This window comes from Limanda limanda, chromosome 22, assembly GCF_963576545.1.
Source record: "Limanda limanda chromosome 22, fLimLim1.1, whole genome shotgun sequence".
Taxonomy (NCBI): Eukaryota; Metazoa; Chordata; class Actinopteri; order Pleuronectiformes; family Pleuronectidae; genus Limanda; species Limanda limanda.
Window position 1 is genome coordinate 15739040 of NC_083657.1, and position 130161 is coordinate 15869200.

General features: G+C 40.6%; 2 protein-coding genes and 1 long non-coding RNA gene across 4 annotated transcripts in view; 2 read left to right on the forward strand and 1 right to left on the reverse strand.

The window, feature by feature from the left end:
* arsj (arylsulfatase family, member J) overlaps nucleotides 1-11867 on the forward strand; it is a 12071-nt gene extending 204 nt beyond the window's left edge. The window contains exons 1-2 of the mRNA XM_061095883.1: nucleotides 1-107; nucleotides 10396-11867. The exon at nucleotides 1-107 is cut by the window's left edge and continues 204 nt beyond it. Coding sequence (XP_060951866.1) covers nucleotides 1-107; nucleotides 10396-11791 — 1503 coding nt within the window. The 3' untranslated portion in view covers nucleotides 11792-11867. The remainder of the gene's footprint in view (nucleotides 108-10395) is intronic.
* An 11308-nt stretch (nucleotides 11868-23175) lies between these two features.
* On the reverse strand, nucleotides 23176-24477 carry LOC132995990 (uncharacterized). Its single transcript, XR_009677060.1, has 4 exons — nucleotides 24052-24477; nucleotides 23728-23831; nucleotides 23515-23608; nucleotides 23176-23423 (listed from the first exon to the last, which is right to left on the reverse strand). It is a non-coding gene; the product is annotated as an uncharacterized LOC132995990 (long non-coding RNA).
* Nucleotides 24478-28776: 4299 nt separating this feature from the next.
* Nucleotides 28777-117082, forward strand: camk2d1 (calcium/calmodulin-dependent protein kinase (CaM kinase) II delta 1). 2 transcript variants are annotated; one of them, XM_061066026.1, is made up of 18 exons: nucleotides 28777-29103; nucleotides 32782-32876; nucleotides 68112-68171; nucleotides 74518-74572; nucleotides 76736-76801; nucleotides 78317-78389; nucleotides 92774-92876; nucleotides 93908-93991; nucleotides 95266-95360; nucleotides 95558-95680; nucleotides 95774-95857; nucleotides 96178-96220; nucleotides 97952-97989; nucleotides 104685-104733; nucleotides 112377-112452; nucleotides 112565-112659; nucleotides 114404-114632; nucleotides 115519-117082. In XM_061066026.1, the coding sequence occupies exons 1-18, from the start codon at nucleotides 29042-29044 to the stop codon at nucleotides 115520-115522; spliced, it is 1434 nt and encodes a 477-aa protein (XP_060922009.1). In that variant the 5' UTR covers nucleotides 28777-29041; the 3' UTR covers nucleotides 115523-117082. The 2 variants fall into 2 exon arrangements, with proteins under 2 accessions (XP_060922009.1, XP_060922010.1); XM_061066027.1 differs by lacking the exon at nucleotides 78317-78389 and adding an exon at nucleotides 79581-79653.
* Nucleotides 117083-130161: the final 13079 nt, after the last annotated feature.

A 130161-nucleotide genomic window follows, 5' to 3' on the forward strand; every position in this document is an offset into this window, starting at 1 on the left:
ATCAAGACCCCGACCCTGGACCGCCTGGCAGCCGAGGGAGTCAAGCTGGAGAACTACTACGTGCAGCCGCTGTGCAGCCCCTCCAGGAGCCAACTCATGACCGGCAGGTACAGAGCACCCCCCCCCACACACACACACACACACACACACACACCCTCTCACCTGCCCGCACCACAGCTCCATGGAGCCGGCTCATCATCATCAATGAGTAAAACCCTTAATATCCTCTTCATCGTATTTCTGCAAAGAGTGAAGTGGCTGAAAGCTGTTCAGTGACAGAAGGATGAGCTCATCAACTGGATGCAAATCAATGAAAACAGTTACTGGGAACCTTATGGCTTCACTTCACTAATAGTGCTCTAGCCTTTTGTGAGGCCCTAAACTTCATACAAAAGTTTTAAAAAACAGAAACTGAGGGGGGGAAATCATCTTGTGCCGAATAAAGCTGTAATCACAAGCACATAAGTTATAATTGAGAACAGTAAGGTTGCAGATGTCTCCTTCCTACAGAGCATGGATAGCGGCTGCAACCACTGAGCTCCATTTCATAGACAATGCTAATTTTATTGTGCTGATTTATTATGGCCTGGATTTTATTTTGGTAGCTCCAGGCTATTGATTCTGATTCTGAAGGTTATGATAAAGCACATCAGAGCAAGGTTTGCTCCAGGAAATTTGTAAGTAGAGGTGAAACCTGCTATCTCTTTTTTTTAAAGCTTGTAAATTCCTTTTGACAGTAGTGAAGGTGCTCTCTCTATTATGTTTGTAGCAATAACTCTGATGAACACAATATTTTCATAACCCGAAAGAACAAGATTAAACCGATAGTTCTCCAGAACCAACAAAATAAAAGCCCAGTTTGTATGCACCACAGTGATCCTTTAACAGTGTCTATGAAATGACCCCCAACAGGAGAGTTTGTCAGCAGACTGCATTTACTTATAGTGTCTGAACCTGAAAGAGGTCCAGCCTCAACCTTTGTAACAGAAGCCTCACCTCATGGTCCATTTAGCAGCTGTCCTGGAGCTTTCCCCAGCTCCGCCTGGTCTTCACCGGCAGATCGGATCTTCAGTTCTTAAGCCAACACAGACGTTTTCCCATTTTACAATCCCACTGCGCAGCTCCAAGTCCACCTGCTGATGATGACCATGTGAAGTGATCAAAAGCTCCAGACCCGTCACTTACGCAGCTGTATTAACCAAAGAGAAACAAAGCACTCAAAAGCAGTATTCAGGACACTTAACACCCCTTGTCCTGGGGAAGATGAAAATGTCAATGTTAATGTCTCCCTGTGAACAGAAGCTGAATAACCAGTGAGACAAAGAGACAGGTGCCTGCTGGTGTTCTTAAAACAACAGACGTCAGTTATTGTAGTTTGGTTGTTGATTTGAGGATACGTGATTATGGGATACTTCTCTCGGAGCAGGGCCCCGTAATGCCATACTTTGGAAAACCCCTCTTCCAGAATAAGTCTGTAAGTGAACCTTGAGTTTTTCTCAAACAAATTTGTAAGCCTTTCCAAATTAGGGAGCAGCAGTGTTACCTTAGCAGCCATTTAGTGTTTTTGTGGGCGGAAGGAAGCAGTAAGGAGATATTAGAGGGCGGGGCGGCTTTACAGTGTATTATGTGTACAGTATCATGGGGGGTCAGTTGTGCTCTGGTTTTGTAGTTTGCTCATAGAACGTTTCACATCAGCAGTTTCCCTCTTTGTACATGTAGCTCTGCAGGGCTTCTCCTCCGCTGCCTCCACCATCTGTTCTAATCCTTAGCAAAAGAAAAAAGGTGGAGGCTTGCTGGGCACCGACGTTTTTTTGGCAGGCGTCCGAGAAAATAATGAGAAAAGTGCAGCCACCTCCTTGTTCCCCTTCCCTCCGTGAGCTTCTCTGATCTCTGACGGACTCAGGAACATAACCCAGATAACATCCACATGGAAACGTAGGTGTAGATTCAATTATGTTTCCAGGCTTGTATTCCTGAGCGGATGGTTTCAGAAGGAGTATGGTTGACTGAGTGAAAGAGCACCATCCATCCGTGTGTTCACATCAAATCGTCAGCAGTCTGTTCCTCTGTATTTTCCCCGAAGGAGGAGGAAACATGTGTGAATGCAAATGTCATAGTGAGAGGCTCCACAGTATATCTGCTGACTTTATCTGCCTGGCTTCTAACACGAGACAGATGAAAAATAAAAAAAAGAACTCAGCTTCTCTCCTGAAAAAACGATGTCATACACGTTGCACACACTGACGAAGATGTCAGTGGAGTTTGTGCTGATAAGAGCCGACACCGGTGTCTGTGTGCACCTCCCGCTGTGTTATGCATGTGTGAAAGACAAACTCTGGGGTAAACTCTGTTGCCAATTCTTCAGTTTTTTTTGTCATGTCTGAAAACGGCTTTACTGAAGCTCTTAAGACAGACATTGAGTCTTTTTGGATCGCTTGCAGAGACTTGTCAAGGCACATATATAGACTTGGCGAAAGACTGAGTCCAAAACATAAGCGCTTGATAAGAGCCTGATTAAGCGTGTACAGGCTGTTTATACTGGTAACCATGGCAACCACCTGCATCTGAACCCAGCTATGTGCTCCCTGTATATCATCAGATTTTATTATAACTTGCTGATCCACTTACTGTGTCACATTCTTAACTGTCGCCAACTTGGATTTTTCCAGATCCAGATTTTCTCCATGATATGTTTGACCTTGCTATTATGGCATGAATGATACAACCCATCAATATCACAGAAAACTATAGTGGCTGTACAACAAATTTAACTGTACATTATATCACAGAAGGCTCCTCCTTGCCATCAGTTCCACTATTTGACAGTTTGAAAAGTACTGTCTTAGGTTCTTAAGCTTTAAATTGTCATCGGTGATCTTTCCCCTAAATATCACTAAAGACGTCAATAGCTAGCTGCTTTTTTTTAAGCATTGTCACTCTCGGCACAATGACAGTAAAAAACAATGATGCCAGATCTGCTGGTTTCATACAGTACATTCATATTTTAACCAACATAGAAAAGTGGTGAAGTTTCCAACCATCATATCTATGTTTCCAGCCGCACTGCCAAACTTTCCCAGAGCTTAAGCTCAGCAGGAGGTCCACTTTGGTTGACACTTGTGGAAAAGCCTGACTTGGCTTCGAGGCAGATCACCAGTCAGTCACAGGCAGAGATATAATTACACAATATTTTGCCCCGATACTGAGGTTTCGCAGTGACATGTGTTCGGGGGGGTCCCCTGGAAGTCAATGACTCAATGCCTCAGTTGCAGTTTTTTGAGTCGATTCACTGCATCTCTTTAGCTGCTTTGCAACACTTGGAGTAATACAGGAATAACAGAGTTGCTAGCGTGAATCATACTTTTTTAAAAAACCTTAAAAAGGCCCAACCACTAAGCTAACAGTGATGGAAGTAGATGCTGTTATCTCAATGGTGGAAACAGACCATGTGAGGCAGAGCAGTGCTACTTTCAACTGTGTACGCTCAATGTTCTGCTGACGAGTGTTATCTGCCTGGCAGGAAAGACAGTAATATGGTAGAATTTTATAACTGACCCATGACAAAGACACTAACTTTTTCTTACAGTAGCATGATGTGGGCCATCTGCTCTGAAGCTGAGCTGCAGTAAGGGTTCACTATCTGTGACTGCAGCAGAACTTGGTACAGAATGTACCCCATAGTGAGTTGACAAGATCTTGGTCAGAAGTAAACCACATGGGTAGAAAAGGTCCATGTTCAAAATGGCTAGAGTTGCTTTAGTTTTTGGAAAACATAAGACCTCCACATGTTGATGTGCTCCTAAAAACCAAGAGAGTAACGATAAAAAACGACCTGGCGGTAGTTTTGTACAGCTGCTGTTGAAAACTGTAACAAAGAACTCTTAATTTTCAAGTAACAGGGACTTGAGAAAAGAAGTCAAGGTTTTTGCCCCCTGGGGAATTCATGGCATCAGAAAAATGTCAACCTGTCTGGTTTTCTTTAGGCGGCACTGATGAGATTAGAGGCTTAAAGTCAGAGCTTTCCCTCAACTTCTGCTTGGCCGTGGTCTTCAGCCCCATGACCTTCCTTCTGATCTCTCCTGATCAAGAGAGATGGATAGCCGACATAGCTCCGCAGGTAGCCCCTCAACATTTTTAATCTTAGACACATTTGAGGACACATGACAGCAGATGGCAGACACATACTTGTAACCTTTTCTCTCATTTGGGATAGTATGTTATTAAGTAAACATGATTATGGTGTGTCAAAGATTAATCTTTAAGAACGTGTGAGTCTGAACTAATACTGCAGATGGACAATCTGGAAAGTTCGATACATCATAAACCAATCAATAATCAGCAACTTTAAGCTGTTTTCTTGTTTTCATTTACATATTGGACAAGGGTATATGCATGTACGAATGTCTTAATTAGTCATCCCCCACTTATCTTTGTCATGTGCTACAACTCAGTCACTCTTGTTAAGCAAAGACAAAAATGATTACGTTAATTTTGGTTCTTCTACATCTGAATGAACTGCGATCCATCAACAAGCAAAAGATGAAGAATGCAGCTTGGGGTCCCAGGGCAATGTGGAGCAGATCTCTAGCAAGTATAGTGGCTGAGTTCCAGAAAGCTCTTCCACCATCCTTGAACACTGCACTCTTATATCACAGACCCCTGGATCTGAGTCTGGTCTATACCACCAGGCGAGTTGGGTTGCTTGTTTTCTTAAAGCAGCTCTCTTTCACTCTGCTTCTCAGCCACTACGACTCCTTCTCCTACTCATTTACACTCTTCCCAACTGTCCACACTCATCTTAAACGTGTCCTAGCCTCTCAGTCGCCCTTTTCTTGATCTTTCACTCACCTGTCACTCTTTCACTTCACCCCCTTCACCCCACACTAGATTGTCTTAGAGCTCTGAATTGAGTTGTGCAATAAGAAACCAAACTGGGCATTAGAGGAGATGAATAAGCAAAGTTCCTGGAGAAGTTTGTGTTTGAATTCGTGGAAATGGAAGTCTTGACAGGGGACAATTTGTTCATCATCTTTAATATTCTGTAGAATTGAGAAAATAAGAGCACAAAGGCCAAGAAAGGGGCCAAACTGAAGGGAGATATGCAAAGATAGCAAAGAAGTAAATGAAGAGCTTGTTGAAAAGAGGAGCTAAGTAAGATGAACGACGAAGGGCTGTCTTCGATTAAATCCAGAGAGCCGGTTTGAGGCTGCTTATTTGAACCATATGTGAAGAAGACGTGGAGCAGAAATACATGAGAAGGCTCCGGCATGGGCATCAGGTCGGCTTCGGAACCTCTATAACCTCAGTGGCTGGAGCGGTGGCCAATGCACTTGACTTGTGGGACTTGAGTGATTGCCGGGCGCTTAGCGTTTTGAGTTTAATGGTGTGTGTGATTTGTTGGCCTTGTGGCTCAGCGGCTGTGGAAATAAGCCAGAGAGATAGCGTGATAACTGTTGCATTTAAGACCATAACTCTTTTTTTACTGGAGGAATGCAACAGCTGCCTTTCCATGATAAGATATGGAAACGAGCCACTATCAGTTCGAGGTGTTTCCCTGCCTGTAGTGGGGTTTGAATCCACGCTCGACAAAAGATGCAGAAATGCCTGACACCAGATCGGTGGCCCCTGTGGCTGCACATCCAATTCCCTGCTTGTTATTTAAAAGAACCTATAAAAATGTGGAGGGACTGCACTAAAGGATGTAAGATATCTAGGCCGGTATTTACTGCAGTCATTATTCTGAGGCTTACCTAATAACCGTCACTCACATGCCCCAAAATCTGTAAAGTCAAGAGCTAGTTTCCCTCAGCACCCCCTCAAACGTAAAAGAGTAACAACACAGGGATACTTTGAAAGTCTTTGCGCTCCACTTTGTGCCATTCTCCGTCAAAACCTCGGGCTGGTTTGAGTGATTGGTGGAGGAATCACAGGCTGCTCTTAGCATGACATTCTCATTACACGCCTGTAACCTCTCTGTATGTGAACACCACCGAACCTGCAGGAGCTGTGAGAGCAGGGGTTGGGGCTCAGGAGAGGTCAGACCTGAAATATGCAGACACGTCTTAATACATTTGCACAGGTATCTGTTCAAAATGTTCCTTCTTTCTTTTCACTTTTAAATCATACACCGCCTCTTCTTTCCATCTTATTGCCGTCCTGGCATTGATGCAAAAGTGCCTGACAAATTTAAATAAAGAAAGCGAAGGATGGAATTGGAAACATTTTACTATATGTAGAGAGAATTAATTGACACAGAGATTAAAGGTAATGGAGAAAATAACATTCAAAAGACATTTTAAAGACATTTATGAGCAAGTAACAATACAAAATTTATGATGTACTTTGCATGGGGAACATTGGAGAGATTATGGGAAACAAGGTTTTATAAGTACTTACTCTTGTTGGAGGTAATTATGTCTTGTTTGGATTTTTTACTTCAACAAACAATGGAGTAAACAGACTTCTATATATATTTTTTCTACAGAAACAACCCTCCAGTAACAGGCTGGGTTGACTTCTTGTTGTTTGTTGTTGTACCCACACAGTTGGCTTCACTTCTCTATATTCCAATCCCTTTCTCAAATCATTGAAGTCAGATCTCATCTCCTCAAAACAGACCAACAGTACATCCTCCACCCCCCAGGGTGCATGCTTGTAATTGAGTTTCAGATCTGCCCGCCTAGACCACCAAGTGACAAGAAGTTCTTCTCATTGCCACATGAAACCAACTCTCTCTTGGTTCCCACCAGGGCCAGTGTGGTCTCATTTTGTATTCACCGACCTGACCTCAAAGATTTGCATTAAATAGAGGTATCAAATTCAGAATTGTGCCATGTTATTATCCTGGGGAGGTTAGCATTTTTAAGGTCCTGGGAACTGGATTTGAGTCCATGTAAATCCATTTTGTTATAAACAACACAATCTCCCAGCCAAAGCTTTGGAGGCATCTAACCCAGATGGTCTTTGTTTCAGTAAAGCATTGTGCAGGTTTTTTTTATTTCTCACCAGTGAACAAACAGCTCTGCCCCTAGGTTTGTCAAAAAAGCCTCTACCAACTGCAGCTGTAGAACACACTGGTGACGAGGAGGGTCAGTGGTCAGGGATTTCCCTGGTAAATGGTCAGTGGCTGTGTCACACACAGACACACACCACAAACTAAATAACTACCAAGCTCTACAGACAAACATCTGTTGAGTCAGTACATTGGCTTTTTTTAAAAAACTTGCTGTGTCAGATCCTTACGATCCTTGAAGTGCAATTATTAAATATGCGTTCACCAATTCAAAGTATTTAATTGCAAAACAGCCACAGCTAAACCACCATTATCAGCATCAAATTTCTAAATGGAAGCTCTCATAGGAGTGTAGTCTACACAGACCATATGGGTTGTTTGTCACTTCGCTCAGATACACCCCATAGGAACATGCCATTCATATGAGTATTGGACCTTTGTCATCGTAACAATAATAATTGTGTTTAACGTAATGGAGGTCAAATGAAAAATGTAATGTTTGTGAGCTAAGTTGGACAACACACACAAGACAGAAGACTTGCTTTCTGACTTATTGCTGATGACTATTGTATCACAGATCTCCATAAATCACGCTAAGGTTAAGTAAACCTCTCCAAACTGAAACGGAACCTCCAGTAATTTAGCTCAAATAAAAGATGATGGTCTGGCCAGCTGTGCTACATGCAAAGGAGTGTGTGTTTGTTTGCAGTCGCAGTCTGTGATATCGTAGGGACGTGTCCTCAGTGTATTGTTTTTGTTGAGTGAAGGACCTAAGTACTAAATGAGTGAGTTATTGCTGCATACGCTATATTGTGGTGTAAACCTTGAAGGTCATTTGCATTCTCCATGGGGAGAAGAGGCTCATTAGAGCTGACCAACCTTGAGCTTCTCTGCCAAAGGAATCCTCCTCTCTGGAAACCTAAACCAGACACTTATTTTCACTCCCTTTCCCCGCTGACAGCTTGACTGCACACCACTAACCACAGGAGAGAAAGAGGGAGCGGCGAAAGAGGAAAGAAGGTGAAGAGGCATCTGGTTGCATCAGCTCCATGTCTCCTGGGTGTCTTTCTTTGACTCAAAGCAGACGTGTGGAGTCCCGACATCCACCGCTCATTGTGTTTGTCTACTGAGAGTTGCTTCCTAAGTTCCAGCTGAGCTGCCTCATTGTGAAACAAAAACATGGTTAGTCACGGTCTCTGCTTCATAGTCAGACCACTAATCCCTCAGCTCATCGTTTTGATTGCGGGAGACTCAGACCTGATCCAAATATTCCTGGGTATAATTAGATCTGATCCTATATGCGTAAGAACACCAACTCTGGCAGTAGGTCTATGGACCACCAATTATGTACCATCCGCATCCACAAAGAGTTGCAAATATAATTTCCCATGCCCTTCACAGTTCACACTTTGCCTCTTATGATTCTGATGTACCACATCATCAGAGCTGAGAGCTTGGACCTACTTGGGATTTAAATGTACTGATTGAAATCCATATCATAGCAATAGAACAGAACCAAACCCTGTCAGACTTAAAAGAAATACTTCAACATCTTAGGGAAAAGCAAGCTTAGCTTTGTCTAAAGACTTAAAGCAGGGAGGAAGAGCTCTTTCTGAAAGTAACTAAATCCCCCTGCTAACATTAAATTTATGTCATGTTTGTGTATTACTTTAATATTATTATATAATACAAAATAATGAGTTCAGCACATAACCAAAACTAGTCATTTCAGACCTGCAGTCGTCGTTGTCCAAGCTCATATTTAAAGCACAGCAATTGGCGTATCAATCATATTATCTAACTGTTGGGAAGAAACCAAATTATCCAAAATGTCAAACCAAACTACAACATGTAGCATCATTTTCAAAATCACTGCAAATTGTTTTTGACAGTGTTTGATTTCCCTGCTGCTCATCAGCCTTAATATAAATATACTGATTCCAGCCGATATGTTAGCCAGTCAATTAATATGTCAGGCTTTATCTTTATTCTAGAGCAACAATGTAACCTTGTTTTAATCTTTTTTTTCATTCAGGAATAGCATTCAAAACAAACTCTTGATATTTGACACTTACATTGTGATTACTCGATTCGGTCATTGCACTGAAAGTATTGAGGTCATTGAGAAAATAATCAGAGACAGATGGAATTTGACATAATTTAAGTATCAAACTGGCAGAAATATCTACTTCTGATATTTAAAATAAATAGTACTCAGGATGTTTTATATTCTCTTTTGTCAGACTTATCAAAGAAGATTTGACATAATTTGGAGAAATATCTTCCAAACCTCGTCATTGGTTATATTCTCAATTACTGAGTAATTGATGATGTGCTGGTTTGGGAATAGGGGAATCCAATGGGTGGGGAATCATAATTCATCGACAATTCAATTTAAACGCTTGATGATTTACTGTCATATTGTCATTTTGTGCTAATTGTAAATTAAAGAAAATTAAATTACACCAGAATGTGAGCTGACCTAATCCTTCCTTCACCGCCAAAAGCACTTACAAGTTTACATTTGCACTTACTTCAGAAATTCTTCAAAAAGTTCCATGATACAAAGTGTAGAGTTGATCCCTCACTTACTGTATCAATGGTTCTGTGTTAGCTTGCTGCTAAGGTGGCTGGCACTGCATCATTAGCTGCAGGTCACAAGTCTGCTTCCTGTCTGGCCTTGAGTGACAGGTTTTCTGTTTTGGCTCTGGGCCCCCCCCCCCCTCCATCAACCATGAGACATCCACCTCTCAACACTCTGAGCTTGTGTTGTTCCTCTTTAGGCACTCGTCGGTCAGCTCCGATATGTTTGCTTTGGATGGGGTCCATTGTAATTAGAATTGGGTTGAATGAAGTATCAGTGGGTAATTTCCAACACAAAGATGCTCTCTTGCAGGAAGAACAATTTTGTCTTCAGTTTTATAAACTTACATAAGCAGTGTTTTCAGTGTTTAGATTATTTTTGTTGAAATGTCATACAGCAGCATGTGAGCATTTGATAAATAAACTCATGGCGCCCTATGATCCTATCTGGACCAGTTTTTGAGCTGGTGGTTCAACTTGAGCAAAGAATACAGAAGAAGGCTTTTCAGCATTTCTGGAATGTAGCCAAGTTGTAAATGTCGTTCTGTGGAAGAAAGAAAAATAATGGCACAATGCCACCACCTCTGTCTCAGCAGACAGAATTATCATGTTTAAGAGCATGTTGCAGGAACATTAATTAATTTCTTGTGCAGTAGCTTGTCCAGTTTTGAGGGACATGAAGGTTTCAATGGAAATTGTCCCTGAAGTAATTTTGTTCTCCTTACATTTACTACTTGACCTGCATACGTGAAAGTTGTCTTGAAAAATAATCATGTCCCATATCTGTTTTTATTTTGTAGGTATCAAATCCACACAGGCCTTCAACACTCGATCATCCGAGCTACCCAGCCCAACTGCCTGCCCCTGGAAAATGTCACCCTGCCCCAGAAGCTCAAGGAAGCAGGATACTCCACTCACATGGTGGGCAAGTGGCACCTGGGCTTCTACAAGCGCGGCTGCATGCCCACCCAGCGAGGCTTTGACTCTTTCTTTGGCTCCCTGCTAGGCAGCGGGGACTACTACAGTCACTATAAATGTGAAGGGCCTGGTATGTGTGGTTACGACTTGTACGAAGGGGAGGAGGCAGCTTGGGAGCAGGACCGTGGCATGTACTCTACTGTGATGTTTACTCGAAAGGCTATCAGTATCCTCGCCAATCATAATCCTCGCAGTCAACCGTTGTTTCTCTACTTAGCCTTCCAAGCTGTTCACTCCCCACTGCAGGTTCCTGCCCGCTACCTCGAGCGCTACAAGGGCATTCCAAACCTGCATCGTCGTAAATATGCTGCCATGGTGTCTTGCCTGGACGAAGCCATCCATAACCTCACATTAGCATTAAAACGCTACGGTTATTATGACAATACAGTTATAGTGTACTCCTCAGATAATGGAGGCCAGCCATTAGCTGGTGGAAGCAACTGGCCCCTGAGAGGGAGTAAGGCCACGTACTGGGAGGGGGGCATCCGGGCAGTGGGCTTTGTTCACAGTCCCCTGTTGGTGAACAAAGGGACAAAATGTCGGTCTTTGGTCCACATCACTGACTGGTTCCCCACACTGGTGACCTTGGGTGAAGGGACGATAGATGAAGATCTCAATCTGGATGGGTACGATGTCTGGGAGGCAATAAGTGAAGGCCGGCCGTCGCCTCGACAGGACATTCTTCATAACATCGACCCAATCTACATTAAAGCCAAGAACGGCTCATGGAAGGCTGGGTATGGCTTATGGAACACCGCTGTCCAGGCTGCGCTCCGGGTGGGCCACTGGAAGCTCCTCACGGGTGTCCCGGGTTACAGTGACTGGGTACCCCCACAAACATTCTCCAACCAGCGGCTAACAAATCGCTGGCATAATGAGCGCGTCCGTTGGGACCGAGGCAAATCCATCTGGCTTTTCAACATCACAGCCGACCCTTACGAGAGAGTGGACTTGTCTCAGCGGTACCCACACATAGTGAAAAAGATGCTAATGCGATTAGCACATTACAACAAGACGGCAGTAGCAGTGCGCTACCCGTCCAAAGACCTGCGTTCTAACCCCCAGTACAATGGGGGCGTATGGGGCCCCTGGTACAAAGAAGAGAGGGACAAGCAGGAGGAGGATGAGAGGAACAATCATTTGTTTAACAACCATCTTGGAAAAAGAAGGTGGAAAAAGAAGTCAAACAGAAAGCTGAAAAGGAAGGTAGAAGAATAGCTTGGCCCATTTGTGAAAGACTTCAGTTGCCTTTTCTCAGGGATAGACACTTCCTGATTCAGGATTGTCTTCTTCAGACTCTCGAACTCCAGTTAGTTTTAACTTGACTCCAGTTTATACTGTATTGGAAAACAATGCAGATAGACCTGTTGAAATGCCTCATTAGAATTAGGAAAAGCTCCACTCATTCAAACACTACTGTCGTGCCCAGACACAGCTAAGACCTCATGTTATTGTTAGGGGCATTGAGCGAATGTTTATTTTTCTAGATTGTGTTGCATGCTTGAACTGTTGTCACCTTTGAATTCCTCTGTATATCCATGTCTCACTAAAAGTAGAAAATAATTCTTCATAGACAGTTGCCATAAATCATGGTGACAGAGAAATAAAGACGTAGCTCTATCATGCTGTTGATTGCAGAGATACAGTATCGTGGAAACAAATGTAGGATTTATGTGATGTGTGAGTTGTTGTACGTTGGTTTTAATAAGCACAGTCTGTCTGAACTTAAGAATAATAGATTTTGTTCCCCCTTTTAGATGATGTCTGGTCTGGCACCAGGCCAACCTGAATGTAAGACAAACTCACAAAATAAAAGCCCCAGACACAATCTTTCAAGCTCTTTCTCAAACTCTTGTCTGGTTCGCATTTTATTCCTGACAGATTTGCTTTACTCTGGTGACAGTGAGCACTCTTGTAACTGGAAAAGATGTAACATTTCTCTCATCTTTAGAAGCTGAGATACAGCCACTAACTTTTACTCATGGAAAATACACTAAAGTGGGATCTGACCTGGGATTAAGACCTAACTGCTTCTTGCAGTCTTTAAAATGGCCTGGCTCATGGTGTACTGTACAAGATTTAGTGGTCAAGGGACACAGAAAAGAGACATGGAACTATTAACACTAAGTGAACGTAACTTACAATATATGAAACATATATGAGTCAAGTTCAACAGGGGTTCAAGAGCATGCACTCTATCTTCAGTTTCACATTTTGCATCTTTAGTTGAATTTTGATTGATAGATATTTGGCATTTACTGTGAGTGTTGAGTGGGAACTCTTGCTAAGTGCAAAAAAAAGGCCCAGACACAAAGTGGAATGACGGAATTATGGCAATTGAAATTGGGTTGGTCTGCTGTATCGTGTCTGTTTGTGCAGCTGTGCTCGGGCCTCGAACTGCGGCTGCGCAACTTCAGTCTACTTGTGTTTGCTAATTCTGCAAATAAGGCAGATCATGGAGCAGCAACAAAGCAGCAAAGTCATCATGGAGACTTCAGGCAAAATTAGCCTTTCCGTCTCAAGCTGTCCCAACCCTTTGGCTCACAAGATCAAAGTATGCCTGATGACCTCCCCTTGGTATATACTAGAGTCCTCTGCAGATGTGTCTAAATAAACTTCAAACTCATCTATACAGTGTGGCTGTTGCTACTGCCTACAGCCTTATTCTTCTGATATCTGTTTAGAGCTGTAATCTGTTAATGAGGGACCGCACTAAGGACCTGTATGATGTTTGTTATTGCGGTTACCATTCACAAATCTTGATAATTATAGTAGTTTCAAAATATAGGGCTATTAGACATTTGGAGCACATATAAATGTCCGAAATCCTATAGTGCTGCCTATAACCAGGTAAATGTCATGACTGATTCGGCAATAAACTGCGACCACTGGTTTGGCTTTGAATATTCAGTTACAAGAAACATTTAAGCCTCACGATAATAGGCTATCCTTTCTGTTGCCGTGGATGGACATGAAATTATGTGTATGGTTTGATATGATGTTGTGAGTCTTTGATCCGTGCATAGCTGTAAGTGTATATTTGGCATAATCAGTGTTTGGCTCTGTTTTACATTAGTGCTAATGTCAGAGTCATTCTGCAGTGAAATCGGCCCTTTTAAAAACTATTTCTCATGTGTCTGTTGCCTGGCATCCAAGTAAACTGTCCCCAAACTCACTGACTTTTCACTGACTTGAATTTTGCTAGTAAATGGTTTGTTTTACTTTACAGGCCAATTAGATATTTTAATGACACCAAATCGCTTCTAAATGTGCTGCAGAGGAAAACATTTATAGTTGCCTAAAAATAGAACACTTTCTGTTTTGTTCTCCAGCTCGACAATTTGTCTTTTTTAATTGGCTAACTAAGCCGCCCCTTCAAGAGCAAAGTGAATCTTTGGCTCCCGAACAATCTGAAAGCTCCAACATTTGTTGCTAACACATGAAACAACAGGAGCTCCAGAGAGAGGGGGCTTTCCCATGGAAGGAGTGCCAGGTTGCACATCCCTCCCATCTACATTGACTTTAATCCCACCCCTGCCTCAGAACTGTACTTAGTCAGGTTATGAACTCAGTCCATTCAGGCATTAACTTGACTTTCCCAGTTGAATTTTGTGTAGACAGTTTATGCTGATGTCACGATGGGTCTTTCTATCCTTAACCCCTGTAAATTCCAGTGAGGTCGAGTTGTTTAATCAAACTGGTTTTCTTCAGCCCCCTCCCACACATGATTTGTGCGTACAAACCAGATTTTACCCGGACTTTAAGCTCAGCTTTAACCTTGACCATAAAACACAAGTGATGCGCTTCATGCATTATGAGCTGCAGCTGAGAATTATAGAAGATCAGATTCTTATTTCATTGCGTCGGTCTGAATTTCCTCTCCCATGGGCCATAGGAACAGTTAAACCCCTGGATTCTCTGGGAATCCACATTTGCTTTCAGTTATGGGCATTAGCATCCCTCTTATGGGAAAAACCAAAGGCATTTTTTTTTTCTCTGTAACTGAGCTGTAAGGCAATACATCAAGTTCCCTCATGCTGCCGCCCCACGTTAAGAATAGCCATTAGTGCTCATTGGGAATGATAGGAGAAAATAAACCTGATAGATGGCAGAGGAAGAAAGCTTTGATCGATGTGAAGTGTGGGAATACAATTTTGCCGGACTGTGTAGGTTCCCTTTCAGCTGTGGCACCATGTGAATTGTATAGTTTATGTACTTGCTTGATCAAGGCGCAAATTAGCCAAATTGTGTGTAGCCAACTGGAAAGAGCCGACCGCGTCATTGCCAAGCGCTCCGTTTGAAAGACCATGACTCAACTAGGCTCCAGCTCTAAAGTTTCTCTCCCAAAAGTCAAGTGATGAAAAACAAGACAAACATCAAGCAGCTGTTGTCCGAAAGAATAAAAAAATCATATAGAATCCGTGAATGATCCTGTGAACGCCGCCCAAAATGCCAGAACACATTTAACGCTTGCATTGCATCCCCTCACGGGATTACACTCTGCAGGGCTGTGCACTCCAGCAACTTGGCAGAAGTGGGACATTCCATTCGTAAGAGGTAGTCGGGATTTATTTTTTCATTTTTTTTCGAATGATGTACAAGCATGTGAAACAGCTGCTGTCATGTTTTAATGACATCATAGGAAGTCCTGCCTAGGAAGTGTCTGAAAAAGACTGCAAAAACGTGCCAAGATTAGAAAGGCGGTGCGTCCTGTTTCCTGTGTGAGGATCACAAGCATTCACACGTACACAGTGCTGCCAGTCACTGCAGGGAAATACATAATGTTTCTATATTAATTACAGGTCCGCTTATGTGAGTAAAAGGAACTTTTCCTCTTGGTGAAATCTATGAGAAGACTTGAGGTGTCTGAGAGAAGGCAGAGCAGCATGATGGACAGTCTCTCTTGGCTGATAGTCTCTCTCCAGAAATGGGGGTTTCCTGTAATGAGCAATTTCATCCATGCACAACTGGAACTTCTCCTGGCCTTCAGGAGAGGTCTAACACTCCTTCTTTATCCAGTTTATGACTTTTGGCCCCATTCTGCTCTTCCCAGGGACCACTCCCTTTATATCTTAATATTTCTTCTTCATCCTCATTAATCTCTCTACATATTTTCCTTTATTTGCTGTATTTTCTCCTTTCCATTGCAGCCATTCAGACTGTCTGTGTTTCTCTTTTTTCCCCTCTCATTCTCCTGCAACTTTATTCATGCTCTTTTCATCCTTTCTCTCTTTCTTCTGTCCCCTGCTTTGCCCGGCGAAGGTCCTCCGATGATTTTTGCTCAAGTCCGGACCTGTGGGGTTTGGTTGGTGAACCAGCTGTGTTGTGAAGAAGTCCTGGATCTCTCATGCAAACACAGTGATGTCCATCTATCCATGGTATTCAGGCCCCGGGGCCTGCCGTCCACTTGCCGCCACCTCCACCTCCGAAAAACTCATCTGCCATCCATCACTCTTTCTCCTGAACTCTCCTGCAAGGCGTGTCGAGACACTTTTCCTCCAACTCTCAGATCTGCAGAGAATAATTGGTGCTGTACTGCAGCCAAATTGTAACTATGACACTGACAAGCTCGGAACAGGAGTGTGACCTTTTCTTGGGTTAAACATTACTAAAGCCATGCATATTGACATTTTAATGAAATTTATGTTAATATATATATATATATATATATATATAATATCTATATCCTACTAAATGTGGCCTGGTAAGTGAAACCATAGACTGTGTGTAAAGATGGATGACATGACAGCTCCCACAAGTACAGCCAAGATATCTTGATCACCCTCTTGTGGTTGGCTGCATTATGGGTCATAAACTCAGCCTCTTCCACGAGAAGAAATGAGACATGGGCCAAACCTAAAATTCAAAGTACATATTAAATAAGTTTTTTCCAAAGATGTTCAATTGCTCGTTTTTATGATATGTGATTGATCAAGTGGGTGTATCGTCCAAAACTCAGCTCCACAGCACCACTCCCCGATCTCTGCTACAGAATCTGGCTACAATTAACGTAAAAAGTGCAAGATAGCAGCAACTCTATCCAGGAATCAAAACATCCACCTTAAATACAGTATATGAGTTAAACCAATATATTTTCATTAGCTTTTATTGTTATTCCATGTTTTTCAAGCTTTTAGTACAATCTTGATAGAAGAGGACCGCAGCTTAACTGCAAGACCTGTAAAACTAGCCTAACAGATAAAGGTGGCTTATCAGAGAACATGAATCTCTCACTATATCCCACATTCCGTGATAAGTCCGGCAGCCAAAGAGTGAGTCTTTCTTGTGTGAGATTTAACTGGAAAGTAATATGATAATATATACTTGAATTTAATAGTTTAAATACAGAATAATATGTATATATATATTCAGATTAGCTCAGCTGGCAGCTGGTTTGACCGCAGAAAGTAGTAACTCGTTTTTTGCTTGTTTCATGGTCAACATCCATTGTCACCCAAGTCCGCTGTTATTGTGTTTGTGTAGTGTGACTTTTGTAGTTGTGCTGTGGCCTTCGCGTTGTGTTATAACTTTTGCATTTGTGTTCCTATTAATGTGCTTGTTTGTGTTGTCTCGGTCGCCGTAGAGAATGATCCAAAACAGAAAATTCGGGACCGGGGCAGGAACAATGAAACAATGAACCAAAAGGTGCTCAAAGGCGTCAGAGCTGAGCTGAACTACAGAGATGTTGAGGATCCCGGATTGTTTGTCACTACGAGCAACTCCTTTCACATTAGACTTAGTAATTTGATCCAATGTTAATGTAAAATATTAATAGTAAAAATACAATTATATGATTAAGGTGCAGTTTTTATGTGTCAAAAAAACTAAAAAAGCATGAAACAATTACTAGGTAATTGAATTACTTAGACTTCTTGAATCCAGAGTGTAAACAATGGTTGAGCGTTTCCTACACTCCTGCATTAATACAATCAGGATTACGGCCACATCTAGAGGGACCAGTCGTATCAGAAACCAGATGAGTTCCCCACATGCTGAGGGAACACTGTTTTCTTCCCTAATGCACCACTGATGTAATGCTCAACTCATCTCTTCCCCCATTATTCAAACACACACGATCCCATCTTTGTTTGAAAGTTTATACATTGAGCATGAAGGCGGAAACACAAGGTCACACTCCACCTGCTGAGCCGACTGCATTGTATTGAATGTCCAAACTTGCTGTTACTTGGATTTGATTAGTGATGAGCCCCAGATTAGGTGTTGAGTACAACTGGCATTAATGAGGAGCTGATGTCATTAGTTGATGGAAATGACTGTCTCCGTTATTTTCTCTGTGATTTGCAGATTGATCTGTTCCTCACCTGCTCACTGTCCATCGGTCACCTGAACCCGAGGTCTCACAGATGTGTTTGTGCCAGATGTGTCTTTCAGATTATATATGTATGACTGCCTATATCATTCTAAATCATAGTTATGCATAAAAGCCAATTATTATTTTAAATGATATAACAATAGATTTGGTTTTTTGCAACTTGGGTCTTACTCTCACATGTTTCTGCTGGTTATAGGAGGATCATACTCATAAAGAAGCTGTTACCCTTGCTTAGCATAGAGTTAATTATTTATAAAATATGCCCACCGATACCTCTAAAGTTTCATAACATGTTCATTCTTGTGACGCGTCTTTCTTGTCGGTGTATCCTCTACTTAAAGCTTCATATTTAACACATTTCTCTAAGCATCTAAAAAGCCTCTCACAAAGTTTGATTTATAGACAACCTGCTAAATAAATCAAGTTTTACCAGAATGTAATGGATATCCACATCTATGGGTTCACTTTACCTGAGTTATTCATTGATTGCTTTTGTGTGGCTCGAAAAAGCATTACAGTTTATGCATCGATCAATCACGCTCCACTGACACGACCTACAATGTAAACCAGGTTGAAGAGGAGGTGAAGGTCCAGCTGTGGTATGTCAACTCCAACTGGATCTGACACACGGGCCTCCGAGTCCCCCCCAGGCCGAGCCACTGAAGTCATGGGGGAGGGAGGACGGGCTTTAATTCTTAGTATCCATCCTTCTACTCATAAATTAAAATTCAAACATCTGATTGGGTCTTAAATCTTAACTGAATAAGACCTGTTTGTTCTTGTAGCTGCTGTAAACAACATTTTTATATTAATAAAAGTTCAGACATTTGTATTTGAATCAAAACCTACAGAGGAATTTAACAAACCGTACTTTTCCCCAAATCTCTGCAGAGCGTTTTAGCCTCTTTCAGCTTATTGTTTATATTTTACAGTCTAAATCTTTACAGTTCTTTATGAGTTTGCTCTCACAACTCTCATAAAACTGTTTCCAGCAGTGGCAGTTTTCAGCGAGAAAGCCCCCAATAAACCCTCTGCACACTATCCAGGGACAAGCAGCCAGCTGGTGAACATGTGGAGCACTGCAAGTACTCAAAATGCATTTAAATATTTTCGTCGGTGCATAACAAATCGAGTAAATGGCAAGTGAGTAATTATGACATTAGTTAGGTTGCAACACCACAAACAGTTCACTCTAAATCTGCAAGGGTTGGCTACCATGTTCATCATATCAACTTTTTAATAGCTTTGAATATGTACAAGCAAGTTGCCAACTAAATCCAGGGGCGTTGCAACAGGGTCGGAAAAGAAGGCAATTGCCGATTGCGTCAGCTGATTACGCAGCAACGAGAAAAACACAATTACATTCTGTGATCAGCTATATAAAAGTAGACTGCAGTCCCAATGGTACAAAAAAAACTTACAAGGCCTCATGCCACCAGCTTTTGCCAAAACCTACGAGGGTTGCTTCAAGACTACAATCAGTTTGGTCTGGTTCAAGGTAGGGTCCCCTAGGTTCCCTTTGCCTGGGGTCCCCAAAGTCTCTTGAAGCGCTCCTGGCCATGTATTTGCCATTACTACATATTAACATTAATAGCTGTTCATTCACCAATTTAGCATAGATGTTGCGATCTTAGCCCCAAACTTCATCTTGACCTTTACTCACCAAGAATGATCTCCGACAGTGGGAAGTAACTTCAATGTTAGCTTTTGTTTTGCTTCTTTTTCCCTAATTTCTCTGCTCCTACACTGGTTAGCATTCTGACCAGTTGGCCCACCCGTCTGGTCACCTTCCGCCAGTGAATCACTGTGTGTCCAGTCTGCCCTGAAGAAGTAGTGCTGACACCTTTAAGACTCACAATGATAGGTCATCTTAATTGGGGGTAACTAACATCAGTAAAAAGACTAACCACTAAGTATAATAAGGTTTTTCAATATTTTCATTTTTGTGTTTGAGAAATTCTGCAAGGGGGAATAATATCAGACCGTTACATTTACAGATGATGAATAATCCAACATGATTCATCATTGCTTTTGCTGCTTGCTTAGATGACATTTCTGTAATCTGCTTGTACTCTGCTATTGTACGTATGTATTGACAAATGCAAAAATCAATATGAATGTATTTCATTGCTAGTGCCTAATTAAAATGCTGATTGTAAAGCTTGAAGCAAAAGCACAATCTTTAATGTCTGACCAAATTTAAGCCAAGGGAAAACGAGCTTCAAAATAGTAGGAAAAAAGATAAAGCAAAAGTATTTTTTAAACAGACAGTATGAAGTATGCTGATCGGGTGGGGAAAGGACATGGCTGCCCTTCAGACATCCTCACTGTAAGTGTAGGGAGGTGCAAGGCAGGATCAGGAAAGAGGAGTCATCTCCTCCGGATTTTTTCACATCTGCCGTCATGGCGGCCCGCTCAGCTGTTCACTGTACTGGCAGGAACTCAGGTCCTCCTCCACCTCCTCCTCCTTCCTATTCTCTTTCTTCTTCTCTGCCAATAATTGAGAAAAAAGACTGGATACATTTCAGCTACCAGACTTTAAACCTCCTTTCTCATGCTGCCAGGGTGTGTGAAGGAAATCAGAGGCAATGGAAGGTTGGACAATGCTGGACTACAGTTTCATGATATCATGACTCAAGTGTAACCTTTGCGTCTGTTTCCTCTTGGGGGAATGTGGGTGTGTGTGTGTGAGTTAGTGAGAGTGTGTGTGTGTATGTGTGTGTGGTCAGGATGATACCATTACCGCTTTCACAAAGCTGTTTGATTCAGCGTGTGACTGTTGAATTAATCCCTGCTTCTTTGGTGATGGTATTTGAATGACACCATCAGATTCCACACAAATATGAGAAACGGAGTTGCCACTTTGTTGTTCTTCTGACATGTTTCTAGTGTTCCACTATACATCCATCCCTAGAACCGAAGTTTACTCCACATTTATACTCATATATATAGTTTAATGTATTGTTCCAGTGCTCAAAGGAGACAGTAGCAAGTCACTTTACTAACAATACTTTATTTTCTAAGCTGTTCCTCCTTGTTTATCTGGTACCATGCCTCTCAGTTTTGGAGACTTTGGTTCTCAATCTATAGTGGAATTTCTTTTTTCAAATTACAGAAAAAAAAAAGATCATATTTTACCTCCAATTAAAATGGTTTTAACCATTTTTAACCTGTTGGATAATTAACATGGACAAATCATTTCAGGAGAACAAAAACAGTTGACAAGGAATGAGTGAACTGTCGATTATCAGAAGCTGAATTATAAGCAGAGCATCTTTCAAAACCAATTACGCTCCTGTGTGTGTAACAGAAAACATGTGGCTGTATCTCCAGAGGGAGAGCGGGTCATCAGTGGTTTGATCCCCACCTCATCTAGTCCACATGTTGAAGTGTCTTAAGTAAAACTTGGCAGTGTGTGAATGGGTTGTGTGAAGTGATGTATGAGGGTGAACGTTACTCATACTGTAAAGCGCTTTTAATTGTCACAGCTTGCACATTGTCGTGACTGGAGATCACAGACTTTTAAACAAAGATGGACGGCGCGTCTTTTCTTCCTCCCATCGTACAAAATGAAGCCAAAATATCTTGGATACATGCACTGCCATACCAGGTTGGTGATGTAGTCAAACCCAATTCAAAAAAAAAAAATATCAGAAAGGTGAACATTTGAATATTAGCATGATATTACAGAGACTACCTGAAACGAGAGGAGCCACCTTTGAGAAAAATGTATTGACTGTGTACGTTTAAGTTTGGTCCATGTCTGATCTGCTAACAGGGAGGAGGTGTTGATTATGACTTATACTGCAGCCAGCCACCAGGGGGTGATCCAGATGTGTTGGCCTCACTCAAGATCTGCTATGTCTTCCTTCTTTATATACAGTCTATGGTGCAGATGCATACATTTGTAGTGATACACACTTACACTTAGACACACACACACACACACACACACACACACACACACACACACACTCACATTATTGGCCCTCATATAAAACTCATATGTATCAAACTTTAGCCGAGTCTTATACGACTACAAAGTGTGTGTGTGTGTGTGTGTGTGTGTGTAGAGAGAGAGAGCATTTACTGGTGCAGTAACAGCTCTCTCTCCCGGCAGCCTCCAGGGTCTTCACATTGACCTCGTCTCCATGCCGCTCCCACCACCAGATGGGAACGCTGGATCCTTTCTTTAAATGAACTCCACATGTCGTCTGCAGCGCTCGCCAAGATCGAGAGGGAAAAAATGTGCCCGTGTTCTGTATGTTCAAATATCATTCTCCACCGTCTGCTCAATGACGCCGTGCAACCGGAGACCACCTGTTAATTCAATGTGAATCTTTCAGAGAACTATTTTTTTGGTTCACAAAGTTTGGATTGTGGAGTATTTGACTCGACACTTCAGTGGTCCAAGAATGCATGACCTTGATTTCAACACATGTTTGGAATATTTAGCTTTTCCTTTGCTAGGCAAAATTACCATATTGGAAGTGTTTTAATCTTTGTTTCCACCAGGATTTCTCTGCATTGATCATCTGCCATGAACAGAGGAACCGAACCTGACCCGGATCAACAGCGCCCTCTTCCTGCTGTGGGCGTCATTGTTTGTCAAACAAACAAACCAGCACATTTCTAGACTTGATCCTAATGAATATGTCACTATTTTTAACATTCCCACTTTATCAGTAGGAGTGACCTTACACTAGACGAAAAGCAGTATTATTGTCACAGTGAACCTCTACGGACAGGCCTAATCCCCTGCTGTAACCAACTGTTTCCATGATGTTACCTCGGCGTTCGCCAGTGAAGACAAGGTGGGTCTATCGGCGTTTGCGGACCTTAAGGGGGATTTGGAGAACAAAGGAGAGAGCCGCGGGGGGGCTCGCTGAGCCTCGCGGACCGATCGCGACGTGTGATCTAATTAGCATATGAATCGGAGTCCAGCCGCTGGCTAGAACCTCTCTCTACTCACCATTGGAGGAAACCACAGACCCTTGAAACTAATGTCACTCGTGATTGGTTGGTAGAAGTGTTGCTATTGGTCACCTTATGGGTCATTGCAGTGCACACGTGGGGTCACAGCATTCCGCACGTGGGGTAAGCCCCTCCCACACAATATTTATAATAAAAATGTATATATTAATATTTATTATTATTTATAAGTAAGCCTTTACCAAAAGCACTGCAGTTAATTAAAACTAAACATTCATGTGATGCTTGATGTTATAGGTGAACATATTGTACAGGGAACAAATGTGAACAAGGTATATGTGGAGTGAAAGCTTTATTTACATACAGCAAAAATATTGTACAAAAACTCAGATGAGGCTTGAAATGTTTCTCTGCAGCCTCTGGGTCATGACTTCTTTGTGGGACTCTTCTCCAGTGTGTAGACGTCTGTGGTGTGTAGCTGTGAGATCAGTGTAGCTTCCAGTCTTATATGAAGTGTGGGACACAGGTCGGTGCGCTCCTGGCTGTGGAAGGATGGATCCATGTCATCTGTCCCGCTTCAATCAGCTGTAAACACATTCAGTAAAATTAGCACAGTTCAATTACAACATACACCTTTACATGTAACTGGAAAATTATTTAATGAATATAACCTTACCCTCTTTCTTCTCCGACAACTCCTCAATGCTGATGTAAGGTCTGGTCGGATCATACTGGCTCATAGTGTGTCTTTGTACGTCATGGACAGGCAGCTGGAAAACAACACATGTAACATGACTTTATTATTAATAAACGGAAATAGCCGCGCTGCATCACCGTTGGAAGATCCACAGCAAAAAAACACCAAAACAATTCATAAACAGTTACTTACATTCAATGGCTTAATTTTCTGCACTTTAAATCCGGACTTTCAGCGTCTCAGCCTAACGCCTCTTTGTTTGCGTGTGTGTGTGTGTGTGTGTGGGGGGGCTGAGGCTGTGAAAACATACAGAAAAAAGTCACGTTGATGAAAAAACTTAACGAGAACAAACTGTTACATCTAAGTAATTCATACATATTTACACATGCACTAGATCTGCTCCAGCACTCGATGCTGTATTCGTATTTAAGCAACTTTCTCGCTATCCCAAAGAGTGGCGGACATGCTTTCAGATGTAGGGTTAGCTTAGTGGTTAGCATGGCGGCTCTAGCTCACCGTAACTCAGGGACTGTGCGCCCGTCTTCTCCGCCTCGACTCGTCCACACCGGGCCCGCGGCTCTGCCTCCACACGCACTCATCTTCTCCTCCAGGGAACAGTGTCGTGTCGACTTCAGCAAGTTATTTACCCCGAAGACAGAGTCACTCGTACGGGACAAGCTAAACACGACCCGCTTCCTGTCTGCGGGACACTCGACGCTGCTGCACGGCGTTTACGAGGCTCTGATTGGACGAGTCCATCAGCTGATGACGCGAGCGGGTGACGTGAGCAGCGGTTAATTCATATGGGATAAGTATTTGACTGAGGCCAGGTTTATTTTTTGTGGTGTTTAGTACATTTACACACATGATTCACGCTGTTCTGTGTTCGTAACCTTATAGTTGAATGCACTTATCGTAAGTCGCTTTGGATAAAAGTGTTGACTGTTTTAATGGAATACTGAGAAAGTTTAATAACAACAATGAGACAATTGAAGTTCAAATTATGAAGGAATTTAAGCTCTATATTGTGTCTCCTTTATATTTAAAATAATAATCAAACTGAGTGGAGATGTATGTTGTATCCAAACAGCCGGCTGCTGTGTTTTGTCACTGTGCAGTCCATGGGGGATTAAATATTACTATTTTTATTATTAAATCATTAAATCAATGAATGTTTCATAGCAATTTTGAAAGTAGTGGTGAAAAGGTACCATTTATAATTCATGGAACAGCTTAGTTTGCCATTGACATGTGAATTTGATGCCAGTATTTTGGGAGGACAGATATTTTTATGGAAAGCCAGTAGAAGTTTGGAGCTTACAGGACACAGATGATCATACCCAGCATCATTTATTTGCTGGAAGAGGTGTGGTTTACACTTCCTCTGTGCATTTAACCAGCACAATTGAAAAAGTGACTGTAATCATGCCACTCTGTACAGTTGTTGAGATTTAGGATTGGATGACAATAAAAATTTGAAATAAAGTGCATTGTTTCATTTCTTTTGACTGCATTGACCTTTGTTCGTGGTATACAATATAATTCATTATAGCACACTTACTTACTTAAGAACAATTTAAAATTTCAGGTTTAATATTTATTTTAAGCCTGGTTTACTCAGCCAGATAGTTTGTTGGTGCCTCTTACACATTGGTGTTATCTGCTCTCAGGGAAACTGATTTGCATTTGTGAAGCTCAGAGCATTGTCATTTGCATGTGAAAGCGTCCTCTAGGAGTTGGAGCAGGGGGGGTCAAATCTCAACAGCTCACAGGCTTGACAACTGCAGGAACCCTGAGCGTTTCCTTTGCTGCCTGCAGATACGTGTGAAAGTCGTTAACCGAAGGATGTGCCAACACTTCTCTGCGACACAGATTGACACAAACGCTTCTTTTCATGCAGTGTTATAAAGTGGGTGTTGATCACATGGTGCATATTTGCAGCAATTATTTCAGGTCACATGTAGTACACACCTGGGCTCAGGGAATGTGCACGTGTGTCATTGTCTCATATTTTTTAGATTTGTTTCCCTTTTTCCATTAATGTTAGATCCTGTAAACTTCCACATTGTGAAAGCAATTCAATAATCAAAACTGCCAAATTTCAAAACAAATTGTTTATTTGTCTCTTTATATGATAGGGAATAAAGATTAGCATAGAATACCAAATGTAAATATGCTGGAGTTCTAATTTACATCCGCTCTACCTAGGCAGGTAAGAAACAGAAAAAGAAACAGAAAAAGAATGTGAAACTGACAAGTACAGACACCAAAAGTACACTAGCAGTACAATACACAGTAGGTTTACCATACGCTCATCAAGTACCTTCTAAAATACAAAATATTTCAGCTAAAATAGATCAATAAGTTAATGTTTGTCAAGATTGTTAACTTGATGAAATGACAGTGGCTTTTTAAAAATGTAATAAATTCAAATTAGGCACTTTGGGATTTATCAATCTAAACTAATCACATATACAAATATTTGCAGTGAAAAGCAAGTCATTGATTTACAAATTGAACGCAAAGGGTATTTGATGTTTTTTTTTATATGATGTTAGACAAATTATCTGTGAAATAATCATTCATAGCGGTCAAGTCCTGAGGGTACGGTTGTTCATGAAAAAAAAAACAGAGATCAATATTTAGGGGTGTTATCAATTTTAGAAAAGAGATTTGAATCTAATCAACACAAACCAATTGAAGGATAAGGAATGTGGGGCCTGTGGGAGCCCTGAAGCCCATGGGCAGCTTTTTGAATCCAGCCTCGTGTGGAGAATTCAACAAGCAGCATCGGAGCGATAAGAGAATCAGTCATACAGCATCTATCTCGCCTCACTCAGTTTAAACAGCTCTGCTCCAAGTCACACATGGGATAAACGTTTTCATGTGTGAAGCCCTGGAACTGAACCAGGGCCCCTGATCTGACCGGAAAACCCCTTCCCACCATAACCAGTCCAGGAGGAAAGGACCTGTGGCTGTCAGTGATGATGTCTGGTCACCAGAGGGCGGCAGAGGGGAAGCAGTCTCTAAAAATAGCTCGTTGTTATGGTGATGGTGCTGATGCAGACAGATACAGACATTTTTGTTTATATTCTGTAGCAACACACAGCCGTCTAGATGTTCATCACACACCCACACACACACATACACACACACACACACACACATACACACACACACACACACACACACACACACACACACACACACACACACACACACACACGTGGTTTGCTTCACAACACCACTTCCTCCCAGATGGATTAGATCAGATTATCAGAGGTTTAATGGGGATTAATGAAGATCTAGCACGCGAGGAGGGTGAATCTGATCACCTTGCACCTGGAAGATGTTATGACCTGGTTCTATCTGTGCTCAGAACACACGGGATTGAGTGATGACTTTTTTTCCTTAGATGTGTATTTGCTCAGTTGAGCTTCGTTAGTGTGTTTGTCCCAAAAAAAAGTTGTGTGGAGATTTCATGACCTAATTACTTTGATTAGCCCGGAGCTTCCTGCTAATGACTGACCCGGCACATTACAATAAGTGAGCTCCCAGAAACTGGTTCGTCTGATCAACAACATTCACTCCTTACACCAGAGGATATAGTTAATAAGTACTGGGGGAAATAACTTTACTTAGGTCCAGTTTCGAGGCACATGCCTTATTATAACACAATATTTTAATTTATACTCCTACTCCACTACATTTCTCTGGGAAATATTGTTCTTTTTACTCTGCTATATTTATCTAGCAGTAACTTGTTACTTTTTAGGTCATGGTTTTATAAGTAAAATATACAGTCAGTTTGAAAAACCTATGGTACTGTATAACATGAGCTCTGCCTCAACTTCGACCTCGATGTCCAGTGTGATGGACTTAATAGGATCTAAGAGCAGATTAAATACTTACTTATTATTTTCTCATTAGTATGTAATCACCATCATTTTTTCAAATTTTGAATGAGACTCTTATATGTTCATCTAGAGCTCGTCCTTTTCTTCTGAGTCGACCATGTTGCCCTGCCATGTTTCCACAGAAGCCAAGAATGGACAAATGTAACACTTTGTCTATGTTTCACGTTTGTAAAATAGGTAGTTTTTTTTACTGTTGATAGCTAAAATACAAATTGAGCCCTAGGTTTGGGGTTTGGACTAAAAAAAACAACACAAGTAGATGAAGCCATCTCCACCTGGAAAGGCTGAAAAACTAAATCTCTGCCGCTTAGCCGGTGCTAACCATCTCATGACGTCAGGGGTTGAGTCATCTCAGGGTACCGGGAAATGCAGATAGATATGAATAAAACAACACTCTCAAGATTCAGATGAATACCACTAACAGAGGATATAGAACAGCATTACAAACACAACAACATGCATAAACCTGGAGGAATAAATGCTTTCAACAATACCAGCCAAGTCAACAAAAACTACCAAAGTCATAGAGAAGTTTTAAGATGATTCTCTGCTTCTCTGTACCTCAGCAGAGCAGACCTGTAGCAGTTCAGCCTGCGGCCTCTAAGTGGTGCACATGTGCCGATTTTTCTACTAGGAAGCGTTTGGAAAGAATTCAGCTTCATCAGGCCAAAACCGGATGATGCTTTCACCTCCACAATAAAATAAAAGATTGAGGCTCGCCAGGTTGAAACTATAATGAATATGAAGGTGTTATTAATTTTGGAGCCAATGCAACACACATAAACACACACAGACACACAGAATTTGTTTGTCTTTTACATAAATTATTTTTGTTTAACATCAAAAATTTTGATGTTAAACAAAAATAAGATTTTGATTCAAAATCCATAAAATGATCTTTAAGGAAGCAGCAAATTTTGAGTGAAGAACTAAAAAGAAATATACATAAAACAGCATATTATGTATAAAACTGGCTTAGCTCTATGGCAGGACTTACCTAATTTGTATTAGAAGCAAATATTTGATAGTTCAGGATATTTACCCAAAACATCTGAGTCAGCAGCCTTGTTTAAATCAAAGCTTAAACACACACCTGTCCTATGACTTTACATAACGTTTTATTATTATGTGATGGATTTGAAGTTGTGGTTTTTACTATGATGATGATGATGATGATTATGATTTGCATCACTTTTATTATTTAACCCCTTGGTGAGGCAGATTAAAGGGCGTGTGAGCGTGGGTTTTATTCTGAAACGTGACTCCCGGATGTGTACGCCGGTATATGAAGTGTTGACTCCGCCACAAACAGCAGCGACCCACTTCCAGCAGCGAGCGGAGTGAGAGCGCAGGAGCCAAGAGGAGCGACGCCGAGTGTTTCCTGCTCAAGGACCCGCAAAACTAACAATAACAACAACACAAATAAGAATAAGAACAAGACTCCATTAGTTATTTTATTTCTTTGACTTACTTTCCTCCACGGAACGCGACAAGTGTCCGCAGGGACCCGGAGAAGGAGAAGGAGAAGAAGAAGAAGGGCAGAGGACTTTGAAGCAGCTGAGGCGTTCAGGCTCCTACTCACCTCCGACATGGCGACAACCACCTGCACCAGGTTCACGGACGAGTACCAGCTGTACGAGGAGCTTGGGAAGTGAGTTCTCCACCTTTTCTACTCCTATCAGTGTTTAAGTGACAGTGAAGCTGCTCCAGAAACCTCCCGCCACCTCCGCCCACCTGTTCCTACCTGTTCCCACCTGGAGAGTCAGTCACAGCCAACTCAAATTCCACAATATCTCCTTTTATCTCCACTTACAGCGTAAAAGAAAGTGAATACAAGTGGTTCATTTAACTTCGTCTTGGGTTGAACGTTTCTCTCGTGTTGCTCTGGATCATTTGAATCTCTTCCCCCCCGCTCCACGCCCATGAGCCTTTATTTTGGAGGAAGCGTGTATTAATAACGCCCGATCAAGTCAAATCAAAGAGTTCAAATTGTATTGAAAACAGCGCCGTGTGCATTGCAATGCATGCCGGATTAAAAAATAATCATGTTTAATTTCGTATTCGTGTTAAAGAATGCTCCTGAGGTCATGTGCCTCGGGCGACGCGCCGGACAAGTGAAAACACGCAGAAATCTGGGTGGAATCTGGTGTGGATGTTTTTGTCAGAGCAGGTCAGGCAACATGTTGACCCGCGTCTCTCTGTCAGCTGCAGTGTAAGATGAAGCCTGATGGAGAGATCAAATAAAACAATTCACCACAGCATATCTTAATCCTGATTATTCCAAAAGCTAGATAAACACTTTCCTCTCCCAAAGATACTGCAGGTCAGTTTACAGAACCACGGGAAACGTTACAATAAGTGGGTTTATTGGGGGTATTTTTTATAAATTGTGGTTGCAAGTAGGGTTATTTCGGGGTCCTGGGCTGAGACATCAACGAACATCTGTCCTTAGACTCAGCACCTAAACTATAAAGTTTCAATAATTTTTTTTATTAAAATTTTCATCATGACAGCCTACAGCTCAAAAGGTATAAAAAGAAGAATCTAAAATATTATAGTTTGAGTAAATCACTCTTAATACAGTATCAATATCGTATATCTCTCTAAGTACAACCACCATGATAGGGAAGACATGACCGTTGTCCAGAAGACAATCGTCCACAGCCTCCACAGGGAGGATAAGCCCCAGAAGGTTATCAGTGAAAGGGCTGGCTGTTGGCAGAGCGCCGTGTTGAGCCATAGTTTTCGAAAAGTGTGGTTGGAAGAGGTGAACAGGCAACAGGGATAACCGCAGCCTTCAGGAGATTGTCAAGCAAAGCCGATTGACGAACTTGGGAGAGCTTCCCAAAGACTGAGGCTTTAGTCAGAGCATCAAGAGAAACCACGCGCATACGTCTGCAGAACCTGGGCTGCATCCATCGCATTCTTATCAATCCTCTCCTCAACCAGAGAATACATCAGAGGCGTGTTACCTGGCTGAGGAGAGCAAGGAAAAGGACCAGTCCTCTTTTCAGATAGAAGTTAATTTCCCAGAGTGTGGAGGAAAAGTGGAGCGGCACAGATACCAAGTTGCTTGAACTCCATTGTGGAGATTCCACAGTCGATGATGATTCGATTCAATGTTCTTTTAGACGTCTACCAGGAGATTTAAGAGAACTTCAGGCTTCAGTCTGCTGATACACTTTAAGGAGAAGCCAATTTCCTTTTCTTTTCTTAAGTATTGAGTGCATACATGAACATTCATCTCAGAAGTTGCACATTTCTATGTTGTAATTCCTGTTTTTAACGCTCTCTAAGGAAATATTTGAATATTTTGAGAATGTGGAGTCACCTGTCACCCGTTTGAAACATTTAACTTTATGTGCAACAAATCTAATATATGAAATCTTCCCCCTTTTGAACTAAATTTTCTGAATAAATTCTCCAGTATCAAATTTTTAGAGATGTGCCTGTATGTAAACTAGATGGAAATGAGACGGTCACAGCGCCTCTCTGTCTGTGCGGTTATCACCAGTCATTGGTTCGTCCGCCTCTTTTTAGTGCAAAAATGTGGTCTTACCTCAGGCGCTTCCATACCTGTTTGGTTCAAAATTTGCATCAACACATGCTGACACAGATGATTTAACCTTAGAAAGACTCATTTCAGAGGAGTTGGTACACTGAGCACAGTGACCTGTATAGGGCTGGGTTATAAAACAATATTGAAAATTATTGCAATATAATTTCCATGAATATCAAGAAAGCAAATGTTCAATATATATCAAAATATGCATTTTGTACAAGAGCAGTGAGGAGGTTGAACACATAACTGATGAAATTTAAAGAAGAGTTTAAAACCACGACCTACACTCTGTCTTTACACTTTACAGAAGTATTAAAGTGAAATAATTATAATGATTATATCAACTTACAGGTACATTTTTATTGTGTTATAAACATTCCAGTTATTTACCATCAAACTGACTCTACACCTGTTAACTTTCAATAAATCATTTATTGAGGATCATGGCTGACTAGCGGCTATCAGAGTTTTGATAACTAATAATCAATCCATGGATACGTTCATTGAATGGGTAGCTGGAGGGAGAGTTCTCTTAATGGCTCCATGTGCTCAGTAATTTAGGTTCATGTTATTGCAGCTGCATGTTTTTAGAGGGAGCACCTATTGTAAGCCCTTGTAACACGGGTGCAGGCTGAGCACTTAACTGGTCGCAATTAAAGGTGTGGCTGTTATTTTGTAAAGAAGGAAAGAGGAAGAGAGCGGTGTCACAGTGCCAGTCGCAGCGATTTTAGAATGAGTGAATAGGTGGGAATATCTGTTTCCAGTGAATTGAATGCCTGCAGATGCAACATGATCTACCTCTTTAGTTGTTTTCAGTGACCTTTTTAATCTCCTACCAACTGAGCTCGACTGACATCTTCCTCTAGGTGCAGCCGTTGGGGGAGGAACAACCTGTGTGTGTGTGTGTGTCACATTTTGCCGAGCAGTACTATTTAGTTGTAGGACCTTGGATGTATAAGTGCATAAATCTAAGGAAGCAGAGTATATTTACGATGAATAATTCATGATTTTAGGTTTATTAAGCAAAGAAAAATAACAAAATACAGTGCAGAGGGTGGCAGAAAACCCATCGAGTTTATTTTAAAGCCTCTACTTAAATATACTTAAAATTTCACAAACTTAGACCATACAAAGTCGACAAGCAGAACTGAATATGATTACCCATGAGGCAACATTTTTGATAATATCTCCAAGTCTAATCTGGACCCACCCAGGCTCATTAACATATGACCCGCAGACCTGACCCGTGTGGTTTGGAAAAGTATCTGTGAAATGTCACTTCGCTTGTTCTCCTGCAGCAGTCAATGTGTTTCCCCCATTGAAGACCTGTCTAGCTCGCGGCTATCAAAAGCTTATACATTGTGGCACTTTTTTACAAGCGGCAAAGCCACTGAGAATGTAATCACCACTGGCCCTATTGTCTTTGTGTGATCCATTTGATTTACAAGTTAGTTCAGAGGCAATAGTGATAGATTCTTGATTGAAAGTGTATACCTTACTTTAGCAGACCAGGTCTGGTTTGGCCCAAAAAATAGGAAAATATAGAGCATCAGCTTTGCCTACCAGCGGCAAATCTAAAGCATTCCAACTAGTCTTTTACCGTTCCCCCTTGTTTTCTGGAACTATGCAACTACAGAGCCTCTACAGATAATTTCTCTCATGTTTACACTTGTCTGGACAGGGATGCTTTTCCCCTCTGTCCTTCTGTAGCAAAACTGACCGATCTTTATGTGTTTTGACCGATCTCTGCTCTTTCCTGTTGTGTAGGGGCGCTTTCTCAGTCGTGAGGAGGTGCATGAAGATTTCTACGGGGCAGGAATACGCCGCCAAAATAATCAATACCAAGAAGCTCTCTGCCAGGGGTGAGTACATAACGCTGAGCCGGCTTCAATCTCATGAGAAGCTGTTGTCACTCATCATGTTGCCGCTGTGTCATATGACTTTAGTTTCAAGACAAGAGGATGTGGCCGCAGTGTCTTAGCTTGGTATGGTTCACCAACTGTCTCCTCCTAAACTCTAAACTCCTCCCCCCGCTTTCCATTTTTTCTGACTCCACTCATCGAAGTGGCACCAACATGAAGGAGCTCCTCTTCATGACTCATTTCTCTCGTATCGACCACAGCCCCTGAACTCCGATGAGCGGCCCGTGACTCACACAGCTGGTTTTCACAGTAGAATACAAGCCAGTGAAGGCAACATGGTGGCAGAATGGAGACACTCTCTCCTGTTGCTCTCTCCTCATGGTGCCACCCTTTTTTTTTTTGCGTCTGTGCGCGCTTTTGTTGTCCTCCCCTCCCCTTTTTCAATCCCTCCGTGATTATCTGTGCAGCATGGGCGGAGGCTCCCGCGGATTGGATTTTTGCGCCGCTGATTGATCCCTCCACAAGAACCTAACGGGCTGATGGCAACACACAAATAAACAGGACACAAGGAGACGGGCTTGAAAAAGCACATGGTGATGGGAGCGATTGCACAGCGGCAGCAGATGCAGCCTCTCATCAGAGAAGCAGGGGGTTTCCTCACATCTTTAGAAGCTGCATGAATTACAAACTAAACAAAACAACGGCGTGCATGAGGTTTTTAAATAAGAGAGAACAGAGGCAATGCTGAAAATGAAACGAGAACCAAAGAGAGATCTTGCTACTCCTGATGGATCACCCCGACACAGTGTCTCTATTCATTCACAGCCAGTCTTGCCATATGGTGGGAAAAGAAACAGGGGTCTGAATGAGAAAGTTTGTGGTGCCCGGGTGTAATCAGTGGTGCTGTGGCTGAGGTGAGGGGAGAACATGAGCGATGAAGGGGACGAGAGCAGAAAGGAGAAGAGGGAAGATGTTTATAGAAGGGGAGTCCATGATTGATTCCATACTCGGATTGCTTTGGCCCGATGCCTTCACCGAGGCCGAGCTTCCCTCACCTGGAGGAGAAAATGAGGGGAAAGTGGAAAGCTTAGAAGAGGTGTGTGTGTGTGTGTGCATGTTAGTATTTGACTGCATCGCTGCTCTGGTGTTTGTAAATGTTGAAATCCAACTTCTTGAAGTAAGGAAAAAAATCTAATTAGTGTTTTGTGATTTTTGAGTTTACACAGAGAAAATGTTTCAGTCATCAGAGGCCGAGGCTTATTTTCAGAGGTTTGGTTGTTATTCCTGTTGGTAGAATGAACGTTGTACTGTTGTTTTGTGCTGAGCGAGGGGAACATGGTCCAGGTTTGCCAGACCTATGTCAAGACACAAATGTGTATGTGAAATAACTGTAAACGTTATTCTATAAATCCAACACAGTTTATAGACAAACCTGCTGCTTCAACTTTGAAGCACTGTACTCTGTGAAGTAATATACCTCTGCCAAGGAGGTTATGTTTGCTAGCCAACAGATTTGCAGGAAGTTTTGTGGAGGGGTGAGGCGTGACCCAAGGAAGAACTGATAACATGTTGGTCCAGATCAGGAGGAGGAGGATCCAGGAACTCTTTTCTACTGTCTTTAACATTAGGAGATAGGACATTTTTCAACATTTGGTTGCTTTCACTGAGAATAATACATTGATCCTGTCAAAAAAAAAAATCTGTTTTACATTTTAGCATGAATGAATAGAAACAGGAGTTTTTCAAATCTCCTCTTTAGAAGGTGTTTGTAAAAAAAAGCTTGTGGTAGGGAAAGGCTGTGTACATTTGCAAATACTGTGCAAAGACCTATGTTAAGAAAGACACAACGATGCAGAAGCGTTTAGTCAAGTGCCCAAAGTTTCCTGAGGGCTCAAATCAGCCTATGACAAAACAAAATGTTTATATTTACGTCTGTATATGACAAGGTAAATACAGTTAGTATAAATTACCCACAACATTTCCAGTTTATTCCCGTATATTCCCGTTAATTCCCATGGAAAGTTTCCAACTTTGAAAATTCCCGGAATTTTGCAACCCTAGTTGTGATGCATCAGATTTGTAACCGTCATGTCTCGGCTGTGGCTGCTGCCTTCACCATGATTGCCACAACACAAACCCATTGCTGGTCATGGCGAGAAGCCACAATGTGGTTAAAATGAGGCCATCCTCACTGTCACTGAAAAACAAAACTCAGACAAACATACAAGGAGTAAAAATATAGGGCTACACCCCCAAGGTTTTTGTCACCCAATCAGATTCACCCAGCCTGTACCCATCGCGGGCATCTTTACCAAGTGGACAGGACGACTTGACAGAGTGGACTGACTTGACTCCAGCAGAAAATTGAAAGTGAGGAGTACTCACTCTGCAGCTTCTTCTCGGGACTGAAAACTGATCACTGACTGATGGAAATAAAAAATGCCACTCTTGAGGGGTGCGACTAACGACTGAGACATCTTTATCTTTTGGTTGCTTTGATACAATAAGTGCATTTTTCCGAGAGCAAAGACAGTACTGGTGGCACTTCTTGCCCTTTAGCTAACAGACAGGCAGATACAGTAGCGCACTGTGAGAATGGATGATGGATATTAAAGCAGGCGGGCTGACCTCGAAGGCCACTTTCAATGAGGGGGAAACCCCCGAGTCGCTGCCGCTGCTACTACGTGATGAGAAATCCTAAACGGTAATCTCCACCTCATTGGAGTGCCTTCATGTGGCTGTTAAACCTGGGCTTCGCTCCAACAGGAAGTGCTTTCTGGTGCAGTGCACTTCCAAGAAATATTGACGTAATCGCAGGGTACCACAGCTGGCCTCACAAGTACAACATCAGGAGGACTCTGAGACAAAATGGATCATGTGCTCTCAGAGAGTAGACAATTCAAAATCACATACACATCTGTTTGTTTGCAAGGGCATAGGCTTTAAGTGGGGATTACATTCTGTGTCGTATTTCTTGGTGTCTGAGTCTTTCTGTATTTGCACCATTGAGATGTCAAACTATGTCCTTGGCATTGAATCGTAGGATCCTGTGAGAAAGCATCTGGGCCATCCCTTGCTGTATACCGTTATATTAAAGGAAAAGCTTTGTGCAAGGTCAGCCCCTCCACCCAGGGGAATCAGGAAATGGGCCGTTGATGTGTAGATGGAACACAGCTTGGATTGAGAGCAGCGTTGGTGTGACTCCTCTGGGTGCAGCCTCCTCTTTGACTGTTTCCAGGCTGTGAGGCTCGCCAGACTTCAGTTGAAACAATCAAGATTTAACAGTTTGCAGTGCATGTTTCATTTGAAAGTGTCATTGGTTCATTTTCAGGTTAAATGTCCTTGTTTGCACAATGTGTTACCTTTCGTGAAATCTTAAATGTGGTGCTGTCAAGGGTGAGATATAGTTCAGAATGGACACAGTGGATTAGACAGATGTGTTTACATCTGTTGGTGTGTACAGGCAGTGACCATGGTGGTTTTCCCCCTGGCTTTCATTTTGTGTCATAAAGCAGTTCACCAGATTTTCTTCTTGTTGAAAAGGTTCGGCACAAGGTCTTATTTACCTATTTTAAAAAAAAAAAAAAATTTGATCAGGATAAGAAATATTAGTAATACAAATTTGGAAAAAAAAAACCTGCATCTCCTCCTTCCAAATAAAACCAGAGCATATAACCAAAACATTACCCAGATGTGCTGAAGTGAAAGCATGTCCTCAGTGGCAGTGCAGGCCTGAATGAAGGGAAAACTAGGACAGTGGTTAAACACAGACCTAGTGATGCTTGGACTCGGCCGAGTGGAAATGATCACTTGACAAACCCACCAGGCTGTGGAAACGCCAGCTCTGGTTCGGGAGCCAGCCATTCTGTAATTTTTGCTTCTGGAAAATACCCGAGGCCCCAGCCGCTCACACCGAACTCCTCATTCCCATGGAAACAAAAGAGATGGAGAACTAAATATAGTCCGTGGGGTAATATGGGCATTCGACTATATTACAGTCTTTGTGCTGTTAATTGCCCGAGTGTAGGATGCCGTGAGGGTTGTATGAATCACTCAGATACATTTAGTTAAACAATGAACAGTAGTATTGTTCACTGAATTTAAACTGCCCCTTTTCGATCTCACACACACACAATGCAAGTTCCTAAAATGCTTGTGCCAACGAGTCAACAGGAGTTATGACTTGACCCTTCGAACAAATGGTCTGTATTCAGATTTGGTCCCTGTTCTCACACACACACACGCACACACGCACACACACACACACACACACACACACACACACACACACACACACACACACACACACACACACACACACTGTAAATGTGTCCAGCTCTATGGGAGTGTAGTGCAGTGCAGTGGTTGGCTTGGCAGCTAATGTCAGGGACTGAACACGCCATTCACAGAGTCCCCTGCTAAGACTGGCTCTTAGAGAGATGGATCAAGGGAGCTATATTGTGTGTGTGTGTGTGCTTATAAAGGGGAAAAGAGACATTACACAAAGCAGCTGTGTGTACAGTGTACAGAATATTTGAGCGTGTCCTGTATTATTGGTACTACAGCTCATCCCTTAGGTCCTGGCTGACCCATATGGCCTATGACTTGGAAACCAGTGAGCTCTTGTTGACACGAGCACAAGTAATGGACCATTACCACTTAAAGAGTTAGTCTCTGCCTAAATGATGTCCACTGAGACCAATGTTTTTTGTTAAAGACCCTGAGCTAATTGCTTATGCATGAATGAAATGTAAAATATTAAGAAAGCCCTTCGTGGAAAATTCTGCAGAGAATCATTCAAGTGGAATACCCCAAATTTGAGGTTGAGAAGTTTCAGGGCCTGAATTAAAGCAACTGGACTGTAGCAGCTTTTAAAGAAATTTACATTTTTTAACATATTTTGAGTTAATTAGTCTTAATCTATTATCTTAAGATATCTTGCTATGCAGATTTTGTTTGATCACAGCCAGATGAGCCCCCTCTCCTAAAATAACCAGCTGCTGCATTTGGCACCTTTGTTTACAGGACTGAGTGGATCCATCTTCTCATTGATCTCTCAGCTGTAAAGGGAAATTTCTAAAGGTCAGGATCTGCTGAAAAAAGCGGAAGAAATAAGTCAGTTAAACGAGGGCTGAAGAATCGTACACATGTTCTTTACAAACCCAGGTCATTGTTTATCTACTCGTGTTTCTTTTTTTTTCCTCCCCTCACCAAGGCTCAGTGAGCCTGTATTGATTTTTACATGAGCATAAAACCTCAGTGTGTTTAAACCCTCTGTGACCGATTCAGCGGAGACCACAGGCTTTAAAGCTTTCTTACTTTCTACTGTGAGCTTGTGGGGTTGCTCATCCATGTTCAATAATGATGAAGAGAAATGGCATAGTGTGAGATGTCCAGAGGGAAAACCAACCAGAGCCTTATGGCAGCAGCATTCGTATATGTTTGCATATTTGTAATCATTCACCCCAGACTCCCTGTTCTTGTAACTGATGCACAGCTGCTCACGGTGTTCTAAAAATATCTCATTAGACTGACACGAGGGAGCATGAAAAACAGAAATCAGGCTGCCATGTAAGAGAGCAACTGTCAGCGGGGTGGAGGACTCCCCAGTCCTCAGCTAAAGGTATTTTCATCGCTGGCTGCATAATTTACCCATCAACTGGCAAAAGACAGACTTCCATCTCTCTCTTTTTTTTAAAGGGTAATTACTCTGATTTCACCTTCACACTCTATCTAACTGTATTTAGGATGAAGAGGAGATGAATAATTGAAAGAAAGAAGGAATTGAGGACAACAAGTCAGGGGAAATCAACAGCATGAAATATGTAAGATAAGCACATGCCATAGAATGGCATGCATGAGAGGGCAAGCTGAAAAATGAACCCAACCAAATGTAATCTTATTCTTTCAATTGGGGGATTAAGTAATCTAATACAAAGCCATTTTGTGACATGTCCCTCCATAATTTTAAGTGTCAGTTGGGCACAATTTTTTTTTAGATTTACATTTGTATTGCTCACTTGGCAGGCAGCAGATGGCAGGTATCGACTGTTTGATGAAATTAATTGGCAGGCGCTAAGCTGATTTGCCTCCTATCACTCACTTAATCAGAGCCCACAAGAGGCACCTCATCAATACTGATAAGCTTCATTGTCTCTTCTCTTGTGAGATAATAACACTGGATGGATTTCTGTGGATTAGTGGCTCAGTTTATCTGAAGTCAAGCTTTTGTGTTTTATAAATCCACCTGGAGTAGAAAAGAAAGAGGAGGGGTCATTTTTCTGTCCGTCTGCTTTCTTTCCTTTTTCGTAAATTGGCTTGAAAGCGCTGAAATATTTGAAGGCTGATGTTGATATTTTTGATTTAAAAATGATGGATGCATGAATGCGACTATAAAAATGTCTGTATAATCACAGACATTTTCCATATCGACAAGATTATAAGGTAAGAAGCAACAATTCTTTGAAGAGGATTATAAATATAATCAACTGGGATGCTTCTGGAAATAAATGAATATGATCAAAAGTAAACTCTGTCATGCAACTGTTCCTTTGTCAATCATCTTCCTGCTTTAATTACACTCAATGCTTTTAGAGGAGGGTCTTCCTTTTCCCCTTGCCAAGTTTTTGTGGTCCCCTTCCTTTTTTGGTCTTTTCATGTTTTAAGGTGGTTGGCAAGTGACTCCTTTCGACCACCCACTGCTTTGGAGTATGTCATCGGTATGTCATGGCTTTAATGTCAGAACCTTTGCCCACTCTGTTGCTCAGGGACATTTCTGCCGATCTCACTCGGCTGGCACTTTCACCCACTCTAGCCAACATTTAGGCTAAAAACTTGGGTGACATCACAGGAACATTTTGCTCATGGCAATCGGTTTGGTTTGGAAAAATGGCAAATCATAAAACCTAGTCTTGTCCAACCCATCACAATATTCTCCCTATTCCTAACAGCAAGTATTGTGGGTGTTGGGCTCTGCCAGGGTCAAACCTTTTCACCTCTTCCACATTCTCAAGATGATGTATGTAGTGTGTCAGGTGGCCTCAGGATTGGATCTCTCCTTTTTGCAGATGATGTAATTCTTCCTGTTTGATATAAGGGAAAAACTGAGACGTTGTTTTAGCTTAGGGTGTCGAGGCTAGGATGTGAGTCAGCAACAGGGGCCAGCTCTGGCTCAGGAGCGATAGCAGGTCATCTACTAGCCATAAGGTTGGTGGTTCAATTGGTTTTCCAGCGCACTGAACCCTGTATTGCCCCTGGCGGCTGTGCAGATTTGTAAAAAAAAAAGCATGTATATTTTATTTGAAAAGTGTAAAAATAAATGTCACTTTATGTAGTCATTCAGTCATACCTACTTGAGTTAAGCTGGAGGACCTTTCCTGCTTGTTTTTCAACGGTGTCATCCACTCAGGTGCTGTATCTCCTGGTTTCTTTGAAACATGGGAATGAATTGGAGTACTCCCCCTGGGCTTTATTCTAAATCCTCATATAGCCAAGTAGGCCAGCCACTTGAGGGACAGGCTGCCTGCTTTAATTAGGGCTTCTTTGTCTGTCAGACAGAGACAGGGTCCTCCAATCGAGAGATGACATCTAACAGTGTTGCTCTTTTCTGCCTTAATAAACCATTCCAGTAGCTCTGAGACTCCAAGGTCAGTCCATCTCTGTCCCTCTGAAGCTCATGAAAAAGAGCAATCCCTTTATTCATTCCCTGTCCGTTTCTTACCTCTGCATCTTGTGTGAATAGCAATGGGAGGGTCATTATTCTACATAGGGCTGATCTCTGAATTGGATCTTTCTGCTCATTACTTGCTGTGTGAGCAGATTTGGGTACAGCTGGAATGAGATGTAGTCCCAGAACTCCTGACATGCACCTTCAAAACACCCTTCATGATTTGAATAATGTATCAATGTGATATTGCTCTACTACAAAAGTGTACAGGTGATGAGAGTTTCCTCCTGCTGCAGGATTTGCCCTTTAGGTACAAAAAAAGTACTTACTTTCATAATTTCAACAGTCGACTTCTCCCTTTGTCATTTTTTAAATTAAAACATGTTGTTAGAATGGAAATAAGGCATAACAATGTTTTCAATGTCTGCATAGACCACGTTCTATATGGGGCATAGCAGCATCCCCAAAGCAGAAAGTCTTTAATACCATATTCTTAAGCATTTGATCTATTAATCGCAAGTCATATCTATCGTTATTGTAAAATTCAACTATGTTATCGAATATCAACCTAATATCTTGAAGCCCTATAAGAAGCACAACCAAAACAATATATATTTAGAACATTGAAACTCACTGTTTACAGCGTTAACCACCTTGAGATGGCACACAGAAAAAGCTCTGTGGACTTTATGAGCTAAGTGATGATCCTATGTTGTTAAAAGGCCCCTTGAGGGATTCTCCTGTAGTAATTAACCGCATAACCAATGGAGTTTGTTGAAGTTTCCTCATGACGCTATCCAAACTGTGTAAATAATAGATTCCCTAATGCTTGGACAGCCCACACATATTGTGCACCGACAGCAGAGGTGAAAAGCTGCCAGAACCATGCTAAAAGGCATTGGGCCCTCCAGGGAAACTCTTGGCAAAAATCTTGTTTTGTCTCTACCCGCCGTCACCTTCCCTCCTTTCAATATGTTTTCTCTTCTCTCGTGCTTGGTGTATGAAATCAGAAATTGCATCACTCTCTGGAGTTGATTTGAATCATGTTTTTAAAGGCAGCAACAGCTTGTTGTCTGCCAAAAAAAAGGGCTGAAGGTAGACTGTGGGAAAAGTGGAAACACCCTCTTCACTGTCACACAGCTGCCCTTTCCCCAGTGGTTTTATCCAGTTGTATTTCTGCCAATTTGGAGGAGAAGATCATTTTCTTTTTTCGACATCCATCTCTTAATTTGTTTCACACACATATGTTTGTATGTGACAAGGATCTGTTTTAGTTTTTCCATAATTGACTGCAGTTGCTTTCACATCTTCAATTGTGAAGGGTTAAAACACAAACAAAATGTTTTGTTAACACTGTCAAATTTAATGAGAAGCCAATTTAACAATAAGATCAGAGCACAGTTTTTTTTGATAGATGTTGGAATAAAAATATCAAGCGAAATTTTTTTTTATCATAGCCTTTCTGTCAGCTCTAATCAATCCGACCGGTCTCCTTTGACCACCCACATTAACAAAGTGTTTCCATCCACAGAACAGCTGCTCTCTGGATGTGTGCGCCTTTCCAATTAATTCTAGCACCAACAAATGATGCCACATCGAAAGTAGCACCAGACCGAAACAGATGTTTGTTGGCTGATAGCAATATTTGGGAGTAAAACAATTCGGATACAGACATATTAGTCAATGCATATGTATGGATATAGTGAAAGGAAAAACAATTGCAATGACTACTATAATCATCATATTAAATAAATGCAATTGATGTTGGATATTGTACAGCTTAACCATACATTTTATTTTAAATGACAAACAAAACACAAATATAACATATTATGATATATATAAAAAAAAATTTTAACTTAACATTTTAAAATAAATTCATATCTTCTCTGCATTATTTATTTTGTACAATGTTTAATGGAGGTTTTTATACCTGCCCATATCCTCACAACCTGATACAAAACTTATCAAAAGGCTCATATCTGCCGATATCATCGGCCGTCCAATATCTCTGTCATTCTACTGCAGCATAATGTCACCATTTCCATTTTATTCTCGGTTTTTAACTTGTGTCAGTGTTCAACCCATGTGTTGACTTTGCTTTACCTCAGTATGTGATGTTCCCATGACAGCAGACCCGTCTGGTCATTTGTCAAATCTTAATAATCAATAGCTAATCTAACTTTACATTAGGCATTAAGCTGACGCTTTGATCCAAAGCAACTTCCAATTAGTGTATTCAACATCTATGAGGGGCCATTCGGGGTACAGCATCTTGCCCAAGGACAATTGGGCAGGGGCTGGAATTCGAGCCGCCGCCGATCTTCTTGTTGGAATAGCATCCTAATCTTGAATCCCATCTGGGCAGGTGGTGCTTTCATTTCCTAGCATTGTCAAAATCATCTTGTCCACAATGTCCTCACGGTAGAGGGGCTTGAAAATGGATCAGTTTGACAGCAAGGTCGATGAATGTTGAATATCTGGGAAGAACATAATAAGAAAATAGAAATCTAATGTGGAAGAAGAGATCCAGGTGGGTGGTTTTTGCTGTGTATAGTCTGCTATCCAACAAGAAAGGGGCCAAAATCTCTTTCTACTGGCTTTCTGTGGAACAAAAACATCCTTCGCACTCAGATGTTAACCTTAGGTCAGAAACAAGGTTTCCTTTTTGAAAGCAGTGAATTTGAAGTAGAAATGCAAAATTATGGTCTGTAGATGGGCCAAGAGGAAATAGGAAGTGAATAGAACCGATGTGGACAGAGGTTGACAATGTTTTCTGTATATGCAAGGTTTCCTTAATAAAATGGCCAAGGCATGCCAGGTTAAAACTACACAGAGAAGAGAGTAACAGTGAGTAAATATGGAGTGAGAGGACGAAAAGTGTTTTCGGCCTTGTGGAGAGAAGAAGCGACATCAGCCCTGGAAAAATTATCAGTGTGTGGGCGAGAGCTAATGGAAGCAAAGTTCCTGTGATTGTGCTGGAGTCAGTATAGGTCTGCTCCAGCAAAGTTCTATTGAGCCTGACAGATACTGCTGGAATGTTAAGTAACACAATACATGTGTTATGTGTTAAATCTGGGTGTGGCAGTGTCAGTCAGCCACTAATTTGTTTCACACTAAATATCTCTGAGTTGGTGATCCCTGACTTTTCCTCTGAAACTGCAATGAAGTTGACATTTTTGGTTTTGAGTCCACTGTGTTCAACGGTAACCAGCACATATATTCAGACGTATAAAACCACAAGATTTAAAATCACTTACAAAGTTTGACAGCTTTGACCCAAAACAAGGCTTAAAGCTCTTTGTTAAATCGAGAGCACCTTGACACGATACCATCAGCTCATCCCACTGGAGCACTTAATGCCTGACGTTTAGATAAACAGAAATGATGCATCACATTTTTTTTCCTTGCTCATTCCACGTCTGTCTGCAGCTGTTGCCGTCACCTGTTTCCCAGAGGACTGGCTTAAACTTTTGTCTCTAAGACCAATTTTCATTTGCAGTCCAAGGCAGGTTGATGTCTAAAAGAGAACAGAGGCAGACAAAGCAACAGAATAAATATATATATATATATATATATATATATATATATATATATATATTATACATGTTTATACGGCAGGAACGCGACATGGTAATACAGCCACCATCTTTTGTGTTAAAGATTGTGTCAGCACTTGCTGCGTTAACTTTTGTAGAATGAGCTTCTTAATAATAATGCCGATAATAATAATAATAATAATAATAATGACGGTAATTGAGTGGAGGACACGTTTGTAACTTTTCACTTTTTACATTAGAATCACTTAGACATTCTTCTTGTTCATGGAACATAAGTCTTGGACTGTATTTGGTCGTAAGGTCAACATGTAGCAGTGGGAACAGGAACACTCTTGGAGAGTACTTGTCCATTTCCACCTTATGTCAGAGCTGGTGTTCTGCCAGTTTCAGCAAGATAACACATGAGTCACCTTTTCTTATCGTGAGTTTAGAGTCGAAGTATGTGCTTCAGCTAGTGTTTCTGTGTGACCGCACCACTAACACTAGAACATTAACTGATCTATAATTGGCAGCAATGCAACAATTAACAATATTTAGGCCTAATTTGCTATAAATGTCATCGTCGTAAGCTCTCATTCACACATCACTCACCAAGCAATAAAATGTTACCTCATTTCCTGTCATGCTGAATTTGGCACAGTTTAAAACACAATCCCTCTTTCATCCCACCTTATTTCTCGTTTCTCTTCTCTTCTTTCTACACAACTTTCAGCCTCTATTTTTTATTTTTTTAAAGGTTGACTCGAGAACATTCTTTACTCTCTTTACTTCACCCAAAAAATATTGTCGCCGGTCTGTGTTTGGAGACCAGTGGAAATCTCCCCAAACAGATGGTCACTTTGCTCGGCGGTGCTGGGCTGAGGAAGAGCAGGCTTACACGGTAGTTCCAGTTGAACTCAGGGATTCCACATGCAATTCTACTGTGGTTACTCATAAAAACACAATGGAAACTGGAACACATTCCCAAAACTGTTTGAGTATATTAGTGTTTCCACCGAGCAAAGTTTTAAGCATAGGATGTAAGATAATCTGATTTTATTTTAGAATATAAACACAGTTTTTTTTTTTTTTTCCGTCAAATACTTAAAACACAATGGCTTTAACTAGGGTTAACCAACAAACGAGTCAAAGAAATTCAGTTTTATTGAAATATTGTTTACCTGATTTTATCGGCTGATTTAGTTGTTTCACAGATACATAAACATGTTGTTGGTTACAAGAATCTCGGCTGTCAGCAGCACATGTATTAATAAATTCTAAACAGGTACATACACATTTATAAAAATAATTGAGATTGATATCTGTATTCAAATCTAGCATGGTTGTGCTCTTAATTTTTTTACAAAAATAAAACAGCAGTGTCTGATGATGTTGATGCCGCAATGCAGGTTGTTGAAAGTTGACTTATAGGAAAATACCTGAAATTCTTGGGTTGAAATAATGCAGTCTCATTATCAGGCCAGAGAAAGCCATTTGTCAATAATATAACCTTGGCAGGCTCCCAGGACTGGAATAAGAAAAAGGAAACATGGAAATGAAGTGAACAACAATTGCCAATCAGAGCAGAGTATTTAAATGATGCGCACAACAGCCCTGGGTCTCAGTCTTGCTTCTTCTAAGCACAAAGAACGGAAGGTCATCAAGTGTGACATTATTCTCACTGGTTTTTCCAAATCAGGCTGGTCAGGTTAGGGATGCTGTCCATGGTGCAGACACAGAGTTTCCCATTTTTTTGGGAGCTGCCTTCTTGCTTTAAACGTGTTGTGTTGTGACTGTCGCACCAGGTATCTTGTGTTAAGCTCCTCAATGCTGTCTGTCACCTGTGGTCGTATAGGTTTCTACTCATTGGCTTTGAAAATAACTGGAAACGAAGGCAGGGATACAGAGCATCGTCACTGACACGCATCTTACCTTTTTTAAATGAGGCGGAATATGCAAAAATATGTAACAAACCTGTGAAATAATAGTGTCAAAGCTTGATTTACATGCCTGTGGCCTCATTCCACAGCTGTTGCTTTTTTATGTAAGTGTTTGGAATCGGTTTAAAAACTGTGACATATACCATTGAAGGATGAAGCCAAGGGAAAAGCTTATTATTCAAAAATATACACATGCCAGTGGACGTGTTCCCATACAAACTACAGCGTTTTCTTTTCATGCTGTTCTGTCAGGTTTGACTCTGGGAATGATCTGTTGCTGCAGTGAAAGATAATTGAGGTTGTGTCACATTGCAATCGTAATTTAACGCCTCCACTTGAGGTGACTCACTTCTATAAATTGACTCAACGAGCTTCATGAGAAGGGGGGAAAAAAGGGTTATTCTTTTGTGTGTTGTCCGTGTGCATGATGTTAATAGCGTTGTGTGTCAGAACCCCTGCTACAGCCCCATTCTTCTAAGTTCGATTCAAAGTTACAGTTTATCAAATGCGAATTGCTGCTGCAGGTGACAACCTGTTCAACAGAGGAGTTATTACAGGGGGACTTCGTGAAGGGAGCAAGTCCATTAAAATGTAGTTGTCACTGAGGGACTGTGTGAAGCATGAGGAGTTTTGTTCTGTAATGAAAGTAATGAAGTTCCAAGTTTGAGAGCACCTTCTCAAGACCTTTGGACTTCGCTGTCTGAGCCTCAGCTTTTGTGTTTTTCTGAAAAAACCTGAACAAGAACATGAGAATATTGACTGATTTGATCTATCCCTCTACAACCAACAAATATGTAACTCTGTTGCAAATTGCTGTTTGGCTCTTAAATGCTATTAATCTTTATTGTAGTGTTGCTTGATTCTGCTGCTCTGAATTAGAGTTGTCCACAAGTGCCAGCTGTTTCCCGAGAGACTGCAACACTGCCCATTCTCTTTGAATAATAATATTTATAAAACACAACACAGATTATTGTTCTTCACAAAATACTCGAGAAGGAAAGTGGGAAAAAATTATGCGTACCTTTTTAAAGGTTGAACAGTCTCCTTTGTTTCGGTAAGCCTCTAGGGAGATACATTAAAGCACGGGCAGCAAGGATGACCTCTTTCTTGTTTATCTCAAGCAAGTCCGGCCATAGCTTGCTTTGGTAATATTGACCCACTGACACCCATGCATCGCTAGTTTTCTTCATGGGTCTGTATTTATCCACTACATCCTAAGCATGGTTGAGCAGTTTCAGTGTCTCTAGAGCGAGTGTGTCAACAATGCCTCCACTGATGTCATTTAAATTGGCATCAGTTGGGTCTGAAAACTAGAAGCTTGGAAAGGGAAAAGAAAATAAATGTGTTGTGAAAGTTGAATCCAAGGGGCAATCATTTTGTTATTTTATTGTTATACTTTAAGCCAATTTGGTCATGACTTGATGGTTTCACACCTATGATTAACAAAACTGATACGGTTCTACGCACAACTTCCAATAATAATAAACTGGCCACAGCAGTTGGCTGTGTAGTATTGTATCCTTTGGCTTTTCCCCAGCTTTTATTGTGTATAGTATGACAATGAGATAAAATGATGATATGCTGAGCCTGTAAACACATGAAGTTTCAAGGCCAAAGTGAAAGAAAGCAGGCCCTAGGATAAATCCAACATTGGATTTGTGTTTTTGTGTGCTTGCGTGTGTAATCCAGGGTTTATAATCCCAGTCTCGTGCTGCCATCCCTTCATCGCAGCCAGAGACTCACTCACTCACTTCCTCCTCGCTTGCAACTGCTCTGGATTATGTCCTCTCCTGGCTTTGTTTTCTCACACAGCCATACATCTGTCTGAAAGCCCTCCAGGGCATGAGTGGTTTTGGAACAATGACAGCTGAGTGTTAGGAGGAGGAAGTGGTAGTCGCCCAGTATGTGCATTGAAGCCACATTCAAAACTCTAAAAGATCTGCATATTTTTCCGTCCATTCGCGGACAAGATGGATTGGGCATCATCAACAGTTTGGCTAGTACCCAGGTGTATTTTCCACATCGGCTCAGAACTAATGTAGAAAATAAATATTAATCTCAAGATTCAGTCCGCTGAGCTCAGAGTGTACTGGGTCAATCTAAAAGCATGATCCCAGTTCAGCGAGCACAACCTCACTGCACACATGTTCTGGACTAATTGTTTATTCATGCCCACATTTGCAGAAAATAAAAGACTGTTTCAGGATTTTTCTCACTCGTATGTCTGTGACACACACACACAAACAAACACACTTCTCCTCATGCTGATAGTGTGATCACTTTCGCCTTTAATCCCATAGACAGAATCAGATTAGATTGCTGCTGTAAGGTAAATGCATTGGCATGATCCACTGCTCTGTGTGTGTTTGTGCTCTACAGCCTTTGTCAAACATGAACACACACTTGTAAAACTTGACTTCAATTCAACCCTCCCAAATTTCAGATTTCTTTGCAGCACGCAAGAGAGTTGTATAATTAATACACACCTTTGGTGCTGTAATGACTTGTAAGCTTTGGATAATTAAGGCAGGTTAGTCAGGGGTTAAACTTAATGGAAATTTATAACAGAGTCCCCATTCTGCGCAGTGGAGAGTGCAAGCCAACAAATTTTGACTCATTAAACACACTGTTTTCCTGGCCAATGGTGACTCACGCCTGAAGCACAGCCTTTGGAGCTGAGGAGCGAGAGAGAGGGTGGGGGTTGGGGTGAAAGATGGTGGGACAATGTGGCCGGTCATGTCCAGTCGAGAAGCTCGTTTTGGGGCCAGAGCAACAATCTGACCTTCTGGTCCAGCAGATCTAAAGCTTATTTGACAAATCAGTATGGTAGAAGTTATAGCTTTGAGTGATAATCATAGACTGTCTATAAAGATGGTTGATGTGACTGATTCCAAAAGTATAGCTAAAACATTGTGTTGTCCCCTGCCTGATCCATGTGAGCAGATGGGACATAGGTCAAGCTCAAGTGCTTATTTTGCTGATTTCAAAGGTGCGCAAGATGGCAGCGTTGCTATTAGTGGTGGGGGAAAAAATCGATTCTATTCAGTATTGCGATTTACAATTATATATGTAACAGCCCCTGGCTGGCAAAGCATGACGAGGAGAGTTTCAGAGTTTAAAAGATACCTAGTGTGTATGCGGAAAGGGTGTTCTCCACTGCAGGAGATATAGTAACGGCCCAGAGGAGCACTTTAACATATGAGCATGTTAACCAACTCTTTTTTTCTGAACAAAAATGCCAATATTCCCAAATGAATTTAACATTTTGTGTCATGACCTTGCAGCCAACTGGACTGGACTCTAGTAGTACACATTTGTTTATTTTTCTCAATTTGATTGAAGCTCTAGGTTACTCTTATTTATATGATTATTCTCAGGTTTATGTTACTCTATTATGTCTGCTTTATGTTACTGTATTGTATTTAAATAATTGTAAGTTATGTGCTGGGAGCTCAGTGTTCATGTGAGAGGTCTCCTATTCAGAAAATAATAACAAAGGTCCTGTGTCCTGAATATTCAAGGACAAAGTTTTTGCATTACCCTTTCTTAGTTTTTGCACTTCAGTTAATGTGTAGAAGACAATGTTGTTCACAGAATTAAATGTGACATTTGAAGTGAGTTGAGCAGTCTTATTTTCCTTATTTTTTGTAATGCCTTTGAATAATATGGGGGACATAAATCGCAATATATAGCAGAATCGAATCGCAATACTTGCAGTATCGCAATATATCGCAGAATGAATCGAATGAATGAATGAATTGAATCGTGGCCCAAATATCGCAATACTATTGAATCGTCACATTTCTGCCAATTCCCACCCCTAGTTGTTATCCGGGAAATTCTGGCTTCATTTCTGGCTCTGGATCAGCTGAGACTGACTTACAATTGGTCTTGCTCCTGGAGCAAGAAGGTAAATGCAGGAAAAAGGTACTGTGTTCTAGACTCGTGCATATTTCTAGGTGAGAAACATTGCTGTGCAATGAAATATCGAGCTGCTGCTATTACTACGCAGCAGCATCCCAGAATGCAAAGCGCACCTGGCTACAGGAGCCGGTGAGCTCAAAGTCACAGATTAAACCTATTGCAAGCAGTGGGCAGCTGGTGAACATAGTGGAGCATTTAATAGCTACAGAGCCTCATGATTTTCTCAGGAGACTGAAAGCAGACTCATTAATGGACTCGCATTCATCAGGTGGACAAAGACACAACTCTGAGTCAATGCTTGTTTTCCTCCATGGCTGCTGGGTATATAAATAGGCAAATTTTCGCTTATTTTGTTAATGAACGGTCAATGGCAGATAAGATGGGTCTCCTGGTTCTCATCTCACCAGCTCATAGATTCACATATTCTTGACAAAAGTGACATGGTGTTCAGAGGACCTCAAGTAACTTTGTAGATTGTAGAACATTTTGAAGTTATGTTTGTACGAGGGAAATAATAGAAACATATAACTTCATATAAGCCTATGTTGGCTTCTTCTGTTTTCTCTTTTTTTCTACTTATTTCCCCCAAACACTTCCAAGTCCATTTCCTCAGCATGTCTTAGCCAATGTCGATGTGAGCGTGATGTCAGTCTTACCTCTTTCAACCTCCTGAAATCCAGTCTGGGAGAAGGTTCAGGTTTGACTTTCCAGAGTGCTGACTAAACATCACATTAAGCCAATCACCACCTGACTGTTGTGTGTCTGCATGAACAGAATCCTGGATACGATTTCCAGTTTTCCAGTTTGTGGTGAATGGTGTTCACACTGCAACCCTGAAAAGCTTGACAGATGGAAGATGGCAGCACAGTTTGCAGTGTCAATCCATAACTGATGATTTTGGAAAAGTGACACTGCAATGTTGCCAAGACACTGGGAAATTACGTTGGAAATAAAACCATGATTAATAACACTGCCGGCTTTTGGAGATAATTTATTGAAAATCATATCATGTGCAGTAACTGTATTTAGTTTAGGTTACAACTGTATGATATTTCAACCAATTATTTCAGTAGAATAATGTATATACCACCCATCTAAATGTCTGGCAACTTTCAAACAACCATTTAAGAAGTCTTACCTTGTGGTATGCGAGCTTCAATGCAGATTTTCATTAATATTTATAGTTTTCTCTCTCATTTGATGATGTGTAAAAAGATAAAAAGGTAAAATCTGCCTTTTCTGTTGCTTTTTGTTTATTTTAAGCGACAACAAATGAAAACAAAACATTGTGTAGAACGGGTGCAAATTTACAGTTTTATTTTCATATTGTTAACGGATTTTCAGCTTTCCTAACATAATGTTTTGGAAAATAAAAGCTCAAGGAAAAACTCAGTCTTTCACCATCAGAAAGTCTGTAGTTTAGGGCCATCAGGTATAGCACACCCAATATTGAAGTACTTTTACAAATGTCCTTTAAGGCCATGTGCTCTCTATCTGCAGTTAAATACACTTTAAAAATAACTCCCCCAACACTGGTGGCAGCAGGTCAGGAGAGGATACGAGGGATTTTTGGCCGAGCTCAACTGTACAAGATTAGCATCTGTACAACTTGTTTGCCCTGGTTATGTGTACATTCTATATAAAGATAATAATTTGGTCAGGCATGTCACTGCTAACATGATTATTTTAAGCTCATACAAGCTCCATGAACCAGATTATTGTAGTTATTGCTACAAGAAGATTTTGCATATTTCAGTTCCTTGTTTTGGTCTTACAGCCCATGAGTTTGCTGTGGTTCACTCTCTGGATGAGTAAATACCCGGCTTTTGGTTAACATGTTGTAAATAGCCTTTCAATAAATAATTTTTTTTCCATCACAACGTCATTATTATGATTATCTCGACTTTGGCCTTGAGACTTAACTTCTATCTGAGAGCCTGTATCACGGAATGATGATGTGTAAAAAGTGTAAAAGAGGTATGCATACACCAGAAAGGGAGGATCTAAACTAAATGGGACATGTAGAAACAGTTATCTCCAATTATTTAATTTAGATCTTATGCAAGATACAACAGTCACAGTCTGGATTGACTGTTGAGTATGAAAAGTATTGCAGAGGACACAAGTGACTGTGTAAACATGTCAGGATCTGAACAAGGTCGACTATTCCCAGTGATCACTCAGTCTGAACCTGGCTTTCTCGCCCTGCTTTGGCAATCCTAACTCTCCTCATGTTGTTCTGTCACTGTGAAAAAAAGACACTGTTCCCTGATGCATCATAGATTTCAAACTAATGAAATGGTAAATGAAAATACTACAAAAATCTGCTTCTATTATTTGTATATGGGTCCTGTCTTTTTCCTCCTCAGAGTTGATGTTTAGTTCTGTCATCAATATGTGTGTGTATATAGATGTAAGCTCTGTCCATAACCTCAGAGACATGGATTAACTCCCACAAGATGTTACAGTTGGTTATGTGTAACATATCTTTCGTGAGATGTCATATTTGTGAGATGATGTTGAGTATAGGAATGGAAGGAGGCCAACCAGAAATATTGGATAAAATGATTGAGAGGAAAAAAGGAAAGCGAAGGATAAAGAGAGTGAAAAGATGAAAGTGAGAGTGTGTGGGTGGCGGTAAATGAAGGTCGCCAGTGGGGGATGTACTCAGAGCCATATGTGCCTGCATGGGCTTTGATAGACAGGTCATGTGCTCGTATGTGTTTGTATATTCCCCATGGAGCAGACTGTGCAACTGTCAAGAAACCAACAGGATCATTCTTCCATAACCATAATGACAACAAACAATCAGTTTCCCACTTGGAACATACACCGTTCCCGGCCTTCATGCTAACACCCGTGCGAGCTGTCCAGGCAATGCTAAATGGAAATGAGCATAATGGATGAATTTATACCAGGTTCACCAGCTGCCTCTCCTTTCTCCGCTTCATTTTGATTTCAGACAGGACCTGCATTTGCATAAATGTGATTGGATCAGCTGTTGCCTGCGCCACAAGTCCTGCAAAAACCAACACAAGCAAAGTGAGGCAAAGCAACAGCAATGCAGTTCGACAATGCGTTACGTCACCCCATTCAAAGTGAATGAGCAGCATTTCTGTGGAATTCTCCAACTCGTACATGTGACTGCCCAATCTTTGTTTTCTAGTTATTTACCAAACTCATAGATGTTGACTCTTTTTGAGCTCATCTTCACAATTCCAGATGTGTGACTGTTTCCTTTCATTGCTAGCGAAGTCATTACTTGTTAGTCGGTGACTTCTCCCAGTGGCAGTGGTCGTAATGACAAAATGTTCAACGAAGCCACATAGCTTGCGTGTCAGCATTGTTGACTATAGGTAAAAATGGAAAGACAAGTTCTGAAGCTCCATGGATCTCCATTGGAGGGCAAACACTATATTTGGTAACCTTAATCTTTTTAAACCCTAGGTGACTGCAGCACTAACTGTTTTCCTGCATGTCTTATCCTCCCTTAATGTTTGTGAACGTGCATTATGCAGATGTGTGTTTTTCTGTATTGTTTTGAAATATTTGTACCCATTGGAATGTGTGACACCCAGTTGCTTGCATATTCCAGGGTAGTTGGTCCTGCGGCTGTTGAAGCAGGCTCAGGCTTGCAAAGATGTGTCAGATATTGAAAGATGGGCGGGAGTTCTGTAAAGAATAGGATTGGTCTATTGCTGCTAGAGTGTAAAACATGTATCAGTTACTGTATTCCAGTGGAGCTCATACACTCCCGTGCACGCTTTTATTCCTAAAATGGCATAAAAGGGCTGCACAATACATTTTACAGTCATCGCAATGCACCATGCACATTATACGTATTGCAAAAGTGTGCTAGAACTGCGATAAATGGTGTTCCATGTGTCATGCATTTCAATATATATGGCCAATCAGATGGTGCCCTGCATAATGAATTAAAGATATTTAGATCATAGACAGGTCTGTCCAGGGCCAAATTATAGTATAGTGGAAACTACACACACACACACACACACACACACACACACACACACACACACACACACACACACACACACACACACACACACACACACACACACACACACACACACACACACACTGACTCCGCTGCTCACTTTTCTCTGTCTCTCTCTCAGACTCAGCTGACGTCTCTGACTCACTGAAGATTAAACGTTGATTTATTTGAAATAACGCCACAACATCGACTCTGTTCATCACATAATGATTGATACTTTTCTTAAACAAGTTAAATCTTTCTTCAGAGCAGCATGCGCATTTATCAACTCATCCTTCTGAAAGAATTCATTGACTATTGATTATTTAATCCTGTCAACCCACTGTTGGATTAATAACCGCTGTCAGCCTCTGGTGAAACTTATTTAAATGATGCACTTAACGTCTTCACTGTGGCATAAATCTCCTGTAAAGTGGGTTCAGACCAAAAATAGCTCCACTTAAAATAATTTACAAGTACAAGACTTTGTCATCAACACAGCCCTTTCTTTTTTTTTTTGAGTCACGCAGGGTGCAGACAACTTTCATTGCAGCATCTTCCAGAAGAGAACACCTAATGAGGTGCTCTACCTGGAATGTGCTTTGCTTTGGAATCAGGGTCTGAAACATGGATTGGAGATCTCTGTGTTCCACTGGGAACAACAGCTGTGGGAACTCAGGATTCTGGGCATGTGTGAGCTTGTGTGTCTGTCTGATTAACAGTATACTGACACAAAAACACCTCTTCCTAACAGCATTAAAGCTATGATGCATCTGCAGCTACACTTGAAATGCTATAATCACTGAGGCAGCAACTATGGAAGGCAACTATTTTCATTATCAATTAATTTGACAATTATCAGGAACATCTTGTTTGACCGATTAAGTGTTTTATCCATAAAATAGAATTGCTTGCAGTACACAACCTAAAGCATTTACTTTAAGATAATGACAGAAATAATGACAAGAATTGTTGTTGCCCAGCCAAATAATATACAGTAAGAATAAATCTGTACATTTGAGTAAAATACCATGTTATATGGAGTTTCTGCAATTTTGTTTTTAAAATCAAACTTTCTTAATAGCAACAAGGGGAATGAGTGCAACAGTCCTCTTAGTAATCGTTTCTAAAATGAACATATGAAGAGTTAAAAACAGTGATTTATTGGCCCATAACAGTCGTATCTGAAGTTTTGCTGTCCCATAGCAATTTAGAGCCAGACAAATGTATTCTTAAACAAATGAAAATCGTCTGATATGAGGCTTTCATAGACATATTGCTATGAGTGTTCATGTTTGCCGTTTAAATCCTTTGTAATCTTCATTTATTTGTTTAGATATTTACAGTGATCAATACAATGTTTGCAAAGATGTTAACAATGCAGAAAATATGTGCGTTGTTTTGTTTATTTCCCAAATTGAAGCTATTTGATAGGATTTGTGTGATTTAAAATATATTATATATTTTATGAATAATTGCCAAATTATCTTTATATATACAATGTGTATATACTATATGTATAACAATTCAGGAAATATTTTACTCCTTATTAGCGGTATCGGCCTCAAACTTTAAATCAATTTACGTTTTTTCGAACAGCCAGAATAGGCATCTGTAGAAATGCAGAGAGGGAAAAATAATGAATACACAGACCAAATAAAAATACATCACAATAAAACCATGCAAAAAAAAGAGAAAACAGGTAAATTGCAAGTTGATAATTTCCCTGTTCAGTGGTTTGTAGTATTTAAAATAAATCTGTGTGAGACCACAGCACGTAGTCTGACCTCCTGCCGGGTTTATGTTCTGCCCTCAACTCGTCGGGAGAGGAACTCTTCCTCTTATCAGTTTTATGTGCGAGCCGGGGCACTTGCCCTCTTCCAGTCCGAGATTAGAGGCAGCAGAGGGGATTTAAGGGTCGGGCCTTTCAGTGGGCACTCAGCCTGAGAGCAAGGAGAGAGGGATTTACTGAGCTCCCTGCGTCTTTCTGCTCCGCTCACATCACAACGCAAACTGCACACAGGCATTCAATGCGCTGGCTCTCTACTGCTCCACACAGCACTTGTTTATATTGCACAAGATATGCATTGTAACGTTGCACGAAATAACATAGGCTTTTTTAGAACGCTGCGGTATCGCTGTCGTCTCATCCCTTTTTTGAATTCTATTTCATTGTGATTACTAAATTACTGGTGGGTTGACAGGCAGGCAGAAGTGGCACAGGCAGCCAGGCAGAACAGCAGATGTACTGTAGATATCCGTTTCATAGACGGACGGATAAACCAGTAGCTCTTCCCCGGATTTCTGCTCCATCTTCCTGTCCGACTCCGTCTCCCTTGAGAGCAGAAAGCAAAGAAGTGTAAAGACAGAACAGTTGTGAATGGGGGTGGGGGTGTTTGGGAGCAACACAGTGGGAACATTTTTCTATAAATATTTTGTTGCCTCAGAGGAATGTACTGTCAACAGGTAGGGGATGTGAGGGCTGTCTTAGAAACCATCTGTAGTGCTTCATTCCACCTGCAGGTTTTCATGTTTCCAATGGTGATATCAAAAAATTGGAGCTAAAAGAAATCTGTAAGCTGCTTTGCCTCCTCGCCCTGTGTCATCTCCCTGCGTGCATCCTTTCCTGTGTATGAGTGGTTTTTTTTTTAATGCTGCTCACATTTCCTTCTGCCTCCTCATCTCACACAATTCTATATACTTCTCTACCTGGTAATCCCCTCAGTCATGCCTTCTTCTCCCTCTCCAGGTCATTCTTTTTACTTCCTTGGCTGTTTGACCCTGCTAAAAACATTTCTTCTCTATTGTCATGTCACTCCTTTGACCATCTCTCCCACGGAGAGGAAACTGTAAAAGCAGTTTTTCAAGAAGGCTGTGAGGGCTTTTAGTCTTGTCAGTGATTGCCATGTTTATTAATTAGACAAATGTCCATAGTGAAAATGCTTTATATACCTTCTTCCACACCAATCTGTTATGGAGGACCCATGAAATGTCATATGTCACAGTATGCTTGTCCCAGTTTAGTGTCCTGTCAAAATGTCTGAAAGCTGTCTTTGATCATATCGTCATTTTGTGTCACCTAATCGATTGAATTCTGAGACTGATTTTCCCCATTGTGTACTGAGAGGTTACAGGACAGCAGGCTATACAGTGTCCTGTTTCATTCATGGTGGAATGAAGGTTTTCTTGTAACTACAATTTTTTTTCTTTTCAACACCCATTTGGGTGTGAGTAGTAGGCCCTAGTAGTAGTTGAGGGGTATTTTTGGCGCATGTACTAGACTGACATCAAACCAGACCTTCAGCAGAAAAGCCAGTGCCATATCAGAGCTCGGGTGAGTGTCTGTGGGAAGCTCGTCTTCCTCTGTGCAGAGATAGATGAAATGAGCTGTAACCCGCCCTGAGGTGAGAGGCAGTTGAAGAGCTGTTAAAACAGTTTGACACCTCATCCCTGTCTGCTTTGAGTATCAGTGTACATTAAATCAAGGCTGCCGGGGAAAAAGCTGGTGAGAACCAAAACCCCAAACGACACCATCAGACTTTGACATGGTTTGTGATGGTTGACTCTACAGTGTTAAAGCACGTAGGTGTTGGTTTTTTGACACTGTAGTGGGGTTACTGTTGAGTCATTGTGTTTAATGCTTTGTCACAGGAGTGAGCGGGGGGTTACAAATGAAAGTGTCAACAGTCTCTCCATATTTTACCTCCATATAGTCAATGTGATTACATTGTCTTTTAGTTATCCTTGTAATATTATCTTTGCAACTAATTTTACTGGAACATGCATTATAGCAGCTAATGATTAATGATGATGGTAATGTTTCCCCAATTTAAATGTGCTGTATATACCTCAATAAGCAATATTGTACTAATGCCTTTTCAGAATGAAGTCATTGTGACGTAATGTATACCATATGATGACAGATGATTGGTTATTTGTTGCAAAAGTTATTGCAATTTAACACATGTCACTGAAGTCAAGAAATTAAGTTGTATAGTGCAATGATGATGACACCAGATAACAACACAAGACATTTTGATTCCTATCTTTTGTAGGATTTAAGCCTGGGGAAAAATGGGGAATGGATTCATGTTAAAAACCATCTCTTAGTAAATCTCACATTTGCGGACATGTTAAAATGTTTCATTGACAATGCAGAGTTGTCCAGGGCATCATTAAATAAAGAAAAAGAGCATCCCTCGCTCACTGCCCCTTGGGAAAAACTACTCGGCACAGAAACCCAGCTGGTGCGTCCAGCCTCCCCCTCCTTCCTTCTCTGTCTAACAGCTGGGCCTGTCCTCTTCCTGTTTACACTACATCAACTTTATCACATGAACAGTCCAAGCCATCAGTACATGTCCTGTAATTGCAATCTGGCTATTAGTATTTAAAAAAAAAAAAAGAAGATAGTAAAGAACGGTGGTGAAAACCCATAGGCTTTGTGTACATCACCATAGTCTGTATTCAATCCTGCATTTTCAGAAACACTACTACAAGTCTTTCCTCTTATCACCAGTCTTCTGAGTATCAATTTACAGATATTATGTCATATAATCCTCACAGACTCCAGTTCATCAGAACGGAGAGATGAGTGCGTGGCGTGTGTCAGGAGGCTGGACTGTCAGATGCAGGATTATGATGGATGTCACACTGACTGCTCTTGATGGCGTCAGAGTGTCTGGCTGCTGTTGATAGCTGGCAGCGCGCTGACAGCAGCTTCCTCCCAGCTGTGCCACCTGCCTGCCATCACGCTGACTTGTCATATCAACGTGCCACCATAGCTTGAATAGCCGGGTAGAAAGTATCTGTAGGATGCTAAAAGGGAATATATAGAGGTTACTTTACTGCTGGTCGAGCACTGGTCTGACAATTTGCACGGCTTAATGTCCACTGACAGGCATCTTGCTGCTTGTCAGAGCGAGAATGGAAAACTTATAGAAGGTGATTGATGAATGATCATACAGTACGGTATGGGTGCAGAGAATATAAGTTTATATTCACCATTAGTTTGGTTTTAAGCACTCACTGAAAATCTCTACTCATCCGTGTCTTATGTGAGCAGCAGATACATTTTGGCTCCAGATTAGCAAAATCGCAGCAGGGATTTTCACATAATTTTCCCTTTTAACCTTTTAGAAATCCCAAAGTTCACTCTTGTCACGTAGGGATGATGGCTGAATAAAAGTAGCAAGATTAAGAATATCTGCTACCAATGACGAGTGCAAATGACAGTTTTTCAGAATCTGTCCAGCCCCTAACAGTCTTTTTCACCTTCTTCCCTCCTCACCTTCATCTCAATCCAGGCAAAACACTCTGAATGTTAGTCACACCTGCTCTTTGCTCTTGCCCACGGCAGCATCAGTCCGTCTCTGTGCGTTTTTGTGTGTGGGCATGTGCTGTGGTTTCCTGGCGTGGGTTATTTTTAGCCTCATACACGTCACATCTGTGTGTTTTTTCTCTCTCTCTCTCTCTCTACTGATGCACTCCATGATGTCTATGCTTCTTGTTTTTCCTGTTTTAGTGCTAACAGGCAGGCAAATATGGCATGGAAATACGATAGATGGAGCTTAAATAGATGCCGTCTCCCACACAAACATACAGTACTAATGCTCCATCTTCCCTTCTTCTCTGCCTTGAGTTGTCACTGAGAAAGCTTGCTGATGCTTTTGAATTGCTGGTTTTTCCAGACATCTCACATGTTGTATTTAAGTTATTTCCCTGCCCTTTTTACCCCATGTTACCATGAGGGCAACATCAGCCATCTATGGTTTGGACAACATTGTGTGGTCTCTAAGATGCTACGGTCTAGCCTCTGGTTGGAAAATCCTCTGGTGCTTAAATTAGGCCAGTGCGATTGGGCTACAACTTAGCCATGTTTGCAGTGTGTGTCTAAGTGTTTTTTGCTGTACCACAGGAATTGGTCTCTGAGGAAGCCCAGATTGTCATTGTATTCGTCGCACATTAAAAACATTACGACAAACAAGGCTGAGAATGAAATATCATGCAACACCCAAGGTTACTTTTTCATTATCGCATCTCAAAAGCAAAAGTAACCACAATTGAAGGTTGGGCAGAAGACCTGCACTCAAAGCCTCTTCCTGTTTGCATTATATTGCTGCAGCCTTTCTCCAAGAGCTTTGTCTTTTGCATGTCTTCATAGACCTGGTGTGATGAACCGTACAAATGGGGATAACCCTGGGCTCTATCCGTCTCTTGACAGAGACAATGTTATGGCAATGTGACAAGCTGTGAAGGAGCCTTGTTTCCACTAGGAGCATCATCATCACTATAATCTGACATTAGATCCTTTGCCAAAGAGAAGCAATTCTAGCATTCACATTAGAAAGATCAGTGGGACATTATTGTGATTCAGTTATTCAGTATGGCCCTCGAGCGATGTCATTAACATTGAAATTGGCCTTGACAAGAAAATGTTTCCCAACGTTAAACAGCCTTCTTCCACATGTCGGTATTCTTGCCGAAGTCTTTTGCGTGAAGATATTATGACTTTTGGATTCTCCCTCTGATTTCGGTCATCAGGAAAGGGACGATCCAACAACGTTTAGTCTGAAGCGCACAGGGCATTTTTTTGCTGCTGAAAGGTTTTGCTATTCTTACTATTCCCATAAGAAAGCAGCTGACTCCCTCTGTTCAACCCCTCGTCAACTTATGTGCAGGCAACACACAGGGATCGGCACACATCATTGCACACATCAAGGATCCTAGATAACTACTGCTAATTGCATTTTGACAGGGCCCTCTTATTACCATTCCTGCAATTACACCTACACACGAGTCTCCAGAGCATAGCAGCTCCACCAGTAAATAAATCCATGATGATTATGATTGCTAATCATGATTGTCAGCTCTAGCATCAGAAAAGATCCATGTGTCAGACCTATTACTTCTCTGTAAGGCTGCGCAATGAGGATCGACACATTGTTGGTGAGACGCTTGCTTACAGCCCTCAAGTTATTTTCTTATTCATGAGCCAGTATGCTAAAGTTTTGTGTTTGGACTCCCCAGCCGTCTTGAACAAGAAACCAAAGAGCTCGCAACTTACTTAGTTTTGGCATTCAGGATTACCACTTATTTATGGTGTTGATAGAAAACTGCTTTTGAAAAATGGTTCCTAAAGGTGAAAAGAAAATGGTTCCTTCCTGTTTCTCAATGTCTGAGGCTGACTGAACCGGCTTTGTGATGTAAACATTAATGAATAAAAAATATGTATTCTTGCAGCACATCACTACGTGCCTCGACAAGGAACCCAAGAAATATTCCTTGGGGAAAAGAGTAGGAGCAATGACTTTTATCACACTTTCAGATGCAGGAACTTTTGATGCATCTGTTTCTTAACTTCAGTTGTGAGGAACTGATGGATGTTTGAATGAACGGTACAACAGGCTTTCATACAAAGGGATATTACTTACACTATAAATGTATTATCTTCCAATAGTTAACTCTATTATTTGTTATGTAAAATGATTGAAAACTGCTCAGAATGCTACTGACAGGTTCCAAAAATCCACGATGACGTTATCTGATAACTTGTTTATTCTTTTATGGTGTATCAAGACAAAAAGTAACAAATTCTCACATTACTAAAAACTGTATTTCTTTTTTACCTATTTTTTAAATAACAGCAAGTAAAAATGAGGAATGATGGATCCTTTCTTCTACTTACTCAGTGGTCAAAGGTCAGTAGATTGAAAGAATGTTTTAGTTTTTTTTAAATGAGGTAATGGATTTCTGGAAATGTTCTACTTTTGTGATGATTTTTGACAGTAATGACTGTCTGGGCACATTGAGGGATTATTTTGTTAAGTGACTGAACCTGCAGGCTCTGGATGAGGAGCCAGATGTGCTGCTTTGCAGTACTGTTCATCTGATCAGTCCTCTGCCTTGAAAATAGCTGCTGTCCTCGTTTTCTCTGGCTTGGTGAAGATGTTTGAGAGTTAATGTGGGTTTTCTAAATGGGTCAGCATCAGAGTGAATCACCCCAAGGTCTTGGATTCGTGATTGTGAAACATCAAGGGGTTAAAAATGCTTTTTGTGCTGTGATGAGGTGTAGCGGCCTGTGAATCCTAGCTTTTTTATTTGTGTCTGATGTCTGTCTCAGACCAAGGGCTGATTCACTACTCCAACTGTCTTCCTGTCAAGTTCTTGCATAAGCCTAATAGCATTTTTCCAGCAAATAATCTCTATTTAGGATAAGGTTTCTTAACTGATTCTGTTTACATTTTTAGAACCCAACAAACCCACCGACATTCCCACCAGTTTTGAGATGAACCATTGTAATCAAGGATGTCTCATTAATGAAGGGTATTGAATAATGCCAAAATAAGCTCTTTTGAACCTATAGAATATTTGTTAGTTTTTGGTTTTAGCTGGGAATTAACTTTTCTGGTTCTGAACCAATTTATTCTAGATCTAAATGCTCTAAAAGGTTCAAACTCGGGTGCATAACTCCACCAGCCACACACGTCATGTTGAAGCAGTATGTATGTAGATATTTCTAAGAGACATGTTTATGTGTAAATAAACAATACAAGGAGTTATGTATCTTGCATATTATTTATTCAAATGTTTTACCTATGGGTCTTTTTAGAGGGAAAAATCAAGTCATTTTTGGCAAAGATGTGAGTTGTACACAGACTAAACATAGGCAACAAACACTGAACAGTGTACCTGTGTGCATGTCCTTAAAGAACTCTAAACATACAACTGCTGAAGACATCGGATTTCAGCCAAGGATTGCATAAAATCCGTGTTGCCTTTCAGCCGCAGTTATTTTTATTGCCGGAGGAACTTCTGTTCAATGAAAATAGAGAGCAAAAGTCTGAGTCAAATACATACAAAAAAACTGAAACAAACTCAAGTTTTGCTCTTAAACTTATTTTTAGTCAACTTAGTCATAGGTCTGCAGTCCTAAATAAAACTTAACAGCTTGATGTGTTAGCAGGATCTCGCAGCCATAAATCATGCTCAACACCAGCTCTGATACTTTTGGGTAAGGGTTAGGTTTTATAAACACTTGCATCTTGTGTGGTAGGGTCCCACATATATTACTTAGACTATGATTGCAGCAGGACTGCTTGATATATAGTATTGAAGTTATCCTTTAAAATGTTTACCCTCATCAATGCTGCTAAAAACTTTAATCCCAATGATGTTTTCCTACACTTGACATCTATTGCACTTCTGTCCGTCCTGGGAGAGGGATCCCTCACATGTGGCTCTATCTGAGGTTTCTACGTATTTTTACCTGTTTAAAGGGTTTTTAGTAGTTTTTCCTTACTCTTGCTGAGGGTTAAGGACAGAGAATGTCTCACCATGTTAAAGCCCTATGAGACGAATTGTGATTTGTGAATATGGGCTATACAAATAAGACCAGTTAAAAAATTGCATGAATTTGCATTTTGCACTGTTGGATTTTAGGAAGTTTCTAAGTAGAGCTTCAAAATGCAAAAAGAAGAAATGGCAACAAGAGACCAAAAGTTGTGTGCAGGTAATTTGTTGAAAACAACAATTTAACTCAAATAGGCTGTTCATCAGCTGATCAAAAGTTTAAGACCAGAGCCTTTAAAAGCCAAAATCTGTGCAAAAATTTGGATTTCATGTAATTTCCTGTCAAGTAATCACACTGTGAAGATCTCTTGATGGCAAAGGCAAAAAAGCTCACCGTTTTTGAACGTGGTAGGATTGTTGAACTGCATAAACAAGGCCTCTCACAACGTGCCATCGCTGCTGAGGTTGGACGCAGTAAGACAGTCATTTTGCATTTCTTAAAAGATCCTCAGGGTTATGGAACAAAAAAATCAAGTGGTAGACCCAAAAAAATCTCACAGGCGCTGAGCCGGAGGATCCGAATAGCTGTCCGTCAAGACACGGGACGATCCTCGTCCCAAATTAAGGCCATTACTGGTGCTGACTGCAGCCCAATAACCATCAGACGGCATCTGCGAAGGAAGGGCTTCAAAAACAAGAAACGTCTTCAAAGGCCACGTCTCCTTCAACGCCACAAAATTGCCCGTTTAGACTTTGCAAGGGAGCACCAAACATGGGACATTCAAAGGTGGAAGAAAGTTTTATTCTCTGACGAGAAAAAATTTAACCTTGATGGTCCTGATGGCTTCTAACGTTACTGGCATGACAAGGAGATGCCACCTGAGATGTTTTCTACGCGGCACAGTGGAGGGGGCGCCATCATGATTTGGGGTGCTTTTTCCTTCAATGGAACAATGGAGCTCCAGGTTGTGCAGGGGCGTCAAACAGCAGCTGGCTCGTCTGTGTGGTAACGACTGGGTTTTTCAGCAGGACAACGCTCCAATTCACAATGCCCGTCTGACCAAGACTTTTTTCCAGGAGAATAACATCACTCTTTTGGACCATCCTGCGTGTTCCCCTGATGTTAATCCAATTGAGAACATTTGGGGATGGATGGCAAGGGAAGTTTACAAAAATGGTTTTCAGTTCCAGACAGTGGATGCCCTTCGTGAAGCCATCTTCACCACTTGGCGCAACATTCGCACTAGCCTTTTGGAAACACTTGCATCAAGCATGCCAAAACGAATTTTTGAAGTGATCAACAATAATGGTGGAGCTACTCATTACTGAGTCAGTTTTTGACACTTTAATTTCTGTTTTAGGAGGTTTTTGGGTTTTTTTGAGCTGTGGTCGCAATAAATTGCCTGCTCACAACTTTTGGGCTCTTGTTCCCATTTCTTCTTTTTGCATTTTGAAACTCTACTTAGAACCTTCCTAAGATTCAACAGTGCAAAATGCAAATTCATGCAATTTTTTAACTGGTCTTAAGATTTTGATCAGGAGTATATATATATATATATATATATATATATATATATATATATATATATATATATATACATTTTAATACCGAATTTTGGATGTTACTAGAAAGATCCATGTAATAGCTCCAAATAACATGCAGCAGACTGATAATGAAGACAGTGTAGCAAAGGAAGGAAATGACAGAGTATAGAAGGAAAAGACCAGTTGCTTGTGGTTGGAGATCGCGAGTGTCAATCTTGTTACATCACAGATTAGGAGCAGGCCAAGGGTTGGATAGAAATGGGGATGTGGAGAAATGGAGGGAAGTTGTCTTCAACCCAGTGACTACAAGGATTGCAACCCTTGTGAAAGCACATGTCATTGGTGCTGTAAGGATTAAGAGACTTGTATACCAAGGTGTGATTAGAGATGGTGCCATGACATCTGATTGCAGCCAAGATAGGATCACAGAGGAGCGAAACATGGGTGCTGGTTGTGGATGCTCTTGTTTCTATATCTCTACTGCAGTTTCTTTTTATTTCTTGACCAACTCTACAACCACTGGCTCATATGTCTTGAAATTTGTCTTGAGAGGGAACATGAGTGTTAAAAGTAAACGTCACTGAAATCAGTGCAAATGTTGTTTAGATATTTCAACCAAACTAAAAAGTATCAGCCTCAATGTGGTACAAGAGGAAAAGTCAGTGTATCATCAAAGTTATGGGGATTTATTGTCCGGTAAACATGAATAGGTTTTTATAGCTGTCGTTGTTGAGGTGTTTCAGTCTGGACCAGGAATCAATCAACTGTTCAATCAAATTGATCAATGCTATTACCTAGAGCTGGATCCCTGTGATAGCAGTGTGTCAGTATCTCAATATTGTCTCTGCATTGGTTCTAGAAAAAGGAAGAGACTTTGGTGGTAGCTTGGTTACGAGTGATCATGTGTTTTCTCAAATATCCATGAATGTCATTGGTGGTTAAACAGCCTGCCGTATTAGGACGTTGTTTTAAGGCGGTGTCCTGTGGTTGCACATGAGCTCCACCTGACACTGTACCTCCATTTTCATAGTTTAATGTGGCGGTTTCATGCCCACTTCTGATCCACAATGGTGAATAATACATACTTCAACAAGAGCTGTTTGTTAAATATTTAAAAGTCTTTTTGGTAACTTGGTGTTCATTAATTCAACATCCTGAAAACCCTCTGATGAACCTGGTGACACCGCTTAGAAATAATTTACACCTGGTATTATCTTGGTCTCAATTTCAGATTGTATCTAGACTTGATTTTACCCGATTACGTTTATATAGTACCTATCAGAGAAGCTATGTTAATGTGTTATCCTGCTTTTAGATCGGTGTAGTGAGAGGATCACCTCCTGTTCTTACTGTATTCAGATCAAGAGATGTCCTCAGTGTGTTTTGGGTACACTGACACCTGCACTTTCAGGGGGTCAAGGTTTGTCACATTGTAACCTATTGTATTTGCAGGTGTAAGTGGGGTATTAAATGGGTGACGGTTTATTCCGCCATTGCATATGAAGATCATTCGACCTGTTTGCTTCATTTATTTGTACATTATTGCTTATAATATTAATTCAGTATAATCAAGTAAAGTCAAAGTGCTGATAAAACATTTGATTTGCTTTTTTGTTTCCAGGGCACATTAGTAAAATTGTTGTCATCCTTGTTTCAGAGTGTATTTGCTTAGAACCCACCTTGAAAACAACCTCTCAATTTAATTTGCCTGAAACTCAGGGAAACAAATCTATTATTGCTACAGCTGTTTGCTCTACAACAACTCTACTGTTCTGTGATGTTTGCTCTGTGTGGCAGGAGAGGATGTGTGATTTAGAGTTGGCACAGGACAGAACCTGTTAAAAAAATAAAAAAAACTCCACTGTGTGAATGTACTTCACAGAAGAGCAAATTCTGTAAGTGGATGTTAACGTTTATACACTTCACATGCTCATAGTTAATGAATAAAAAGGCTTGTCAAACAGAGATCAAATACAGCACCTGGATTGAACAACACGGGGGCCTGATCATATATAAATGTCAATTGGTTAATAAGCTTTTTTATGACACATTGTCAGTGGCAACAGACCACTACTATACATTTCATAATGGTTGCATTACCAAATAAGCAAGTCAAAATAGTTATATTTATACTATTTAGACCTAATCTTGATTTTGGGTCTGTGATTTCTATGTTTTTCTTCACAATAGGTGGTTTGTTTTTCATTGAGCTTCAACACTCACTCACACACACACACACACACACACACACACATTCCAGTTATATCTCTGACATGATGATGGGGATCTGTTGACATGCCAGCTGATTGTTAAGTTTGACTCAACAATCCCAACGTTGCTGATGACGACCATGTGTTAGAGTTTAAGGTGGGAAAGTGTGGGACATTGAGTTGAGACCAATTTGTTGTACCACTAATTCCATTTACAACAGTAAATGTCATGTCTGAGACTCTTGTAAGAATTTATTTACAAGGTAGAAAATGATTGACTGACTGCTTCGTTGAATGGTGCCACAGAGCTGGAGAGTAGTCTGTGACATTGCTAGTTCTCTGCCTCTTTGAACAAATGATTTTCGTTTTTTACATGTCTCGAGTCTTTGTGTCTCATCCTTCCAGATGCATTTATCACTGCAGGGATATATCTGCAATGATCAATCCTTTTTTTACTGCTATCTATTAACACACAACACCAACAACGCGTATAAATGTGCCAATACTTCCAGCTTAGCCTCTTTGGCTTTGCTTTGGTTTGGTAGGCTGTGAATGAAAGGGCTGCTCCAAAGCAGTGTTTCACTTTCATGTACTGGGGAGAGCTGGGTTTAAAACAATGATCACATCAGTAGAGGCTGAACTGTAACTTAGTCAAAGCTCTCAAAAGAATGACGGCTACAGTTGTTGTTACCCTTCATAATGAAGGCATATTGGTCACAGGCCGTATAGCTTTGATATATTTGTGGTCTTAATCTTCTTTATTATTCAGTCATTATACAATGCCAATCCTATTCTTCAGTGTAATAAATGTGTATTTGTGTGAATGAGCAGAGAAGGTGTGATGAGCCATAGAGCTGGTTTATATTGTGACCTCAATATGCTGATTTGAACATTTACTGCATTAGCACTAATTCTGGAGACATTTTCTTTGGATTAATCCCCTGTCCTCTGTTTACTGTAATGACCTGTGACAGTTGCTCGTACTGCTCATCTGTTCCCGGCAGGAGGGAGAGGTGGGCGGTGTTTAATATGTGGAATCTCCGTGGAGAGGTTTGAAGAACTGCGGGAGGGCTCCCCCCTGACACAAGCGACAGATGTTTCATTATTTCTTTTTCTGTCTCTACAGATCACCAGAAGCTGGAGCGAGAGGCCCGGATCTGCCGTCTGCTCAAGCATCCCAACATCGGTAACTTGCACTCCCCTTCTGTTTACCTTGTCTGTCATTATGTCTTATGTCATAAGAGTTATTTTTCCATGTGTTTAAAAACATACAAGAGGTTCCAGAGACCTATAAAACATACCATTTCATATTTATACATTTTCCTTTTAACTGCTTTTGACTACATACTGTATCTACACAGAAGCCAAAGAATATTCCTCACCTACAGGAATGGCGACCACATACAACATCATGCTAAACTAAACTTAGACCCTCCATGTAGGTAAAGCGGGGGGGTCCTCATAAACTAGCATTTATTACAGAGAGATGTACACTAACCTTAACATGACAACATCCACACTGCTAAACAACCAACTGCAGACTAGACAATCTGCTTCCTACCAACCTGCACATGAGCAGTGCATGTGAAACGTCATGTAATATGTTTTCTCAGTAGTTGTAAAATAGTCATCTGGACAAAGATCATTTTAAATTCTGTTTTTATTCTGTTTTAACCCAAAACATATTAGTAGCCCCAATAAAACCAGTATGGCGACAGAGTGAAAGTGCACAAGAGAAAGACAGACCCACAAAATGCAAGGAAATGAGGATACAGACTCTTTACTGTAAATGGAAATTAGTTCTGCCTTAAGCCAGGTTGTAGAGTTTAGTATATTCAAATAATGCTGAACCCAGGCTTGTGGATCTGCTCCCCCCCCCCCCCCACAGAGGCCTAATGACTATAATTACCACCTCAGCAGTGACTTTGCCACACATTGAAAACTGGCATTTATTGGTTGTTTGGCCCCCTTTTATGCTTTAAGGGAAAACGATTGATGAGTGGGCGGTGGCGACAAACGAATGGATGATAGGGGGTTATTTGGTCCACTCCTCTATTGTCCTGGTGTCAGGAATCGACTCACCAACATCTCACCACGTAGGCTTTAGAAAGAAGAGGGTTATTTGTAGAGAGGTCTGGGTTCCCATGTCTAAGCTTTAGTTCACTTTAACATAGTTATTTCACATTTTACAGAGACAGCGTTGAGAGGTGGTTAGTTTTCAGTCAACACAAAATAACTCAATAAATATTAACTGTTTGTCATGGGTCCAGTTGCTTGACGGTTAGTAATTTAGGAAAATAACTCTGTGATACTGATATGTGACATGAGAGTAACAAATTTGACTAAAGTCCATGATCTAAACATTTTGCAAAATGGTTTTACTTAAAAATACATTTTAAGAATACATTGTTTTGCTCCTGTACATTTTAACAACAAGCATCCATATGTGAATTATTTTAAATAGAACTAATAAACCTTATGTAAATTCAGTTTTTTTAATTCACAAAAACTAAACTCAAATACTGCAAATAAAACATCAATTTCTGCAGTTAACTGTTCTTGATATTAACACTATTACACCAATGTTACAGTTCTCAGCCGAAAGGCCTGAAATATCACAGCACATGCAACAGTCAGGGTCTGCAACATGTTTCTCTAGGAGCATTCTTTTAAAGGTCTGCCATTGTGACCATTGAAGAAACTTTATCTAAGACATTTATAGGAAAGCTAAGAATAGCTGCCAATCTTTGTGAGTTGCCCTGTTGGATATTTTTTATAGCTTTGTTGCCATGTTCCTTCAGCTAACAGTTTGACTGTCATGCTGAGCCCAGTCCTCTGCTACAACACCTGTGAAACTACCTGTTCTCAAATCTCTCACGGATGTAACATTGGAATGTATATCAGTAATTGTTGCATCAATCAGGTCTCGTCAGGTGTTTGAAAACGTCGTCTATGTCTCAGATTTCAATATTTCCAGATGTCTCACTTCGAAACTAGGACGCTGTACAAGGATCTCAAACATGCACTGGACACTATTTATATGGTATTGTGCCAAATCACTGCTGCTAAATCCCCGGCCCAAACTACGTCGCTAGGTCCCTGGCTAAAACTTCCATCTTAAGGTGCAACAAGGAATGACAGAAACTGCCCTGTTCTGTTGGCTTATTGGGTAAATTGACTGGGATGCTTATAGCAGCATGGTAGTTTCCCTTTATATTTTTGCTTTTGGAAAGTCTTAACAGAATAAAGCCTACCTGTTGATGTATTTTGGGATCAATACCGATTATTATTATTATAGGGTAGAAAATGTAAATACATTTATTTTTTTAAATATTTATGCACCAGCTAACATATATTTTCTATACAAGACACAGTGTCTTGAGTAGACAATGAAGTCTCACTCCCTCTGTGTGCAGTGAATATCGATTACAGCGTGAGATCTCTTAGATGTAGTTCAGGAGATGGGCAAACAAATGTCAAAAAATCTTTTTAAATGTTTAATCCATCATCTTACAACCTGACCTCTCTTGAACTTCTCTTAACCCCTGAAATTGGAATCAGCTTTTTCCTAAAGGACACTATTTCACATTCATACAGTCAGTCAGACACCCACAGCACAACCAAAGGTATTAGTTTATTATTACAGAGTCCATATTACCGGGGAAAAAATTGAAACCAGCAGATGAGCTATTCCCTGCTGGCCCGATAAGAGGCCAAACACAAATCAATCATATGTTATTGAAACTGAGACAAAATCAATTGTGGCAGAGCTTTCCACTGTACTGCCTGTTTAGATCTGCTTGACGGTGGCTCCTAACTGCAATTGATCACTTATTAACCTGACTGGTCGGGGGTGGGGTTCCATTAAATTAAACCAATATTGAATCTACATATCAAATCTCAAGCCCTTCGAGTCCCTTATTAAATCCATGTAGGATAAGCTTTGAACAGTAAAGTAAACACACAAATCAAAATTATGCTCATAACCTGCTGCTAAAAAGAGAAGACTAGAAGTCACAATGTAGTGAAATAACTGAAACGAGTGTTTTGGAATAAATATCATGCATCCAACAAAAAGTTACATGATTGAAACTAAGTTTTGAATAATTGCATAATGTTTGGATGGGCTTAAAAAAAATCCAATCTCTGCAAACATTAATGTGTATTTGACTTTTCTCCCTTGAAATTGGTGATTTAAAAAGTGGTGCACGTATGCCAGTAAAAAAAAGTTTGAGCAACTTTTTAATGTGAAACTTTGCAGATGCACATCTGCACCCTCTGAAAAAAAGTCAGGATCCATAGACGTAGACCGGAACGAGAGGAAAACATGAAAACAAAATAATTTTTGCAGGTATTAAAAAAATGTTCAGCATATAAAAACGTGCAATGCTTCAAAACGTAGTTTCTACCCCTTAAACAATTTTCAACAATTTCAATTAGATTTCAAGGTTTCCGACACTAAGTTTCAACCTTTAAAAGAAAGCCTTTTTGTTATATAGCACATAAATATCTCAAAGGGTATAACCTACCTATTTTTGTTCATCTTGTTTGTCAAGCTAGTTGCTCTAAATACTGGAGAATCCTGATACAGAACAATTAACTTCATAAGTTCTCACTGTAAATAACATAAATCAAAGTTTAGACTCAGATTAAGACTGATTTGATTTGACCTGTCAGTCACAATGTTCCATCCGTATGTTCTTGTCTCATTGAACTGCTAATACGCACAGTTCATTAGCAGAATCATAACGATGCTTGCTAACTACAGCTCATGAAATTCTCAGGGGCCGTTTGTAATATGCACAGGTCACTGCTGGAGCAACATGAGCAGACTTTTGCCACAGTGTTTTCTGGAGTTCAGTTATTATCCTCCCATGTATAATGTGAGGGATAGAGTGGTGAGCGTGTCCATCTGTCTGTATCAATCTGTTTCTGGAGCAGAATTCAAGGTCAAGGTGTTATTGAACGTGGTATTTGCCCTACCTTCTACACATTTTCATTTATTTGCCGTACAGTGTTAATTTTTCTAAAAAGTTAGTTTATTATATTAAAACGGGGAAATGCTCTGTTTTGTGAGTGCATGTACCTCAATATAATTCCAGAATCACATTTGTTCTTATTCGAGATGTATCAGGTTCATTTCTGGGTAGTGGGAGAAATTAAAGATGCATTGTCATTTTTTATTTACAGTCTATGATGATAACGATACCGAGGTGCAAACGTAGTGTTGGATTGATTTGTTGGCTTCGGAGATCAGCACCAGGCTTTGCTTCAGTTCTGCATATCAGAGTGCACTTTGAGTGCAGTGAGGCTGTAACATACTTTATTATTCCTCTAGGTGTTCAGTGCATTTGTGTCTTACTAATAAATAGGTTAAATAATTCTATGAAAATAAAGTGAGACCAACCAAGTATATTTAACCCCGTCAGCTTCTGCCACAGAAGGTTCTGTACTTAAGTCCATGCTAGTTTCCCCTTTGGCTCTGTCAGTTTATTCCATTTAGTTTCATATCCAGTCGGCAGGGTGGCTGATTGACTCAGTGAAACCCCGACTTCTTACTCTTTTTGAGCAAAGAGAAAGAGACACTGACATTCATGCTCATTCACAAGACTTGAGCACTTAAATAGAACAGGAGTGATACTGCCAGTAAATCCAAATGCAGAAGCATGGGAGTTTCATTATGATACACACTGTCAAATAAGACTTTATATAGTAGAATGGCACTTAAGAACATAAAGCATACCTCGGCCAAGTCCCAACAATCTGCACATACTCTTATATATCAGTTCTCTAAATATGCCCCAAAAAAATATTCTTATCAAGATCCATGAATGAAACCAATGAGAAATCAACAAATGCCATATCTCATAATGTTAAAATGTGATGGTTAAAGAAATTCCAAGATCTGCACCCTGATCTAGACCATGACCAACAATTAAAGTTAACGTTTCGTGGCAATTTCTCAAGAGGCAACACTGCACTTTTTGTCTTATTTTAGTATAATGTTTTTTAAATGAACCTCACTGCAATATTAACTAAAATTAAGCTTGTTATATTAATCACTGTGCTTGAGACGACATGTTAATTGAGCACCATAAAACATTAACTCATTTATAGTGATACATTTAAAAGCCTTTATAGGGTACATTCTTTAAACATGACTTTAATTTCTGCTTAACATCTTTAAACATAATAACACCTGAGCAACACATTATGTTCAGGTAATGTCTGAACTGCATTAGTGGCTTTAAATACTAAGCTTCACTTTTTCTGTTCTGGACACTATACAAGTTTGGTCTAATTCATGTAAATCGTAAAAAAAGACATAATTAAATAGAACATTATTTTTCTTCAATATAAATCGATCAAATACTTTTGAACTATTAAAACCGTGTAGATTAATATTGGTTCATATTAGCAGCATGTTTGAATGTCTGGGAGAGAATGCAAGTGAATATTGTCAATAATTCATTTTATATACTGGTGTCTGAATCTGCTCCGAGAACACACGGAGAGATGCAGAAAATAATATTCCTGGCTCTGCCGACATTTGAGAGTTCATCACGACAAAGTAGCTGAGAAAGTTGTGCAGGAGAGCAACAGACACTGATAATTAATTTATAGTTGCATGGGTAATTTGGATCTAAATGCTGTAACTGACAGTGATGCATTGTAAGTAAATGTAATTTAAGAGCTTTTAGGGCAAATTATCATTCAACAACATCATATTGCCTGTGTCTTAAAAAGACCAGTACTGAACATGCTCATTGGCATATTAGTAAACTTGCTGTCGGGATCCGTGTGACTGGATTAGACATTAGCGCTTTTATGGATGCAGAATCTGTGTCTGTGAAATGTGGTTTGGTTGGAGGACCTGCACTTAAGAGGAATAGTGTTTTTAAAGTGTCCCTCTATAATTACACTTCACCAGACACATCTTTGCCAAAAGGCCTTTGGGCGAATGACATAGAGACTCTCTCTCAGTTAATCCGCCAATGGTATCGGGTCTTGTTCGCAATTGAATATAACTCTAAATTCAACAGGTGATGGGAGTTGTTCCATCCAATCAGAAATCCCCCTCAGCAGACACAATTTCCAATTTAAACTTCTAAATGTGCCAATAACAGGTTTTATGCATGAACAGTCCTTTTGAGGAATAATTTAAATAGATACTTAGCCCCTTAGTTTTTGCTCAAATGTCTATCATAAATTAAAAAGTTTGATTTAAAAATAAGAAAGCCAAATATCTATAGAATATTTGAAATGAGAGAATATCTGCACATCATTCTTTCTGCATCAAAATACCCAACAAATGTGTCTGTAATAACAACAAACACTTCAAGACTCTTAACCCCACTTGACACTGAGAACAGCACCCTGGTGCTCAGTGCTCAGTTTGTGGTTCAATGAAGGGTTCGGCATTCACACAGTTGCCCTTTGCTGCTGGTTTGGCAGTTCAACCTGGTTCAGTTGAGCAGGATTTTACATGACACACTGACTTTCTTTTCTCTCATTCTCCTCCTCTCTCACAGTGCGGCTCCATGAAAGCATATCAGAGGAAGGATTCCACTATCTGATATTTGACTTGTAAGTGCACAGTTTTTCTTTTTGCAGCTTTAAAGGGATAGTTCACCTAGATAATGAGGGAATAAAAAGATTTTGCTTGGTTTCACTGCATCCTTACTAGGGTTATCAGAGGAGAAGGTTAAACTCACCAGTGTTTCCCTCGAGTGAGGTTAGCTCAGGTAGCTAAGTCAGAGCTGGTGATCAGGATCAAGGTTTATCAAACACTCACAACACATTATTAGCTATTTGGTCACATTGTCAACCTGAAGGCTGATGTCATCCATTACTGTTTTGTTTTGAATGTTGTAGAGAGCGACACATGAAATGCATCACGGTTCTATGACCCTGTATCCTGTACTTTTTCTTCTTCAGAGTTGTTTTTTGGTTCTAACCTGTTTGCCTGAATTACTCCTATATTACTATATGTGTCACTGTATAGTGCACAATAGTTGGCAAAACAGAAAACATTATGTGAAAGACTATTTCTTGGCCAGGTGTAGTCACTTCACCTGGACTCTTGTTCATGGTTACCAGGCAATCAGTAAAAACTCCAGGAAGTCCTGCTATTCAAGTGGGAATTATAACTTATTTAAATCCAGATTGACGGCCTCTAAGTGAATGTGTTTGATTCACTCTGTATTGAATTCTGATCAATTTTTCAATACAATCTTATTTGTGTATTGCCAAATCAAAACATACATTTATAAGGCACTTAAAGGTGCAGAATACAAATTACAGAAAAAAACAACAGATCCCACAATAAGCAAACATTGTGTTGACTGTGGAGAGAAAAAAAACTCCCTCATTAGCTGGAAAAAACCTCTAGAATACGACTCAATTGGCAATTGCTGCGACAAAATTCCTCTTGTTGCTGCCAGGTTTCAGTTAAACAGACTAAATCCATGTTATGGTCAGTTATCAGATCACTGACGAGCAGAGATTTAGATCTGAGAAATATGAAATTGATATTGGGAAATAACCCTCATCCATCCCAACCGTGTGACACATTTAAATTTCATGAACTTGGTTTCCTCCAAATTCTGTTGTTTCTATGAAGTATAAAATATGAGCTGTCCGTCTCATTTCCTGCTGTCAATATATAACTGAAATATGAAACACACTATTGTATATTGTTGCTTTTCTCCATCACTTAACTTCATATTCTTTCTTTCCCTCAATGTCTCCCTCCATGACTCGCCATCTCCTTCATTCCTCCACCTCTCCTGCATATTGTCAGCTATTGTTTACTAATCAAATGTACTAATCTGGCAACTAGAAAGAAACTGCTTCAAACTTATCTGAAACAATGTTACTTCAGGCCATAAAATAGAATATCGGATGTTAACTGCTAAGGTCAAAGCCAAAACTCCTCTTCTTTTTCCCCTTAAAAGAAAATGAATGTGTTTAACAGTAACTAAATATACTTTTGATGAAAACACACTGGACCAAAGGAAAATACTCTATCATGTTTGGGTCACTGTTGAATGCATGCCAGCAATACCACAGGGACCCTGCAGTCCTTTTAGAACTGAATCTGTCCCAATACCAGAGTCATTAAAATTTGCACCAGACTTTTCTATGGAAACCTCTGAAGACTCTACCTGACGGTGTTTTCCACAGCCCATGGAAAAATATCCTTCAATTTATCTTTATTTTTGGGGAAACTGCTCCACTGACCCACTTTAAAAATCATGCTGCACTCAAACGGGGAAACTCCACTGAGTTTCCAGATGAAGGTCAGTTTACAGCTGCCCTGCTCAGACATTATTCGTGTCTGACACCATTGAGACTGCAAGTTTTTACATCAGCCCACATTAGTGTTTTTGGAGAAGTGACTTTGACCATTCTCTCTCTCTTAAACACGTCTTTTTGTCTATGCCAAGCACCTCAGTGTAGGGAGCATCATACCATATCATAGCAAAGAGTTGTTAATGCATCACTACCTCCCTTCCATTCTGTCACACACATTCCAGGTTGAGGTATTTAGATAAGTGCTGTGGACTTGTGGAAAATACCTGTATGTTTTTGTAGTGAGTTTATATTTAGCATCAAAGGCATAAAGTTGTTCTTTTATTCTGTAACATTCTCAAACCTTTATGCTATTTTTTCACTGTAATTCATGTGTTCTTCTTTATAACTCTCTCATTCAGTGTTTGTCCCTCACTGTGGTTGTTCTTCCTCCAGAGTTACCGGCGGTGAGTTGTTTGAAGACATCGTCGCCAGGGAGTACTACAGCGAAGCCGATGCCAGGTCAGTGTGATGCTCTGTTGTGTTGATATTTCAGAGTTAATCTATAAATGTAACGTTAAAGCTTTTTGGCACCATGAAGGCATATCAATATACGATACAACTAATCCAGAAATTGTGACAACCTACATATCAATGTGCGTATGAATCTTTATATACACATGAACACGACCACTTTTCATTACGAGTCACATCTTGATATGCCTTTCATGCCCTAAACTCTCCTCTTTCCACATTTCCTGTTCTACCTAAAGTTGTCCTCTGGTCACGGATCTACTTTCCCAGTGTCACCTTCTCTCCAGTTTATTGAAAATCCACTCAAAAATGGAACTGTATTTTTGTCAAGAAAAGCAGCTTCATCCCAAAGTGCTTTTCAGTGTGTTTTCATCCAACTGGGTTGAAGTTTGTCTTTGAGTTGATTAAGCAGCTCAGTAGATTTTTTGCAAATTAAGATCTAGATGTATATAATTAAGGTTCTGGGTTCTATTTTGCAGTGGATTTTTAAGATTTGTAAAAAACTTGTTTAATTAGTAGTTATTGATATTATTTTTAGGGTAAATTATGTTTTAAAGTTGACATCTGTAAGAGCTTTATTGATGAAAAGAACATGCATGTTACCTTTTTATATATATTTCTCAGTGTTAAATGTCCTTAAAGGAACAGTTCAACAATGTGCTTTGTTGTGGGAAGTTCAACGATAGCATGTCTGCTTGTTTTGTTAGCCTAGCTTAGCATGAATACTGGAAACAGGGAAACAGCTACCCTAGCTCTGTTCTTCCTTGTGAACACAGCTGAAGAACACGGAAAAATGTGTTGTCTCGTTTGTTCAACTTCTTCTACAGTAATGACAATTTCTGCTTTAAACTAGAGTTGGGCTCCTACAATGCCGGTACTTAATGGACTGAATCAAAACCTCAGGAATATTTTGCTGGCCTAAGAACTAAAGCTATCTTGTATCAAATTATTTAGGTTTGGTTAGGTTTTATTTACCATGTGATCTTTGTTATGTGAATATGTCAGGAGTTTTGAATTTGTATTTAAGTTGAGCATACAACTAAACTATTACAATTAATATGTTAAATTTAAACTTTGACTTAGCCTTAGCAATAAAGGGCTGTTCTTTTTGTCAAATGTAACTGAACCATTTTAAAATGATTGATTTAGCACTGGAAGTAGGCTGTGTGAGGTCATCTTGGCAAGTTGCGAACCAAGGCAATTGGAGTGTTGGACAGAGCCAGGCTAGCAGTTTCCCTCTGCTTCCAGTCTTTATGCTAAGCTAGGCTAACAGCCTCATGTCTCAAACATGGTGTCAACCCTCTCTTCTCACTCCGAAAAAGAATAGCAAATAATCTTATTTGCCAAAAATGCTGAACTGTTCATTTAAAACTCTTCCTCTATATATTAAGTGTTTAAACTGGATGTGTTGTGGTGTGTTCTGTCTGCCTGTTTCCTGACATTTACCTGTTCTCCCTCTTCCTCTCCTTTTTGCTTCTGGCCTGGTCTCTCTCTCCTCCACAGTCACTGCATACAGCAAATTCTAGAAAGTGTAAATCATTGCCACGTAAATGGCATAGTGCACAGGGACCTAAAGGTTAGTAAGTGACCACAGTAACGCCAAAAAGACACAGGCCTGCCCACCTGTGGCGCCTCGCCTCGCTCCTCCACTGCCTGATCAGTCGACTAGTTAACCTTTCGCAGCGTGCCGCCTCCTGCAAAAACCTACCCCACCCCCCTCTCCACCGCCAGACACCCTCCACACTGCCATCTGACAGGAGTGTTTAAATAGCCACTTACTGCAGAGCATTGTGGGCAGGCTGGGCGGAGAGGAGGCGCTGGGTCGTGTCGTGCTGGAGGAGGGGGCTGGTAGATCTCATCATGGCCTGCCTCTCCTGTATGCCGGGGCACGAAGTGCATGTAGCATCTGTCCAAAATCATGCTGTGAACCCGCCACTGAGCGGCTGAGACCTGAGTGGGCAGGGGGAGCCAGAGACAGGGGGGTTTATTAAGACCCTTTGGAGGTGATCTTTAGCGCATGACTATTTGAACTCTAAATTCTGACTCCAGAGAGTTTGACATAAAATCTCTTTGATTTGTATTTGGATATCAATTTAAAGTGCTTTAACTCACAGCACCTCCACTGGCAAACATTTTAGCCACTTGAATACTTTGGATCCTTCGATCCCCAAAGCAGTCTTCATGACTTATGAAGGTTTCATTTGACCAAATTACTCCAGACTTTCCTCATCTGTTCAGTCCAACCAAAACAAGTTTGTGGAGGTGATGTGAGTAGCATCTAGTTTGTGACTCGCGATGCTGTGAATCCAGCCTGTTTCAGATTTGAACCCTTACCTCCCTACTCAGTCTCTCAGTGTCTGACTCTGGCCTCTCTGATTGGCCAGGAGCTAACACCACTTCTGTTTTGGGACTTGGGGAGCGAATTGGCCGTGTTTTGTGAGTAGCAGATGACGGCATAATTGCAGCCATGTTTTTCTTTCCAGCATCTGTCACAGTGGCAACACACACACACAACACACACACACACAAACACACACACACACAGAAAGAACAAAACTTGCTGAGTACTATTGAGTAAATGATCCATTTTACCAAAATTGCCCATCAATATAGCCTCTGGTTGGGTCGGTTGACACATTGGTGTACAATCCCCCAACTGTCACACGAACACGGCCAGCAGCTCCCCGAGTGTCAAAGCGAGCTCACAGCCACAGACAGTGAGTGGTAGCTTGTCACTAACCCATGGCCACCTGGTGTTTGCATGCAGTCATTGCATTCAGCAGATCCTAGAGGCTGTGCTCCACTGCCACCAGATGGGAGTGGTCCACCGCGACCTCAAGGTAAGTACAAAAAAAAAAAAAAGAACAAGCTCAGAACACCTATTGCCTCACATCCCAACAATTCTCTTTTTGTTTGAACTTCCTTCTCCACACTGACGTTTCGCTGTCAAAGCTTTATTTCATTTTTACCTACTGAACCCAACTCTGAGACATGGGTTAACATCTCCTAGGTCAGGTCTCGATAAAATATCAGCTACACACTTCCGCTGAATATGCAGACCACTTACCCCGACACCAATGGCCACAATAAAGTTTTGATGTGCTCTGCAGTAAACAGCAGCATATCTTCTCTGTGGACCATGGCAAATAGACACACATCTAGAGAGCATCTATGATGTTTCATATAAATGCATGAATAAGTAGTTTAAGTGAACACAAACAACAAAGGGTAACTGAAGATGAAAACGCCATTGCTCCAATTATAGATTAAATGCTAGCTTTTCAATATTACAGGTACATTATTGACAGGTTAATATGAACAATTTATGATAAGCAGTATAGATATTTAGCAAATAGATATGTATATCCTGTTGGAAATAAATGTGAAGCTTTGGGCTTGTTGGTTTCTTCGTTAAGCAACATGACAACAAGCGGTAGCAGAATCTTTCAGAGCCGGTTTGTGCTTCTATCACACGTGAAGTCAGGGACTCTGTTACCATGAGTGTTCCTGTTCACAGCCGCATTAAAACTTACTTAACACATATAGCTGAAGTGCAAGTCGATGGCCACCTGCATGTTCTCATGGCAGAAGTATTCACATGCACAACTGAGTCAGCTGTAAACATGGCAAAACGTGACAGTGTAGTCCAGTGAATTCTGTTCCTGGTTAAACCATTCTGCTCCCCCACATGTCACACAAGTCATGAGAAAAGACGAGCTGACAGTAGTTCAGTGAAGTAGACTTGGAATTAAGGGACCATGTGGCTTTGATTGTTGCAGATTTTGTCCCGGTCTGCAGGATAGTTCCCTGATTTATTGTTGTATTAAAAATTGTTATAGTAAAGTATATTGTTTATGTTACTAGAATGCATGATTTAATTATATATTTCCATTGTTTCTCGGCTGTAATTTGGAAGTTGTTGCTTTTTTTAGCACAGGTATATTGCTGGATTCTTACCGCAGCCAAGGTGGTTTTGTTTTCATATCCATTTCTCAGTCTGTGAGCAGGATTAATCAAAAACTACTCAATTGAACCGATGTCCATGAAATTTGTAATTTGAAATTTTGTAGAGAGGAGGGGCGTGACCCAAACCTTTAATTTGTGAGCTGATCCAGATAAACAGGAGGATCCAGGAATTCACTTTCTTTTAGTGCATTGCACTGGACTTGCACGTATGCGTTGCGTTAATGCCTGATGGTTGGCGTGCTTGACGCTTGGTGCTAAACAGAAGTACATGAAAGTAAAATCCAGAACCACAATAAAAACACACCGCGTTAGCCTGCTGCTTCAGCTGCCTCTTTTTCCTTAATTGACTGACTAGCGCCTGCGCTTGAAAGTTTGTCTCAACACAATTTGATTGGCCTGTGCCTCCACTGCCACATGAAAAGTTGAGCAATGCTCAATTTCTACCGTGACACAATGCAAGGGAACCAGAGCGTTTGGCAACGCATGATAACGCCCCATTCAATGTGAATAGCATGACAGCAATTACTTTTTCTTCAATAAAAGAAGACGACATAAAAGATCAGAATTACATGTCCTTCAGGGTGGTTCTTGCTTGTCAGGTAAGGGTGTAACCGTTGCATGTCATCACTGAGAGTTATTACAACTGGAAACATTCAGCTGAACTGGATAAGTTTCCAGGACAAATGTTCTTGGATGAAGTTGAAGCTCTTTAATGGAGTTTGTCCCCACAAGCATCTTTCAAGAAGTTGAAACCTACTTCACAAGGAGAAGAAGTGAAGGCATCTCATTGCTGCTGTGGAGCTGTGGAAACTAGACAAATGGTTCCTCAGTGTGAGTTTGTCTTGCAGAACATTCTCAGGCAGATCAATGACATGAGACACGATACCCAAAAAACACTTAAGGACACGACAAGACAAAATTAATTCTCTCTGGAATGTGATAAAACAACCAATACAGACACATGTCACCAATCAGAGGCAGTTCAGGCCATGCCAGGACAGAAATTTGTGTGTTTACAGTAGTTTAGTATGGCCCATAAAGGACATTGAAGAAAATAAAACTAGAATAGGTTCTTGAACTCTGTTTGAAAAACAGCTTCCCTTGTCACCCATAGCACAGTGAGGTATGTGGTGAACTCCGCACCTCCATGGTGGATGCCTCAGAATGTTGTTGAAGTTTGAACACAAGTAAACATCATATTCACATCGGTTTCGTTTGAGGCTGATTTTCACACTGCGGCCTGTTCCCAAGGCTCAGGATTTGCTTATCAAATGAGCCTGGGTGTGTCTGAGGTTTGGTTTACCATCAGCCATAATAAGCTTGCTCTTTGCATTCGCCGACTGCCGTCTCGCTGCAATCTGATTGGCTGTTGCCAGGCAGCTGCCTAGGTTGGCTGCAGAAACCCAAAAGACAAAACAAATATAACCAAAAAACAAACAAGCAGAGAGAGACACTATGGGAAAGCACTGTTTGCCACTTTGTGTGTGTCTGTGTGTGTATTCATGTGATCTCATATCTCACATAGCTGTCTCTATTAAGTCCTTGTAAACCGTGATAGTTAGATATATGTCATGCTAATAGCAGTTAATTTATCCAGGAGCCTCTAGCAGAGATGAGGAGCAGGCTACAGAGATTAGCTCCCCTTCATTTTTAAAAAACTTTTCAGTGTATTCTTCAGACCCAACCAATGCTGACACAATAGACATCACTTGAGGACATTTAGCAGATTTCATATCCCCCTCTGAAGACACTAAAAGCTCAAGGGCCCGGTCACACATGCACAAATGTATCAGCGGCATACCATCGCCTCCTGTTCACTTCCAATCTGTGTAGGCGACGAGGTGAATAAAACATTTGCTTCCTGTGGAAGGCTAATGTCAATGTAGCTTTGCATGGAGTTCAACTCTGGTGATTTGTATCACCTTTTACTCCTTTCAGCATCATTTCTAGTCTCATTTATTTTTCCTCGATTTCTCATAGTTTCTCCCTAGAAAACCTCAGTAATGTGTTATTAATGTGGGATATTCCCTTTCAACGAAAAACAACCTGGGGAAAACATTTGTTTGTGTACAACATTTTGGCATCAAATGCAGTATAATTATCAGTATTAGTCCTCCAAACTACAGCAGGAACCCCAGGCTGGCTCAGAAGGCCACTAAATCGTATTGCTATGTTGCTTGCTGTGTTAGACAGAATCCAATTACACCTATTAGACATCAGCAGCAATGACGGGCCATAAATCCTGATCAATCTGTTATTAACTATACTTTGACCACACATACAGAGAGCCAGTCGTGTCTGTGTGTGTCCTCCTACCTTTCATGCTGTGACCTTATGTGTGTTTCCATGTGTGTGAGGCCTGAAAGCCACATAATGTGGTAATTAAAGGCTGTTGGAACACCTTAAGGCTTTAGCGACATGTCACCAGGTCCAGGTGTCGCAGCAGACTTAGCACCTTCCACCCCTATAGCACCATCTGTGTGATCATGAGGGAGAACCCTTCTTCAAGGAATGCAGCTTATGAGGAACAGCTTTTTACTACAGTTTATTATAAGAAGGGTTTATTGTTGTAGTCTTGGCCCTTGTTTCTATCAGCTATGATTAATTCAAACTCACCAATATAATAACTTGAATGGCCCTTAGTGGACAGCATTGAATCCATGACCCGTTCACCAAGTTTCACCAAAATCAGTTCGATAGTTTTTGCGCAATCCTGCTAAAAGACAAACAAACTGCAATGAAAGCATAACTTTCTCGGCAGAGGTAATGAATTTGCAAAGAGAGGAACCTCATGTAGTGTTTATCTCCAATCTGTAGCCTCATTTCATTTGGTAATATACTCAATGTTGCTTAACATAGAAACACCAGAAACTTCCATGTAATGTAAACGTCTTTATGTTGTGGCCACCAGTTAAAACAATTTTTAACTTAATTTCTTAGAAAACAAGTATTTCTTGCAGTAAGATACAGCAACCACATGGCTCAAATATACTACATTTCCCAAGAGCCTTGGTAGCTGGTGTTATGGAGATGGAGCATCAGGGGGCTAAAGTCATGACAATAGCAAATTTAAGATGCTTTGTCACCGCAGTTGTGAACAATACAAAGTGCAATCGTCTCTTAATGAACTCAGAATCAAAAAGGGGAGAACGTTGTGTGTTTTATCTTAGCACTAAGAAATGTAAAGTTCAGTAACTGAAGGTTTCTTGCCATAATGTAATTTGGAAGTCACGGTTGACTCCTTTCAAGAAATCTTTATGCACAGGCCTGCAGATTTAATTTTGAATTCACTAAAAACAGATGCTTTTGTCACGATGATTCAAGCACAATAATTCAATGCCTATTCAATCTGTGGAAGTGTACCAACTGTGACTCATAGCAAGATGAAGGAAATTAATGTTCTTTCTAGGGGATGACTCTTGTTTTTCTGTCACTCCCCTTTTGTGTAAAGGCCTTAACTAACTTTGACTGAAAATTCGACCAGAATTACAGAATGAAATATGATACTGTAATGGCAAAATTATTACATATCATGACACAACAAGCAATTATCAATTCTGGATGTTTAATTCAAACCGTCTGCGGACGGTTTACAAAGGTCAAGTCACGACAACAGACTTGACCTCAATGGCACAGAGCTCAAACATCACGGTGACAGATATGAGGGCAATGGCAATGAGCTCTCAAAAGTACACTCCATTTATACAATCAGATCCCTCCTCTCCACAGTAAAATACATTTGTCCAATCAGCTTCTCTCCATGTCGTTTACAGGAAGACCAGACATTGGTCTCTGGCGGTCTCTTTGAAGTTTGAACAAGATGCTAAACGCATCTTGTTCCAGACCCTGTGAGTTTCTCAGAGATCTCCTGTCTCTGCAGGTCACACCTATTAGCCTTTGAAGCTCCCTGCTGCAGAAGACTTAATTGGCCCCTGTTGAGAAACCTTTTGTTCACACTAGACTGAGAAGGCCACGTCTATAAGGCCCTTCAAGAGTATTATGCATAGTGTTAACTTGACCTAAACTCTGACTATGAGTCTTAAACACAGAAATACATCTTTCAGTAAACTTCTTTCTATATAAATGTAATCTGTTACATTTGAACATGTCTAAATACAAAATTCCCATCACAATTCCTCCCTTTTTATCAATCTGGGATCAACATCTTTATAACATCTCATCATTTAGATTGGGAATTTTCCAGGATATGTGAATTAAAGAAGTAACACTAGTCTTAGTGCAAAAACAATACAACAGAGTTACACAATTGAAAATGATCAGTTTCTACAAACTTCAATAACATATTTTACAATTATTAAAATGATGTGCATCATATTATCAAAATGTTCACTGTGTTGGTGCCACACTTCGTCCTGATCGTGTGTCGAACACCTCCTTGTTGAAGAACATCTTGTTTCAGAGACATCTTGTATGCTCTGACTTTGATGATCAGAAATTTGATGTTGTTCCTGCCAAGCATTCGTGAGCAGGGAAACCATCTCTTTTCCCTTGAATGCTTCTCAGTCGTATAATCATGTGTTGCTGATCTCCTGTTGGTGCGGTTGTGTTCAGCGTGTAGCTCTTCAAATGTGTTGACTCTCCTTGCAACACCTAAAAATTTCAGACTGAAGCTCACACACTGGCACAAAGCACTTCCCGTCCTGTAGATCCACCCCTGGCTCTGGAAATCCTCCTGCGTTGGCCCTCATCTCCAGGTTGACCTCTGCGACCTTCCTGTCATCTGTGTTGAGAGGCATTTGGCTTGCACTCGTTCCCATGGACGTCGTCTTCTTCTTCCATCCGCACGTCCTTAAGCACAATCCAGTCTCCTGGTTTCAGGTCACGCAGTCCTCTCTCCATGGATTTAGATAGAATCTCCTCGTCTGCCTGTGGATTTTAAAGAGTACAGGAAACAGTTTAAAACAATATCTACCAGTTTGTTTTTCAATGTGTTTTTCAATGTGTTTGTTATGTTTGTTTTTTACTTCCTTCTCTCTCCGCTGTCCCATCCCTGGCGGGATGTGGCATGATGTTGCCTTGTGTTGATACTCATACTCACCAGTATCCATAATGCTATACTTATGAATATGTTACCCTTGTCAGCGGACATCCTTTTGAAATCTTCCATCATGGAATGAGTTCTCCGAACAGTATCTGTTTCACCGCTGGAGAATCCTGTTTAGATGTTTGGGAAACACTTCTGCTTGCATAGAAATCATGTCATAAAACAAAACAGTATTTATTTATTTCCCTAACCTACTTTATTTAACTTAATCTTTATTAAACCTCTCTATAAATGATTAAACCGTTTGTTTTGAGGTGGATGTCAATCTTGTAGAATCTGGATGTCCTTATTTTATTTGTAACTCAAATTACATAACTCTGTTAAAAAAGTTTTATTGAATATTATTTAGAGTGTTTCTTGTGTACACCCAATAACCCAATTCATCTATATCCAGCATATGTTACTCCTCTCTCTTGACACACTGACTCCAGTCATGTGTCAATCCAACCTAATGAGAAAACATACACAGGTTGAACAAAATCATCCATATCCCACATCAAAAGTCCATCGACCACCAAACAAAACACAGTCTATCAAGACTACGTAATTCCTAAACTAATGAAACTAAAATCTACATTCTAAAAAAAATTTAGTTTGATGTAGCCTTGCTAACCGCTCCTGTAACCCACATTAAATGTCAGTGTTAAGAATCATTCAAATGCCTTCCATGTCCTCTACAGACTGCATACTGTTTGCAACCAGTAACACAGTCAAGGCAAGACAATGGTGTGAAGTCAATCTCATGAATGTCTTCTTCAGCCCAAATCACATGCAGAACCCCCATGCAAACAAGCTATCAGTGTAAATCTTGACACTCTCGCCACTAGCATATTTGCATCTCTTTGGTTCATGCATGTAATGATGGGGACGGTTTTCCTTTGTTTCAAACAGAGTCGTAAAACCCCTCTGTCATTCGTTATCACACTGTGATGCTGAAAACCTGTCATCAAACACTTCAGTTTCACAGTAATCAGCTGTTAACCATTTAAATCTGCTCTACTGATAAAGTTAAGAGTTTCCTAGTTAAAAACTTTCTATTTGTAAATAGTAATGTCTATCATCCAAAACAATACTGTATCATAGCTGAACCTCCTAGCTGTTGAAAAGTGAACGTTATTTTCTCCAGCAAATATCATTGTTACAGCATATGACACTAGTAAAGTCTTATTTCAAAGTATCACACATATCACATTATTCTGTTCTCTCAGAAGCTGCCATTGCTCTGAGACTTGCTTGAAACTTTGCATCTGTTGCTTTTCCCCTAAAGGAAAAAGTTTTTCTGTTTAAACAAAAGATTACTCATATTCCACAAGAAGATTTCAGATATTCTTTTCTATTGCGTCTGCTCTTCTGATCAGACCAAAATCATATATGTGTCCGTTTCACAAACATGATAGTACCTGTTATCAACTCAGAAAAATCAATAATGTTTACAACAAACTAAAAATGTCAATCAATTACATCAATTACAATCACAATTACAATCACAATGTGATTTAGCATGAAAGAAAATCGTTTGGGATTAACTTTAAACCTTCCTTTTAAAATCTTTTAATTTGATTAAATGTATTTTCTTTTCTTATAGCCAATGTATCTATCAAAAACTACTGAGACAACACCGTATTTACTATTCTAAATGCAACCAAACTTATTTTATCCTTAATTTACTTACTATATAACCTTTTAAACTAAATTTGTCTTACCAAGTGTTTAGATAAATCTAAGTAAATACCATTTGTGCTCTAATTTGATCTCTCCCCTTGCTCTTTGCAAGAGGATGTTAATTTAGAGGTGAGAAATTTGTCTCGGATCATCCATTGATACGCTTGTGTCAGATCCCCCTTTCTCGTTTAAATAAATGCAGATGTTATTCAACTCTGTCTTCCACTACTGCCCTGCTGTTTCAAAATTTAGCATACTATTCTATCTTCCCCCTAAATTTTACCCAGCAGTAAAGTGACAACAGAGATAAATGTTTGTCTTGCATTTAGCCTCTAACCACATTATTAAACCCCAATGATAAAAATGGATCTATCTACAACTTTGCATATGTTTTTCTATCATTATGAGCTATATAACATTCATTCTAAAAGTAATATCACACTATTCACACATATTTACTGGTGCTTTTAGTTCCTGAACCTAAAAATAGATTTAATTTGTGTGTTTTTAGCAATTAGTTTTATTGATTTCTAATTTAACTATAATAATGTTAACCATATGCTTTATGTGTAACATTAATTCACATGGTGTCTGCAGCTGTGTTCTTACTTATATGAAGTTTTGTTGAACTTCTCTCTCTCCATCATGGTCTGCTCTTGATGGCTGCTCTGTCTCCATGATCTCCCTCTCAGTGGAAATGTATCCAGATCAGAACCTATTTGGAGAGACTGATACCTGGAGATTATTTCGGTTACTTCCTTCTGTATACTGTCTCTTATGTTGACTTCAGTCAACCAACACTCAAATGCTCTCCAGTCTGGCACAAATAGCTCCACATCTCTCCCTCTTGTTGCTTCTTTGCTTCGTTCTTGTTCAATGAGCAATTTGATCTTAAGTTGCTTCAACTGATTTAAAGTTATGTTCCCTGTGTTTGGAAAATCATAGTTTTTTACCCACAAGCCAAACTGTGTAACACTATAATGACCATACTTCAGAACCATATCTTGAACTGTAGGAGAAGAAATCTGTGGTAAATTCATCTCTGTAATGGTTGTTTATCAATTTAAACTCTGATTTATTCAGTAGAATACGAATCTTTTGGGAATTTAAGTTCTACTGATATGGAAAAGACCCTAATGTTTCAGAATTAATTTCTAAAGCCAATTATTTTCCTATTTCTTAAAAAACGTCTATTTTCAAATTCGTTTTAAGATTGATCTGAATCTTTTTCTTTTTCTTTTGATATAAGCCTTTAAAACTTACACATATATCCCAAATATGATTGAAATTATACTCACCTTATTCCAGTGTTGAGAATTCCAAGAAATCCTCTCTCACTCACTCCTCACTTTTTCTTTTTCAGCTGTAATTCTCAGATTAGTCTCATCAAATCATGCATGTTACTTGTATCAAATCATCAACATTTGTGTAACGTTGATAGTAACCTTTCACCTTCAAAACACTTTTTAAGAGACAATGAGAAAAACCCCTTCAGTTATAATATTGCCACTGTAATCACCTCTTGTAATTACTAAGTTTTAATTTTAATTCCTCTAATACAATTCTAAAACTCTGCATGAATCAAATCGCCTTAGAGAAAACTTCATTTCACATTTCTCTTAAACAAGACACATGTAGGTATAAAATGTATGGGAATTTATCAGATTTTCAAACAGATTATTATGCTGAGACGATACAGACCTGGCCTAGGTCTCTCTGTCACAGCTTTTCCTCCATTTCAAAATAATAATACTATGATATATTTATATTCTACTCTTCTGCTTGTTTACAATAACTATGAGCATGCCGCAGCGCCCAATATTAAAGTAATTTAGCATTAAACTCTTTCGCTAAACCCTGTTTAACATTTTGATCTTTTTTTGAAAAGAATCTTAACCTATTAAGCTTATTGTGAATCCTATACCGGTCTCTAAGACCTCCTTAGTATATACACGTCTGTAACTCACTTCCCTGAATGAGTGAATTTCTTTGGACCTTTTTCCTTAAAAGATCTAAAAACAAGAATTATACTTTACCAGAATGAAACTGCTTGCCTGTCCCAGTCGGTTCTTTAGCCCACCTCAGTGAGCACTCCGGATTCTCAGAACATCAGGCCCACTGAAATAATAAAGGTTTAGTTCCAAACGTACTGCCCCGGCGCAATTACCTACCCTCAGCACCGAGAGCCAGAGTCGCTCACGTGGATGTCACTGCCAACAACAGCCAAATGTAATGGCAAAATTATTACATATCATGACACAACAAGCAATTATCAATTCTGGATGTTTAATTCAAACCGTCTGCGGACGGTTTACAAAGGTCAAGTCACGACAACAGACTTGACCTCAATGGCACAGAGCTCAAACATCACGGTGACAGATATGAGGGCAATGGCAATGAGCTCTCAAAAGTACACTCCATTTATACAATCAGATCCCTCCTCTCCACAGTAAAATACATTTGTCCAATCAGCTTCTCTCCATGTCGTTTACAGGAAGACCAGACATTGGTCTCTGGCGGTCTCTTTGAAGTTTGAACAAGATGCTAAACGCATCTTGTTCCAGACCCTGTGAGTTTCTCAGAGATCTCCTGTCTCTGCAGGTCACACCTATTAGCCTTTGAAGCTCCCTGCTGCAGAAGACTTAATTGGCCCCTGTTGAGAAACCTTTTGTTCACACTAGACTGAGAAGGCCACGTCTATAAGGCCCTTCAAGAGTATTATGCATAGTGTTAACTTGACCTAAACTCTGACTATGAGTCTTAAACACAGAAATACATCTTTCAGTAAACTTCTTTCTATATAAATGTAATCTGTTACATTTGAACATGTCTAAATACAAAATTCCCATCACAATACCCAACTTGCTTGTTTAGGGCTATAGTTAGGGAGCTTGGTCTAGGGAACACAGTGCTTTACACGGCAACATTTAAAACTTATTTTTACCTCCTTCCCTCTTGTCCTTCATTTGACCCTTTTTGCCTCTCTACTAGGTTACATGGTTGTTTTCCAGGGCTGGGATTGGGTGTTTTTGAGGTGGGCTGTGGTGAAGAAAACCAGGGTCGAGCGTTTGCAATGACTGCATGATGCTGATGAATGCATTTACCCAAACTCCTCCCGCCATCCCTTTTTTGCCCTCCTTTCTCTCCTCCCCCTTCTCAAACATCTGACTCCAGCATGCCCTCCTGAACTGCACGACTCAGGATTCTCAAATGCTCTACTAACAGCTCGAGCAAACACAAACACTACACACACACACACACACACACTCTCTCACTGATCAAAGGAATTCCATTGTTCGTCAGTGAATGGCATGGATGATACCTTCTGGAATGAAAAGCAAAGATAATTATGAAGTGTGAAGATGATGTGTCAACAGTGTTTGGAGAGCCTCATGACCCATAATTCTTTCTGAGCCTGTCACATATTTGCATTTCCATTCAGATTTACATAAATCTGCTCTCATATATAGGCCTGAAGATATCCAAGTTCTTAATCAAATTGGCTGAGTAACTAGAGCGGGATCTTTATTACTTGTTTTAAAGGACTGATAGGTTCAGTCGAGGCAGTTAGAGGCAACTGGGTGTAGCTACTCAGACCTACATGTATTTTTGCATTTGGTTTCATAAGCAGTCATTTGACAGTTTCTATACTTCTTGAGTCCAACAAATCTTTGCATTGACAGATTGATTGATGTGTTCTAAAAATCACCATCCAACCTGATGTGCCTCTCAGATATTTTATGACATGATCAAAAAGTGTTTTTAGTGACAAATGAAGGAAATGTGGTTGTTTAACTAAAACGAGGACATTTTATTTGAGGAAAACAAATGTTTTAGATAATAAAGATAATAAATAATAAACACAGCAGAACTCTGCGTTGTGCTAAGAGAAGAGGAAGCTCGTCAACATGACCCAGGATGAGCAAGTCTTTAATAATCTGAGAGGCAGTGGACAGCGGCCTCCACTTCCCTGATGGCTTCCAACTCCACCCAACCAGGAACCTGCAACAAAAGACTGGACACACACACAACACAATAACAGCACAACACACAGAAGCCCTGGCAGAGGACCCTAAAGTTTTAATTAAACAGATGTGATTTAAATTGTAAATATATCAAATTAAACCAACAGTTTAGCAAAAAGTGTGTGATACAGTCAAGTTCATACATTTCCATGGAGTAATCCTATAGGGACAGGATTATAACACATGAGTTATGTTTAAAGGCAGGTACTAATCCTTAGTTCTCAGATGACTGGAGGTCAGATTTGCATTTGAACGTTTCTTTTATTGCTTTTAAAAAGTGATAGCACCTTCATTAGGAAACAGAAAGAGGCTTCCCTTATTATGATCTCAGAAGCATCTGACAGGTTATTTTATAGTTTCTAATTTTATGAGACACAGAGGTTTTGAAGCGTGTTAGTACTTTTCAATATTCCCCTTGGTCTTAAATTCTATTCTAATTTCTGGGGATTTTTTTTTAAACTCGCATCAAGTCAGATACAGGTTCATTGTGTCTTATTTATGTGGAAATGCAAATACATACCTCCATGTAACACTACACATATTTAAAGTGAAGTAATCTGATAGAATGAATGTATGTGACAGCCTCACAATGAATAATGGCTTGCTGTATAACCAGGGTACACGTTGCTGGAAAGATAGCTGGGGTTAATTGTTGCAGAATAAAAGCAGAACATATTATGTTTGAGCTCACTTATTTCCTGCTTCCAAAATGTAAGCAAATACATTATTAATTCTCTGCCAACCGCTCCTGAAGCCGCCTCCCCTATTCCACTTGCTGGGGTTTGTCACTGCTCGCCTCTCTCACCCGGTCCTTATCTACCGGTTGGGCTTGCACGGCCAACTTGATCGCAACCTGCGAGCATCTTGTTGACAGACGTCCACCTGTGCTGCTGGGTTGAGGTCAGCCGTAGCCCCTGACTTGAATCGCAGTGTAATCATGCTAAACATGAGTCAGTGGTGTCCGTCTCTGTCTCACCTCCCTCCTCTAGACACTCACAGTATCTGTTAGACTTGACACCTGCTACACTTGGCCTCCAGCCATTAGTGCTAACTGCTAAACGCCGACACTGTGTATGATATCATTCCTTATTCTTATTACACTGTGAACTATAACCCTGCCTGCAGTGTTTAAAGTTACTTAAACACTAGAAAGTCTTTAGCTCAGTCATTTCAATTTTATAATGGAATCGCTATGTCAGAGCAAGGTACTGAATGTTTTCCCTTGCATACTTTTACTTCAAGCCGGAGAACTTGCTCCTCGCCAGCAAGTTGAAGGGGGCGGCGGTTAAACTGGCAGACTTTGGCCTGGCCATCGAGGTGCAGGGAGAACAGCAGGCATGGTTCGGTGAGTACGGACAATTCTTCTTTTCATAACCTGCAGAAATGTTAGGATACATATATAAGTGTTCTTGTTAACACAGTTGAATGAAATATGTAGTTGACATGGTGAAGTTGTAGGATTTTTACCTAAAAGGCTCAAGTTCACCCTTCACTGGAAGTGGATATTGAAGTTGGTTTTATGTATGAACTGGTTAAACTTTTAAATTCAAGTATGTGCTTTCATAGACATTATATATCAATTTGCTGCAAAAGTTGGAATAGAACAATTACGTTTTTGTCCCAGTTTTCTTTGTCTTTTAACGTCAAAATCAAATGAAGATTTACAGATGGGCCAGAGCCCAAGAAACTCCCCTGTTACCTCACACCTATCTAAAGGGACTGGGTGTACCACTGCTCTTGGCTCTCATATCAAGCTTGGACTGGATGGATATCGGGTCTATTTCTCTCCCTATCCACTGAAGGACAGAGAAATAATGGGTCTGTTCCCCCAGCTCCAGCCTCACATTGTATTCTGACACCAGTCAGCTGGAACTTTGTTTCAAAGTAGGCTGAGTGTTGCTGGTCGTGAGCCAAATTTCCCACCCACAGAGGTAAATGGTAAATGGATTTGTATTTATATAGTGCTTTTCTAGTCTGATGAAGACCACTCAAAGCGCTTTACAGTACAGTTTCACATTCACCCAGTCACACACACATTCATACAGTGCATCTACTTGCAGCACTTTGTTATTCTATGGGGGGCTATTGAGGGTTCAGCATCTTGCCCAAGGACACTTCGGCATGCAGATGGTTCAGACTGGGGATCGAACCGCCGACCTTCAGGTTGGAGGACGACCACTCTACCCCTCAGCCACAGCCGCCCACAGCATGTTTCCTTTTAACCTCGGCACATAAACGTCACTTTATTGGACCACTGCTCCTCTCTACGGCAACATGAAGTGTTTGTCTTTTTACTGGACAACAAGCTTCTATAAGACTTCAATATATAGGAGGGGTTCAGGTTTAATATTGGTCTGCGTGTGTGTGTTATTGCAGGTTTTGCCGGGACACCAGGGTACCTGTCTCCAGAGGTGTTGAGGAAAGATCCCTACGGCAAGCCAGTGGACATGTGGGCCTGTGGTAAGATTTTCTACCTCTCATTTCTGGAGAAACCCAGCGGAACAGGTTTATTAGATGCACACCAATGCATTGGCACGAAACAGCCAATCAAAGGCTTTTCCTGGGGATGGGATGCTACACCAACAAATAACTAGTTGAAATAAAGGTTTCTTCATTTTTCTGTTAACACCTTTAATCTCAGTATCTAACCCTACAAGACATGGTCTTACCGATATATTGTATAGTATTATTTGCAAACCTCTTGTCCAATCGCAGCACCTGACTACAAATTATAGTGTGTGCGTGCGTGCGTGTGTGTGTGTCCTAGTGTAGTTCATGTACCACAAAGGGCTCCTGCCTCTTGAATTAATCATCACTGATGTTCATTACACACACTTCTGATGGGCCAGGCCACCTGGGTCTGAGAGGTCAAACACACACTGTCTGAAAACACACACTCGTGCTCCTTACCACACACCTGTGCCTGCCCACTGGGTCCACCGAAACCACAGCCTGTGTTGTGTTTGTGGTCACACTGCCGCCGTCAGACAGAGGACCTTTCATCTTTTCCTGGCAAAAAGCCAGCCAATGGAAAACCAGTTGTCCCTGATAACACCCGCAAACTTTGGCACAGGTTTGTGTTTGTTACCACTGTTCTGCCTGGACTTCCTTGAGGGCATAATTAGGAAGGGAGGCCCACAAAGCAACCCTTTAAATAGACATGGAATTTTTTAGCACTAATTAAACACCAGCAAAACATAATATTCTTAACATAATAAGTCAATCAATGTTAAAATGTGAGTGCCTCAACTAACTACAAACAAACCAAACACTGTCCGGGAGCATCCTGAGCAACAGGCTCCACAGGGTGGATCCTTCCAGGCCCAACATATACCATTATTCATTAAGCTTGAGTAAGAAACTGATTTCAAAGAGGTAATGGGGAAAATGTCAAGATATTATATTTAGTAAGTACTCAACCGAAAAGCTTATTCTACACATGGTAAAAAAATATTTTCAATCTTTTTAATCAACCGTAGAACATTTAAGTCTGTAGCTTTGTGACTATCCTGCATCCTAAGGCCTTCACACTTTGCTGATATTTACTTAGACATCATATGAACATCTTTCCTCACGTGTTTTGACTGTGTTCCTGTTTCCCCATTGTGGGACTAATAAAGAATTGTCTTATTTTCTGTCTTAAATTCATTTCTGCTATATTTATTTCTGAGCATCTGCTTGGACATCTGTAAGTACTAACACACATTGTGTGCATGTGTGTGTGTGTTTTGTAGGTGTGATTCTCTACATCCTCCTGGTGGGATATCCACCTTTCTGGGATGAGGACCAGCACAGACTCTACCAGCAGATAAAAGCTGGCGCTTATGATGTGAGTTGTATAGTAACTCTTCTCTCTCTCTCTTGTATCATTATCAATGATACATGATACAATTTCTTACAGGAAAGTTTTTTAATCACAAGTCAGCACCAATGGTCACTTGCTCTCAAAGATGAACTCACTTGAGGTCAGGTGACCTGGGTGGTGGGACACTGTAAATGGTTTCTGTGGCGTCTCTCTGTTAACAGTTCCCGTCACCCGAGTGGGACACGGTGACTCCAGAGGCCAAAGACCTGATCAACAAGATGCTGACCATTAATCCAGCCAAGAGAGTCACTGCCACAGACGCACTCAAACACCCCTGGATCTGCGTACGTCTCCAGACACAAACACCCACTCGTACATGTTCATGTCTTCTCCTCCTTGAGTCCGGATAAATAAAAGCACTTCCTTACTGTTTACAGCAACGCTCCACTGTGGCGTCAATGATGCACAGACAGGAGACTGTGGAGTGCCTGAAGAAATTCAACGCCAGGAGGAAACTCAAGGTAAGTGACAACAAGTGCTTTTAGACAAGATGAGGCAACCCCTGTTTTTTGTTCTAGGAAAGAAGAATTATTGCTCAGTTTTTGCACTTTTGGGAGAGTTAAGCGAACAAGTTTTTTCCTTACTCTTGTTGAGGGTTAAGGACAGAGGATGTCACACCATGTTAAAGCCCTATGAGACGAATTGTGATTTGTGAATGTGGGCTATACAAATAAAACTTGATTGATTGATTGAAGTCTTTTATTCTTAAACATCGGTCACCTCAGTCTTTTCATAAGTCTTTTGTAAACATTAAGGTCATAAAGTTTCTGTTCATCCACAGGGTGCCATCCTGACCACCATGCTGGCCACTCGCAACTTCTCAGGTAGGAATCATCCAGTTATGACATGTGACACCAGTACTGCTTTTAGTATTACAATCTGAAATATACCCAAACTGAAGTCAGCTTCTCTTTTGCTTCTGTCTCTGTTACATTACATATCTACATATTGTTAAAGACTCTGCTCTCTTGAGAGCTGCTGTTTTTTCAAACTGTTCTGGCCTTTAGAGCCTGTTAAGCTTCATCCATCCTCTTTTATCATCTGCTCTCAGCAGAGAATGAATGACCACATGGATCGATAAAGTCCTATCTTCAGGTCCATTTAAAGGGCAAACCATTCAAACTGAGTCCAGCAGTATTGATTATTTTCTCTTTATGACAAATGACAGGCAAGCTTATGGTCTTTTCCTTCATGTTAATTCTATTATTTGTAACGTCTAAACTGCCTACCTTCAATCGATGTCAGTGCAAACATGCCGTCAGTGTTTACTTTTGTTCTTCTTCCTTCCCCCTCTTGTGTGGTAACTCGTATATAAGGTAAGAGTCCTCTGTGTATTTTACACTTCTTCACAGTGTCAAACTACTGTCAGGTTTGGTTCTGAGGCATGTCATGTCTACTAAAGCACCAGTATACGGCTTTCAGCTGACGAAGACGTTCTGTGTGCAGCCATATTGTAGGTAAAACAGCTTCAGACATAAATATCTTCAAATTCCATTGTTTCTGAACTGCAGATAATTGGGAAGTGAAAATTCTTGGATCTTTACCCAATTTTGATGGCGCTTACTTGGCCCATGCCCCATCCTTCCACCAAGTTTCGTGGAAATCCATGAAGTAGTTTTTGCATAAAAAACAAAAAAATAGACTGGGGTGAAAAGCGTTTAATTGTGAAGACACAATTAAACGCAGTTAGAGTACTGTTAACAGTGGATAATATCAAATACATTCTACGTGGGGATTTTAAACTGGTTTTGAGTCATGGCTTTTGAACAAAACAATCATAAACACCTCCACCTGATGAGATCATTTCATCTAAGCTCCACAGACCAGTTATCACAGTAGGCCACTTTAACACTATCCACCTTTTCACATTTCTCTCGCAAACATTTTCCTCCAGTATGGCTGCTAAAAGACCTGATGTCACAGAAAAGCTGCTGTCAGTTAGTAAACATGCACATGTCTGTGGTTTGACAGTAAAACCCCTAACTGTCGTAGAGGATGCACAAAAAACAAACACATTCTGCTCTCCTGCAACCATCATCCTCTCTGTCTCCAACTGTGCTTGCATGTTGACCGAATAAATATGAATTATAGATAACAGTACTTAGAAAATAAACTCCTTTCATATAATTTCACCTCACTCCCCCTTCAACTAAATAGTGTTTGTATGTTGTAGTGTGTTTGAGATAAGACACATAAGTGCACGAGTGAAAGTGGGCAGGGAAGGAATAATAGGAAAAAGACAAGTTAAAGAGACAATTCCCTGGACAGTTTTGTGGTGTCTACTCAGCACTGCTGTCAGTATCTAGCCTGTAGTCTCATCTGATGAATCTAATTCCATGTGCCAGACTAATTCACTAAGTTTCATTTCATCTCCTGGCTTGATTTGCATTTTTCTCTTCTGCTTCCAAATCTAACAGGGCCCTGTCTGAGGTCGCATGTAATTGGCCAAATATGAATACACATTGTGTGTGTACGTGTGCGTGTGTGTGCATGTGTTCCAACTGGCAACTCAGTTCCTTCCATTGTTTTTTTTTGTTTTTTTTTCTCAACAGCAGCCAAGAGCCTGCTGAACAAAAAGACGGACGGTGTCAAAGTAAGTCCAGCTTCAATCTCACTCTTCAAACTTGGCTCCTCTCATTTCCTGTACAGAAAGCTTACATGTCCTGTACTACTGTTTTTACATGGATCTGTACCTTCTACTGCACTTCAGCAGCTTTAGCCTCACTTTAAATATGTTGTTTAAGTGTTGTTTCTCAAATTCTGTAGCATTGTCTATGAACAAAAAGCCACACTACAGCCTTGGTAATAAAGGAGATTGGGGTGCAGCAGGGAAATTAGTCTTTCCCAAGTGGATGTGACACATTTCTCAACAATGATCCCCTTCTGCAACATCTGTTTGTTATCTGATATGAGGAAACTGTTGGAATAAGTGATGACTAAATGTGTGTGTGTGTCCCTTGTACTTATATCTTTGTGAGGACAAATTTAAGCACGGAGTGAGGACATTTTTGGAAAGTGAGGACATTACTCCGAGGGTTAAGACTAGGGGGGTTAGGGTTAGAATTAGGTTTAAGTTAGGTTGTTAGTGTTAGGTGTCCTCACTAGGATAGAAGTGTGTATTATTGAGAATATTTGCCTCTGATACCTCTGAAGTGCAGACAATTATGTGGATAATTCACAGTCCTCTATTTCTACTGGGCTATTTGTGTTGTAGAAAATAGTTAACAAAATCTGGCCACAGCTGATCTTATTCATGTGAGTTAAGGGCACATCACCTTTTTATTCATTGTGCTCAAGTGTAAATGTAAGATAATGCACTTGTGTATGACAAGGAAGGGAGGGAAACACATAAATGCTAATACGCACAACAGTTTAAAGCTGGTGCTTCAGCTGCTAAAAGCTCCACTTTGTTCCCCAGCTGCTCTCTGACTGTCTGTCTGATGTTTGGTGCTGAGCAGGTGGTGAACAGTGCATCAGAGCCTTTTCTATTTAAAAATAAATTAATAAATTAAATAAAAAAAACTGACATCTGGAGGAATCAAGGTTCATGAGAGTGAGGCTTTTCAGTAAGTGTGTGGTGAATCTACAAAGAATTGTTCTCCCTTCGCTCTCCAAGTTCCATGTTGATTGTAACTCTGGTTCAACTGATTTCCTCTCTCCTCTTTCATCAGAGATGCATGAATGACTAATGTGTCTTTCTTATTCTTCTTCTGATGAGCTTCTGGTGGCGGCGGTCTTGCATTTTCAGTCACAATAATTACTGTTTGTCATTTCAACTGCCCCACCTGTATAATCCAAATACACCACTGCTGCTGCTCCCAAATGTGTGTGTGGTAATCTACTGAATATACTAGGCTTAATCACAGCAGTTTGTGATCAACAGGTAATACAAATGCTAATGTGATTTTATTTTTTAAGACCAGTTTTGACCACATGACTAGTGGAATTATTGTGGCCTTATTTGATACAGGGATTTATTCTCTGCAACAGCCACTTAACCTGCTGGGTGCATTTTTCAGGATATGGTCTAAAAAAAGGTATTATGTGTGTATGTGAGTGTTGGTTGCACAGTCACACTCAGATTCATTTCTGTTTTGTCGTGGTGTGGCTGCTCAACGTAGAAAAGGAAGACGGACAGTACAGAACATTTGAGGGTAGGCCTGAGCTCGCTGCTGCTTCTAGCCAGATCCAGACACCTGCATTGGGTAGTTAGCTGTAGAAAAGCCCTTGTGTTTAAATGCTGCACACTGCTAAAGGCTGGGGAGGACTTACTTACTGAGCAGACTGTATAAACATACCAACTCTATATGTAGCGTTTTCACAGATTACAGACTAGATCCAGACTCTACTTTAAACTCTCTGACTTCAATGATCAGAGCCATAGCTCAATAGCTTTTTATCCTGACTACAGCCCTGGATCTGATCTTGTTAAACAGCAGCAATCATGTTTAATGCCCAAGTGGTTAATTTATCCACCTTTCCCAACTATAACACTTTGTGTCTGTGGCAACGCAGAGCTGATGAGACAATCCACTTAAAGTCTTTTATCTTCTATTTTTGTAAACAGGAGGAGATGGGACTATGAGTGATAACAGTTCTGTTTTAAATTAATCTTTTACCTGAGACAGATAATCAGTCTGTCCCTTTGGCAAAGACATGTATTCATCATTTTGACTTTTAGTCATTATCAGCAGGCATACTGATGCTTGGTCATTGTGTTTTTCTCTGGGTATACAAATGGAAGGTTTATACAGAAACGTTATCATTATCCAGTGCAGGAGTTTGGTTTCAGACTCACAAATCAATGCCATTTATTCACTGATGTTGAAAGAGTCCAAATACGAGAACACAAACTTCACACCATCTGTGTAAAACAAAAAGCACCAACTTGCTCTGAACTGTAAAGTAAAGAAAGTTGTGATTATCAGGTAGTTTTTTCAATTTTAGTTTGCTTCATATAGTGCATCCCCAGCCTTCAAGCAAAAACTTAGAGAAATTACAGACTCTTTATTTCTTTTTAAACAAAGTACAAACCTGGAAATTTCTAGATTTGACCCTCCTCCTTGTACGTTCTGAGTTGATGGGGAAAAAAACTACAACCTGTCATGGTGTTGTAGTACTACAAGTAAAATAATGTTTTACCTTTAGTATAATATCATAGTAGCTCGTAGCAGATTAGCACTTCATACTGTTAGTCCAGCATGTTGTTTTGAAGAAAAACAATTGTGGAACCTGTTACCTGGTGTTCATCTGTTAATATGAGTCTTGTTTAGTTTTCATCATTGCATGTCTTGGAACACACATCAATTAGGTTATTAGCGTTCCTGTTTTTGGGATTTTGTTGTTGTTTTGTTATTGCAGACATGTCTGATCCCCAGAGGAACAATCCTGACTCTTTCTTTGACCCTCTACCTTTTAATCTTTCAAAGCCACCGGCTCATCTGAAATTTTAATTCATCCTGTGAAACATCCCCATTTCTTTTGGATGGATTTGGGATGACGTAATTGATCTCATGACTTCTTATCTACTTTAAACCTAAGGCTGGTATTTTTGGTTCAGAGTGAAAAGTCCCTGAAACATCAGATGTATTCCAATGGTATTTGGCCAAATTTTTTTTTACACATTTTAGCACGCTAACATGCTAAACTAAGGTTGTCAACATTTCTATTTAAACATCAACATGTCACTATTGTGATTATTGGGCGGCTGTGGCTGAGGGGTAGAGTGGTCGTCCTCCAACCTGAAGGTCGGCGGTTCGATCCCCAGTCTGAACCATCTGCATGCCGAAGTGTCCTTGGGCAAGATGCTGAACCCTCAATAGCCCCCCATAGAATAACAAAGTGCTGCAAGTAGATGCACTGTATGAATGTGTGTGTGACTGGGTGAATGTGAAACTGTACTGTAAAGCGCTTTGAGTGGTCTTCATCAGACTAGAAAAGCGCTATATAAAATACAAATCCATTTACCATTGTCATTGTGAGCATGTTGATGGTAGCAATCAACCGAAAAACAGCACTGATAAAGCTTCACAGAGCTGCTAGCATGGCTTCAGATACGTTGCTTGTCAAAGTGTATTTTGTGAGGGGATTACGTGTCATATTCAGCCATATGGCATGTAATCTCCTCATGCGTTCAATCGTGGATCCTTGTGCTAAGTAATAAATCTGTCAAATGAGAACTTCAATGTAGATTCTTGTGAAAAGGGACAGTTGTTTTTTTGCCAGAAAAACGCACAAAACTCATCATTCTCTTGCCAGGTCCCTTATCCAGGTCTCATAGAGAACAGTTTGAATTGAATTCTACAGAGTAACTTGGTCACTTGGTTTGCTTCACACTGTCATTATGTCTAACACTGGATGCGGGCCCGTGATAAGAGATCTCCAACTTGGTTTATCAACTCTTCACTTTGTGTAGTATGTTATATATATTTTTATTTATTAATTATCATTTCACTGTATTTTTCATGGTGGACTGCTTTGAGTTTGATTAAAAGTGGTTGATTTGCTCGACCTGTTCGCACTAAAAACTGAAGTTGAACTGTTCTGTGCTGGTCGGATCAAACAGGTGTGAGTCGCCGACAGGAACTCATGAGCACAATGCTCCACTTTTCCCCACCACAGCAGGTGCTCGCATTAGTGTTTGGACACTAAGCCTTGTCACTTCTGCCCTGTCCCGCCTGTCTACCTGTCTGTCCACTCTGTCCCTCCAGATCAACAACAAGGCCAATGTGGTCACCAGCCCCAAAGAGCCTGTCCCCACTCCTTCTCTGGTACACTGTCTGCTTGCCCTCACTGCCGGCATTGCTGCATGATTGTTTGTCTCCGTCTAACTGTCCATCTGTCCATATTGTCAGCAACATTGTCCTCAATACTCAGCTCGGTGGAATTCTACAGCTATCTCTCTTTATTGTTGATGGGGATTGGGTCTTTTTTCTTTCTTGTTAAAACTTTCGGACCTCATATGTCTTTGCTGGGTGTGTAGCATGAGCTGTCCACACGCAGGGGGGGGCTTCATTGCACTTCCATATTGCTGTACATGGGCTACATTCCCCTTTGTTGTTGATGACTGTAATGGCAGTACTGGGGCCATTGCATGTCTCTAAGGCACTGTTGCTACAGGTGAGACTGAGTCAAGTAGCCATATGAGAATATGAAGTCAATCCCTGAAGCTTAATCTGTTGCTTTTGCACTTTTAGCGAGCATAGAATACTACAGAGCTTTAAGCCTAGCTTTACATTTTTTTTAAATTTGAGCATTTATTGTGTTTTGTTGGAACATGAGGGACAGTTAACACCTTTACAACGCAGTAATTAACACTGCATTTTATCTTCCAGCTTTGGTCCCATTGTGAGGTTGATTTGTTTGAAATTGACAAATGGGCAATCCTCCCACTCTGTACTGAACATAGGGACAAAACATTTATATCAAACTTCTCCACCTACTGCTGGAAAGAAAACAAATGAGTCTATGCCTCAAAATTATGCATTTTTCCTTTAAGGATTTAGCTTTCTACCATTGATTCAAACTACAGTGCACATGAAGTGCCAGTTGGCTAGTCAGCACCGGTGTACAGCAAAGAGTTTTGCAATAGCATACTTGCGAGTGGGAAGCTTCTGTTAACCTTTCAGATTTGTTTAACATCTCACATATTGTTTTGACCTTTACAGGTTCATGTTTGATGTGACTGTAACGTTGTGTGTGATTGCTCTGCCTTGCATCTGAAACCGTCGCGGGTGTTGTAGCTTCAAGAAGAATGTTGGATGTCAGGAAAGGCAGATATAGCGGGTCATTTACAATGGTGTCTGTGTTTCATGTCAGTTTTTTGCCATCTTGTTGTCAGTGCTGGGTGAAAGTTAATCATCTGTGGTGAAATACTTGATGTTCTGTACCTGAAGTTCATGGAATAGTCAGAACTTGTAACATCCCGTCTGGCTGTATGCTGCAGAATGCTGTAGTGATTCTGTTCCAACTTAATTTTCCCCTAATGGCAAATACGTCAGTTACCCTTACTTCCTTCACAACTTTTATGTCCTTTCCTTGCAAAGTGTTTTCCTGTCCAACTTTTTCCCCTAACCCACTTTTGTTCTGCACCGACCTCTCAAATCAGGAGCCTCAAACCACTGTAATCCACAACCCAGCTGACGGAAACAAGGTATACAGTGGGTCAGATAGTCTGAGGCTGTGTGTGCCGTTTGTCGAATGAGAAAACAAGGGGCCATGGGACTTGGGTTGCATGCTGTTATAAACTGTTGCATGTCTAATAATGCTCATCCATGTTTACAGTTTTGTGTTTTGCTCTGAATTTTGTAAGATCTTGTGTGGCAGAGAGTGTGAGACATTTGACGAGCGTGTGCTGATGTTGTCATCATAGCATCACAGTCACTATTGCCGTTGTGTGACAGTGGGATTATGCATGTTATTGGAATATAACGTACTCCATGCAACCGAGGATTCGAAAAGCTGTTTCTCAAGCCAAATCCTTTACAGAGTAGCCTGGAGTTTCTTCTGCTTCTATATATGGATCTACATTATAATGTATAATCCATAAGAGAGAAAATATGTGCATGCTTGTGTTTTTTGCTTTGTGCAGTGACATGATGGTTTTGTTGCTCATAGTTAAGCATAATGGGTGTCTGTGCATAGTAAGAGTGTCCAAGTGTGTTTTAAGTTGTTTTTAAGCCCTTCATAAGTACCAGTACAATATTCTGTTTACCCTGTGTGTTTGTTAAAATCTGATATTTGTTCATCTATTGTACAAGTAATGTGTTGTGTAACATAAAATGTTACGTATGTGTCAAAGGGATGAAAATAGATATGGAAAATCCTGGTAAATTTAGTCTTTATTCTTGTCAACACTTGTACAATGTTCCCATGTCATTCTTTACTTTGTTACATTTTGTTAAAAGTATTGTAGAATAGACAAACTGGTTATAGAAAAAAGATGCATGTGTTTTGCACATTCAATTATAAGATTGTATTCTCTGCTGAGATGAAGTTGAGACAGTTCATTAAGCTTGAGCGGTCATACAGGTCACTAACAAACCAACAGGTAATGCTCAAACTCATAAAGAAAAGCAAACCCCACCAAAATACGAACCTATAGTAAACTTCTATTACATCACAGACCCATTTTCATCGCCAATTTGACCAACTGTTCTGTGGAGAGATGTTGTTGAATGTCTGAGTTCAGCAACAGGAGCTGCTGTAACTCTTGTGTCCCTCATGTCCTCAGCACGTCTGTCGTCTGCCTGGTTATCCTCACTGACCTTTTTATGCGTCCTTTCACAGGAGTCCAGCGAGAGCGCCAACACCACCATCGAGGACGAGGACGTGAGAGGTAGGGAGGTTTGGACCAACCAATACAAAGCACCACTCTGTTAGCAGGACTGCTCCCTTGCACCTCAGTAAAAGTCTGTCCACCAATTTTTCCCTCTCTTGGTTACTGATTCTAATTATTGCTAGTTTTGGAACTAACAGTTTTATTGACTGCACCCTCTTTTCTGTTGTTTATTGCATGAATATCTTGCATGTTGTATTATTGTCTTGTCAACATCTTTCATCCCTCATTGTCCATGCTGCCTATTTTTTACCATGTGATGAAACCATGTTTGGACTGAGCCATGGGGCCTTGCTGTGGCCCCTATCCTACTGTTTGTGGTTATTTGGTGGAGCACACTTTTATTTCAATCAGAAAAATCATTTGAAATAGATAATGTGAATAGACAGCCTACGCAGTACTGATGTGTGAAATCCAAAATTTTAGGTGGGACCTTCGAATAGCTACATGACCAAATAACCACCAACTGAATCACTGATTAGGCTGCTTTGGGGTCCAAGACACGAAGGGCCTGAAAACACCCACATTTGGGGCCCAAGGGCAAATATTCACTCTGTATTCCAGCCTTAACTTTTTTTGAATGCTAGTCCAGTATCTTTGTTCTGGAAATTCTGAACTTTCAAAGGAAACATAAACTCCAGACATTTGCAGTTTTATTGTGAGATACTTTTTTAATAAACTGCATAGTGCTCAGGTCTCAATCCTCTGTAGCATAAATAGGCTTCTAGCAGAGTTTAGGTCCCATGTGTTGACTGCTTTGTGACTGAACTACAGGAAACAAAGTGTTGGACTGTTTAGTGTAAGTTTACAGACACTTAAATCCCCGGCACATCAAAGCTTATAGTAGAACAACAGACAGGAACTGCAAGAAGGACCTTTGTGTGTCTTATCGGGGAATTGAGTATTTTCAGCTGGACTCGACCAGGGTCTGTAATTGATTTGTGATTGTGTGCCTTTCCTCTGTGTGTTGTGATTTTACTCTCTACAGCAGCGACCTTTGATAGAGCATAGAATCTATCAGACAAATTAGATTAGAGTTATTCCGTCTTTTTAACATCTTCCAAAGCATTTTCCCATTCCTGGGGCTCCTCACGTTCCTCACGTTCCTGCTCTGTGCGCATCCATACTTCCAGTTTGTACACAGGTCCATTAACAGACATGCTTCATGCCCTTTATAGTGGCCTCCATTGTTGTTCATGGCTGACGGGATCGTCCTTTCCCTCAATGCTCCAGTAACCTCATTCATCAGGGCTCTGAAATTGCTCTTCTTATTATAGTGTTCAGTAAGATGCGTTCCCTTTCTTAAAATTTTTTAAATAAGATAGTCCCGTCCCCCCCTTCCAAAATCATTTCTCTCTGCTATTATTCTCTCACGCACATATTGTATTACAGCTGCTCTTCTGTCTTACATGTGTGCTCTCAATCAGACTCTCAGTTTGAAAAGAGGCTTAGAAATCTTTATGAAATAGGCGGAAAATTTTAATCATGACATCTTTTTGTGAGTTTCACAACAGTGGTCCCCTTGCAGTGGAGCTAGTGGCAGGAATGGCAATGAGGACATATGCTGTTCATTAACACCTACATGTATGATGGACGGCTGGTGGCTGTGTCCTAAGAGTGTTTAATTTCTTCCATACTAAATGGATTTTGTAAAGCACTCAGTGTCTTCTCTTCTGGAAGTTGGTTGAGAAGTGGAAGAAGTGATGTCTTTCATACGGAGCACACATTTCAGTGGTGTAGATTTATATGATGAATATGATGTTCTCGTGGTCACCTGGGGGCCAGGTAAACAAACCAACAAGCTGAGAACACAAAGTTTTAAGTTCGTAGCACATTGTAAAGCTGTGATAGCCCGGAATGGAGACATATGTTGTGGAACTGTCTTGTGCTCTATTTGCTTGCGCTGTGAATGGCGGAAGTTGAGCAGAGCTTAATGTGAAAGAGGCAGCTGGTGAACTTTGTGTGTTTATCTGGTTGTGGATTTTAAATAGTCAATCAATGAAATATTATTTGTATAGCCCATATTTTTGAGGGTGGTAGCATGGAACGCTAGCTTAAAAGCCTGCTAAGTGTGTCCCAAGCATGAAAGTGTGATTGCTGTCGTTTTGACGATCCTGCCAACACCAAGCGTCGGGCCCGCCCAGCATCAAGTGTTAACGCAATGCATAATGTGAGACCAGGCAGCATCACATAACCACATGCCCCAATTGGCCAAAAATCAATTAATGTTGATGTAATAGTGGTGAACGAGAATACAGTTTAACCAAACAACATATATTTCTGTTAAAATGTGACTTATGAAGATCCTATCCAACAGATCCTTGAGGATTTAAGAATTTTTTTTAGGGAAATATGTTGCCTAATATACTGAATCTAAAAGAGCTAAGAGATGTTTTGGTAATTTTTAAAGTGGAAAATGCTAAAAATAATTGCATTTTTTATAAATGTATGTATATGGGTCAATGACATATAGGATTTTCAACAGGCCAATTTTAAATTAAATTTATTATAATTATTCAAACATTATGAAATTATGTGTACACATAAAATCATATAAAAATGTCAAATTATTTGATTTTAGTGTTTTTTATCTAGATAACTTGGACCTGGCCTTAAAAATCTCATGTAGTGTGACCGTCATTTATCTTAAAATAAATTAATTCCTCAATATGCTTTAATTTTGTTACAATTTCTCAATAATATAAAGTCCCATTTGGGGTTAAGGTATGACCCATTTTCTGGCTGCTCTTGTGCTACATCTACATCAACCAAATGTATCTCTCCCTGCTGTTTATTTCTCTCATAGCTGAAAAAGATATGTAATATTATGCCATAAATCAATAAGTAATTTTGGACTAATGATAGATGAACATTTTAATGCAAATATGCATTTTGTCCAGTAATAGAAAACACATAAGATAAAATGTACTTCATGTTTTTAAATGTTTTAACATACCTTTCTCTTCTCCGTGCAAGGTTCTCCGCTCTTGCTACAGAGTCAGAATGACCACGCTGCACATGGCCAGCGGTTTTTATTTTATTTTATTTTTTTTTTCCACTTTATTTATTTGTTTTCACAATTGAAAATGAAATGTCATACATACAGACGTATATGAAGACATTTTTTTGTCCCCCCCCCCCCCCAGCCCAGGGGACAAACAGAAAAGAAAAATTAAATAATAATAATTTAAAAGAAAAAAAAAAAAATATATATATATATATATAGACATCATTGTCATCAATAAAACAAAACAGATCAAAACAAAAAAACGGTTTTTATTTTGCTTGGAAGTGGCATCTGGTAAAATCAATTTAACAGTTATAAATAAACACATAAATAAATAATAAATTACTAATAAATTCATAGTAACCGAGATAAAATTACATGTTACATTTTTGGGGTGGTATGATATTGTACAAATTAAATATGAACCGTTCTTTATGAAATATTAGGAAAAAATACTGTAATTGCATAGAAATATTTTCCAAATAATACTAAAATAAAGTACTTCATTAATTGTATATAAAAAAGCCCCAAAACTCCCAATCTAGGGCATATATGTAAAACACTCACGCACCACATTCGTTCGCACCACATGATATTTTCTAATTCAGTCAAAGTTTACACATTAAGGAAACAAACTAGGTCAGCACAAAAGGTCATACAACATGTTATCCAAATGTGGCAACATACCTGCTGTGAAAATGGCTATTTATTTCCACATTTGAGAGAGAGTTACAAACCTGTCGCTGCTTCCATTGGTCCTTGGCAAAATGGTTTATGACGCAACTTCCTGTCTTTGAATGGATTTCAACATCAAAGTCCCAAATTGTTAATTTCTTGAACAAAGTTTGTTGTATACTTTGATGGAAATATACATGCAAATGCTTTGCAATTTTGCACAGGACTACAAAAGAGAATTCATGCCAAATATGGCTGAAAATTATTTGGAATAGATTTTGAGTCATTTCAAAGAGGTTTTCACAGCAGCAGTCATGGCCGGACGGTCGCACCACATGATATTTTGACACTTTAAAAATCAGAAACCTTACACACACAATATTCGATTGGGAACTTTTTAATCCTTAGGAGTCTCCAAACAGACACACAAACAAGTGTATCTCTCACTTTGTGATTTCTAACACACAAACACTAACAGGCCTATTTAATATAATTCAGCTCGTTTCTTTCAGTCTGGTAATGTGTATTATCATATTCTGTGTTATTCTCTACTCTGTTTGTGTGAAAGCTTTCCATGTAGCAGTGCAGAACCACGTTTCCCCTATTGGTGAAGAACCTCAGTCACAAATGTCTGCATCTTCACAAGCAGAAGGACAGAAGTGACTTTGGTTCTTGATCCATGTGTGCTTCAGTGGTTTGTGCTCAGAACTTCTATGACAATATGATAGCTGGTCAAATCTGTAGACAAGTTGCGTCAATTTGACAAAAGTGCAAAGCCACCTTCACATTATCCAAAGACTGAACTTGTGACATCCTGGAGGGACTGCTACACCTCCCTCTGTGCTGGTGGACGACACTCAAACAAATCTTTTTCGCGACTCTCTCCTAAACTGTTGGAATGTTCCTTTAATAACCTGCGAGGCTGCTGCATCATCGCTGTTCTTATGAGAAAATGGATCATCTCACATCCCTGTTTTTTTGTCTACCTGATCATCTTCCCTCCACCCGTTGAGCTGAGCTGTTCTCAGCTGAGCTGTTCTCAGCTTAAGGAAAGAAATTATTATTCTGAACATTGTCATTTCCTGCTTTTCATGTGTACTTCATTTCACATTTTCATTTTTTCCATTTCACTTTTTCCCTCATTCCTTTTGTGTCCACATGCTGGTCTTCATTTCCTTCCATCCTTCAACCTCTGCTTCTCAGCACACTCTCCATCCTCTTGTCCCCCCATCTACCACCTGAAGCATTTAGACCACTCCTCATCTCACTCCCATTCTTCCTCTTCCTCTTCCTCCTCCTCCTCCTCTTCCTCCTTCTCTTCCTCCTCTTGCTGGTACTCTCCTAGCGTCTGGCCCAGTGGTCAGGAGTTCGTCAAGTACATCCTGTTGGCACTGGTGGCTGCCTACCTGCTCCTCTTCTTCATATTTTCCTTCCTGGTCTTTTTCTCTGACCAACCTACCATATGGTACTGCGGCCCCCATCAGACCCCCACACAGGGGCCCGGCCCCCAGCATGGGCTGCCCCTGCCCACCAAATCCCAGTGTAAGTTCTAATTCGCAGAGGGGAAGCTGTGAGCTTCAGCCTATCCTGATATACAACACATTTTAACAGGAAGTAAAACTGCAACTTATTTCTGAAATTCGGAAGTCCTGAAATTAGAAGATGTAGTTAATAAATTAGTGTAACTTAGTTGAGTCTGTTAACTGTACTTTAATAATATGCATGTTGATCACTATGCAAGTGTGGCAGGGCCACACTTCACTTGACAGACTTCCTGTGTAGCTTCACTGAACCACACCTAAACTATGTGAGTGCAGAACTGCTGTCTTATAGCACCCCCTGCAGGCCGGTCAGGAGCCGTCACAACACCCTGACTTCTTTAACCCTATAAGACAAATTGTGATTTGTGAATATGGGCTTTACAAATACAATTTGATTGATTGATTGACTTCTCTTCAATAGGAGATGGCTTTTGACCCCCTCAGATCAGAAGACTGTGTGTGTGACCCTTCCTCACATGTTGTGGCCCTAGTTTAGATCTGCAAGGACTTTAACAGTGTTGAAGCTGTGGATTAGTGACACAGACTTTCAGGTGTTTTGTCCTTTTTAATTTGTAAGTGCCTACTATATCCTTTGTTTCTTCTTAGCTTTAAATGAGCAGTTAATTGAGGGTTGTTTTGTAGCCTTTGTATGGAAAAGTTTCAAGTTTACTTTCAGTGTGTACTATATAGACATTAATGTGTTTATCATTTCTGCAGTATAATAAGCTTTATTTGGATTAAGTTGGTGTGAACTGGTGCATTGTGAAGCAACTATAAGTAGAACAATTCATTCAAATTAGAAATAGTTATGTATTACACAAGTATTTCAAGTCCCACATAACCAGTTCAATTATTTGGAGACATTTTCCATTACAGAATCCTACTTACTATTATTGAATAGTAAAAAAAAGTTATGCAAATAGTAGTCCTATTTAATGTAAAGTATTGAAATAAGTAGATTTGTTATTGCTCACTATAACTGAATAAAGTAATCTGTGGGTAACTAGTTATAATATCTGAATATGAATCATCAACCAAATTTTCTTTCAGTCAGGACTACTCTCATCAAAGAAATCTTCATTTGAATCAGCCTACATTTTGCAGTATGACTCTGTTCTGGGACCTCCCTGCATAAGTGGAAACCCCAAGACGGAGAGAGCACCTCTCTGTCCTGTCATGGAAAGATAAATATAGGGAGAGCAGCAGCAAGACTCATAACCACAGATCACATCTTGCCTCATAGGGCTTAACAATCTGAACAAGGTGTGACATCCTCTGCCCTTAACCCTCCACCAAGGTTAAGAAAAAAAACACAGGGACCTCAGGGGGAGCATGAAGTGAGGGATCCCTCTACCGTGAAGGACAGAAGTATAGATGTAGATATATACACTTGCTGCAGTCCTCACTATTCAAACTCTTTATAGTAAAAACCTCCAGACAACCAGTTTAGTGTTGGTTCGTGGCTCAGGGGCTTCTCCTCTGTTGGAACTTTCCAAAAGAAGACATTGAACCTTAAACCACTTAGCATGTGGGGGGGAATGTCACTGTGGACAAACGCTATCTGGACTGTTTCGTAAAAATGTTCTGTTCGTGTACATAAGCAAACTTATCTTGTCCAGCTGGTCAACGCAGCGTTTGCAAAGCAGAGTCCACGGAGGATAAACAGTGTTTTCCCTGCGTCAGGCTTTCTACAAAACCAGCCAATCACAGTGGGGTATTCTGTTTTTTCTCTCGTCTAAACGTGTTTCGTGTCTTTACCTGCTGGAGCTGCCAGTTTCAGTCCTGAGCAAAGAGGGAGTATTTAGATGGGAACATGTTTCACCTCCTGGCTGTTAGTGTTTTGGTTTTGGTGTCAGTGGAGGGGATGAGTGCACAGCAGCTCCGACAGCAGCGGACTGTAAGTGTTCAGCTCGCTGGTAACAACAGTGGACTGGAGACTGAGGAAGGTAAAAGTGGATTGTGAGCGAGCGAGTGAGCGAGCGAGCGAGCGTGTGTGCGTGTGTGCGTGTGTGTGTGTGTGTGCGTGTGTATAACCTTCTCATTCATTGACTCCACCATGTTACCACTCATTTACCATATTCTAAGTGTCAGTAGTGGTTATACTTTTATCAAGCCTCAACAACCGCACTTATTCTTTCCATTCATTGTCTCCTAGCTTACCTACTTAGCATGAAAGGTAATTTTTAATGTCGTCCATGTTGATCCATGCCGACTAACTTCCTCCCAGTCTTTCCTTCGTTCATACTGAGTCTATTTAATTTAGTTTGTGTCTCTTTCTTTCCCTGAACGTACCAATGTTGTGATGTTGGATCGGTGTCGTCCTCATGTTTCACACTAATTTCTTTTAGCATTAATTTGTGCTTCTCTTCACATTCCTCTGGAGTTTTGTTTGCAAATCTAACTTTGTCTTTGTCTCTCAGCTCGGAAGCAGGAGATCATTAAAGTCACCGAGCAGCTGATTGAGGCCATCAACAACGGAGACTTTGAGGCCTACACGTCAGTTCAACTGTTTTCATTATTTAAATACGAATCATTTCCACACGTAACATCAAATATTCTCAGTCTTTGCATTAACGTGACCGTTTCCTGCCTGCGTGCTCTCTTTCAGGAAGATTTGTGATCCCGGCCTCACGTCCTTTGAGCCCGAGGCCCTGGGAAACTTGGTGGAGGGCACCGACTTCCACCGCTTCTACTTTGAGAACGGTAACAAATTTCTGTCTCAGTTGGTGTCAGGTACTTTTCAATGTTATTTTTAGATTTTTATTTCGACTTCAATTTGATTTGTGGTTCTCACAATGTCAAAGCCATGACATGAAAACCACGACTTGAAACGTGTTCGATACCACGAACAGTACAGCATGTGTTTACTTGAATAGATATGAATATTTCTTTACGAGGTTTCAAAGTCCTCCCCATCCGTTTAAATGATAGAAAACAGTTTTTGAAATTAATTCTGAGTCTGGTTCCAAAGTCAGGGACAGTCAGGATTTATATTTGCCAGATTGCTTTCTTGTTTTTAATGGAATTATTTTATTATGCTGTAGAAATTCTTGCCATGTGTAAAAATGTTTGTGTTTGTTACAAAAAGCAATCACTTGGCTCATCTGAATATTCTGTTGGCATCTTCGTAACATAAATACAGAACAAATAAAAGCACATTACCCACATGTAAAAAGAACACAAGCACCTCGGCAGAATTTGATTTAATGTAACAATGTAAACAGGATAAACCGGAGTCATCCATGTATTCATGAAATATAATGCGTCCTTGAAGAATACTCTATGGACGCCCTAAGAGGCCAGTTCTTTTTGGCTGTATAATTTGTATTTTATTTTCATCTGTGGAATCAGTTAAATGATGAAATGATGATTACCCACAAAATCCCTAATAGATAGTATTTGTTATAATAAACATTTTGGCCTCATGTTTAGTTTTAGGTTATATAACATTTAATGTCTCGTGTCACTTTCTGCAAAAACTATTTTGAATTAGACCTTCTGCCACTGACGCTTTCAAAAGTCAGGAGAAAATTGGTTGAGTTAACTAGTGTGTGAGATTTAGTGACATCTAGTGGTGGAGTTGCATGTTGCAGCTGAATTCACCTCACACTCCTCCTCCAAACATGAGAGTGAACCTGTGGAAACCTGTAAAAAACATGGTGGCCTCTGTAGAGAGGACCAGCTCCCGATGTAAATACAAAGTAATGTAAAGAAAACAACAATTCATACACTTAAGGTGATCACACACTTTTGAAAACATCACATGGATTATTTTATATTACATGTTTGCCAATAAATCCCTTTCACCTAAATCTTACATGTTTTCTCACTTCCTGACAGAAAATCCCTCTTTTGCCAAACGTAAAATAAATAGATGGGAAGAAACCCTGGAAACATTGTCTCTCTTTCCTCTCAGCTCTTCTGTGGAAAACTTTTAATTGAATGCAGAATATTTGTATGTTAAAGTGATTAGTAGCTGTGATCTTTGGAAGTAGTCTATGAAATGTCATGGTACTAAAAACTCAAGAATACACTTAGTTGAATGAGCTCATCATGCTTTGATGAGAACCAACGCTGATGAAGAGAGTTTATGTGAGGAGGATACAGGAACACATTTCTGTGCAGAGCTTTGCTGTAAACAAACCCAAGTGAAGGTAGAACAAAAAATGGTTGACCTGAAATGTTACTGTAATCCCTCACTGCACAGATGATTACACACACAGCTCGTTTTTATTGCCCCATCTAGCTCAGCATTTAATTTGGCGGTTTTTTTTTAAAGCTGACACTGATATTTGGGAAAAGTCAGATAATACATTTGCCAATATTTATTTTTCAAGTCGAGCAAAGAAAATCCCTTTTATGTACAGAGACACCTTGTAAATCAGACCGGCTCTTCAATCGACTTATACAGTGTTAGCCTCCTGTTCATGTCTGTCTCCCTCTGCAGCTCTGTCTAAGGGGAAGCAGCCGATCCACACCATCCTGCTCAATCCCCACGTCCACCTGATCGGGGACGAGGCCGCCTGCATCGCCTACATCCGCCTCACCCAGTACATCGACGTCGGCGGCATGCCTCGCACCATGCAGTCGGAGGAGACCCGCATCTGGCACCGCCGCGACAGCAAGTGGCAGAACATCCACTTCCACCGCTCCGGCTCGCCCACCGTGCCCACCAAGTAAGTTGCCCTCCGGCGTCCTGCCGCTCTGTTTGTCCTCTTTTCTCTGTGTAAAAACAACAATAACTTCTCCTGCCTATCGTAAATCCAAACTTTTACATCTTAGCCCAGGGGTCTTCAACTTTTTTCAGGCCAAGGCCCCCAAACTGGTGGAGAGATGGAGCAGGGACCCCCTACTATATATATTGTTTAAAATTGTGTTTTATATTAAACTGGGCCTAGTGCCATATATAAACATAGCTACCCTGTTATTGTGCATTCAATACTAAGCTATTCAAATATTACACAGGTTCATATATTCATGTTTTTAATTTAAACATGTGCAAGGTACAGGGTGGCCATGCCACTGACATGTATAAACATACATCTTGCATACAACACTGAGCTATTAAAGTAATTCACAGATTCATGTTTTTATTTTAAACATAGATTTAGAAGAGACAGTGAATCCTCAAGCCATCTGTGGATGGAACACATACTCCCACATTAGTGAGATGTCGGACCCTGATGGGTAGCACACAACTTATCTAACCTTGGATGGATGGAGGTTGTCAGGCAGAGGGTCAAATCATCCTCACAATATGTTGGATGCATGTTAATGTGTATTTAAAGACATTCAAATTTGTGGGGAAAAAATTGGTTCGAAAAAAAAATCAAAGAATACAAAAAATTGTCTAATCAACCAAACATTTAGCGACCCCCCTGCAGTACCTCCCTGTTGAAGACCTCTGCCTTAGCCAATAATTTAATTATTAAGTATGTGCACTCATATAAATGACATCACTGTTACTGGGTACACCTTCATATTCTCCATGGGAAAAACGACAGCTTCACCTGTTTTGAGTATTTAATGCACGTATTAATGCTCATGCCCTTTCTGTTCCAGTTGAGTTGAAGATCTGCTACGGCAGCTGACGAGACCCCGCCTACCAAGAATCCATCGAACCCCTCAGCCAATCCCTGCCCATAACAGCTAGAGCTCAGCCCTCTCAGTGTGTTGTTTACATATTGTCGCTGCTCGACTGAAGATTATTGTACACGTTAGGGGGGGGGGGGCAATTGAGAGAGAAATCGTTAACGGTATCATTTTGTCGTGAGTGCGTGGCGGTGTTCATTTCCGGATCTTTCCATCCGCAACATGTTTCAATACGCTGAGTTTTTTTTTTTAGATCAGTACGTTTTTAAATAGAAGTGATTTTCAGAGGCGCCAGTTGATTGGTTTTTAAGAGGCTGGTCGAATATGTGAAACTTCCAGTTGTCATTGTAGTGAGAGTTTGTCATTTGAATATTGCACATATTGAGGACTCATGAGCTATCGTGATGTTTTCGCCTTTCGGCACAAAGACCAATATATCACATATCTGCTTTTTACTCGTGTATCTTTTCAGAATTGCCATCTGCTATAGCGCAGACACACGCTTGCTTTGTTTCGGTGATGTATAGGTTTCGGTAATTGATGTAACTTGCTCTCTCTCTCTATCTTTTGTAGTATCCATCTGCATTAAGTATGCTTACTAGGAATCTTACTACATGTTTAAAACAGGAAAATCATTTGGAAGGGGTGTTTTTTATTTTGTGCGTTCGGAGCTCCTCTTGTGGAGCCTCTTGTGATAGAAGGTAAACTTAACTAGAAATTTGCGTATACTTCTTAAGGGCCATTCTGTCACTCTCGCCAGTTCAATCGTATTTTCATACAGTACAGAGCAAATTATGTGAATTTTATCAGTTTTTCTATTTGGTTTTGTTTACTTTTTATATTGTGATTCTGATGCTTGTCCCTCCACTTGTCATTACTATTATTATTGCATTTCTTTAAGTACCCTAATTGATGTTATTCCTTTATTTCACCTGGAATGTTTGCTCAATATTTCCATGCCAATGTTTTATAGCGCCACATTTTACACTGGATAGGACTGACGTAGAATCATGTTCAAACTCGTTCAGGAAGCAACTTCCTGTTGATTTTTGCCGTTAGCAATTGGATATTTGGTCGAAGTTCCACATCACCATTCTCTTTTAGTCATTGATATGTGTCTATAATTATGTTATCCTAGTGTCACTGTTGGGGATTGTAGGCATCACTTACAGGTTTATATTTAAACACTTAAATTGAGGTTTTAATGTGAATTTAATTAATTTAATTTCAAAATGAGGGAAATTAAACAGTCACATTTTCAAATGGAGTCACAGGGTTCACTGAGAATTTGGGTTCAGCATATTAATGTTTTGCTTACAAGCATACGAGTAATGACATCACTGAATCGTTCCAAATTTTTTTTAACATTCTTCTGTGTGATCACAAGTTCCACAAACACCACAATTGTTTTTCTATCATCTTAAGATGCATTGAAATTCCCAATACGACACTGGTATATAATGTTGCAATGATGGGACAAACCTAATGTATGTTTAAGATATATCAAATAAATTGTGTGATTTCTGCCAAATGATTTGACTTGTGCTGGTTTTATTTATTTATCAACTTCTTTTTCTACTGTTTTAACTGCCTCTTAAGCTGTGTTTATAATATGAACTATTCTAAAAGTATCAGGTCCTCTGTTATTTATCTCATACAGTAAGGAGATCTATTGTTAACACAAATCAATGTACACTTGCATGCTTATTATTATTCTACCTACTTATTCTCGTTTCCACATTTTTATTCCAGTTAATGGGGGAGTTTTTCTCTCCAGTTACCAAAGTGCCTGTTCATTGTGGGAACTGTTGGGTCTGGAATTTTAATATTTACAGTTACAAGTAAAATATATGTCATAGAATAGTCAGGTATTAAATGTCATAGAATATTAAGGCATTAAATGTCAGTATAATACGGCATTTAACATCATAGTATAGTGAGGCTTTAAAGGTCCAGTGTGTCATATTTAGGTGAAAGGGATCTATTGGCAGAAATTGAATATAAAATATTCCTAGTGATGTTTTCAATAGTGTGTTTCATCTAAATTGTACAATTGTTTTCTTTATCCTAGAATGAGCCCTTTATATTTACATCAGGAGCGAGTCCTCTCTACAGAGGCCCCCTTGTCTTTACAGTAGCCCAGACTGGACAAACTTAGCCCCTTTGAGTTTTATAACCAATGAAGGTTTACTCAGGTTCTCTTTCATATTTGGAAGGGGACGGTGAGTTGAGTGGTATTCAGCTGCAACATGCAACTTCACCACTAGAGGTCACTAAATTCTACCCACTGAAACTTTAAATGTCACAGTAAAGTAAAGCATTGAATGTCAGCATGGTAAGGTGTTAACATTAATAATACACTAATGCAGGGGTCTTCAATGTTTTTCAGGCCAAGGACCCCAAGACTGATGGAGAAATGGAGCAGTGAACCCCTATTATATATATTGTATATAATTGTGTTTTAAATTAATTTTGAGCCTAGTGCCATGTATAAACATAGCCACCCCGTTATTGTGCATTCAATACAAGCTATTCAAATAATACACAGGTTCATATATTCATGTTATTTTAAACATGTGAAGGATATAGGAGCTACAGTGTGTGCATTGCTGACTGAAAGATTTATCTGTGAATATAACAGAGAAACCCAACAATTTCCAAAATGAACAAGCACTATCGTGTCAGTAAAACTAAGTAAATCTACTTAAAGTATTAATGGTAAAGTGCAGCTCATTCTCTGCTCTGTCTACTGTATATTGTTGAACACAATACAATTCCACAAGTGCTACTGCTGCAGGAGGCGTGGTCTAATCTTACAAGCTTGGTTGGATTTCTGGGTTTAAATGTGAGTCTAATTCTTTAGACATTAATCAGAAATCATTTAAAAACCTGTGGTTATTTGTTGCCCCTTTACAAACCTGTGAGTGAGAAAACAAAGGTTTTGTTTATAAAGTGTAAATAACAGTTTTAATGATGAGGGTCAGACTCTTCTACAGGATGCATTGTTGGAGATAAGAAGTCGTATACTGGACCAGATGCTAAGTCTAGACTTATTTTCCAACACGTATACTTTGCTATTACTGGAGTCTCAATAGTTGGTCAAAAGAATTCACTGGAGATGGTCAGAGTTCAATGCAGTAGAGTTTATTATTTTACAAGATGTAAACCCGAGCTGGCTCCAGAACCCAAAAAGTAAAAAACTTCTGATTCTACGCAAAACCTAATGGTGTCATACATTCCAAGTTGACTCCCACTACAGTTACAGGGGTCGATTCTAATGGTGTATTCAAGTTGTGGTTGTTGGTCTAACTTCCTGTCTGCAGACTCCATTAGATTCGGGCGATGTCTATCTGCATTTTTTTTAATTCTTACTTTTCCACACACTTAATATAGGTCCAAAAACAATCATTCCAGTAAGGGTGCATACATGACTACATTTATTTATGCTGGATATATTTTGCTGTCTGGTGAAAGCGTCCAGTTACAACCTGAAATCTGTTTTACATGAGCTTGACCTGTGCTGTGGGTCTTTGTCATTCCCTTAGTATAAGACATAATCAGATGTAACATTATTAATCTATCTAGCAACTTATTACATTTTCCTTCCGATGGAGACTCTCTCTGTGTCTGGTGTTAATTAGACATTCTTCCCAGGCTGCAAACAGTTCCTGATGCTCTTTATACACAGACGCACAGTTTAAGCATATAAGCACACAAAGGCTATCATTCATTGGTATGGTCTAACTGCGTACAGTGATAGAGGTGTGTATACGTGGAGACATGAAACATTAGCACATGCTATGAAAGTTGAATTTTTAAAACTCAGTTTTTCTTTTCTTGTCAGAACCTTTCTCCTCCTTGTGGAAAACTTTCCCATCAGCCTGTTCTTTCCACTTCAAGGTGACGCCACTCAGTCCGTTCTCCTTCAATCTGTCCTGGAACTGAAAAACAGAAATGGAGGCTATTTGAAATACTTTCAACAGATTAGTTTGCTCTCTAAGACAGAGAGTTATGTGTTTTTAGTAAATTCAATTATATTAATATAGCTTATATATCATAATATAAATACTCTCATTGAACTTTTCATAGAAGGTCAAGACTTTCAAAATGTATACTATAGAGAAACCCAACAGTTCCCACAATGAGCAGCACTTTGGAAAAAACTCCCTCATTAACTGGAAGAAACCTCCTAAAGCGGGAAGAGAAGAGAGAGAAATATGGGGAATATCTCCATCTTGTTGAGATGACACTCATCTCAATTTGAAGTTGATCTGATGTAAGCCCTGGCACAAGTACCTCAAAGTAAAAATGTGGAATATGGCCTAAATGGCCACTAAATGCAAAATAGCCGGCTTCCTGTTGCGTTTTCCCATTGCACCACAGACTTTTTTGTTTTTCTGGTCATGATACACCTGTCTATTGATTTTTGTGAAGATCGGTCAATGTGAACCCAATTCGGCGGCCTCGGGGGACGCTGTGGAGCCAGTTTGCCACGCCCATTTAAAATTACTCATAATTTGAGCATGTTAAAAGGAGAAGATTCAGAATTATAATTGTTGTTTGTCTGAATCCTGCAGCTCTGGACACAGAAACAGCATCAGGTCCCAAAGTAACATTTTCTTTTGAGGTATTTTTGTTCTTTATTGAAAGCTGATATTTACATGGACATTGCTCTTTCGTGGCAGGAGCTGTAACAGCTCAGCTACCAAAATATTTGTCTCCTGGAAGTTTGTATTTTGTAATTGTCACATAGCAATCATGCCAAAATCAGGATCTATGTTTCTTGGTCTCAAATAAAAAACTGCAGTTCTACATTATTATTTGTCATAATTTGTCAAAAATAATCATAGGAGTCATTATATGATTATAACTCTTCTTTCCATTGTTGTTCCTTTGCCTTGTAGAACATCTGTGATTGGAGTTGTTTTACATTCACTCGTCTCCTTCATGGTTATTTGATGATGTCAAACTCTGTAATACATCTGTCCAGGGTCTATGAATGAGTTAATGTTTCAGGGTGGATTTTGGAGACTTGCCTGTTTCAGAATCTTTTCTTTCACAGCAGGGTCATTCAGGTCCACAGAGGAGTCCTCTACATTCACCTTCACCTTCACCAACGTCTTCACTGCTGCTTAGACAAAGAAAGAGGAGAGAAACAAAACACACGTTTAATGTAAAGTATCCTTTTGTCAAAACTAAAGTTATTCCTGAGATAGAACTACTCAGATCTTTGATTTAAAACACAGAGTGAGGAACCTCTGGTCTCTGGGCTGCATGTTGCCTACAAGACAGTTTGATCAGGCCTGTCAGAAAACTCACAAATACAAAATCAAGCAACTCAGAAATGCAAAAAAGATTCTCACTTGGGACGCTGTAGCAGACAAATGGTTTTCTTTCTCCACAGGAAAATAACCTCCAGTATCCGCTCTTCTCCAAATCTGCAACACCACATCCGACTTTCATCGAGCCAAGTGGGTGATCACCCCAATACAAGGAGCTGAATGAGTAGTTACTCCCGTCGGACCAATACATCTGAGGATCTCTGTACAAACCAATCAATGTCCAATAGCCAAGGCCATAGCGTATCAAGTTATGTGTCTTGTTGTTGTCAGCCTCGTTCGTCACAGTGGCCAGATCTGTGAAGTGTTCTCTGCAGTGCCTCTGAGCCACAGACCAATTCCCTCCTGTGGTCACTAGCACAAAGTCAGAATCCTCCAACGTTCCTGCAGTTAAGTTTGAGAAAAAAAGAGGGACTGTTGAGATCACACAATAGTTTTCAAAACCATATATTATACATTATGTAGTATAGCAAAGATCAATATAAAGCACATCATTACCTCTGTAGCAGATAAAATGATACTTTGAATGGCATTCAGTATCATACCATTTTCCTTCCCTTGTCTGGACCACACAGAGCTCTTTGGCTTCATTATAGTCTGGTTGATCAGACTCCCAGTTCCTATATTCAGCTCCACTCTGGTTGAACCCATCTGACCACTTCCAGTCAATATGACTGTACAGGCCAATCCAAACCTTAGAGCTGTGACCAGCGGCAGTTACTGTGTTGACAAGTTTTTTCCTTTCTTCAGTGTTTTCAATAGTGGCCAGGTCTGTGTACTTCTCTCTGCAGTAGCTCTGAGCTTCAGTCCAATTCATTGCATCAGGCACAAAGTGGTACTGATGGAGGAGGCATGTGGAGAAGGTGAGGCACCCTGAGGATGAAACAAGTTATTTTCGTTGTGTATGTGGACTCAAATTAATCAAATAATTCAGATTTACTGTTAGACATCATACAAACATTTAAATTCACTGACCTGAGAGAAACAAGACACCAATGAAGATCCCTTCCATCCTGATGCTGCTCTGTGGACTGTCTGTGCCAGTTTTCACCACTAACCCCTAACTTAACCAGTTATAGTGCAGCTTTAGGGAAATGTAACAGCAGCTCCTCCTCTTCTACTGACAATAGTCAGTGTTCTGTGGAACTCTTTATGCAAAAAGCGAGATGCAAACAACAACATTGTTCTCATTTACCTCTGGAGGTTCTGATCGTATCTGACCCAGACTGGTCTCTGCCTCCACCCCTGTGCAGCTGGTGAGGGAATGAATCTCTGTTTGTCTTGCTCACACCGTGGATCCAATGATTCCTCTGTATGTTTGAAATGTTTATCTATTAATGTTGTGATCACCTCTAATTCCATCCAATATGTAGATCAGACGAAAAGAAGGATGGCAACAGAAGAAAAAGAAATGATGATGATGAGAATTATAATTTTTATACTGCTATCATCTACTGTATGAATTGTTTTAATTATAACAACCAGTCTGACAATAGTTCCTTGTCTCTCTCTCTCTCTCTTTCTCTCTCTCTCTCTCTGTCATGGCGGAGTGAGCGTGGAGCTGAGAGCTGTGTGTGAGTGTGAAAGGTATTGTGGGTTTAAGACTTAACTTTACTGAGCTTTATCATTTAGGTGTATGTTTATCTGTTTTTGTCTTTAGTTCTCTAGTTGTGTTTTTTTTTGTTTAGATTAGTTTTGCTGTGTGAGTGTGTGAGTGTGTGAGTGTGTGCGCGCCTGTGTGCGCCTGTGCTAACAGGCAGCATGCCTGTGGCAGCGGCAGTGGCAGCAGACTTTGAGAGTCTGACTCGCCGACATGCAATCAAACTGATCCCCGCGGTGGAATGCAGTGTGGCAGAAGCCGCGCTGGCTGTGGGAGAGGTGGTCGGCTGTGACTCGGTCAGGTCGGCCTCCCGAATGAACGGAGCTATTGTCATGTTTTTAGATAGCACAACAAAGGTGAACGAGGTGGTGGAGAAGGGAGTGGTGATCCACGGGACTTTTAACCATGTTCTCCCACTTGTAAACCCAGCCACGAGGGTGATAATATCCAATGCACCCCCCTTCATTAAAAACGATACTCTGGCCAAAGAATTGTCCCGGTACGGCCAGATTGTGTCTGGAATAAAAATGGTGTCTCTGGGGAGCAAATCCCCCAAACTGAGGCACGTAGTGAGTCACCGGAGACAAGTTTACATGGTCCTCAAAGATAACACCAAGGAGATGAACATGTCTTTTTCGTTTAAAATTGAGGGGTTTAATTATGTGATTTTTGTGACATCTGAAAATATGAAGTGTTTTGAGTGCGGGCAGGAGGGGCGCCTGGCCCGCTCCTGCCCGGGGAAGGGTGGAGCGCGTCGAGCTCCGGCTGCCGCGGCAGCTGCGGCGGAGGCCGCGGCAGCTCCGGCCCCGGCCCCTGCCCCCGCCCCGGCCCCCGCCCCCGCCCCGGCCCCCGCCCCGGCCCCCGCCCCGGCCCCGGCCCCGGCTATGGCAGCTCCGACTCCGGCCGTCACTACCGCTGCGGCAGCTCCCGCTGAGGCAGCGGCCCCCGCTGCCACTGGCGGGGAGCTTCCGCGAGCAACCCAGCCCGAGGCTGCTGTTGGCGGGGCTCCGCCGACAGAGCCTCCCGCTCCTCTGGTGGAGGGGGGGTGCTGGAGACTGAGGTAGCCTCCGAAGCCCCGGAGAGTCCGCTCCCGGAGGTGGGAGTCGAGGGGGGAACCCCCGCTGTGAACAGTGTTTCTGAGCAGGCAAGAAAAAAAACCGACAGCCAGCCAGAACCAATTGATATAGATAAAACTGAGATGGATGATGGCATGAGTGATGAAGAAATGTTTAAAATGACACAAAAACGGAAAAACTCAGGGTCAGGGCACAGCAGTGCAAAGCATGCAAAGCAAGCCGTGGGCTGAGGTCCAGCCAGGGGTGTGTATCCCCCCCCTCTCAGGTAGACACCCAAGGCCTATACCCCCCCTCTGACATCAAAAAATTCCTACAAACCACTAAAGGCCAGAGGCTACCATCACTTAAGGATCATTTCCCTGACTTAAAACTATTTTTAAAGTCCGCTAAACCGCTCACCAGGAAAACAGGCAGCGATGGTTTTATAACAGACCAGGAGATTTACAGACTCCGGAAACTCATGTTGAGGGTTAACTGCGAAATAGTCACTGATGATGACGAGTGTTAGAAAGTTTTTTTACTCTTCTCTTTTACTGACCTGTTTTCTGACTGTTTTTCTTTATCTTTTATCCATGTGTGATTTTAAAATCAGCACTTTGAATGTAAATGGAGCCAGAGCTGATTTTAGAAGAGCGGCTGTTTTTAAACTTATGGACATTAACAGGATAGATGTTATGTTTTTACAAGAAACCCACAGTACCGAGGACATTGAGTGTGAATGGAAGAGGGCTTTTAATGGAGAAGCGATTTTAAGTCATAAGTCCAGCTGCAGTGGGGGGGTGGGGATTCTTTTTGCCAGGAGTTTTTTACCACTTTCTTTTATTGCAGAAGAGATTATTCCAGGTGTATTGTTAAAAGTAAAAGCTGAATATGAGAATATAAAGCTGGTGTTTTTAAATGTCTATGCACCCACCAATAGAGTGGACAGGATGGCACTTTTAAACATTTTAGATGAGACTGTCAAAAACTGTAGTGGTGATGATTTTATGTTTTTAGGAGGTGATTTTAACTGCACAGAAAATCCCACCTTGGACAGGAATCACTTAGAGCCACATCCCGCATCAGGTCTCAGGCTGAATCAGATAACCGAGGCACATGAACTTTGTGATGTGTGGAGGGTTTTTAACAGTAATCACAGGCAATACACCTGGAGCCATGCAAGAGACAATGTTTTATCCCTGGCTAGACTGGATCGACTCTATTGTTTTAAACACCATTTAAATATTTTTAAAAGGTGTTTTATTCAGCCTGTGGGTTTTACTGATCATTGTTTAGTCTCTTGCTCCGTTTTTATTAGAAATGTTCGTTTAAAGAGCGCCTATTGGCATTTTAACACAGCTCTTTTAAATGACCAGGCTTTTAGAAATGCTTTTAAGTTGTTTTGGTTTTCCCACAGAGAGAGCAGGCCTGCCTTCAGTAGCATTCAGCAGTGGTGGGACATTGGAAAAGCTAAAATAAAACAACTTTGCCAGCAGTTCACTCGCAATGTCAGTAGAGATTTAACCCGGACAATGAAAGATCTGGAGAGACAGGTAGAAGAATTACAATCTTTAGTAGCTTCTACAGGAAATCGAGGGCATTTAGACTCCCTCAAGACCAAAAAGTCGGCTATAGCCAACCTGCTGGGCATTTCAGCACAGGGAGCTCTGGTCAGGTCCCGGTTTATGAACATCTCGCAGATGGATGCCCCCTCCCAGTTCTTCTTTGGTCTGGAGCAGAAAAATGGGCAAAGGAAGACCATTCACTGTTTACGAACGGGTAGCGGCTCTGAAGTCTCAGACGTGTCTGAGATCAGGAAGTGTGCTACCGGTTTCTATAGAGACCTCTTTAAGAGTGAGTGGTCAAGTAATCCAGATGTGCACAGCAGCTTTCTGAATGGTCTCCCTCAGGTAAGCAGGAGCAACAACACGGAGCTAGCCGCACAAATTACAAAGGAAGAGCTGCACAGAGCCACTATGAGCCTGCAGAGCGGCAAAGCTCCGGGGATAGACGGCCTTCCTGCTGATTTCTTTAAGTCATTCTGGGAAATCGTAGGACAAGATCTGCTAGAGGTAGTAAATGACAGTTTACAGAACGGAAGGCTACCTCTGAGCTGCAGGAGGGCCGTCATCACCCTGCTGCCGAAGAAGGGAGACCTACAAGAGCTAAAGAACTGGAGGCCGGTCTCTCTGTTGTGCACGGATTACAAAATCCTGTCCAAAGCTCTGGCCCTCAGACTAAGGGAGGTAATGGCGTCCGTCATCCACCCTGACCAGACTTACTGTGTGCCCGGCAGGCTCATAAGTGACAATGTCACTTTGATTCGAGATGTTTTGGACCTCTCCAGTTCATTGGCAATAGAGACTGGTCTTATTTCCATAGACCAGGAAAAGGCTTTTGACCGGGTTGAACACCAGTACTTATGGCAGACTCTGGCTGCTTTTGGGTTCAACCCAGGCTTTATAGCCATGATCCGGGTCTTCTATACAGACATTGCGAGTGTTCTTAAAATAAACGGGGGGCTGAGTGCTCCTTTTGACATTAACAGAGGGGTGAGGCAGGGCTGCTCTCTCTCTGGGATGTTGTACTCTCTGGCCATCGAGCCTCTGCTCCATAGGTTAAGGAAGGTTTTAAAAGGCGTGTGTTTCCCCCGGTGCAGTGTATCTTTTAAATTATCTGTGTATGCAGATGATCTTATTGTTCTTGTGAATACACAAAAAGACATTGATTTTTTATCTGATACTGTAAATGATTTTAATTTGATTTCTTCTGCAAAGGTGAACTGGGGGAAGAGCGAGGCTCTGATGGTTGGAGAGAAGCTGGGGGATCGGCTCAGGTTGCCTGGAGGTCTGGCCTGGCAGAAAGGAGGACTCCAATACCTCGGAGTCTTCCTGGGAGATGAGACCCACATGAGGAAGAATTGGGACAATGTCCTACAAAAGGTTAATGGTAGATTAAAAAAATGGAAGTGGCTTTTGCCAAAAATGTCGTACAGAGGCCGGACATTAATTATAAATAACCTAGTCTCATCTACCCTGTGGCACCGGCTGGCCTGTGTTGATCCTCCACCTTCTCTCCTGGCAGAGGTACAACGGGTTTTAATAGATTTCTTTTGGGGCAGGATGCACTGGATCCCACAGAGTGTCCTTTTCCTTCCTACGTAGGAGGGGGGGCAGGGCCTGGTCCACCTGGCCAGCAGGGGTGCTACCTTCCGCCTTCAGTTTGTCCAAAGATTACTGACCGGGCCAAGGGACGCTCTGTGGAGACCTCTATCCCGGTGCATCCTGCAACATTTTAACAGCCTAGGTCTGGATTTTAGCCTGTTTTTAATGAGCAATAACAACACAGTCTCACCATATCTTCCTGGTTTTTATAAGAGTGTGTTTAAAGTCTGGAACCTTTTAAAAAAAGAGCGAAGGTTACAGGGGGACTCCCTGCACTGGCTGCTGCAGGAGCCTGTCCTGTATGGGACCATTCTAGATCCCCCCCGCTGGGCACAAGGCACCCTCTCCAGACTGCTGCAGGCTGCCGGGATCTCTACGCTGGGCCAGGTGGTGGAGCTAACTGGTCCTGAACTAGAAGATCCCACAGGGCTGACCAACAAACTGGGGACCAGATCAGAGCGAACTATGAAGAGGGTGCTGGACCACTGGAAGACAAGACTCACAGATCAAGACATCTTGCTTTTAAACTCCTTTAAAGATGGGTCCATTTCTCCCAATGTTGAGGACCCTTTCCCCGCCTCTTTTCTGGCACTGGATTTAAAGGAATGTTCTGGACCTCTGATACAGCCGGCTCGCCCGGTCTCCCTGGAGGGAGCTTCCGGAAAAAACCTATACAAACTATTGGTAAAAACACTTAACATTAAAAAACTGGACGGACGGAGAGACACTCCTTGGAGGAGCTACTTTACTGGAGCCCAGGAAACCGGACCTGAGTGGAGGTCGTTGTATAAACCTCCACTGAGCAAGAGACACGGAGACCTCCAGTGGAGGTTGCTCCACGGCATCATGGCGGTGAACACTTTCTTATCAATAATCAAGAACACAGTGGAAGACAAATGCCCATTTTGTGATGAAAAGGAAACTCTCTTTCACTGTTTTTATGAGTGTCACCGTCTCTCTGGTTTGTTTCTGTTTTTACAAGTTGTTTTTACCAGTTTTAAAGAGGTTTTCAACAAGCAGGGTTTTATTTATGGTTTTAAATACACTCGCCAACAAAAACACAAAAGCCAGCTTTTAAACTTTGTTTTAGGGCAGGCTAAGATGGCCGTGTATATAACCAGGAAGAGGAAGGTAGAGCAAGACGTCCACATTGAGTCGGTCCCTGTCTGTGTCAACATGATAAAATCCAGAATATTGGTTGATTTCGTTTTTTATAAAGCAGCAGGTGACCTGGACTCTTTTAACGATCTGTGGTGTTTTCAAGATGTTTTATGTTCTGTGACAAATCAAGAACTTGTTTATGCTGATTATCTTGTGTGATTTCTTTTATTTATTTATTTATGGCCAAATGTGTATTTTAAAATAACTTATTAGGTGTTTCAATGTGTATTGTTTAAAAAATAGTACCTAATAAAGTTATTTTTCAAAAATCAAAAATCTCTCTCTCTCTCTCTCTCTCTCTCTCTCATTGAATCTGGTTCTCGAGGTTTCTTGGTTCTAGTAAAATAGTTTTTTTTTCTCTCCACAGTCGTCAGTGCTGCTCGTTGTGGGAACTGTTGAGTTTCTCTATAATTTTAGAGACACAATTTGCACCACATGTCTCAGATCCAGTCCTTTTAGGCCCGAGCACCAACTCAGACCCAGCATGTTGTGTGTTTCCTGAGCTCAACCAAACACAGCAGCTCTACAGCACCAATGCCTGGTAGAATTATTCAAATAATTCAAAGAGGTCAACATAATAACTCTTCTTTCCAGTGTTCTGGCTGCTTTGCATTGTAAATCCTCTCTGGCAGGAGTTCTTTGTATTCACTCATCTCCCTCAGGGTTATTTGATGTCATCAAACTCTGTATTATATCTGTCCTGGGTCTATGAATGTGTTTCAGGGTGGATTTTGGAATTTTGCTGATTTTAGAATGTCAGCTTTCACAGCAGGTTCCTTCAGGTCCAGAGGAGTCCTGCAGCTTCACTTCAAGAACGAGGAGAGAAAGAAAAGACACGTTTACAGTGGTACTAGCTTTGTGAAGAAGTACTTGGATCTTTTTTTCACAGCACAGTGAGGAGCCTCTGGTCTCCAGGCTGCATGTTGCCCATAAGACAGTTAAATCAGACCTGTCTGACAATTTAACAAACCAAGCAACTCAGATATAAATTTCAACCTGTGGTTGTTTGCCGCCTTCAACATGTGCAGTTTATTTCTGCATAAATGTTTTGTCTGGACTCATATGAGGTCACCCTGACCTTTGACCCCTGAAATCTCATCTGTTCATCTTCAACATCTTCAAGTGAGAACTGCTCAAAATGTGAGGAAATGATCGAAACACAGACTTGAAATATCATGTTCAAGAGGCCAAAACATGTTTTATAAGTTAACCACAACCAATTGAAATCTAATCAGTTCATCTGTGTGTCTATGGCTGTGTAATCACTGTATAGTGCACTATATGCTGAGTTCGCCATTTTTTACTGGTGTCCAAATGTTTACTGAATTTTTTAAAACCCTATGTAATTGACTTATTGTTTCCAACAATGCATCATGAAAAGTAGTGTACAACCAATGGTCACTAACCAAACAATAGATCCCATCATGCATTGCACTGGTGGTGAAGAGACGGGAGGAGCGAGGGCAGCAGGAACAGCCCGACCTGTCGTTCTAATGTAAATAGAAGCAGAGCGGTGCACCACAGCACAAAGTGTGAGAAACAAGTTTATATCCACATTTAAAGATGATCATCCAACATGTGTTTTTACATTAATGCTGAAAAATAAACATTTACTTTGGGTTTTTCCACGTTGTTGTTGATGTACATATTATTCCTGTGGCAATGATGTCATTTTCCGATGCAGAAAAAATGTGCTGAATAGTGTGTGAAAGCTTTTTCGCTCTTTTCCGATGAGCTCATTATATAGTGCTCTATATAGCAGTCACTTTTTGGACTTTTTATTTCAATTATGATCTTTTGTTTGGACTTCGTTTTTGTATATTCATGTTTTTGGATTTGTACTCTGTTTTGTAATCCTCCCCTTCCTTGTGTGTCCCTCGCCTCAGTTTAGTTACGTCCATGTTGTGCCATTTCCTTTTTTTTGTGACCTTCACTTCCTGTTCCCCCCATGTGTCATTGTTGGTCACTTCAACTTTGTGATTGTGTGCACCTGACCTCATGTGTTTCACTTGGGCTCAGTTATTCTGTCTGTGTCAGGTCGTCTCTTCACTTTGGTTCTGTTCAGTCCAGCTCCTGTGTCTCTGTTTTGAGTTTCAGCTCTTGGATCACCTGAGTTCTATTACCAGCCTTCTGAGTGTGAGCAATTTAATTGGTTGATTAAGTATTTTCCCCTGCACTTCATGTTTGTTCTGTTTCTTTGGCAGCATTGTGTCCAGTTATACAACAAACGCAAAATTATAATAACATTATATAATGTATGAAAATAATTCAAAGGAGTCAACATGATAACTCTT

Coding starts and splice junctions, on each gene's coding strand:
- camk2d1 (XM_061066026.1), top strand. CDS start 29,042: ATGGCGACAACCACCTGCACCAGGTTCACGGACGAGTACCAGCTGTAC. Junction 95,858..96,177: donor ACGCCAGGAGGAAACTCAAG/GTAAGTGACAAC, acceptor GTTCATCCACAG/GGTGCCATCCTGACCACCAT. Junction 112,453..112,564: donor GGAGACTTTGAGGCCTACAC/GTCAGTTCAACT, acceptor GCTCTCTTTCAG/GAAGATTTGTGATCCCGGCC.